Source organism: Balaenoptera borealis (assembly GCF_965194805.1).
Source record: "Balaenoptera borealis genome assembly, chromosome: 1".
In the NCBI taxonomy this organism is placed as follows: Eukaryota; Metazoa; Chordata; class Mammalia; order Artiodactyla; family Balaenopteridae; genus Balaenoptera; species Balaenoptera borealis.
The window spans coordinates 87,414,991-87,536,886 of record NC_138860.1 but is presented as its reverse complement, the minus strand read 5'-3'; the positions used below and the strand labels follow the sequence as shown (position 1 = coordinate 87,536,886).

The 121,896-nt window shown below is 44.7% G+C and overlaps 2 protein-coding genes, 1 long non-coding RNA gene and 1 pseudogene across 13 annotated transcripts; 1 reads left to right on the top strand and 3 right to left on the bottom strand.

Annotated features, from left to right (window-relative positions):
- Window positions 1-398: 398 nt before the first annotated feature.
- ACP6 (acid phosphatase 6, lysophosphatidic) lies at window positions 399-19,015 on the bottom strand. Of its 2 annotated transcripts, XM_082367809.1 has the most exons (11): window positions 18,817-18,978; window positions 18,367-18,507; window positions 11,356-11,484; window positions 11,106-11,236; window positions 10,445-10,524; window positions 7,256-7,343; window positions 6,269-6,401; window positions 5,137-5,237; window positions 2,911-3,006; window positions 1,243-1,408; window positions 399-598 (listed from the first exon to the last, which is right to left on the bottom strand). In XM_082367809.1, the coding sequence occupies exons 2-11, from the start codon at window positions 18,430-18,432 to the stop codon at window positions 455-457; spliced, it is 1,134 nt and encodes a 377-aa protein (XP_082223935.1). In that variant the 5' UTR covers window positions 18,433-18,507; window positions 18,817-18,978; the 3' UTR covers window positions 399-454. The 2 variants fall into 2 exon arrangements, with proteins under 2 accessions (XP_082223935.1, XP_082223934.1); XM_082367808.1 differs by having other exon boundaries at window positions 18,367-19,015.
- A 122-nt stretch (window positions 19,016-19,137) lies between these two features.
- Window positions 19,138-62,757, top strand: LOC309616927. 7 transcript variants are annotated; one of them, XR_014237644.1, is made up of 4 exons: window positions 19,138-19,296; window positions 25,775-25,864; window positions 28,765-29,007; window positions 62,080-62,757. It is a non-coding gene; the product is annotated as an uncharacterized lncRNA (long non-coding RNA). The 7 variants fall into 7 exon arrangements; XR_014237645.1 differs by lacking the exon at window positions 62,080-62,757 and adding an exon at window positions 44,576-44,986; XR_014237646.1 differs by lacking the exon at window positions 62,080-62,757 and adding an exon at window positions 44,551-44,986.
- Window positions 21,271-25,379, bottom strand: LOC309616868 (heterogeneous nuclear ribonucleoprotein A1 pseudogene; annotated as a pseudogene). The gene has a single exon. The product of its transcript is annotated as a heterogeneous nuclear ribonucleoprotein A1 pseudogene (transcript).
- Window positions 62,758-86,497: 23,740 nt separating the features above from the next.
- On the bottom strand, window positions 86,498-109,579 carry GJA5 (gap junction protein alpha 5). Of its 3 annotated transcripts, XM_082367989.1 has the most exons (3): window positions 102,601-109,579; window positions 100,820-100,919; window positions 86,498-89,956 (listed from the first exon to the last, which is right to left on the bottom strand). In XM_082367989.1, the coding sequence occupies exon 3, from the start codon at window positions 89,922-89,924 to the stop codon at window positions 88,848-88,850; it is 1,077 nt and encodes a 358-aa protein (XP_082224115.1). In that variant the 5' UTR covers window positions 89,925-89,956; window positions 100,820-100,919; window positions 102,601-109,579; the 3' UTR covers window positions 86,498-88,847. The 3 variants fall into 3 exon arrangements, with proteins under 3 accessions (XP_082224115.1, XP_082224114.1, XP_082224116.1); XM_082367988.1 differs by lacking the exon at window positions 100,820-100,919 and having other exon boundaries at window positions 102,601-109,572; XM_082367990.1 differs by lacking the exons at window positions 100,820-100,919; window positions 102,601-109,579 and adding an exon at window positions 91,203-94,956.
- Window positions 109,580-121,896: the final 12,317 nt, after the last annotated feature.

The following is a 121,896-nucleotide window of genomic DNA, read 5'->3' as shown; positions in this document are numbered from 1 at the left end:
CAGAATGAAATATACTGTATTGCCACCACCGATTCACTTATCTGCCTCTCCTACTGGACTGAAACAACTTGAGGGCAGTAACCTTTCACCTTTATAATGATCACTACTTAGTAGGTGCTCAGTATATGTTTGTGAAATGAAGATAAGAAAAAAGAACTGAAGTCCAAACCCACACTCAATTCTATAGGGTCATGATGTCCCCAGCCTATGCCACAGGCAGCTGCTTCTGGCCATGGAAATCAAGCCACAAAATAGGATATATCATTCTGGTCTCAACATTACACGCCTTTTCCTTTCAAGAAGAGACCCTAATATACCTACAGGAGGGAAATACCCTTCCCTTATGTTAAGGTACCTTAACCCTTGTTCCTGCCTTTCCCAAACACAACAGCTGGAGGCATTGTGTAAAGGCATTTTATTTAAAAAATCAACACATCCTACTTGTACAAATCACTCACTCTCCATTTCCAAGTCCCATCACTTGTGCTTCAGAGCAGAGTGTGTGGTATTTTTCTGGGCTCAAGGTATAAGTTGACATGGTGTTCAAGAACTTGTCCAGTGGACAGAGGCGGTCAGGGCAACCTTTTGGCACCTGCTCCTGTGGAAGAGACAGAACTCAGCAGAGGCACTGAGGACCCCATCTGGCTGTTTTCAGCTGTGCCCGGAGCTCTGAAAGGCTTTGACCCAATGGTGTGTGTATACACACATATAACAGCCAGGAAGGTCCCATTAACTGGTCAGCTTCCAGATTAAGAGCACTATGCCCTGCTTGTGAAAGTCCCTCAAGAACTGTTGGTTGAATTGACTGGGAAAACACACTCATGTTTACTCCCAAGCTGGGAAAGCTAAAGGTCTAAGCCGTGGGGAGTGATCTAGCCCCTGCCCTGGATAGCAACCTGCTGAAGCAGCCAAGGCACCAGGAGTACTGAGAGTAAACATCACCTCCCAAAGACAGCATCATTCATTGTCAAAACAGGCCTCACAGTCAGGGTGTTACATCCTGGCAGAGACGCTCAGGGGAAGAGAAGGGCGGTCCTGTTCTTAGGAGATAAGGGATAAGGCCCAAGTCCCAGCCTGCCACTATATGCCCAGTTCTGCCTTAACCCTGGGCCACAGCCTCGAGAGGATTCAGAGAGCTCAGGTGCCAGTGGAGACTCCCTGGGCCCGAGGAGGGAGACTCGGTGCTAAACCAGGTGGGTGGGGTCGCCCAGCCACCTCCCAACCCCACCCCAGAGCTCTCACCTCCCCACGGTAATAGAGCTGCACAAACCACTCCTTAGACTCCCGGTGCTGGTAGAGTTCCATGGTCAGGTCCACAGCAAACGGGGGCCATTTGTGGTCAAAAATCCCCAGGGCCATTAAGAGAGGCATGAGGGTCACATCATGAGCTGCATAGAGGTACAGCTTTCTGCAACAAGAAAACAGTTCCCCACAATTAATTCTTTACCTTAGGCCTCTGGAGGCCAGGACACTGCTGCCTTCGCGAGTGAGGAAACCGGTGACATCTACAAATCAGTTGAGCCCAGTAAAAAACTCCTTTGAAGTAGATCGTGGGGAGAACCCTTATCCGCACGCCCCTTGTTTTCATGAGGAGGGATCCCCACTGGAGTAGCTCTCCTGGCCTCCTCGTGCCCAACCAACCACATACTCCTCCCCCGGTGAGCTTTGAGGAAGAAACTGGGCATGTGTGGCACAGCCCTACCTCTCTTCTCTCTTTGGGACCCGCCTGCCTACAGCAAATGTTCTTCCTACACGCAGCTGTGTGATGAGTTTAGCAGAGCAAGCTCTCCTTGTTGGGGAAGGTTGCAGTTTAGGGGAATTAAGTCCATTTCATTAATATGCCTGTTTGGCCCTCAATACATTCTCTAAATGGGCTTTAATCAGTAATAAAGTTGCCTTTTAATCTACATCTACCTGATCCCTGTATCTGTCTCTTGGAAAACACTGAGGATTTTATTTGTTGACCCCCAACCTAGAAGGCTAGCATTGGACCCTACAGGACTCTACAGACACAAGGCCGAGGCGGGGCAAGGTGGCAAAGGCCAGTAAGAAATACATTGTCATTGCAGGTCTGTGAAGGGCAGGGAAGGGCATTCACATGATCTGCTATTATAAATCTAGGCCCAAAGTTCCTAAATGTTCCTATTTCAACTCACTGTCCCCTACCTTTCCCACACTCATCGCGCATTTCTAACTATGTACAATTCTTTCTCTCAAGAAGGCAGTCTACAACAGTCCTTCTCCAATATTAGGGTGCTTACAAACCACCTGGGTGTCTTGTTAAAATGCAGATTCTGATTCAGTGGGTCAGGCTGGGGCCAGAAAATCTAACAACCCCAGGTGACAGTGAAGCTGTTTATCTGCAGACCACACTTTGCTTAGCAAGTGCCCAGGACACATAACATTCCAAATCCGTGGTCCCTAACCTGGGGTTCCAGGCACTCCAAAAGTGGCAGTGGAGGTTCACGAGCCACTTCCAACATTTTTAAATGCCCAGTAGAAATCCTACCTTCCTGTATATTCAGTGAAGTTGTTTAAACAATCTATTAAGCAATTATCAGTGTTTGGGGCTATTATAATACCAAATCAGTGTGATGTCCTAATTAGCTACTCCGTTGGACACATGTTCAATTAGTTAAAAAAAAAAGGAAAAAAGGAAAAATAAATTTAGGGTTCTTTTTTACTAAAATAAAATTTCAGAACATGGTAGGACAGGTGTGGCAGGAAGAAAGGTAGAAATGTTGTGAATGTCTCTGGGACACGTGGCCTCTTAAACATCTACTTTCAGTCACTGACAGCCTCGTTCTTGCCCTCCTAGAACCTGGGTTCGCTCCCTGCAGCCAGACGCCACCCCCCACCCCCCACCCCAATGCCCTCAGCCATACCAAGCCGAGCTGCTGGGCCAGGTACCTGGTCTTGCCGGGCGGAGTGGCAGGGTCCACGACTTTCAGCAGGTTGCTCTCCAGAATGTGGAGGAATTGGCCCACTGCCATCTGAAGGCTTTCCCTATGGCGAGTAAACAATATTTAAGTACCCAGTGGGCACTTGGCACACAAGTGATGCAGGCTAGTTCTGCCCCCTTGAACCTCATGAGCCCAATGAGACAGAGCTGAGAAAAGACAGGTGATGCGTGAGGGACAGAGACAGGCAGTAAGGAGAGAAACAGCGCTGCCACGAGTCTGAGGGCACTCTGTGCGCAAAGCCTGCCAACAATAACAGCAGCAGGATACAGACCTCGTATGAACACAGCTGAGACAGGACACGTCATGGAGAAGTAGGCCTTCACGGTTAAAAGAACAAAACTGGGAAGGACACGGTGTAATGGATTCCAGGAATTCCAGAAGGCCCTTAGAAAAGCCATCCAAAGGAACTGCCTAAACTACACTTCCTACGCTTCTTTGGAATTTAGACCATAAGGACTTCTCTTATTTATCTAACAAGAAGTTCAACACTAGTGCTCCCAGGCTTGGCGCTGTGGCTCCACCACTTTCATGCTCAGGACTGTCAACCTCATGATCACAAGGTGGTACCTCTACTCAAAGCATGTCTTCTCACAGTAGCAAACAAAGCTGAAAGATGGGGGCTAGTAAGTAGCAAAAAGGTTTGGTTTGGGTGCCTCACACTTTTTATCAAAGAGGAAAAAAAAAAACCTCTCCCAGAATTCCCAGAACCCAATCACTGACAAAAGGAAGCGGGGTTGCCATGATTGGCTTAGACCAATCTTTATTCATGGTGACTGGGTAAATGGCCACCTTTATAAATCAAGGAAAATTGAAGCAATAGCTGAGGAGTATGCAAATACGCTTTCCAGAAGAATGTGTGCAGGCCAAGCCAAGTTGGATGGCACTGTGAAGTTGTAACCATTTGTCCTTGAAGAAACATCAGTTTTACGAAACCAAGGCTAACGGAAAGGAGAATGGATCAGGTCTTGTTTGAAACGCTTTACACCAGGAGAAAGCAAACTATGGCCATGGGCCAAATCCAACCCACCTGCCTGTTTTTGTAAATAGAGTTTTATTGGAACACAGTTGTGCCCATTTGTTTGCGTATGATCTATGGCTGCTTTCACGCTACATGGGCTGAGATGAGCGGATGCAACGGACAATACACGGGCCGCAAAGCCTAATATATTTACTAAATATGTGTGTATGTGTTGGTGGAGGGGAAGGCAGTGAGTGACAATTTAGGTCCAGTGGGGCCACTTCAGGAAAAGATGAGGGAAGGAGACAAGTCACAGGGAGTGGCAGCAAGCTGAGTGGCGCGACTGGAGCCTTCCAGATGCCCGAGGCAAGTGCAAAGTGGACACGCTGACTCTGCGTGGGAGAAAAGCAGGCAGAGGCTCCTATGCTTATGCAAGACCAAGCAAATTCTTGAAATGTTAGCTGCTTTTTCCTCCCACTCATCTTTCCCAGGACTGTTCCTCTACTTCCCATCTCCCCTCTCTACCAAGTCCCCTATTCTGAGGACAAGCTGAATGCTTTGAACCAATCACAGAAAGGTGTTTTTTGAAATTTGGTAAGAGCGGCACTCTCCATTCTGGTAGTCAGGAAATAGGTCTTCTAAAAACAGAGCCCTAAGTACCAGTAAAATAGAGAAAACACAGGATTGGCGGTCAGAAGATCTGGGTTCAAGTCCCGCCTCTGCCACTTGCTGGCTGAGCCTGGGCAAGGTAGCCCACATCTCTCAGGTCCAGTTTCTCCATCTCTAAAGTGAGGACTTGGGCTTGTCAGGGATAATGACACCTACCTCACAGCGAGAACAGGAAGGTGCTTTGTAAATTGTAATGTGATGAATAAAGTAGCAATAATGATTCTTCCTTCAGCATCCCCCGCCACCCAAATCTTTTGAAACTTAAAGCAAAGGAAAAAGTCAGTGATTAAGAGAAACCCAGTCGAGTGGTGGCTCCCGGTTCTGTGTAACAGTGAATGGAAGCACTAGGTCACTAGTCCCAGCTCTGGAAATGTAAGGACCTAGGGCTGAGTCCATTCAGAAGGTCAGCAGAATGGGGTGATCTCGGCCTCTGCACACAGAGATGCCAGCTAACAAGTGTGAGCAGGCCTGATGAGCCCCCTTCCCCACACACTGGGAGGCCTGACCAAGCGTGACTTTATGCCAGCAGCCGAAGAGGTTCCTCACCTGTCTTCCCTTTGCAGGATGTACAAGGCTGTGTCCACCGCTCTCTGCTCAATCATCCATGCGAACCTCTTCAACGTGGGGCAGCTCGGGAGGCTGTGCACCTGAAAGGTCCAAGGGTACAGGTTTTGAAAGAAATGCTTCTCATCCACTGAGCCTGGCAGCCAATCAGCTTTCATGGAGCCCTAGGGGGCCTGTCTTCTCCTGGGGAGAGCTCAAAAACTATGTCCCCAAGGCCTGTCAGAAGCTATTCCTCCAGATCTAAAGGCCCAGGAAAAAAAATTGTTTTTCCTCTCTTTCTGATACTTCTCATCTACCCCAAAGTAAAAAAGCATTTGTATTTTCTTAAGCTAAAAAAAAAAAAAAAAAAAAAAAAAAATTGAATAAAATACAAGGCAAGGAATTCATAAATTTCTACTTGGCCTTCATTTTCCCCAAGATGATTTCTAAAAAGTATGCCATATTAATATGTTATATATGCAAACTCTTGTTTATTAACCTTAAACCTATTTTATGCATAAGCACAAGGTGCCTTTCTGCCTTCAGGGCACACCGTCAACTTCACAAGAGAAGGAAGGAAGGTCCAGGCTATACTGCCTTTGGGTGTCTGACTTTTGAATCTAGAGCAGCATTTCCTATTGTGCGGTCTTTTCAGTATTCATTAGATAAAAAAGATTCTACGGCTAAACAAGTTTGAGAAAAACAGACTTAAGGATTAACCAACTTTCTTTACGACAGGCTTCTCAGATTCTTTAATATGCTGACGTGTGTATAGACTCTCCAAAAAGTGATACAGTAAAGAGGGATTCCAAAATTTTTAGACAATAATCTCTCCCTACCATCACCCGCCCCAACCCCTGCCTGCCCACGTAATACACGCTCACATCATGGGCATTCTGGTGAATGTGCTTTAAGAAACTCTGGTTGAGAGTTAAATGTCTGGGCTCCTAACCCAGTAAGGGGTCCTCCTTGATTGTTCCCTATCCCTCGGTTCCCACGTCCATTCTGTCTGTAAGTCCTATCACAGCTGCCTCCAAGCCAGGAGCTCTCCACCCGGTTCTAACTCAGGAGGCAGCCCACCAAGCCTCCCCCGGGGTCCCCCACCCCCAGGGCCCGAGGCGGACCGCCAGCCCACCTGCTCTGCGGCCATGTTGTCCAGGAGGATGAGGAAGTCCACTCCATCGCTACTGGCAATGCCCATCCCTTCCTTCACCTTCTTCAAGTCCTCTGAGATCCCTGGCTGCAAAGCAGCAGCCTGCCTCCGGCCTCTGCCAAAAAATAACAAGTTATTCCTTATATTTCATCACACTGTGGAGTGACTAACAGCTGACAAAGTGTATACAATTCTTCACTGGGGATCTCATTTAACCTTCAACGACGACTCATCGGGGTTAGCTAGTATTATTGCCATGGTATAGATGAATAAACTAAGACTCTATGAGGTCAAATGACTTGTCAAAGGAAGTTCGTATGTACCAGGACTAGACTAATAACCCGGATTTTCCAAATCCCACTCCAGCATGATCAAAAACAGTGCAAGCATGGCCAGGTCTGCTTGAAAGCAGCATTCTCCTTCTTCTGGGGGAACACATACTACACAGGCTTAGTGCAGCCCAGAAATACCTGAAAACTGAAAAGTGCCACCAGCCCAAACCAATCTATCCTATACGGCGGAACGCTGGTAAGAAAAGGGGAAGCTGTGTCTTCCTCTGCTTGTCCGTCTGGATTTGCAGCTTGATGACTGACTTGCTCATCTTTATTTAATCATCTTTTCTGTAAGGTTCTTAATCTGCCCCATCTGAGAGCATTGAAGGACTGAAGAGAGGATATTGCTTGGTAAATGGCAAAGCCCCACTCACGGCTGTATACACCATCTTTCCAGCCCTGCGTGTGGCTCTCCCCAGGCACCCTGTACCTTCACTATTAGCCTGTCGCTGTGAGCAAGAGCTGCCTCACTTCCTGGACAGTTGATGTCAGACCTGAGCTTAATGCAATCTCTTTCATCCCTTATCCACCAGCACGGCCAGCCTGGGCAGGCCCTCAGTTCAGGGAGCGCCTGCCAGCTAAGGTGTTAAAACGCTGCCTGTTCACCCCCTGGTGAGCAAGAATCAGGGGCAGTTACCTGGTTCTTTCCCGGAGGCTCCGGCAGTTTTGGTAGTTGGGGTACAAGACTTCAGAGCTTGCTTCATCAGTGTGGATGATGACGGGTCCTGGAAGGAATGTGGGAAGCACAGGCGGGAAGAGGCTTCAGCTTGTTCTTCCCAGCAGCTCCACCCCCTTCTTCTTCTCTCTGTCTATACAGACGGAGCTGATCCCAGAGGCAGATCACCGAGGTTACTCCTTAAGGACAGTGAATGCCTTCAACATGCCCTGGCCTTGCCAACAGGAGCTCTGCTGCGGTCTGAGCAATGGAGAAAGCAGTAGCAGCCTTGTTTTGTCCAGCACAACCTCTCCTGCTGGGCCACCTATAGCCGAGAGCAGGTACAGGTGCCGATCAGACTGGCACGTCCAGGACCCATTCCAAAAAACGTCACCTCGAGGTACCACCAGTACCTGGGGATTCTAATAAAGAATGCGTCCTCCCTCACTTTATCAGAACTAGGTGACATTCTTGCTTTCCAAAGTCCGATCCTATAGGCCAATATGGTGACTGACATGACAATCTGAGAAAGGTGGCCACAGGGTCACAAATTCTCTCAGACCCCATGGCCTCCCCCAAAAGAAAAACCAGGCTTCCAGATGAACTACCAGGAACCAAAGATTAGACTACAAACAGTGTTCTTACAGACCTCGCAGCAGCTTGATCCTGCCCAGAGCTCACGAGTACCCTTGTCCCATCCAACAATGCCCAAGAAAAGTGCTCTAACACCTTCCCACGCTTTGCTCTGTGCCAGAGATGGCAATGGCCTGTGGTAGCGCCCTGTTCTACACAGCTCAAGCCTCACCTTCTCTGATGGCAGAGAAGTTTTTTGGAATTCACTGAGGTCAATCCATGGAGTGATTAGGTGAATCTAAACCCCAAAAAGCTATTATTTCCAAACAAATTATTGATAGCCAAAACCTCAGTATTTAAAAGTAGCCTATGGTGACTTGAGTAGAATACCAGAATTCAGACACACTTTGTTGGTCTGGACAGAAAAAGGAAATCAGACTGAAAGTCATGAGTTTAGGCCTGAATCTACAACTAACCAGTAGGATGGCCCTGGAAAGTCACTTCCCTTCTCTGAGGCTCATGTGTAAATTGAAGGGATGAGACTAGTATCTGCAATTTTCAATTGTTTCTAAAGCAGTGGAAGCTTTTTTCTCCCACTATTAGATAAGGTAATAAAAGAAAAGGTGCTGATGGCTTCAAGGTAGGGGTCCAAAGTATAGTCTACCTGCATGCCCCAACCCCCTCCTTTTCTGTAGTTTCTGACCCCTCTGAAGAATTATGGGGTTCCGCAGGAAACATTGTAAAAAAGAATAGACCAAATGATCAGGGGCCCTCTCCAGATATACATGTTTTCTGAGAAGCAGGAGAGCACAAGAGTGAAGAGTATGGATTGTGAAACCAGACTGCCAGAGTTTAAATCCCAGCTCCTCCATTTACCAGCTTTGTGTTCCTCAGATAGTCATTTAGCCTCTCTGTGCCTTAGTTCTCTTATCTGTAAAATGGGGATAATGTTACCTACCTCACAGGGTTATCACAAGAATTAAACAAGTTAATATCCGCAAAGCTCTTAGAACAATGTTTGATGTATAGTAAGTCCTTTAAATGTGAGAATAATAGTAACTATGATTTAAACCTCTAATTAACACATGATAATTCCTACCTGGTACCTGACATTAGTGTCTGGATAATGGACCTACAGTTTATGATAAATAAGGCACATTTGAGTTGGCACTCAGATGTGCACTGAATGAATGAAAGACTAAACGGTGCAGACCAACACCTTCCAGCTTCCCCCCACCAGCCTGATTCTCTGTAGTTTACTCAAAACCTTCTGGGCCTTCTCTAGGATTTTACTCTTGAAACAATATCCCAAAGTTGCACCACTTCCACCAATGGTAGCACCTTGTGGGCTTCTTAGGTCTATTCAAATCCCCTGACACTGGCCAAGGCATGGAAGTAGCTGTGACAGGAGTCACAGGACTGTGAGGATGTCTGGGCCCAGTGCAGGGAGCGGCTACCCAGGCAGCCACACCGGAGGCTGGTGATGATACCACTTCCTTCCTGGCACCAAGAAACACCTTTCCTACCTCAGTGACACTTTAGGTGGTTCTGAGGAGAGGACATTTGCCTTTTAGAAGCTGAGCAAGTGAACAGCTTTCAGAAGGCCAGGCACTTTGGATTATTCCTAAACTCAGGGGCTCCCAAGAGGTAAGGAGCAGCCCATCCTGTTTGCTTTATGTTACTTAGGCTCTCTGTGTTCAGCCAACTTCAGCCAGAATTAATTAGCAGCAGTACTCAAGCCAGCTGGGGGCAAGCCCAGCCTCCTTTGGCCTGGAGGTTCTGTATTTTACAAATTTTTTAAAAGTCTGATGGAAGTTTTATCTCTATTTGAGATACTGCTACAGAAGCTAAAGAAAATAACAAGAACCTCTGCCTTATGGCATCGTTTTAGTATTTTAATATTGGTGAGGTCATGATGATCTGAAACTCAGACCAGCAATTAAATGTAAATTTCCATCAATTACGAATGACAAGATATGGCTTCATTTGAGAGTCAAAGGGCCTCAACACATGAGATCCATAAGGGAAAATAATAAATGTAGTTCTTGGTGGTGAAAAGGTTGAGAACCACTAGCTGTGCTCATTCACTGGCTGAATAGGTCAAAACCCAAACTCGACAGATTTTCTTAACTAGGAAAGGCCGTACGGAATACTGTTAATACCATCTGGGTCATGCTGTGGATTATCACCAAGACCAGGGCAGTAGCAGCAGACCCATGTCCCAGCGAAGTGTCCCTCCTGCCCTCCTTCCTTTTCAGCAGCGTCGCTACTAAACAAAAAGGCCCCAGTACTGTTCACAAGACCTGGCTGGGGCTGCCTCATGCAGCTTGTGTAGACGCTTGAGAGAAGAAGTCAGGAGCCAGAGGCGCATCAGAGCAGCTGATGCATTGCTGCAGGTGTGCAGGTCAGGCTGGCGAGGGCAGCAGCAGGCCAGACAGGGAGGGGCCTGCCAGAGTAGTAGGTACACCATGGAAGCTACATGAGCAGGAGGAGAGAGACCAAGGGGACAGACACCAAGAAAGAGAGAGCGGGGCTTTGGAAGTGAGAAGAAAAGGCTCCTCAGGGACAGGGGCTGACTCGTAGACCCCAAACTCAAACCTTCTTTCTGACATTGGAAAAGCCCAGCCAGCAAACACCGGGTAGACTCCAGATTCCGATATATGTTAGTGGAACGAATGCTGGGGAAAAAAACAAAAAGGTACATTAACTCACAAAAGGAAGATTTATATGTACACTCCACCTTATTCCACAGAGCAGCTGGGAGGCTTTCAAGACTACATAAGGGGAGCTATAGGGCAGGGAAGTATCCTTTATCTCTCTGTGGGATGGCTGCCCAAGGGACCTGAAGGCCAATGAATGTGACCTCCAGTGACCACTTGTTCACTGAATCCTACTGTACTAGGGTAACTGCTCCCAGACTACCTTGGAGGTTCTAGCAGGGGAGAGCAGCTTCTCGTATACCCTTGACCGGAGAACAGTCCTCCTCTATCGGGGAAGGTCGTCCTCTTCGACCGAGTGTGCAGCTTCGGGAGGGACACACACGGAGAGGTGGGAGAGGAAGGGGACACCCGCCTAGCTAGCCAGATCAGCAGAATCAACGCTGGCGATCAATGGGGTGACAGATGTCACAGCCAGACCGCCCTCACATCCCCCCAGACTACCTTGGATGAGAGTGGGAACCACCTGGGGCATCAGGGCAGGTTTTCTCATGCTCAGGACCTTACATTTGGGTGCAACATCCCTTTTTCAAGTGACTCACAAGACCTCCAGTGGGTTGAAGTTTGGCGAAAGAAAGGGGATGTCCTCCACGTAGTTCTTCCTCAGCCTCTCTCCCAGGGCAAACATCTGCTGCATGCCCACCTTGGTCAGCTGTCCAGCAAACATGCCCCCCTGAGGTGGGGGAGGAAGGAGAGAAGAATGAAAACATCTGGTGGCCTGCTAACCTCAGGACAGAGCACACCATCACAGCTCTGCAGGGGGCTTTCCCAGAGCAGGGAAGCATCGCTCACCTTCAGCGTGGTCTCGTGGTACTGAGAGTCGAAAGGAGAATGTGGTTTCGGGCCACCAGCTAGATTGGTGACTGTGTAATCAAACCGAGTTTGGGGTGGGACCTCTAGCAGCTGGGGTTTCCACTCTACCTGTTGTGACCACAAAAAAACAACACGTTGTTTAAAAAGGTTCTTGAAACTTAGAGCATTAATATCCAGCAGCACATAGCTAGAATCACACTGACACTAGACAAGCAGCCTTCCTATGGGAAGGAAGGAAGGAAACTTTAACTCCATCTCCAATTAAGGGAAGAAAAGACTGCGATTTATTATTCCAGGTCTCCTCAGCCCAAGTCCTGTTATTGCTACACTAGTACTCACTGTTAAGGGGTTGCTCTGGCACTAAGCCCAGACTGAAGTAAAGGGGAGAAGCACCCAGAGTGCCGTGGCGAATGAATGAATGAACTAATGACTGAATAAGTGAATGAATATGATATAATCTCAGTGACCATATACTTAAGAATTTTTAAGAAATCAACCTGCAGGCTTTTATGGCCCCTCCTTAAGGACTCTTGTAACTACTACGTATTTCCCTTCCTTTCATCCAACTTCTCAAACAAGTAGCTGCCCTCTAAGAAACCTTCACTTCTTCACCATCTTCCTTTATTCCTTGCAATCTGGCCCCTGCCCCAACCGTACTGATTTTCGAAACATAACAAGTAGTCATAGGCCTCACAGCTCCAACTGCCCATAAAATTCTTACACGCATTGAGTCCGATGTGATGACTTCAATTTTAAAAACAAAAGTCTTTTCTTCTAATCCCATATACCAGCCCCTCTTCCCAACTGACTATGATTCTCAAGCCTACCCCAATCCTATTTCCCAAGACTCAAACCTCTGACTCGCCCCACTGCTCCCCCATCCCCACCCCAAACCCTGTGGATCACTGGCTAGAAAAAATGTTACTCCCACTGGTCCTTCTTTTATCTTATTATTAGAGTATAAAACCTTATTGCCTCAGGCAAAGTCCTGTGACAGGCTCTCTCCCTCCCACCCCCCAAACCATATATACATAACCACCTGATTAATCTTGCTAGGCCACTCTCATCGTATCAACAGCTTTTTCCTAATGTTCTAAGAGAGAAGCATCTGCCTTTCCGGACTTTTGCCCTAGCCTCTGTCCCCAGCTGTACTGCCACTACGCCTCTCTCTTCCCCTACCCAGGCCAGACCATACCCACTGCTTCCTCTACGTCTTCTTTCAGCTTGCCTCCCTTGCTCAGAGGGACTCCTGCCCCTCTCTGTCCATCCGGCTTCTCTCCAAGGTTCAATGACAGCTCAAGCCTTACCTCCCCATCTGTGACTGCTCCAGCTTTCAGTGGCTGTCTTCTTTTCTGAATTCCTACAGCACTTACAATATTTAACTCAATTTCTTACTGCTTCATTTTGTTTTAAAACTAACATTTGAAAACCTACGAGGTCACACAGCATTGTATTTATCCTGGTGCCTCCCAGAAATATCCCAGGAGATGGCTACTGGGAGTCCCAGGTCCATTCTTCCAAAAGGCATTGTCTCAGCCTCACCTGCACCTGGTCTCCAAACACCTGAGCCTCTTCCCCTGCTGGTGCTACAGCAACTGATATCGGAAGATTGGGTGTTCAGAGCCGAGACCTTCTTCCTACAATCTTTTAATCACTGCTCCTCCTTTCAAAGTTCTAATCCTATAACTTCCCTTCATAAAACCCTTCAAGGGCTCATGGCTGCATGATGGCCCCTGCCTCTTTCTCTTCATCAATTCTTCCCTGCCCTACACACTTCTTCTCTAGCCACACAGCTCTGCTTCCTCGAACACCATCCCCACACCTCCTGGCCTTTCAACCTCATGTTCCTTCTACCTGGAATTTTCTTTTCCCTTTCGTCTGGAAAGACTTCTGTTCATTCCACAAAACAGCTTAAATGTTCCCAGAAGCTGTGACCTTGGCCCTGCGCTCTCACAGCAGCCTCAGTGGATCTTTTTGGTAGCCTTTACCAAACTGTATTAGACAAGTCCCTTTACTAGTCTGTCCTGCCCAGTAGACTTAGCTCCTGAGAGCAGAGCCTGTGTCATCTATTGACCTCTGCATTTTGGATGTCCAACAAAGGGTCTGGCACACAGTAGGTATAATTAACAGCTCCAACAGGGAATTCCCTGGCGGTCCAGTGGTTAGGACTCTGCACTTCCATTGCAGGGGGCACAGGTTCCATTCCGGTTGGGGAACTAAGATCCCACAAGCTGCGCGGCCAAGGGGGGGAAAAAAATAGCTTCAACGATTTGCTAGATCCTGTGGAAGATACCAACATTGAGATAACATGACCCTGCCTTTTTTGGATTTTCCGGTTAGTAGAGACAGCAAGCTATGTATGTAAATGATAGCAGAACTAAAATAGAAACTATGTGCTACAAGAAACCAGAGGAAGGCCATAGTAGTTCAAAGGCAAGATAGACTTTCTCTTCTGGCTGAGGATTCAGGAAAAGTTTCATGGAAGGAATGGTATTTGAAATGAATAGGATTTAGACAAGCAGAGACCAGGACTTGAGAGGAAGAGGTAGGTAAGAAGAGCGGGTGGTATTCAGAATTCTAAGAATAGGTAGAAAGCTTGAGCAAAGCGGAGACGGGGAAGAATATATAGAGGAAAGAAGTGGCTTGGTTTCCCTCAACCTGGGAGTGGTTTTCAAACTTTTTAATTAGCAAATATCAGGTTGAGTTAGATTTGTACGTTTAAAGGCAAAAACTGGAGTTCCTCGAGTTTAAGTAGGAGTGGGAACTCAGAACCCTAGCCACTCAGCCCTTAGCCAGCAGGCTCTATAGAATAGTTTGAAAGCCATCAGTATAGATCACAATTGAAATGGAAAGACTCAACGCAGAAAAGCCAATTTCAGGATGTCTGCCATAGAGCTGGTGAGAGCCTAAGGCCTCATCTCAGGCAGCAGGAATAGAAGGGGTGGATTCAAGACTTTTGAGTCAAACCTGGCAAGTGAGTAGATAAAAGCTTTATTTGGAGGCGATATTGGTAGGTAAACAAGAAAGAATAAAGAGAAAATGACTTTCATTTTGAGTCTGGGTAAAGGTGGTAAAGGGTAATGGAGGAACTCCTTGACTAAAACTAAGGCCAAGACAGAAGAATAGCTACCAAACTGAGTTCAGGTTTGTACAATTTAAGTTTCAGACATCTCCTTTGAGTTCCCAGCACTCCCCGCATATTCCCATAATTGGAATCTGTTTTGTCTCTCTCCTTCATCACATTGTAAACTCTTTTCTCTTTTACAGCTGAGATTGAATTAACCATCCTTGTAAGCCCAGTGTCTAAGCACAGGTCCTGATACCAGGTCCACAGGGCTCGCTCAGCCACACTAAGAAACTCCTCCTGTTAGGTGCATTCACCAACAGAGGATCTCTGGTTTCCCTAGGAGATGACTCCTGAGGTCTAGGTCATGTCAAGTCTAGAGTACACATTTTCAAATTTTCAAGGATGGATGATACATGAGCTGCATACATGGTGTCCATCCCACATACACACCCTCATTCTTGTGCCTGCTTTTCAGCTTTGGAGTTACTGGCAAAGACTAACTTTATAATTTTATTTACTTATACTCCATTTTCAAGAACTAACTTAAAGTAAGTGGTAGCAATACCTAAAATACAGTAAGATAAGCAATTCAAAGTAGACAAGAAAGACAAAAGCAAATGAGTATATAGGGACCAAAAATATGGATACAGTAATAGTTTCTCAAAAAAATATATGCTATAAAGATCCATATACTTACTGTAGGTGGGCCAAAAGAGTCAGCACTAAGCTTTCTGGCTTTTATGTACAAGGAGAAACTTGATCAGCTAGACAAGCTTAAAGATAAAAGCAAGGCAACTGTTCAGGAGAAGCACACCATTTCTCATGCTAACAGACAAATTCCTCCCAAGGGTCCTCATAAAGAGGATATAATGAACATCTTTTCAGTAGTCACAGCAATGAGTTTTGTGGGATTGTTTCTCATTGTTCCCTCGACACAGAATGATAGCATCTCACCAAAGCACATTTCCGTGAAGACAGTACTACACTGGGATCAATATGCTACATTCAGGTAAAAGAAAAAAAATCTACGTAAAAGTAAACAAGAACTTCCAGGTGTAGATTTTAGAATAAACTAATGATTTGAAACCTTGCACACTGCACAGTAGTATCACTGGGAAATTGTTTTAAAGTTACTGATGCCTGAGCCCCCTCCTGGGCTAATGACATCCAGATCTCCTGGGGATGGGGCCTCAGTTTTTTAAATGCTACCCAGTCCAGATAATTCTAAAGCTTCACCAGAGAAGCTTTTACCATATCTGGATGCTCTGGGTCAATTAAATCAGAATCTCTGGGAGAGAGACCTAGGCATCAGTATTTTTTAAAGCTCCCCAGTTGAGTCCAATGTCCCACCAAGGTTAAGAACCACCACTGCACAGGAATGAATGTATTGACTGGCACATCCTTTGTGTAATGCTTCCTGAAAACTGCTGCTCTTAGCTGAGTTTTGAATAAGTATTAATCAACACTGATACTGACATTATCCTTCCTAGCTCATCTACACTATCAAATAAATATGGACCCAAATGTCTTCATGAACAGTGGAGCTGGAACGCGTTGGACTTAATTTTATAAAAACTGAGGAATCTTCCTGGGTTGGGGGCTATTTTGCCATCATATAGAGAGGCGCTGAGGGAAATCCAAAAGTAGGGCCAAATTTATCTTTTGAAAGCGTACCTGGATCTAATCTAACAACCAGAAAAAATGGACAATCAAGTTCCAGAGTTTTATTTCCAGAGCACAGATACAACTTTTAGGAAGATAGGTTAATTCATCAGCCATTCAAGCCATAAGAAAACAACTCAATAAAACATCTAGTTTTAAACAATGATATTTTCTGAGGATTTGTGAGATAACTGAATGGATTGACTTGTCACATAAGTTTCTCTATAAACTAGTCAGAAGTCTGGAAATATCTACCAAAGGCAATTTTAGTTTTAGAATTGTTGTCAAGGTCCTTTCTGACTATAATTAATAGCAGAACCACGAAGATTAGAAAATCCCAATAACAACCTCTATTAAATTGGAGCTTGAAAAAAAAACCTGAGAGAGAATATCCAGAAACAAGTTACAGGAGGCTGATGATACTTGCTCATAGCCTAAGTTGAACAAGAGTTGGTTCTACCCCTCGCTTTTATGCACAAGGCTTTATACAAGATAACCAAAGACGTTCAGTGCATCTGCCTAAAGTCTAGAGAATGTGAGCAGGCAAAAGAGGTAATGTGCCTTATCTAATTGCAAAATAACACCGAGGACTCAGATTCTCTATATTTTGTGGCTACAAAGACAGAAATTGAATGAAGCCGGCAGTCTACCTGAGCTACAACTGCCGCTTCCAGCATAAAGGCAGAAGATACTCATCACACATCCACTGGCTCAGGAGAAAGCCCTAAAAGAATCTAAATCTGTTTCTGGGTCCTTTAGGGAGCACATATACTGTCTGTAGGAGGTCCAGGCTTAGACATTCAGACTTTTATTCACTGCCACCACTGATAACTTTGTCTTCTATTCTTGTATGTCATTTTCCATACAGCCTTTCTGGACCGAGAATAAATGGCGAAGAAAGGGGAGTACACAAGAGATGGGCTATGTACAAAACTATAAGGAAAATTTAGTGACCTAATATAAAAAGGCAAAGTAAGAGACTGAAAAAAAGGTCAAAGTATCCAAAAAAAGGAAAGAAAGAAAGAGAAGGAAAGGAATGGAATTCAGGCACCAGATAGAACGTGGTATAGCCACATAGAAAGGCTAACTAGAAGCCTGATAATAGAATTAAATGCCTGACAAAATTTATTCATTTCTGTGGGAAGTGCTTTAGAGGTTTGATTTCATGTGTGGCCAGCTTTAAAAACTGGGTTTTCAGTTGTACAATGTGAGTTGTACAACCTTGAGGGTTTCTTAAAAGCAGCTGTCACCATGAGTATGTCTAGTATCAGATTTGGACATCCTGTTGAACCTGCTCCAACATCAACCTGGAGAACCAACAATGCAAAAGCACCCCACAGGTTAAGTTTGACACCTGGATGCCTGGGGATTTCAGGTTTCCTATTTATCTTCACTAGGAAGACAGTTCTTTAATCACAGGCCTGCCTGCTATGAAAGGCCAGAGATCTTTACTGGCTCTCCCCAAGAGTCAAATCCAGAGAGGGTAATCATTTTCAAAACTGACTACTTGTACTTTAATCATAATTATCCTGACCAAAACCAGGTAGATTTTAAGACATAAGCCACAAGACTAAACAATTAAACATTTTTTTTCCTACCTCAGATTCCTTCCACAATAGGTTTAGGAACCCAAAATAAAAAAGGAGAGCTCCAAGATACAGCACTTGTTACCAAAAAAATCTTCAGGATCTCAAATGGTATCCAGCAAACCCTGAGAGAAAGCTGCAGTAAAATCTGTTCCCAAAGGTATTAACCTCTGTTATCCACTGTGACCCCAGTTAGGGTGGTTCCTGTCACAAAGGTCCCTGCAGCTCTTTGACAATCGTCAAAATGGTCACACATAAATGCACTACACCCTTGTACTCAAGTTCCCACAAATATTTATTAGAAATGCAGACTCTCAGGCCCTACCCCACGTCGGCGGAATCAGAATCTGCATTTTAACAAGATCCTAGGAGATTTATACGCACCATGGGAAGCACACTACTACTACTAGCTGTGCTTCATCACAGCCAGCGGGGGGCGTAACTGGAAGTTTCCGGTCTGCCCTACAATCCGAGAGCCCGAGGGGTCTTGGGGGGGCGGGGGCGGGCAGCAGGCCAGCACCTTTGCTCAAAATGTTTTCCCTTTGTCTGGACCCAGCCCGAACCCCCGCTCCGTGAGAGTAAAATTCCAAAGGTGGTGTGTGTTGGGGCGAAGAGCCCGGCCCGCCACTGGATGGCCACACAGTCCTCGCCCCACCAGCCCCGCCGATCTCTCACCTGCTCCTCCCGCGGAAGCGCCTTGAGAGGGCTCCGCGCCCCGTGTCGAAACACGACTTGCACCATTTTCAACTCCAGCAGGCTTCGGTCGACGGAATTCTGGTCGTCAGACCCCCGCTGCTCGGCCAGAGCCACCCGCCGCTGGTGGAGGCAGTACGCCAGCGAGGTCAGGACGCCCACCGGAGCCCACATGCGCACCCTGAAGACCCGGGAGATCATGGTGGAAACCCCTCGGCTCCCCTCCGGGGTGAGGGTGCAGAAAGCGAATACAAGTCCTCCGCGATCGACGGGGCTCAGCAGCCGCCCCCAAGTTCCCGGGAACCAGTGGGCGAGCACATCCACCCACCCAAGCTGCGACCGCTGCGACTCCCAGCTGTGAAGGGGACCCCGAGTGGGAGCGTGGGGGAAGAAGCGGAGGTGGGAGCAGCGATGACTCCCCGGGAGTTTTACCCAGGGTCGGAGTTGGCCTCTCCCGCCGCAGACTGGGAGGGGGAGCGGGGAGCTCAGCTCCTTATCCTTCGTCCTCTAGGGAACCTTAAACTTGTATTCCAAGTTCGGCCTCCAGCACTCTTGACGGGACAGGAACCTGCCCAGAGTTCCTGGGCGGCAGTGACTCCATTAACACAGATCACTGAACTCCACTTTTTTATAAGCAAGCTCCCACCCACTTTCTCATCCACCCGGGGACCTGCCCCAAGCGGACCCGCGCAGAGGAGCACGGGAAAACGAGTCCCGCGGTGACTCCTATCCGGAGGCTCTGAGTTGCGAGAACTACAACTCCCACAAGGCGGCGCGCAGCGGGCCCTCCCCGGGAGGTATTACCACGCCCCCGGCAGTGGGCCTAGCCCCTCGGGACGGCAGGTTGGAAGTCACGAGAACTGGCGGCCAGCGTGTGTAGGAGTGAATCCGCTAGTTTGCCAAGCTGATTGGGTAAGAGACATGAAGACAGGGGTAGATAGAATTGGGTAGTGAAGCCGGTTTATTTCGGGTCTACTGAGTGTAGAAGACTTCCTTGAAGTCCTGGAAGTTGGGGTTCCTGAATTAAGAGCCACGTACCGTTTGCGAAGGGCGGCACTAGGCGCTTTATATTTAATTTTCATTTGCTATTTCCCTTCTATGTTTAAAGAGGCTTAAATCGTTGCAAACGTATAGAACTTCAAGCTCATTGATGTGTTTATTTACATCCAGAATATTTCCTGTGGGAAAATCCAGGCTCTGCGTGCAGATGTCCCAGTGACTAAGCACCTTAGCTAAGCCTCAACCACCTGCTGGTCCGGTTTCTCATGAATGTACAGCGGCCCCAAACCACTATTCCAGATCTTTGCAGCAGAGCACAGTGAAACCATCTGTGTCCATCTCAAGGCAAAGGTCAAGTTGTGAGGAGAGTCGGAATATGTTGACATTAAAAAAAAACCAAATTCAGCAGTCAATTTGAAGATCTAATTGGCTTTATTCAACTATTCATGAATTGGGCAGCATCCCGTCTAGCAACTAGAAGAATGCTGGGAGTGGTTGTACAAAATGGAAAGCTTTTAATAGGCAGAAGGAGGGTGGGGCAAGAAGGTACTAAAAAAAGAAAAGAAGGGTTCCCCTTCTGGGAAGGGGGCCCGCAAGGGTTTTATCATGCAGATTGCCTCTTCTGGGGGTGGGAAAGGGGGTTGATGGAGAGGGACCACGTGACAGGTTACCTTACTGGTGCTTAACCTGAAAATTCCATACTGGTCCATTAACATTACATTTCTGGGGGAGGCAGAAACTGCAATTAGACATGGGTACTAAACCTAGATAATAAATCTAGGTTTGGTATCATGGGCTTTAGCACTAGTGATGCCACTTCGGGCCTGTGGTTTTCTTTTTAACACCATGCAACCAATTCTTTTATCATTCTAAATTCTATCATTGAATCAAACTGGGCAAGATGTGAGGGCAACATGCTTATGGAGTATGGCTCCTGACCTGAGTCTAAACTAGTTCACCAAGCTAGAAAAGTCTGAATGTCCTACTGTCGGGAAGGGTCAGTTTGGAACACTGCACATTGTCACAGTTTTCCCCCTGGCCTAGCCCATGGACTCACTTCTCAGAGTCTTACTGTGTGTCCTGATACTATTAAAAACTGAAAGCTGTTTTTCTAGCTGAAGTAAGGTATCAGGAGCACCAGACAACTCAGCTTCGGAACCTGTGTAACGAAATGTAACCTCAGTGGGGAAAGCTGTTCTCAGCAGTTGAGTGAAAACATGGTATAACTTTAGTGCAGAAGGGCCCTGGTGTTTGAGCAGCTTCAGCAGTCCTGGTTGTGCTAGCACATCAGAGCAGCTTCAAGGCAATGTAATGTTGGCATCTGGACGCCATTCCCTTCTGCATAATGGACAGGCCACCCTAGTCCACACCCTTACCCTGGCAACCTCAGCACAGACCTGTCAGGCATCATGAGCAGCACCTTTGACCTGGATAAGCCTGTGCTGGCGGCGTGCCGTGTGTAGTTGAGGTGAGGGGTAGTGCTGTGGCTGGCTTTGCAACAGATCTCTGCAGGAAGCCAGAGCAAGTGAGGTTGGAAAATGACAGATTCCATGTGGCACTGTTTGTCAGCACATGTGAGACAACACTTGGGAAGCCCTGTAAATATTTGGTGTGTTATGTACGGTGGTGCTGGTAGTGTTAGTAAATTGCAGTTTAAAATCCTAGAAATCCTGAAATCATGCTCTGGGGCTGCAGAGTGGCAAGGGTGGGGTGGGTGGTAGGTCATGGGGGACTGAGCAACTGATATTGTGACCTTGGCTTTATCATCAGGCAGGTTTGGCTTGGGAAATAAGCCCTCTTCCCACCAAATTGTCCTCAGAGGGTTGGCTTTAATATTATGCCAAAACTTGGTTTGAATTATGAGATAAGGAACAACCACATTCACTGTTTTTGTTTTGTTTTTTTTGTTTTTAAAAAAGACACATTTATTCAGCATCATGATCAGACTATTACATTTAGCAATCAACAGCATGGGTGCAAAAAAAAAAAAAATCTACATTAAAACTCTTTGTTGGAATGCTTTACACTTTCCACAGAACAGAAACTAAAATAACCTGTTATACAATTAGTCACAAATACAGTCCTCGAGTTTTTTTGCCCATACACATGAGTATTGTCTAAAACATGTCTTCTTTGTAGCAGCTAGGCCCTGCCACCACTGTGCTTGGCTGAGTTCACAAATCTGTTGTAACCTGTAGCTTCCCTGTCACTTCTCTGGCTCTCTTCTCCTGCTAAGCTTTGTTTCCTGGCAGTAATCAAAACCTTCTGCCACTGCCATAGCTATTGCTGCTGCTGGAACCGCCATAGCCACCTTGATTTCGTGGTTTGGCAAAGTACTGGCCTCCACCACCATAAGGGCCAGAACTTCTGCCTCCAAAGTTTCCTCCTTTCATGGGTCCAAAATTTGAAGATTGATTGTTGTAACTGCCAAAATCATTGTCGCTTCCACCACCTCCAAAATTGCTTCCTCGACCACTGAAGTTTCCTCCACGACCAAAGTTGTCATTCCCACCAAAACCACCTCCCCGACCACCACCAAAGTTTCCAGAACCACTTCGACCTCTTTGGCTGGATGAGGCACTAGGCATCTCTTGCTTTGGTAGGGTTTTCCTTACTTCACAGTTGTGGCCATTCACAGTGTGGTATTTCTGAATGACAATCTTGTCTACAGAGTCATGGTCATCAAAGCTTACGAAAGCAAAGCCTCTCTTTTTGCCACTGCCTCGATCTGTCATGATTTCAATCACTTCAATTTTCCCATACTGTTCAAAATAATCTCTTAGGTGATGTTCTTCAGTGTCTTCTTTAATGCCACCAACAAAAATCTTTTTCACAGTTAAGTGGGCACCAGGTCTTTGAGAATCTTCTCTTGAGACGGCCCTCTTTGGTTCCACAACTCTTCCATCCACCTTGTGTGGCCTTGCATTCATGGCCATATCCACCTCCTCTGCAATGGCATATGTGACAAACCCGAAGCCTCTGGAGCGTTTGGTGTTTGGATCCCTCATTACCACACAATCTGTGAGCGTTCCCCACTGCTCAAAATGGCTCCTCAGACTCTCATCGGTTGTTTCAAAGCTCAAACCTCCGATGAAGAGCTTCCGCAGCTGTTTGGGCTCTTTGGGTGACTCTGACTTAGACATGACGGCAGTGGAGGTGGGGGGAGATGTCAACGATGCTTACTCGGCGGCGTCCATGGGCAGAAAGGAGTAATCTACCGAACGTATCTCACATTCACTGTTTTATCTCCAGTAGTGAACACAGTGCTTGAGTCATAAGTACTCCATAAATACTTGCGGAATGAAATTATAGAATATATCGTAGGAATGTTGTTGAGGGCATTGTTCATTACATCGCTTATTGCTCCCTATATAAATCGCCTCTTGAGAAATTTGTTTTAGTGTTAGCATTAGAACAAACATTAAAACGTATGAAGATTACTTTTCCTTCATTTTTGCCTTGGCTGATAGGAAGCTTGGAGCTTAATTTTAAACTTAACCACAGCAAATATTTAGAACCTAATAGCTAGTGTAACTGTGATCTTTTCCTCCAGGATATCACCCTGGATTGGAAGGGGGCAAAACTGGAGAAAGGTCAGGCTGTTGCAGGCTTCCAGGTGTGAAACCTTTAGGAGGGAGAGTTAACAACAGAGAGTGAGAGGGAGGACGGCGTCAAGGATGACTTCTTAGTTCCTAGGTCGGGCAACTTGCAGAGGATGCCTTTTACCCGGAAGGAGGTTGAGCAGAAAGTAGCAAGTTAATTTTGAATATGTACATCATGAGGTTACCTGTGAGGCATGTAAGTACAAATGCCCTCTAGATTTCATGGATCTGGAACTCAGGATAAATTTGGCGTAGGAATATATAGGTGGAACTCCTCCACGCATACTTATTAATTGAAACAGTAGGAGCGGTTAAGATTCCCAGGGTGAGTGAGTCGAGTAGGAGAGAAACAGGGGGCTAGGGCAGGACTCTGAGTGTTACGGAGCAAGGGCTCGCTGCGCAACCCGCATAGAGGCCAATACTATGGCACTGGCTTTTGAGAAAAGAGCTTTATCTTGAAGTCGACTGATAAGGAGGCGGGAGGCAAGGTTCTCAAACTTGTGTCCTTGATCTGTCGTCGGGGCAAAGTTTAAGGGGTTAGAGAAATTTCAAACCTGGAAGCTGATTGGCTAGTCTTGAATTAGTCCATATGAGCTACTCATGCTGCTGGAAGCCAGGTTTTTCTTACTGAAGGACTTCTCACTTTGTAAAAGGCTCTGGTGGCAACATTTCCGGAGGCAAGTCAGGTTTGTGGGTTCAAGCCCCACCCTAAGGGAGCCAATATAAAAGGTTACAGCTGCTGAAGTACTCAGAGGATTAGAGTCCAAAACCCTGGGTTAGAGTCTGCAGTCTTTGGATTTCTCTGCTTGTCTATGTTTGTCGGTGACTGTTATTTGTGAGGAATTGGCCAATAGGGTTAACTATTGGATGACTGCAGCAAAGCTTTGCTGAATCTGCTGCCTGTCATTTTGCTCTGGTTATCCTGAGGAAAAAACACTTCCAAAATGGGGAATGTTAACAGTACCCCTGCTAATTTAACAGGAAGGGGGGAAAAAAGAAAGAAAAACATGATCATATCAATCAGTCTAAGGAATAGAGTAAGCACAGTAAAAGTAATTAGGAAATATAAGGAGTAAAATCAGTGAAATGGGAGCTAGGAGAAATCATCAATTTCCAAATGGGAGGTCAGCATGGATTAAAAAGCAAAGCTTTGTGTCTTTAGAGTGATTTGACGAAAGACAGATTAAAGAGAAACAAAACAAGTGGGGCAACGTTATTAGACAAATAGATATTTTAGGAAGGTTGAGATTGTTAAGGTAGTAACAGGACAAACAGTGATTTTACAATATATAATTACTTGCAGTTTAAATAAATACAATAGTCAAACTTGGCCTACATTTATCCAACTGTAAAATAAAGCAAAAAATCTTCCAAAACACAAGCAAAACTTGATAACATTTTTGTGAAAATAGCTCTTAAATACATCTAGAGAATGGCCTGAGAAGATTGAAGTATTTTGAAGATGGAGATAATGTTTCTAATGCAGATAATAACTAGAATCATCTGGGTGTAGATCTCTGTCAGTAAGTTTGTGCTTTGTTCTGTTTGTACCTGTCCTTTCTGATAACAATATGGTTCTTTTAACGATGTGCTTTTATTCTGTAATTTTAATGTATTATGTTCTTGGTGTTCTATTTGACTTCCTACTGTGTATGGTATACTGGAGTTATGAAAAAGAAGAAAATGATTTTCTTTTGTAACACTGCCTGGCCCAGTATCAGCTGGGGTCAGGGGAAAATGTCCCAAGAATGGGTCTTCTAATTGTAAGACTATTTTACAGTTAGACTTGGTTTGCAAAAGAGAGGAGAAATGGGACAAAATCAGCTTTATCCCTGTTTCTTGCAAGGGAGGAGTCTTTTACAATTAGACACATTTTAGTTTTTCTTCATTGAGAATTTTAACCCTCTTTTGTATGAGCCAGACTATCAAGGAGCTAGCATTGAACTGCTTTTAAGTGTGTGTGTGTGTGTGTGTATCACACACACACACACACACACACACTATTTTGAGCAATATAGTGAAGGAAATCTGGTCAGCCAGCTGCAAAACTCAGACTTCACGAAGGGCTTGTTTTTCTTGAGAGAAGGAACTCCCAGATGGAGAACCCTTGGCCGTGCTACCATCAGCTCTGCCTTGCACTGTGGTTATCAACTTTCTTCAGATCAGGAGTAGGCAGGTACAAGTAGTGGGCTCACGACGTTTGACCTTGACTGGTTTTTCTAAGTTATTTTGTTCAGCAGCGAAACCTGAGTCTCTATATCAGAATAAGAATTTGCAGAAGATATGTAAAGTTATGGTTCAGAGGAAGACCCTCAGAAAAAACCTGTTTTCCCTGAGTCAGAGCCCAGTGATGATCTCGACTTAACTACATTGGGCTCCTCCTTTGGTGCCTCCCGCCATTCCCCCGCCTTATGAAGGGGGAAACCCCTCTGAGTGGTGCCGAGGCTTCCACCGGCAATCCTCCTAGAGCCCCAGGTCTGGCCCCAGCCCTGTACCCTTCCTTACCAGAGAGTCAACAGGGTCTCCCCTCCCCATACCCGCGAGGGTACTCAATTTGACCCAGGGGGTACTGTGCCTCAGGCAGGGCAATATCCATGGAGACAAGTTCCCACAGGTCTAAATGACCAAGGTCAACCCAGGGGATCTGTATATGTGCCCTCCTCCTTTTCTATCTCTGATCTGTATAATTGGAAAAAAGCATATTTAAAGCACAGCTTTCCATATGTGCCTGAATGCCCTACTCCCTTGTTGAGGCAAGGTCTACTAACAAAATTAAATGACTTTCTCAGCAGAAAAAGCAAGCCTGCACCCTCCAAGCTGCACTATTACACCTGGGAGACGAGCCTCAACCAGAAGTCCCTGAAGAAATTCTACAAAAGGTAAGAGCATATGTTTGGGCTGACCCAATAGTAGCAGAACTCTGTCCAGGCACCAAGGCTCTAAATTTAAAGCAGTGCCCTTTAAAGAGGCATGCGAAAGAAGATATAAAGCCTCTGCTAACCACCTGTCTTAAATCCCAATTAATCTGACCTTGTCGTTCCCCATATAACACTCCAATCCTGCCAGTATGAAAACCTGGGACAAAAGATTATCGTTTTGTGCAGGATTTGGGAGCCATTAACCAAATTGTAGAGGATACATTCAGTGTGCCAAATCCTTATACAGCTTTATCTGGAGACTTTTGCTGGTTTACAATTCTGGATGTAAAAGATGCCTTTTATTGCATATCCCCAAGTCCTGAGTCCCAGGAACTGTTTGCCTTTGAATGGGATGATCCAGAGACTAATATAAAACAACAATATTGTTGGATGGCACTCCCACAAGGATTTAAGAATGCTCCCACCATCTTCAGGGAAGCCTTAGCCAAGGACTTAAGGGACCTCCAATTAAATGAGGGAACGTTACTTCAATATGTGGATGCTAGTAAAACTAAGGAAGCTTCAGACCAAAATACAATCCTCACTTAAAATTTTTGGCAGACCAGGGATATAAAGTCCAAGGGAAAAGTGCAAATTTCTCAACCAACTGTAAAATATCTAGGATTTGAGTTATCAGAAAGACAAAGAAACTGACTGCTGGATCGAAGGGAAGCATTAGCTAGGGTGGTTGTACCCACCACCAGAAGGCAATTGCAAGGATTCTTAGGAATGGCTGGGTTTTGTCATATTTGGATTCCTAACTTTGGACACACGGCCAAACTCCTATATGAGGCTCTTAGAGGAAATGACAATGGTCCATTAAGCTGCACTCTGGAATGCCATAAGGCATTCCATACCATAAAAAAATTGAAGAAGTCTATTCTAGCAGACCTGACCTGACTGACCAGCCTTTAGAAAAGCCAGATGTGGAAATGTTTATGGATGGGAGCAGCTTCATGGACTGGGGACTTCGAAAGACTGGGTAAGCAATAGTAACTCATCAGGAAGTCCTAGAAGCAGAAGCCCTCCTCCAGGTACATCTGCCCAAAAGGCAGAGCTCATAGCCCTTGTGAGAGCCCTGCACCTTGGAGCTAAGGAAAAGTTAACCATTTATTTATTTATTTTTAATAGAGTTTTTGTTTTTTTGTTTTTTTTTTGTTTTTGACCACGCCATGTTGCATGGGGGATCTTAGTTCCTTGACCAGGATTGAACCCATGCCCCCTGCAGTGGAAGCACGGAGTCTTAACCACTGGACCACAAGGGAAGTCCCCAAGGTTACCATTTATACTGATTCTAAGTATGCCTTCTCTGTAGTGCATGCCCATGGGGCCACATGGAAAGAGAGGTCTACTAATATCAGGAAGGAAAGAAACATGGAGAGGAGATACTGGCCATATTAGACTCTGTTATAATGCTGAAAGAAGTAGCCATAGTACATTGCCCGGGCCACCAAAAGACTGATAGTTATATAGCTAAAGGAAATAATTTGGCTGATCGGGCTATAAAACAGGCAGTCAGAAATGGAAATGGATCTAGAGAGAGCAGACTAATGGGGATTTCACGATGACTCTCAGAAGACTTAGATGGTAATCGGTACCAAACAACCAAATAAGGCTGGATTTATAATGAATAGGGACTGGTGCTTACACCTGAGCATTTAATGGAAAGAATTATTACTCATCTACATCTAGGAGCCCATTATGGGAGGGATGCAACCTATCATTGGCTACAAAGGTTTATTATTGGTTTGCAAATTCAAAGGACCATCCAAAAAGTAATACAAAATTGCCTGATCTGCATCAGAAACAATCCTAAAACCAGGCCATGCCCGATAATAAAAGGGGTGCAAGCCTGAGGGACAAAACCGGGAGATGATTGGTAAGTAGACTTTACTGTTATGCCAAGAACCATGGGAAATAATAGACATTTGCTCATATTTGTGGACACCTTCACAGGATGGGTTGAAGCATTTCTATGCTGAACAGAGAAAGCTTCCGAGGTAACAAAGGCCTACTAAAAGGAATCATCCCTCCTTTTGGGTTGCCTCTTTCTATTCAAATTGGCAATGGAGGAGATTTCATAGCCAAGATAACTCAAGGGGTGTCTCAGACCCTCGGAATACAGTGAAAGTTACATGCTTCATGGAGACCTCAGTCTACGGGAAAGACTGAAAGGATGAATCCTACCTTAAAAAAGACAATCACCAAAATATGTCAAGAAACCAACTTAACTTGGGATAAGGTCTTACCAGTTGCCCTGCTTAGGGTAAAAGTAGCCCCTAGAAGCAAGCTCCAAATGAGCCCTTATGAAATGTTATATAGGAAACCCTTCCTTAAGACAAAGTATTATTACAGTTTTGAAAATGATCATGCAGCATGAGTAGCTCATATTGTAGAAGAATTAGATACTATAACATGTTTTCATGGATTCCCAAAGGAGTAAGGTCTGTTTCTGAAGGACTGTTAAAGTTAGGAGTCATACTTCTTTGTATCTTAGGGTTAATCCTTTCACTCATCAGATTTTGTGCTTATTGTCTATCATGTATATTTAAAAAGGCCTCCCCCACTCACATGATGATTGCTCAAGACAAGAGTTCAAGCTAGAATTTGCAAATATTTATAATTAGATGCAAAACAATTTCCTTCCTGTTATAAAAATCACACCCCCAATCAGCAGGAACAGCTAGAATGGTCATTGCCCTATTTGCCTCAAGACTGAGGAATGTACAAAGAAAAAGGGGGGAATTGAAATAGCACGTAAAACATCGACCAGCTTCAACTGTTTTTGTCTCTTTAAATAGGTTGTTGATTAATCAAACTGAAAGAGCACCGGCTTAAACTGTTTTACTTCCTTAAAACAGGTTGTTGATTAATCAAAGCTGGAGTCATTTTACAGAGGTAGCACTGTGCATGTGCAAGACAGGAACCTGTGTCTCCAGGATGACCTTGGAACCAAGAATCTTCAGTCTACAGAACTCAAAGAATAGAAATCTTGCCACCAGAGCCCTTTACAAAGTGAGAAGTCCTTCAATAAGGAAAAGCTGGCTTCCAGCAGCATGAGTAGCTCATATGGACTAATTCAAGACTAACCAATCACCATCCAGGTTTGAAATTCCACTAACCCCTTAAATTTCACCCCAGACTCTGGGTTGAGGAGATGGGTTTGAGAACCTTGCCTCCTGTCTCTTTGTCAGTCGACCTCGTGATAAAGTTCTTTCTTTTCTCAAAAATCAGTGCCATAGTACTGGCTTCTATGTGCATCAGGCAGCGAGCCCTTGCTCAGTAATGTAGGGAACACCACCATTTAAGGGAAGGGCAGAGAAAGAGAGGCCTGAGAAGGAGAATGATAAGGAGTGGCAGAGATAGAAAAGACTTAGGTATCAAGGAAGCCAAGAGAAGAAAGGTTTGAAGAAGAAGGGAATGGACAGCAGTGTCAAATGGAACTGAGAGGTCAAGTGATGGACGGACCAAGTGTCTCCTGGATTTGACAAAATATTCTTTGGTCGCTAAAGTGAGAGTGGTTTCAGTGAAATAGTGGGGTGAAAATTAATTAGAAGTGGGAAGTAAGTGTAGACATCTTCAAGAAGTTTAGCTGAGAAGAGGAGGTGAACAAGTACAGTATCGGGAGGTGTTTGATTCAGGAAGTTAAGGGAGAACTGTCTTTTGAAGATGGGAGAAGTTTCTATGTATGTTTAAATGTTGATAGAAAGAAGGCTATAGATAGGGAGAGGCTGAAAATACAAGAGACTGGATAATCGAGTGAAGTGCTTAAGAGGGTAGGAAAAGATGAGAAATAAATGTAAAAGTCATTAGCCTCAGAAGGAGAAGGTACATATTGTCAGTGTTGACAGGTGGGAAAGAAGAAAGAATAGGCATAAGTGGAGTTACATTTATAGTGTGGGAATTAGAGGGGTTTTGGGGGGGGATAGTTTCTTTTTTTCTGCAAAATCAGTGGCGTGGGGGGTTAGGTTTGGTACTTCTTAAAGATTTGAGGAACATGGGAAAGTGAAATATCTGCAGCATACACGGGAGAGAGGGTGATGGCGAGGTAACCAGAGGCTTAGCTGGTCCGCAGGTGATTCTGATATAGGAGTTCTTCAGATCACACTTTGAGAACTACTGATAGGAGGGGATTATTTTGTTCTGGAAGAGTTTTTTACAAAATGGGAGAAAATTGCCAGCTGCAAGGTGGGGCGGGGACAATTAACACAAAGAGGTATCATTGATGGGGCAAAATCTCTAAGGAAATGGGAGTTGTGATAAAGAAGAAAGGAGGAAGGATGAGTCTTGGACAGGAGATGTGTCACCTCTCCAACTAAGATCAGTCTTAGGCAGAGAGAGCCTGAAATCCTCTTTCATTAAGGGTCACCTCTTTTCATTAAGATGGGAAAGGAGGTAAAGATAAACATGGAGGCAGGTAACATTGGTAGTTTCACTTCCAACAAAATTTTTCCCCAGTGATAACCTCCAGCAAGCTTGGAAAAGAGAAACTATCAATAACATTATACCTAGCATTATGCTAAATCTTTCTCATGCAGTGTGTTATTTAATCCTCCTAGTAACTTAAGTGGAAGGTCCTATCACCATTTCATAGAGAAAGAAACTGAGGTTAGAGAACAGAAGTTAAGTAACTTGTCCAAGGATGCACAGATCTTAAGGGCAGAGTCTAGGTAGTCTGAATGTGGACCCATGTCTGTCTGACACCTGAGCGTACACTATGAGCCACAGATATTATACTGCTAAACTCATTGGGGAAGGGGTAGTAATTTGTGTGACATTTTGCGTGGATGATACAACATGGTAGCATGAGAGATTGAAACTGTTTTTCCTTCATGACTTCTCACCGGTAAGTCTTTCTTCCTACCATCACCTCAGTCCTGATTGATGGCTTTTTTTTTCCTGAATATCATTTAGAACTTTGTTGCAAATGGCAGAAAACTGACTCAAGCTGGCTTAATATGAAAAAAGAAAAGGAATTAATTAGCCCGTGTAATTGAAAACTTCAGAAGGCTTAGCTGGGTAGAAGCTCAGATAATAATGGTTTCTGGTTCTTTTGAAGCCTCCAGCTCCATCTCTCACTCTTTTGCCTTTTCCGTGAAACTTTATCTGGTGACTCCTAGCGCCTCCCTGGGTCACACGATGGCTATAGTAGTTCTATCTCTTTACCACTCAGTATATCTAGAAACAAAGATTTCCCCCCATATAAACAAATCCTGGGCCTCGGTCATTTGCAAGATGAGACGTGTTTTTTAAGTTATAAGAAATCATTTCCAACCATCTCTGGAGTTCAAGGGGTTCACACCCACCCACATGAGCTAAAGGGGTACAGATAGTTCTTCAAAGGAGACTTGGAACTGTTTTTACCAGAAAAGGGTGACTGGATGATGAGGGGGAAACAACAGATGTTTGCATGCCTCTCTCCCAGCCTTTTTCCCCTCATTAATCAACTTCCTATGTGATTGTCAGTGACTCAAACTGAAGTTGCTGACCTTTTGGCAGAAGGAGGTGGGCTTAATACTCTCTACAACTCTTACCGGTCACGTCTGTGTCTATACATCTTTGTCGTTTCCTTGTTTAAACGTCTCTATTGGCTCCACATTGCCCACGGAAGAATGATTTACAGTATCAATGTTTAATGGTCCACCACTCTGGTCTTCCATGCTGTTTTAAAGTCCTGGAATACTGGCATTTCTGTTGGTGTGATACAGTTATTTTGGAGTTTAAAAAATCTGAATCATTTATGTCTTGATACATACCAGAGACATGCTTCATTAAAATCTTGAATCAGATATAAGTGCGCTTGTTTAGAAAGCCATCTTCTATACTTCCATAATCCTTAAGCAAAAGAAGAAAGTAACAACCACCAAAGCAAAGCTTCTAATGCAAGAATAGTTCTTATCTATTACAAAGATTTCCAACAAATGGAATAGGAGCAGAACGCTATTGGTATTAATGTGGTGTCCACATTAGAATCTCCATTTATGTAAGATGAGACAGGAAGATGAAGACAAGTGAGAAATACCTTCTTTGAAGCAAACAAACAAAAACAGCTTGTTACAAACAAATATTGTCCCTGCAAAGAAAGAAAATATTGCCCCCCCCCCAAAAAAATCTCCTCAAACTTATTAACCAAGAGATAGGGTTGTTTGAAGATAAGGGACTAGAGAAAATACTGATATTTAAGAACATCTTATAACTATCTCCTTATCATTCCCTTAACCAGCATACATTCAGAATTTTTTAGCAACTGGAAAGTTTTTCACAGCTCAATGATGATATCGTTGATAGACTAATATCACTTTAAAAACAATTGTAATTTTACTTCATTTTAAACCCTAATTAAACTATTTTATGTAGAATTTCCTTTAAGCAATATTTTATTTTTATATTAAAATGATATGTTTAATATATTTCAGTATATTTGCATTTATGCTTATGAGTTTTTATATTTGAAATGTATTAAATACTTAGTTTTACTGATCTCACGTACTTAATATGTGAAATAAGTACCAAAACCTCCTGAAATTTCATCCAGTATTTAAATGACTGTTTAGCTTGGCGCTGGAGGCCCTTCCTGTCAGCCCCTTGTCTACAGTCCCAGCTGCCCTCCTGTATCCCCATCCCAGGGATGGATATGTTTATCTATGTTTCCTTTTCCAAGTAGAGCTTGGATCCAGTCACCTCTATTCCTTTGCTGGAGGCCCCTTCTTCAATTTTTACCTGTAAAGATTACGTGGAACGAGCACAACTGGTAGAATGGAATCTTAAAGCAAATTCATTTTTGTCTCCTACTATCTTTTTAAGTCTGCACCAAGGGGCTATTTCTCTCTTACATTTAGAAAAGACAAAGGTTGTCCCTCAGAGGTAATAACAGTACTGTCACATTTTAAGGCACAAAATGTCAACCAGGCATTTAAATGGGAGTCCGAGATGAGAATTGTTGTAACTTCAACTTACAGTTGAAGTGTCTCCTCTCCTCCAGCTTCAGCTGGCTGCAGGCTAGAAGTCTGAAATTTGAAGATCAGGGAGAGAAGGGCTCTTGGCTTCTCTCTTTCCTCCTCTCATGCTCCTTCTTCTCTTCTCCCATCTTACAAACTTGTTTTTGGCCCTTTAGGGGCTGGAGCCTGGGGAGGGGACTTCGTGGATTCATAGAATTCCTGGTTGATTGGTGCTGTGGAAGTGGTCTAGCTGGTGCTCGCTGGACCTTGCAGATGTTTGAAGCCAATTTCCCTCTTGAGGGACTTTCATGGGTTCCTCAGAGACCTTCCCTTTCCCCACTTCTGCAGCATCTACGTGCCCAGCAGCAGTTCATTTCCAGCTTTCACCCCCGCAGGAGGCCATTTTGACCAGGGGCTAAGCATAACCATGCCAATTCCCTTTCCCTCTGGGATCTCATTTGGTCCATAGGAAACACCATTCACCCAGACAGACTCTGGGAGTGTAGCTACCTCCCCACACCTCAGCCCTCAAGATTTTGATTTCTCCAGTGTGAGCCAGTCAGCAGACCTGTGTCCCTCAAACTGTAGGAGACACACATTAAGCTCCGCAGATGGTTCCCTCAAAGTCCTGTCCTTTGGTTTGAGGTAAGGAGCGGATATCCCTTCTCCTCCTCATTCACCCTTAGTGAGGAGGGTAGAATTCTTCATACACGGTTGTTCTTTCCAAAGAAATCCATTACAAAAAGTTTCCTATCAGCATCCCTTTATGCCGTCAATGTGCGTGACCGTTTGAGAGTTACCTGCCTCTCCCTTCTCCCCTTTTTACCATCTATGTTTTGGTCGAACACATAGCTCTGGAATGTGCCTCAGCTGAAGCTTTTATTTTAAAATTTTGTTACATCCCTAAAGGTCACTTTCATGCCTCTACCTCCACAAAATCTTCCTCATCAGCCCCAAGGTAGTAATTTTCTACTTTGCCAAACTCTTAGGTGTGGATCATTATGCCATTCACATGGTACTTATTTTCTGCCTTGTATTGTAGTTCCTTAAGTATAATTATTTCCACCAAAAATTTGTAAGTTCCTCTAAGGTAGACACTATGCATCTTTGTTTTTATATCACTAAAGTCTTACACACAGTATGTACATAATATTTATTATATCCAAGAAATGGATTGCTCGATATTGCTGTGTATGGTAAAGTCGATAATCTTTCCAATTCAACCTCTATCTACCGTCCTGAGTTTTAAGCACTGTGGCCAGTTGAGGATACAGGCACAGACAAGACATAGTCCTGTCTAGAAGCACTCATAATCAGCAGGGGAGATGGTATATTACAAAAAGTTACATAAGTCTACAATAAAGGTGTGATCTAAAGGTTGTGCGTAGGAGGGAGTAGTTAACTAACCAGGAGACTCAGGGAAGTCTTCATGAAGTTGGAACTACTTGAATTTTTTTAAAAATTGAGCTATAATTTACATATCATGAAGTTCATGCTTTTAAAGTATACAATTCAGTGATTTCTAGTATGTTCACAAGGTTGTGCAACCATCACCACCTTGTAATTCCAGAGCATATTCATCACCCTCAAAAGAAACCTCACAATCCTGAGCAGTCCGTCTCAATTCCCCCTCCGCCAGCCCCTGGCAACCACTTACCTACTTTCTGTCTTTATGGATTTGCCATTTCTGGACATTTCATATAAATGAAGTCATACAATATGTGGTCTTTAGCATCTGACTTATTTCTCCTAGCATAATGTCTTCAAGGTTAATCCATGTTGTAGCACATATCAGAATTTCCTTCCTTTTTAAGGTTGAATAATATTCCACTGTATGTATATTACCACTTCATCCGTTGATAGACATTTGTGTTATTTCCATTTTGGGGGCTATTGTGAACAATACTGCTATATGAACATGGGTGTGCAAATATCTATTCGAATCCCTTCTTTCAGTCCTTTTGGGTAGACATCCAGAAGTGAATTGCTAAATCATACGGTAATACTGTGTTTAATATTTTGAGAAATCACCATAATATTTCCCATAGCAGCTGCACAATTTTACATTCCCACCAGGAATGCAGAAGAGTACCAATTCCTCCAAATCCTTGTCAACATTTATTTTCTGTTTTCTTTTTGTTTTTTTATAATAGCCATCCTAATAAGGTGAAGCAGAATCTCACTGTGGTTTGGGTTTGTATTTCCCCAATGATAGCGATTATCTTTTCATATGCTTTTTGGCCATTTGTATATCTTCTTTGGAGAAATTTGTATTTAAGTCAAAAAGCTCATTTTGGGTTTTTTTTTGTTTTTAACTTTTATTGAGGTACAGTTGTTTTGCAATGTTGTTAGTTTCTACTGTACAGCAAAGTGAATCAGCCGTATGTATACATATATCCCCTCTTTTTTGGATTTCCTTCCCATTTAGGTCACCACAGAACACTAAGTAGAGTTCCCTGTGCTATACAGCAGGTTCTCATTAGCTATCTATTTTATCCATATTACTGTATATACGTCAATCCCAATCTCCCAATTCATCCCACCCCGCTTTTCCCTCCTTTGGTATCAATACATTTGTTCTCTACGTCTGTGTCTCTATTTCTGCCTTGCAAACAGGTTCATCTGTACCATTTTTCTAGATTCCACATATATGTGTTAATATACGATATTTGTTTTTCTCTTTTTTAAAATTTTTAAATTTTATTTATTTTTTTATACAGCAGGTTCTTATTAGTCATCAATTTTATACACATCAGTGTATACATGTCAGTCCCTATCGCCCAATTCATCACACCACAATCCCCACCCCCCCACGGCTTTCCCCCCTTGGTGTCCATACATTTGTTCTCTACATCTGTGTCTCAACCTCTGCCCTGCAAACCGGTTCATCTGTACCATTTTTCTAGGTTCCACATACATGCATTAATATACGATATTTGTTTTTCTCTTTCTGACTTACTTCACTCTGTATGACAGTCTCTAGATCCATCCACATCTCAACAAATAACCCAATTTCGTTTCTTTCTATGGCTGAGTAATATTCCATTGTATATATGTGCCACATCTTCTTTATCCATTCGTCTGTCGATGGGCATTTAGGTTGCTTCCATGACCTGGCTATTGTAAATAGTGCTGCAATGAACATTGGGGTACGTGTGTCTTTTTTTTTTTTTTAATAGAGAATTATTATTCAAATGGAGGAGGGAGAAATTCAAATAGGAATTATTTATTTATTTATTTATTTATTTATTTATTTTTTGGCTGTGTTGGGTCTTCATTTCTGTGCGAGGGCTTTCTCTAGTTGTGGCAAGCGGGGGCCACTCTTCATCGCAGTGCGCGGGCCTCTCACTATCGCAGCCTGTCTTGTTGCGGAGCACAGGCTCCAGTCGCGCAGGCTCAGTAGTTGTGGCTCACGGGCCCAGTTGCTCCGTGGCATGTGCGATCTTCCCAGACCACGGCTCGAACCCGTGTCCCCTGCATCGGCAGGTAGATTCTCAACCACTGCGCCACCAGGGAAGCCCAGCGTGTGTCTTTTTGAATTATGGTTTTCTCTGGGTATATGCCCAGTAGTGGGATTGCTGGATCATAAGGTAATTCTATTTTTAGTTTTTTAAGGAACCTCCATACTGTTCTCCGTAGTGGCTGTATCAGTTTACATTCCCACCAACAGTGCAACAGGGTTCCCTTTTCTCCACACCCTCTCCAGCATTTGTTGTTTGTAGATTTTCTGATGATGCCCATTCTAACTGGTGTGAGATGATACCTTATTGTAGTTTTGATTTGCATTTCTCTAATAATTAGTGATGTTGAGCAGCTTTTCATGTGCTTCTTGGCCATCTGTATGTCTTCTTTGGAGAAATGTCTATTTAGGTCTTCTGCCCATTTTTGGATTGGGTTGTTTGTTTCTTTAATATTGAGCTGCATGAGCTGTTTATATATTTTGGAGATTAATCCTTTGTCCGTTGATTCGTTTGCAAATATTTTCTCCTATTCTGAGGGTTGTCTTTTCGTCTTGCTTATGGTTTCCTTTGCTGTGCAAAAGCTTTTAAGTTTCGTTAGGTCCCATTTGCTTATTTTTATTTTTATTTCCATTACTCTAGGAAGTTTATCAAAAAAGATCTTGCTGTGATTTATGTCAAAGAGTGTTCTTGCTATGTTTTCCTCTAAGAGTTTTATAGTGTCCAGTCTTACATTTAGGTCTCGAATCCATTTTGAGTTTATTATTGTGTATGGTGTTAAGGAGTGTTCTAATTTCATTCTTTTACATGTAGCTGTCCAGTTTTCCCAGCACCACTTATTGAAGAGACTGTCCTTTCTCCATTGTATATCCTTGCCTCCTTTGTCATAGATTAGTTGACCATAAGTGTGTGGGTTTATCTCTGGGCTTTCTATCTTGTTCCATTGGTCTATGTTTCTGTTTTTGTGCCAGTACCATATTGTCTTGATTACTGTAGCTTTGTAGTATAGTCTGAAGTCAGGGAGTCTGATTCCTCCAGCTCCGTTTTTTTCCCTCAAGACTGCTTTGTCTATTTGGAGTCTTTTGTGTCTCCATACAAATTTTAAGATTTTTTGTTGTAGTTCCGTAAAAAATAACATTGGTAATTTGATAGGGATTGCATTGAATCTGTAGATTGCTTTGGGTAGTATAGTCATTTTCACAATATTGATTCTTCCAATCCAAGAACATGGTATATCTCTCCATCTGTTGGTATCATCTTTAATTTCTTTCATCAGTGTCTTATAGTTTTCTGCATACAGGTCTTTTTTCTCCCTATGTAGGTTTATTCCTAGGTATTTTATTCTTTTTGTTGCAGTGGTAGATGGGAGTGTTTCCTTAATTTCTCTTTCAGATTTTTCATCATCAGTGTATAGGAATGGAAGAGATTTCTGTGCATTAATTTTGTATCCTGCAACTTTACCAAATTCATTGATTAGCTCTAGTAGTTTTCTGGTGGCATTTTTTAGGATTCTCTATATATAGTATCATGTCATCTGCAAACAGTGACAGTTTTACTTCTTCTTTTCCAATTTGTATTCTTTTTATTTCTTTTTCTTCTCTGATTGCCGTGGCTAGGACTTCCAAAACTATGTTGAATAATAGTGGTGAGAGTGGACATCCTTGTCTTGTTCCTGATCTTAGAGGAAATGCTTTCAGTTTTTCACCATTGAACATGATGTTTGCTGTGGGTTTGTCATATACGGTCTTTATTATGTTGAGGTAGATTCCCTCTATGCCCACTTTCTGGAGAGTTTTTATCATAAATGGGTGTTGAATTTTGTCAAAAGCTTTTTCTGCATCTATTGAGATGATCATATGGTTTTTATTCTTCAATTTGTTAATATGGTGTATCACATTGATTGATTTGCATATATTGAAGAATCCTTGCATCCCTGGGATAAATCCCACTTGATCATGGTGTATGATCCTTTTAATGTGTTGTTGGATTCTGTTTGCTAGTATTTTGTTGAGGATTTTTGCATCTATATTCATCAGTGATATTGGTCTGTAATTTTCTTTTTTTGTAGTATCTTTGTCTGGTTTTGGTATCAGGGTGATGGTGGCCTCATAGAATGAGTTTGGGAGTGTGCCTTCCTCTGCAATTTTTGGAAGAGTTTGAGAAGGATGGGTGTTAGCTCTTCTCTAAATGTTTGATAGACTTCACCTGTGAAGCCATCTGGTCCTGGACTTTTGTTTGTTGGAAGAGTTTTAATCACAGTTTCAATTTCATTACTTGTGATTGGTCTGTTCATATTTTCTATTTCTTCCTGGTTCAGTCTTGGAAGGTTATACCTTTCTAAGAATTTGTCCATTTCTTCCAGGTTGTCCATTTTATTGGCATAGAGTTGCTTGTAGTAGTCTCTTATGATCTTTGTATTTCTGCAGTGTCCGTTGTAACTTCTCATTTTTCATTTCTAATTTTACTGATTTGAGTCCTCTCCCTGTTTTTCTTGATGGGTTTGACTAAAGGTTTATCAATTTTGTTTCTCTTCTCGAAGGACCAGCTTTTAGTTTTATTGATCTTTGCTATTGTTTTTTTTTTTGTTTCTATTTCATTTATTTCTGCTCTGATCTTTATGATTTCTTTCCTTCTGCTAACTTTGGGGGTCGTTTTTTGTTGTTCTTCTTTCTCTAGTTCCTTTAGGTGTAAGGTTAGATTGTTTATTTTGAGATTTTTCTTGTTTCTTGAGGTGAGATTGAATTGCTCTAAACTTCCTTCTTAAAACTGCTTTTGCTGCATCCCATAGGTTTTGGAACGTCCTGTTTTCATTGCCTTTTGTCTCTAGGTATTTTTTGATTTCCTCTTTGATTTCTTCAGTGATCTCTTGGTTATTCAGTAGCGTATTGTTTAGCCTCCATGTGTTTTTTTTTTACAGTTTTTTTCCTATAATTGATTTCTAATCTCATAACATTGTGATTGGGAAAGATGCTTGATATGATTTCAATTTTCTTAAATTTACCAAGGCTTGATTTGTGACCCAATATGTGATCTATCCAGGAGAATGTTCCGTGTGCACTTGGAAGGAAAGTATTCTGCTGCTTCAGATGGAATGTCCTATAAATATCAATTAAATCCATCTGGTCTATTGTGTCATTTAAAGCTTCTGTTTCCTTATTAATTTTCTGTCTGGATGATCTGTCCATTGGTGTTAGTGAGGTGTTAAAGTCCCTCACTATTGTGTTACTGTCGATTTCCCCTTTTATGGCTGTTAGTATTTGCCTTATGTATTGAGGTATTCCTATGTTGGGTGCATATATATTTATAATTGTTATATCTTCTTCTTGGATTGATCCCTTGATCATTATGTAGTGTCCTTCCTTGTCACTTGTAACAGTCTTTATTTTAAAGTCTATTTTATCTTATATGAATATTGCTACTCCAGCTTTCTTTTGATTTCCATTTGCATGGAATATCTTCTTCCATCCCCTCACTTTGTACGTGTCCTTAGGTCTGAAGTGGGTCTCTTGTAAACAGCATATATATGGGTCTTGTTTTTGTATCCATTCAGCCAGTCTGTGTCTTTTGGTTGGAGCATTTAATCCATTCACATTTAAGGTAATTATCGATATGTCTGTTCCTATTACCATTTTCTTAATTGTGTTGGGTTTGTTTTTGTAGGTCTTTTCCTTCTCTTGTGTTTCCCACTAAGAGAAGTTCCTTTAGCATTTGTTGTAGAGCTGGTTTGGTGGTGCTGAATTCTCTTAGCTTTTGCTTGTCTGTAAAGTTTTTGATTTCTCCATTGAATCTGAATGAGATGCTTGCTGGGAAGAGTAATCTTGGTTGTAGCTCTTTCCCTTTCATTATTTTAAATATATCCTGCCACTCCCTTCTGGCCTGCAGAGTTCCTGCTGAAAAATCAGCTGATAACCTTATGGGGATTCCCTTGTAAGTTATTTGTTGATTTTCCCTTGCTGCTTTTTCTTTGTATTTAATTTTTGATAGTTTGAATAATATGTGTCTCGGCGTGTTTCATCTTGGGTTTACCCTGTATGGGACTCTCTGCATTTCTTGGACTTGATTGACTATTTTCTTTCCCATGTGAGGGAAGTTTTCAACTATAATCTCTTCAAATATTTTTTCAGACCCTTTCTCTTCCCCTCCTTTTTCTGGGACCCCTATAATTTGAATGTTGGTACATTTAATGTTGTCCCAGAGGTCTCTGAGACTGTCCTCAATTCTTTTCATTCTTTTTTCTTTATTCTGCTCTGTGGCAGTTATTTCCCCCATTCTATCTTCCAGTTCACTTATCCCTTCTTCTGCCTCAGTTATTCTGCTATTGATTCCTTCTAGAGTATTTTTAATTTCAGTTATTGTGTCGTTCATCACTGCTTGTTTCTTCTTTAGTTCTTCTAGGTCCTTGTTAAATGTTTCTTGTATTTTCTCCATTCTGTTTCCGAGATTTTGTTTGTGTGTTTGTTTGTTTTAACATCTTTATTGGAGTATAATTGCTTTACAATGGTGTGTTAGTTTCTGCTTTATAACAAAGTGAATCAGCTATACATATACATATATCCCCATATCTCCTCCCTCTGTGTCTCCCTCCCACCCTCCCTATCCCACCCCTCTAGGTGGTCACAAAGCACCAAGCTGATCTCCCTGTGCTGCTTGTTTCTGAGATTTTGGATCATCTTTACTATCATTACTCTGAATTCTTTTTCAGGTAGATTGCCTATTTCCTCTTCATTTGTTTGCTCTTGTGGGTTTTTACCTTGCTCCTTCATCTGTAGCATATTTCTCTGTCTTCTCATTTTGTTTAACTTATTGTGTTTGAGGTTTCCTTTCTGCAGGCTGCAGGGTCTCAGTTCCTCTTACTTCTGGTGACTGACCCCACTGGGTGAGGTTGTTCCAGTGGCTTGTGTAGGCTTCCTAGTAGGGGGCACTGGTGCCTGAGTTCTGGTGGGTGGAGCTGGATCTTGTCCCTCTGATGGGTAGGGCTACATCAGGTGGTGTTTTTTGGGGTGTCTGTGAGGTTAGTATGACTTTAGGCAGGCTCTCTGCTAATGGGTGGGGTTGTGTTCCTGTCTTGCTAGTTGTTTGGCATGAGGCATCCAGCACTGGAGCCTGCTGGCCATTGGGTGGAGCCGGGTCTTGGTGTTGAGATGGAGAACTCTGGGAGAGCTCTTGCTGATTAGTATTCCCTGGCGCTAGGAGTTCTCTGGCAGTCCAATGTCCTGGACTCAGCTCTCCCACCTCAGAGGCTGAGGCCTGACCTGTGGCCAGAGCACCAAGACCCTGTAAGCCACACAGCATGGAAGAAAAGAAAAAAAAGAAGAAAGAAAGAAAATGAACAAACAAACCCCCAAGACACATGGTAAAAGCAAAGCCAAACAGACAAAAACACACAAAGAAACACACATACACAAAAAAAAGAAAACAAAAAAGAAGAGAGCAACCACACAAACGAACCTAAAAAGGAAAACAAACAATAAAAACTAAACTAACAAAAACAAAAACAAAAAGCTCATTTTTGAAGTGAGTTGTTTGTTTTTTGTTGTTGACTTGTAGGAGTTCTTTATATATTCTGCATATCAGTCCCTTATCATGTATATGCTTTGCAAATATTTCCTCTCATTCTGTAGGTTATCTTTTTCACTTTGTTGATAGTGTCCTTTGATACACAAAAGTTATAAATTTTGAAGTCTAATTTTTTTCTTTTGTTGTGTGTGCTTTTGGTGTGATATCTGGTGATCATGTTTGAAATGTGAGTGTATGTGGAAGAACAGTGCTTTGTCATTAGTCATTAGAGCATGTGTGCATAATGTATTGGTCATTTTCTAACTTTAGCCAGTGACAGTTAGGTTGTAGGAAAAAGAGAGGAAGGTACCTGAAGAAGAGGTTGGGGTAGTATGTCACAATGAGTGAAGGGACTTTTGCCAGTATTAGAGCAATAGCTATCCAACAGGGAAAAGCAGAAGGGTTCCTGGTAGGGGGAGAGAGATGTGTTTAGAAGAGGAAGCACTAACATTAGATGAAATGGTCTTGTTGAAGTACGGTGAAAGCAATTGTCCTGAAAAAGCTGTGAGGGGGTGCTTTTAAAAAACATCCCTCAGAGTCTTCTTGGTTCAGTACTGTAAATTAGGGAAGCATGCCATATGTGAAAGCATTATAAAAGTGCTATGTAAGATTGCATTACTGTTTTTAATATGTTTGTTCAATAAATAAGCATATAAAAATGGAGCATAGTAACTTGGACCTAGGAGGGATGTAGTATAAATGGAAATACAGCACCTAGATCTCTCTTCCAGGAAAGCCTTACTGCCCACCTGCAGGGAGTGTGATCAACAGAGAGGTCATGCCCTTCTGCATGCAGCCTGCATTTGGTGATTGAGAGGGTTGAGAGAATAAAGGTCAGGCCATTTTGACCCAATGTGGGACACTCTTGTGGGCATTGCTTGCTCTTAACTTCCTACTGAGGTGGCTAAGATTTTCTCAGGTCTTTACTACAGTTTAATGTCTTCCTCTGCTTAATCCTTCTTCCTCTCCCTTTCTTTACAGTGCTGATACCCCTAAAACATCTTATACCAAACTCCATCTCAACATCTGCTTCCAAAGAACCCAACCTTAGAGATTATTTAATCTGAACTCTATCTTTTTTAGATAATAAAGATTATTTTTTCCAAATTCAAAACTATTCTCACTTCTTATAGAATAGGTAAATATTTATGTAGAAAGAAAAAAGAAATCATGCATATTGGCCACCACCTTTGGAGACCGGTGATTACAATCTTAAGTAACTATTCCAACCTTTGAGTGTATCATAATTTACTTACCTCTTAAACGATTATTATTGTTTCCAGTTTTTTTCTAGTTTTTCACTAGCATAAATAATGCTATAATAAACATTTTGTGCATAAAGGGTTTTTTTTGTTTTTTGTTTTTTTTTTTAATTTTTGGCTGTGTTGGGTCTTCGTTTCTGTGCGAGGGCTTTTCTCCAGTTGCGGCAGGTGGGGGCCACTCTTCATCGCGGTGCGCAGGCCTCTCACCGTCGCGGCCTCTCTTGTTGCGGAGCACAGGCTCCAGATGCGCAGGCTCAGTAGTTGTGGCTCACGGGCTTAGTCGCTCCGCGGCATGTGGGATCTTCCCAGACCAGGGCTCGAACCCGTGTCCCCTGCATTGGCAGGCAGATTCTCAACCACTGCGCCACCAGGGAAGCCCGTGCATAAAGGTTTTATGTGTTCTAAATTATTTTCTTAGGATAGATTCCCAGAATTACTGGGTTAAAGGGTACTCCATATTAAAGGCTCTTGTTGGATGATTTTCCAGAGGGTTGAACCAGCTTTCACTATCATTAACAGAATACAACATGGCAATGGCATTCCCATTTCAGTGCATTTTCTCTGTCATTTTATAGACAAGATAATTACTGGTTAAATAGTAATTTGTGACAGTGTAGTGCCTCTGTCACAAATTTAGATGAATTTGTGAATTTAGATTACATTAATTCTCATTAGCCCAAAATGCGTATAAAACCTAAAAGTGTAAAGCAGCTCTTCTCATCAGCTCACCAGTATTCTTTACTCTCAGGCATGGAATGCCAGTCTTCAGAGGATGCTTTTGTGGGGAAGGAGGTGAGTAGGTAGTGATGGTAAACCTGCAGAGATTCCTCCCTGGGGAATCATTAGAGCTAAATCACAAAGGGAGGGGCCTTAAAAAGAACCAGCGGGGCGGGGCGGGGTTGGGGGAAACGACTTCCCTGGAGGTCTAGTGGTTAAGATTCTGCGCTTCCACTGCAGGGGGCATGGGTTCCATCTCTGGTTGGGGAACTAAGATCCTTCAGGTCACGCGGCACGGCCAAAAAATAATAATAAAAAATAAATAAATTAGGCTTAAAAAAACGAACCGGCTGGGCAGAGACTGCAGCAGTGGAAGGGGACCAGTGGGCTAGGTGGGTCCCCCTGTTTCTATCATGATGCTACATATATGTGGTAGCAGTGGACACAAACACAGCAGAATATTTGGGACAACTGCACAAAATAAAATGTTATTTCATTTTACAAAATGGTGACATTCTGTAACACTTTCCATAACGTTTTTTTTTAATTGGGGTATAGTTGTTTTACAATGTTGTGTTAGTTTCTAATGTACAACGAAGTGGGGTAGAGTTCCCTGTGCTATACAGCAGGTTCTTATTAGTTATCTATTTTATACATATTAGTGTATATATGTCAGTCCCAATCTCCCAAATAACTTTCTTTTTTTACTTAACAAGTCATAAAATTTCTGTGTGCTCCAAGGACAATGGTGCTTCAAGGACAAAGGACGATCCTGCCTGAAAAAGTGTCAGCGTTACACCCCTGCCAGACTCTTAATCGCCCTCCCTACCAGCTTGCATGGTTACGAAATTCCTGAGCCCACCTGGGCGACGCCCACCTGGGCAACAGGACCTGTCCCAAATAAGGAAAGGCATCTGGGCTGTCCCACTCCCACCCTATAGAAAGAAGGTATATGTGCCTCGACCAATCAGTAAACGAAATTTTCACCTCAGACCATTCCTTTGTTTTCTGGCTATAAAAACTGATCAGTACCACATGTTCGGGCTCAACTAGGAAGCTGAGCCCAAACTGGAAGTAGTCTCCCAGACTACTAGGAAGTCGGCCCACTGTTCTGGCAGTGACCCTTCCCTCTAATAAATTCTATCGTCTTTACATTCTGCCTTGTGTCTGGAAATTCTTTTCCAACCCGCATTCAGACCACGACAATTTCCATGTCATTAATATGGGTCTATGCATGATTTAGTTTGCATTGTGCTAAATGAACTATATAGATTCTGAAATATGTACTAATGTTTTCATTTTAAAGATGAAGAAACTGGTGTGCAGAAAGTTTTCAAAACTTCTACAGGTCCCACAACTAGTAAGTGGAGGAACTCCTATTGAAATCTAGTTGCATCTAACTCCAAAACCCAAGATTTTCCCATTACACCATGTTGACCCTCAGGACATAAAAAGTTAAGCCTAACACCAGCCCTCTTCTTTTGATTATCTGGCCAAAGCTCTGGGGAGTGGGATGTCTATATAAGAAAGCAGAGTGGTAGAAATGCAGCGGCAACCACGATCTCCCTGAAAATTTTCTGTTATTTTGCAATTAACAAGCTTACAGCAATTTAAAGTCCGTTCAGGCACTCTTAGGCACTGGGCACCCAAAGATGAACAGGGATGCCAGTTTAAACAGCTGTGTCTGCTTCAAGACATTTCAAAGGCAAGGGGGAAGGGGGAGCAGGTTCCCAGAGTGAGCCAGTGGAGTGACCCCACACTGGCACCCCACCCAGGGGTCACCACTGGTCCCTCCTGTGCGTACTGCTTCTGCCAGAGAATGTGACCTAATTAGAGTGGCACACAGTTGCTCATACGTGAGATTCCTCTTGATACCAAAGGACGCCTGCCTCTCTGGCTTTTAGTGATGAAGACACCAGTTTTGGGGGGTTTGTTTGTTTTTTGTATTGTTGACTTAAAAAAATATACACACAACGTGAGAGTTGCGAGTTAAGTTTTATCGGGAGACGGCGTTTCAGATAGCTCTGAGAAACTGCTCTGAGCAGGCAAGGGGAAGAGCCAGGATATATAGGAGTTTTGCAACAAAGAGCAGATAATTGGGAACGTCAAAAGATTATTGTTATATAAAGAAAACCAGCTCTCTCAAGTTAAGGAATTTAGTGCTTTTCTGTGTAGGGGAAGAGGCAAGAGTCTGGGCTCACTGAAATCATTCCTTTGATATGCACCTTAGGTTATCTGGGGCCTGTATTTTCACATCCTGAGTTTCTTCAGGGCTTGCCGCAAGGAGTGGCTGCAATCTGATGGCTGCTAGATGGCAGATATTTTTTTCAGCCCTGAGTTTCCTGAGGGCTCACCAGCTCACGTTGGAGGGCGGCAATCATTGGTGACTGTGACATCTTTTGTTTATTGACATGACAGGAAATATTCTATTTATAAATATTCCATTCCATTTGTAAATATTCCATTTATCAGCGTCATATGCCAAGGCTCTCTGAGTCCCCATTTCAGAGAGGACGTGAGAATTTGCCTCTCAGGTAGGGTGCCTCTGATTCCCACTAGAGGGCACTTGCTGCTGATTCTGGGCGGTGTGCCATTCGGCGGGGGTGGGGGCGGGGGCGGGGCGGATAGGAAGTCCTGCTTCTGTGATCAGCCTGCTGTCAGATTCACAACACGCTTGTGGTACTTGGTTTGTTTGTTCTGGAGAACAGTTGGAGAGTGTTTCCTTGGCCAGCTGGGAGAGGCAGAGGGTGCGACGGGAGGGTTCCCTGCCCACCACACTCTCCTCAACGCCCCCTCCACTCCCTTCCCTGCAGGACTCTTCCTAATCGCCCCTAGTGCCGCTCAGAGCCAGCAATGTTTGGAGGAGTAGATTAACCCTGGAGAGGTTGTGAGAACTCCCAGTTCAGAACACAAAGGAAGAAAGAACATTGAGATGCAAAGATTTATGAGGGAGAAAAGACTTCCGTAGGAAAAGGAAATTAGAAACCAAGCAAGCAGAATATTCAAAAGACAGCCACACACCACGCATAATAATGAAGTTTCCATGACTCCCTTAGGCTCAGGTCCGGCTCCTTAATAATTTAGATAGCAACTCTCCTTCCCTCTGCAAACAGGTGGGTGTGGAGGCTTTGCGAACGTTTCCTCACTGCTCCGTTCACTGTCTCTGAGGAAGGTTAGGTTGTCCAGAAGGCTTCCCTTTGGGTGTCCAGATGGAGAAGCAGGCTCTGCGAGCCTGCCATTTGCATAAGGTAACGGAGTGAGATGATGGCACTTCTGGGACCAGCGGGCACGCTTCCTCGTCAGTGCCACGTGGACAGCGCCAAGGTCGTCCCTCGGGCGCCTCCAAAGGGTGGGGGTGGTGCTGAGGAATGCAGGCAAATGTCAGTAGGTGAGTGGACTTCGAAATGGAGGCAGGCACTCAGACTGCACTGGGTTCCTTTGGAAAATGATGCCACGAAGTCCTCATCTCTGGTTGGGTCTTGTTCGGTTGGTCTGTGGCGTGGGGGATATCCGTGACACGCTCGCGCTCCACGGCCATCCCCTAGTCCGGGTCCACTGCTCTCCGTACCTGGGCTCGCAGCTAGTTTTCCCTGCCTTCACCTTCTCCTTGCAGTCGAGGCCATGCACACTGCTACCAGAAACGTCTTCTCAAAACACTGCTTCTCCCACGTCCCTCCCCAGATAGAAAACCTTATATATATATATATATATGGAAGTCACAGACAAGTCCTCTCAGACCTGTAGATATACTCTGTTTGACTACATGATGCTTTAAAAAAAATCTTTTGAATTCATTTCCAACATTGTAAAAGGAAGATTTTTAGATAAAAATCTGAATTTCTAGCTTTGAGGGGGAAATTAGAATATTTGGCAACTCTAGGCCTGCATTTCCACATTGTAATTGACTGGAGCAGAGGAACATCGTTGCCTTCAGACAGGGCACGTGTTTTCCAGTTCAGGTCAGTCCCTACCTCTCCGCTGTCTGCGTGCCTCCCCAGCTTTACCCCACCCCAGTGAGGGTGACCTGCCTGGATCTTCTAGACTGGGTTCGTGATTCTTGTTCTATGACAAACCCTGACCCAGTGCAGAGGGTCCAAACCAGGCTCCCCATCAGCATTACGGAAGGGGCTCCAGCCTCAGAGGTGATCAGTTCTGCGCCAGTGATGCTAATTCCATGTCTGGGTTTAAAAAAAAAAACAAAACACACACTACAAGTGATATTGCTTCTTAGCCAGGTAGTGGCACTGAGGATGGAAAGGTCAGCTTTAAAGAGAGATTTTCAAATTGTATTATAAAAACAATACAGTTTAGTGATTTGATTACAGGGAGTGAGGGAGCAAAAGAAGACTAGGATGGTCCCAAGGTTTGTGGTTGAGAAACTAGGTAGCTAGTGGTGACATTTATGGGTAGAGGGAGCCCTGGAGGAGAAGCAGGTTTTGGGAGACCACCCAGATGGAGAGATGTAGAAGGCAGTTGGATCTCTGACTCCCAGGCTCAGTGGCGAGGCCTGGTCTGGAGACAGAGTTTGCAAAGCCACCAGCCCTGAGGTGGTTGATGAAGCCATGGAAGTGAAGAGATGGCCCTGGAGAGGGATGTGGTCTGAGAAGGGAATGGGGCCAAAGTCAGAATACTAGGGAGCACCAGGCAGAAGGGGCGTCGGCACAGTGGCAAGTACCAGGGGAAACTCTGGGAGAAGGGAGCTCCTCAAAGGGAGCGGTCAGAGAGGGCAAATCAGATGAGGCCCGAAAAAAGAATCTATTTGATTGGGCAATTGGGAAGAGGTCATTGTCTTGTTTTCAGAGTGCAATAGTTGAAGGGTAAGCGGCAGAAGCCTTATGTCTGTGAATTGACACATAAATGGGAGAAGAATGGAGATGCGTGGTTGCCAACCATTCTTCTGAGAAGTTAAGAAGGAAAGAAGACAAAGAAGTAGTGGAAGGAGTGGCAGAATTGCAGAGGACGTTTTCTTTTTCTTCGGATGGAGGAGGTGTGTGCATTTTGATATGGGGCAGAGGGCAGTGGAGAAGGAGAGGCTGACTTTGAGGCGGGGGGTGGGGATGTGTGTGGATTAAGTGTGGAGTAGAGCCCGGGAGGACAGCGCAGGATGGGATGAGGAGCACGTGACCAGCTTAGATTGGGAAAAGGGACCCTTCACCCTCTGGGTCTGGAGAAAACAGAAGGAGGTTGCAAGTAAAAAGGTGGGAAGTTGGAATTCATGTCTGATTGCTTCAAATTTCTTTGAAGTTGGAGGCAAGGCAGGTGACGGGAGGAGTGCTGAGGGGGTGGGGTGGGTGGGGTGGGACGTGCTCCTCTGGGGGTGCTCTGAGCCCTTGTGGTAGTGGCTGCTCCTCATATCTACTTTTCCTGTATTCTTTAAAGTTCTCTTTACTTTAAAAAAATTACTCATTTAAGGTGTAAAATTCAATAATTTTTAGTATATTTACAGACCCGTACTACCGTCATCACAATCCAACTTTATCAACATTTCCATCACCCCACAAAAATCCCTCATACCCACTTTTAGTCAATTCCCATTCTCCACCCCAGCCAACCACTAATCTACTTTTTTTTCTCTACAGATTTGTCTATTCTGAACTTTTCATATAAATGGAATCATGCAATATGTGATCTTTTGTCTCTTGCTTCCTTCACTCTGCAAAATGTTTTCAAAGTTCATCCACATTGAACTTGTTTCAGTACTTCATTCCGTTTTATGGCTGGATAATAGTCTACTGTATGGGTGGATCCCATTTATTTAGTCATTCACCAGTTGATGGACATTTGATTTGTTTCAAGGCTTTGGCTATTATGAATCATGTTGCTCTGAACATTCATGTTCATGTCTTTGTGTGGACATATGTTTTCATTTCTCTTGTGTAAATACCTAGGAATGGAATCACTGGGTTACACGGTTTTTCTTTCACTTTTTAAGAAACGCTGCCGCCCTGTTTTCCAAGGTAGCCGCACCATTTTACATTCCCACCAGCAATATATGAGGGTTCGTTTCTCCACATCCTTTCCAGCACTTGGTATTATCTGTCTTTTGTATTATAAACATTCTAGTGGTATGAAGTGATATCTCATTGTGGTTTTAATATGCATTTCCCTAATGACTAATGATGTTGAACATCTTTTCATGTGCTTACCAGCCATTCATATATCTTCTGTGGTGAAATATCTATTCAAATTCTTTGCCCATTAAAAAAATAATAAGTAGTTTGTCTTATCATTGAGATATGAGTTCTTCTTTATTTTTTTACTAGACAATTTCTCTTTATTCCAATCCCCTGATGTAGTTAACAATTCTTTATATTAAACTTCACCTGTTCAAATTACTGTGTGGTATCTCTTATTATTGCACACTGACTTACACAGGTGGCCACTAATACTTATTCTCTGATAAGCCAGCAGGAAATACCCAGAACAGAAATAAGAAAAAGTGAAAGATTTGGATCTAGGAAGATTTGCATTTGTATCCTGGTTTTGCCACTTACTTCTATAAGTCCTTAGGCAAGGCATTTAAACTTTATGAATTGCATGTTATCATCTGTAAAATAGGAAAATGATGTTCATCTCACAGGATTTTCTTAAAGATTATAGATAACATACATAATAGCTTATCACAGAGATTGGCACGTAGTAGCAACTCGATAAATGAGCCAACACAAACAGAAGCAAGTGGTCAAGAGCTGAAAATAAATCTTAGGATGTTCTGTAAGAAAGGTCCTTGTTATTCAGTGAAAAGTGTCCTTAACTGGCACCTGAGTGCTGCTATTGTTAAAGAGGTGTCAAAGAGAGAGGCTAGTGATGGCTCAGGAAGGTCCTCAAACCGTGGCTGCACTTGGGAAGCTCATTATGAATTTGGGGTGTGGTCTTCAGTTTCAGGGAGCCTATCTTATCAGTACCCCAGGAGCGTCCAAGCTTTAGAAGCCTAACTCAAGTCAGCAAAACTCATATAGTTATTCTAGTCATTAGGATAACTGGAATGACTCACTCAGAGACTGATCCATTACTCAGTCACTAAAAATTATGAAGTTTAGAAAACAATTACTTATTGTCATATTCAACTGACTATATATGGAGACACAGCCTTAAACTGAAATGATCAAGTTTACATTTAAAAAAGCATAAGTTGGTGCTTCCCTGGTGGCACAGTGGTTGAGAATCTGCCTGCTAATGCAGGGGACACGGGTTTGAGCCCTGGTCTGGGAAGATCCCACATGCCGCGGAGCAACTAGGCCCGTGAGCCACAACTACTGAGCCTGTGTGTCTGGAGCCTGTGCTCCGGAACAAGAGAGGCCGCGATAGTGAGAGGCCCGCGCACCGCGATGAAGAGTGGCCCCCGCTTGCCGCAACTAGAGAAAGCCCTGGCACAGAAACGAAGACCCAACATAGCAATCAATCAATCAATAAAATAAATAAATCTTAAAAAAAAAAAAAAAGCATAAGTAACAACATATCACAAGCACCACTGCATTGCTTATGACATTAAAGATTTAGTTTACCGGTAGGTTTGGACATTTTTAGATATTCGAGTTTGGTATGTGAGATCTTTTGCTGCCTTAAAGAATGTTAGAACCAGAATCGAAATAGACACAATGAAGGAGTCATAAAGAAGTAATATGTTGCCTGGTAGAGAATGGGTTTTAACCCTGATGGAGCTGGAAAACTGCCAGCTGAGGGCTGGCAGCAGCTTCTGCCTCTTGGGTGGGGAAGCTGGAGTATGAGAATACCCGCTCTTGTCCTGAGAGGGTCCTTTTAGTGATCGATTTGGTCAGGTAGATGTAAGGCAAGTATCCATTCATTGTCCCTGGGGAAGCCTGCTTCAGACGTGTTAAGTACGCTGTTTGGATTATCTGGAGTGTGACCTATTACCTGCAGTATTAGAACATATTCTTCTACACTTGCATTTGAGCTGTGCTATTGTGAACAACGTGAGTGCATGCAAGGCATGGGTGGGGTTTTTGCTCAAGCATTTACACTCTAAGACCTGGGGACCAGGGGACAGCAGCTGGGCCACACAAGCCTGATTTCCTGCTACACACCAGGAGCAAACTGGCCTGGGTGGTCGGTGTGCTGCGTGCTTTTATTTAATGCCAAACAGGCCATTTTTGTCACCAAGGAAGAACCACAATGTACCCTGTAAGAGGGCAGGAGACAGTGGATGTTCCCATGTAGAGAGGCAGAGAAACGAGGTGGGCTCTGGACGGAAGAGGGGAAGAGCTCTGGGTCTGGTGGAGGTGGGGCTGAGGTTGGGATCATGGAGAGGTGATGGCATGTATCAGCTACTCCCTCTGTTGCACATCCCTTGTCCAGTGTGAGCCATGTTTGGGGAGTTAAAGAACATGTTTGTGCCCACACTTAAGACACAGTGTGTGGACTGAGCTGCTATTCCTGGAAGATCAAGTTCTGAGATGACAAGAGGTGAAAGCAGGGTCTTGGCACCTTGATGTTCTGGGGCAAGAGCTCTGGCTGAGATGACATGTGACAGAGAAGATTTATGGGGCAAGTAAGCTTTTCTCAGTGACCACTTCTCAATACTTGAGAAGGTGAGCCTGATAAGAGGCTAGACTTCCTGCAGCCGTAGAGGACAGGGGCTTGGGCGATTGTTATTGGGGTGTTAAAAAGCCACAGAATTTGAGCATTTCCAGGTTATGGAAATATAAATATAGACTTCCATGCCATAGGTCTAACAAAATCACTGAAACTTGAAGAAGCTTAATCTAAGGATAATATGAATGATCTGGCATTTCCAAATCATTATTAATGACCAGCAATAAAGAAGTGACATTTCATCTCTTCTATTCCCCCCACCACCCCACCTTGCTGCACTGGGAAATCTGGGTGGGGTCACAGAGTCCTTGCTGTGTCCTTCATGGCTTCTGCAATGGACCAGCTCTGATGCTGAAATAGAAATCTGATTCAGTTTCTATTCTTGACTTTTGTTTGGCTCCATACTATTCATTACCCTGTGATTGTTAAGAGCTGGCTGCCCTTTCTGACTTAGACTTTCATGGTATCCTGGGACTTTTAGTAGTCTCTCCTTCCTTACCTCCACCTTTCTTCCTTCTTTCCTCCTTCTCTCCCCTGTTCTGAAAAAGGATTTAAGATGCTCATAGAGATACAGTTGATCAAGATAAGATACTAAATTTATGTAAAATATTAAATTAAATTAAAAGCAGATTAATAAAAGAAAGGAAAAATAAGGATGAGGAATAAGGGGGATACAAATATATATAGATCCTTAAGAGTCCCAGCTCTTGGCTGCTGGTAGGCTGCCAGTTGGTCCAAGCTTTCTGGAGATCAATCAGAAAGAGAGGAGCTAACCGACTGCCCAGCTCACAGGGGTCATGAGGTAAAAACAAGCCATAACAACCCATTCTTGATAGGTTATAGATATCAGGAATATATATGTATATTCAACTTATTCCTAAAACCAGAAAGAAAATTTTTCTCAAGCTCATAAAGAAGATCTTATATAATGTGACAGGGGAGTTCCTCAACAATTCTAATGGTCTACACTGTGATGGAATTCGTTTGGGGTGACCATACCAAAGCTCAGTTCAGTAAAAGCAGTTCTCCAGGGGACCAGTTCAGTAAGATCTGCTGGTCTAGATTTTAATAGATGTTGGATGGTGGTGAGTTTGAGACTCTTCTCCCTCACAAGTCCTGGATCTAGTGATTCCGTGTTTTCCAGCAAAGGCAGGACTTTATCCCATAATGGATGTCGCACTGTGGGTAGGATCCATTATGGGATAAATAATGGACTTTTGACTTTGTTCCCTGACAGAAGCCTTGCACTGCTTACAGCTGGCTCCAGGAATTCCTCAGCTCAACCTAGGTTGCTCTCCCCTCTCCTTCCTGTCGATCCTTAAAATTCTGGCATATTCATCTATTCTCATTGAAAGTGACGTCTTTTTCCTTACCATCTGTGCAGCCTTGGGTGAGTTCTTCATCCTTCCCAAAACTTTTTCCCACTAACTGTAAAAGTGAGCTGTATCTATGTCATGGTTTTAATGTGAAGAGTAAATGAGAGATTATAAATCCTGTAGCTCTGTGCCTGGAAAATAGGAGGCAAAGGAAAAATCTTAGTTCTCCTCTGTCTTCCGCTCATAACATAATATGGTGTCTTTAAGTGTATAGACTTTTAAAATCTAGTGCTTTACTTATTTCATGTGTAATTTTTCCTTCTAAGGAGACTACGTCTTTCCATAGTGCTTTAGACATAGTAGGAACTCAATGCATGTACAATGGATGATTCCAATTGGAATGATATGAAAAGGAGGAGTAGAGCAGGATAGAGGACAAACTCTGCACTCCATCTGAGGGTCAATATGGCAGCCAGTTAAAGCCATGGCAGGATCACGTTCCCTAGGTCCCCTCATATCACTCTCCAAAGCTATTTCCCCTGTCAAAATGTGAGAGACAGACAGAGGAAGAGAGTGGGGGGGGGGGGGGAGAGGGGGATAGAAGGTAGGAGGAAGCTGGAACAGTCTTTTTTCCTCCTCACTCAACTCCAGTAAATTACTCAAATATTTTAATAGTCCTATTTTCTCAATTCTCTTGCAATTTAATTTGAGGCTTTTGGTAATGCACAATTGTAAGCATAATAGGATTTTTTTTTTTTTTACTTAAAGAGAAGCTTTGTGTTTGAATGAAAGTCACATACAGAAGGAATCTAATTTTTTTTTTAAATCTCTTTATTGTAGAACAATTCTCAAACATGAGTCAAACACTCCCCCTGCCTCTTTCTCCACCAACCTCCCTCAGTGCTACCTAAGGAGACTTGAAGATAACTCATGGTATTTCGGGGGAAATCAGCAGGCTATTTAACTTATCCTAGATGGGTCTTAATAAAAAAGAATTATCCTCCCCTCAGTTTATGGAACAAAAGGGTGTGGGAGTGTCCAGGACGGAAGAGCTGAGCTGCTTGCCTGTTTAGGGAGCTCAAGCATAACAAAGCATGTCAGAGCACTTAGGGCATCTGGCCATGGGTTCTGTTTGAATGTGGGCTTAATGAACCCAAAGGGAGAGGGGACCAGGACCAGTCAGAGCTAATGATTGGTCCTCATTTTAATAATTGCAGGCAGTAAGAAGGATACATTTGAATGTCCCAAACTAAAACATTTTAGCTGGAGGAAAGGGACAGACAACGGTACCAATTCAATCCAAGGATGCTGTTTGGGTGAGTTGGAGGGATGATTTTGAGCATAACATTATATGATGATATAGAGTATAGTATACCTTCCTGGTAAAACCTCAGGACAAGAACTTTGGACACCCACATGTTGACTCCAAAATCAGGTAAGATCCACCCAATCCAGATATCTTTCTATAGCAAGACCTAAAAAAAAATCTTTTTACCTTAGGTCTTGATGAAGATGCGAAAAATAAGAATGATATAACTCACATTCTGCAATTAAAACTTTATACATCTTACCATATGGCTAACTCACACATAAGTGCATATGTAAACTATGAAAGTTTTAAGGAGACTCTCTAAGGAACTGGTAAAAGTCCTTAGGTCTGGCTGAGAGAATCCCCTGTGTTCTTGTTGAAGTCGTAATTCTGTTATCCCAGTTCTGTAGATTATCTTCTATGTTCCATGCCATTGTTTCTAAACAACAGACTGTACTGAGATGTGTTTTTCTTCTGCTGGGGCTTTTATTCTATCTTTGTTATATGCTGGTTCATTTTATACACAGTTTTTATCATTGTATTGCTACTATAATCTTTGACTTCCTCCAATGAGCAAAGAGAAATAATCAGACGAGAACTGCCACAGCCTCCCACCATGACATCTGCCCTCCTCCAGTACCTGTTTCATATTCTGCCTTCCGACCTTTCCTAAGATGAGCCCTCTGTCTCCTCTGTAAGTCCAGCTCCTCCACGTATGCCTTCAATCCCATCCCCTTTCACCTACTCAAGCACGTCACTCCGGCACTTCTCCCCATCATCCACTGTCACTGGCTCATTCTCATCAGCATGCCCACATGCTATTATTTCTCCCATCTGAAAAATAAATCTTTTCTTGACCCACTTTCTTCTGCAGCTACATTGCATTTCTCTTTTCCCCTTGAAACTCCTTGAAAGAGTTGCTGCCTCCAATTCCTTTCTCCCATTATCTTGGAAACCCACTCCAAGCAGGCGTTCATCTCCATTAGTTCACTGAAACTACTTTTATCAAGGTCAACAGTGACTTCTATGGCGCTAAATCCAATAGTCATTTTTCATTTCTCATGATCAGCCACTGCCCCTCCCCCATTACCTCTCCAACCTTATCACCAACTTCTCTCCCCCTCTTTCTCCACTCTAGCCACACAGTCCTTAACTGTGCCTCAAATCCTCCAAGAATTTTTTCTCCTCAGGGCTTTGGACTGGCTGTTTCCTCTGCCCATGATGCTCTTCCCCAGATATCTGCCTGCCTATTTCCCAGACCGCTTTTCAAATCTCTGCTCAAGTGTCTCCTTTGAAGCGAGGTGTACCCTGACCATCCTATTTAAAATTGCACCGCCATCCCACCTGCTGTCACTCCTGACTTTTTTTTTATTAGTCAACTATTACTGTGTAACAGTAATAGTTACACAGTAACTATTATAATAGTAATAACTATTACTGTTATATAACAATTACTAATAGTTAATAATAGTATTAACTATTACTGTGTAACAGTAATAGTTACACAGTAACTGTGTAACCCCCAAACTTAGTAGCTTCAAGCAACAATAGAAATGTCTTATCTCTCACAGTTTCTGTGGGTCAGGAATTAGGGAGTTCTAGGTGGTTCTGGCTGGGATCTCCTATGAGGTTGTAAGTTACATGTCGCCCCAGACTGCAGTCATCTGAAGACTTGACTGGGGCTGGAAGCTTCATTTCTAATATGGTTTATTCACATGGCTGTTGGCAGGAAGCCTCAGTTTCCTCCCACGTGGACCTCTCCCCGGGCTGCTTGAGTGTATGCCTCATGACATGGCAACCGCTACCCCAGAACAAGCAATCTAAGAGACAGCCAGGCCGAAGCTGCAATGTCTTTTATAACCTAGCCTTGGAAGTCACATGCCATCATTTCTGCAGTATCCAATCAGTCTCACAGGCCAGACCTATTTAGTGTGGGAGGAAACACAAGTTGTGTTTCCAGGAGGTGGGATCACTAGGGGCCATGCTGGAGTCTATGGATTTCCATAATACTCATCATCTTCAAACACACCGTATCATTTACCTATTTCAGATGTTTATTTTTGGTCTCCCCACACTAGATGTAAGTTCCTCGAGGGTGGTGATTTTGATCTGTTTTGTTGAGTGTTCTACCTCTAAGTGTCTAGCACAGTGCCAGGCATATAGTAAGCACTCAGATATTTATCAAATGAATAATTGGGTATAAAGTTCTGTAAAATCCTGTCTGCCTACCCTGATTATTATTCTGGAGCAGCTTCTCACTCTTAAATTGCAAGAGGCTGCAGATCCAGACGGCTCTTTACACTTCTCTGAGCATTCAGTGACCCATCTTTGTTTTCTAACCCAATCTATTTAGTGCCTTTGCTGGAGTGAATAACTTCCTGACTGAGATCTGAGCTAAAAACAAATTCTTCACCATTAGAACCCACCCCCCCCCAACACCACTGTCTCTCTCTCTCTTTCCCCCTCTCTCTCTCTGTCTCTCTCTCTCACACACACACACACACACACACACACACACACACACACACTAAGAGTTTTCTTTGACCGTTTCATGCCCAGTATATATTTCATGCCCAGTATATATTTCCCACAATGTTTTCTGACTGTCAGGCCTAAGAGCTAAGGAGGGAACGATAATAAGTAGGAGGAAGTCAAAGGAAGGCATTCTGGGGTTAGGGTGGCTGTAAGAGAATCAAGGCCTTGTTCTGTGGTCGAAGAGAGGAAATATTAGCATCTGATGGCTACCGTGCCAGTAGAGCTCAGGAATTACCGAGCAGAGAAGCACCACCTGCTACCCCCGTGCTGGGTCTTGGCGGTGCAGGCAGCTGAGGTGGTAGCAGACAAGCTGGTGCCTGAGGAGGTGGGAGCCCCAGCTGAGGGGGCTGTTAAAGGGGCCGGTGGCCACTGAGAAGGGCAGGGTCGAGCTGGTGAGGGGACAGCCCTGGCTTCTCCTCTGTCCATGGCTAATCCTTCCACCTATGCTTTGGGGCCCATCCTGATTTTCTTCACAAACCCTTGTTCAGCCTTTTCCCCAAACCCATTCCTTGCTTCTTCCTTTACCATGGGCTTTCCCCCTCAGTCTGCAAACATGATTAGCTCTCCCCTATCCTAAAAACCTCTTCTCTCTCCTAGGGCCACTTTTTCTCAGGTCTTAGCCACCCCCCAAATAAAACGAACACACACGCAAAACCACATTTCTCTACCATTTGTTCCCATTTCCAACCACCTTTTGGCTTTCCTTAGCAAATTTATTAAATGAGCTATTTGTGTGCCTGGCCGTTCTCATCAATTTACTCAGTTATTTATTTAATAAGCAATTTATTGAGGACCTATTATGTATTAAATACTTAGAATAGAGAAATGGAGTATGATTTCTGCCCTTAAGGAGCACTCTGCCTAATAGGGGACACAGGTCAACAAATTATAATGTAATGTGATAAGTATAACAAAGAGGACATGTGCAAGGTCCAGAGGTAACACAGAAGAGGGTGTCATTGGCTTGACAGAAGGTAGGCAGGAATCCGAGATGGTTTCCTAGAGACGTGGAGTCTCAACAAGGTTCATAATATAGGGCGAGGGAGTGTGGGGGAACAGAGAATATCTTGGAAGCCAAATAAGAGATACTGGCCAACTTAATCAAATGCACAGAGAGATGATGTAAAATGAGGAAAAATATACATAGAAGTTGGCAGCCTGAAGATTACTGAGGGACTCTACCGATGCAGTTGGAAGGAAGAGGATTGCAGTGGGATGAGAAGCAAACTTGAGCGAGAAGCTAGAGACAGTTTTGGCAGGAGCTTAGCTGAGATGGAGGAGCATTGTAGGGTAGCAGCCAGAGAGAAGGTCAGGGTGAGGGGAGAACTCAGCAGTTCTCTGGGGCCAGGAGAAACAGTAACATAATCGTCACCAGATTCTTAGGGGTGGCGTGAGGATTCAATGAGTTAATACACATAGAGTGACGGTGCCTGGCACACATTCGATTAGGAGGTGGTGGAGCAAGAATGCAAATTCTCGTGCTTTGTGCCCATCCCGCGCTCATTCTGTTGCATCAGGAAGGCCTGGGGAAAGACTTCAACACTCAGAGAGTTCTTGGGTAATGGGGAGAGAGAAGAGAGATTGGGCAGGGCCACCTGAGGCCACTGAGAGGTCTCGTTGCTCATTCAGGAGAAACAGGCTCTGAGCTTCCTGTGTTCTGACAGGATCAAAGCTCCCCTCACCACTTCTTCTCACGTGGCTTCTTGGCCTGACTTCTTCAAAGAGAAGTCCGCCTCCTAGGATGACAGCCCCAACGATGTCCCAGCCACACATTGCGCGTGGGGAGCTTTGCCATCAGGGAGGGGACTGATGCGGAGGCTGGCTGAGCTGTGGCCACTGCAGTTTCGTTGGCTGCCCCGTGAGCAGGGTGGGAATGTCCTTCAGGGGGAGAGTTGTGGGAAGCTCTCAGACACCAGCCCAGGAGGATGTGAGCCACACAGACTAAAGGGAACAGCAGAGCTCATTCAGTCCTTGATCTGGGACTGGTCTCAGATGAGGGCAAAATAGCATATTTATGCCAAATGTTTAACAATGCCATTCATAAAGAAGGGGGAAAAAAATCACCATAATCCTACCACCCAAAGGCAACCACTGTTAACATTTGGGGTAAGCTCTTCCAGACTTTTCTATTTACTCTTTTCCACTTAATGTGCAAACTTCATTTCATGTTAATAAATAAATATATTTCCAAGTACATCATTTTAAATGACTGTATAGTATTCTTGTGAATCAACTAAAGGGGTAATTGAATGGAAGAGGAAGACATGGTTTGGGTAATCCTACATTGCACCTCACCAATATCTCACCGGGCAGCCCCTCCCAGAGACCACATTCCCACACATTCAATGTATCTGAAACAGGGCTTTTGCCGCCAAATCATTCCCTCCTTCCAAAGTTCCATTCTTCTAGTCACCCATACTCAGACTCCTAGAGTCACTTTGTCTTCCTTCCCTTAACATCTGCTAGTCACCACATCTTACCAAATCTTCCTTTGCAATACTTTTTCACCCACCCCACCTCCTTTTCATTTCTGCTTTCAGTACCTGAGGCCAGAACATGATTAACTTGTTGCCTAATTACAACATTCTCCAACTTATTGCAATGACTTCTTAATTTATGTCCCTGCCGTCAGTCTCTCTGTCTTTTCTCTAATTCATTCTGCAAAATGCTGCCAGACTTCAGATACTGCTCAAAAACCTTCGATGTCTTCAAATTTCCTAAAAAACATATCTTGTATTTGTATAGCACATCTCATTTCATTTCTATTTCTGAAAATAAAGTATGCCTGGTAACATATAGGAACATATACTCTCATTAAAAGAGATCTACCTGTATCAATAATTTAGAAATATTTGTCAACCTTAATGCCTAGCCCAGTACTTACAAATGGTAGTGACTCAATAGATATGAATGGATAAATAAATAAATGAATGAAGCTCCTTCTATTTTCCACTGACTTTCATCATAAAACTAGAGTTCTCAGGGTTAAAATTTAAAAGTTAATTAATGGACAAACTTGAAAATCTTGGCAAGGAAGACATTAGTAAGCATGAAGCATTGTGCTGGGAATGTTGGTCATGGGACGTTTCCATCACTTTATATTTAGAGTTCTGTCGTAACACGTTACAGCAGACCCAAAATTTAGGGCCTCTAGTGCTCTCTACCACTTTCCCTAACTTCTCTTCCTCAGATGACTGGAATATCTGTCATAAGCAACTTGGATGAAAAGGTAAAATATTCTTTTTTAGGATTTAATGAATTTGAGTGATGCAGAGAGAAGAAAGGAAACCTCCAGTTCAGTGAAAGTGACACACAGGTAACCAGAAAATTGAAGAGTCCTTCAGTGCAGCCTAGTGCTGGACTTTGGAATGAGAGTACATTGGACACTTAGTATCCCATGCTGAACCTGACTCCTCATCTATAAGATAGAGATAATACCTGCCACGTATGGTTGTAGAGAATGTTAAGTGCAGTTAGGATGTGTTTGTGCTTATAGCACATAGTAAAACAAGGCAATAAATAGCTCTCACTATTGTATTAGCCAGGGTTTTCCAGAGAAACAGAATCAATAGAATATATGAAATTTATTGTAAGGAATTGGCTCAGGTGACCATGGAGGCTGGCAAGTCCAAAATCTGCAGCATCGATGTCCCCATTCAAGTCCCAAAGCCAGCAGGCTGCTGTAGAACCAGGAAAAGTGATGTCCCAGTTTAAAGGCCATCAGGCAGGAGAATTCTCCCCTACTTGGGAGAGGGGCAGCTTTTTGTCTATTAAGAACTTCAACTGATTTGATAAGGCCCACATATATTATAGAGGGCAATCTGCTATACTCAGTCTACCGATTTAAATGTTAATCTCATCCCAAAACACCCTCACAGAAACACCCAGAATGTTTGACCAAATATCTGGGCACATCATAGCTTAGTCAAGTTGAAACATAAAATTGACCCTCACCACTATTATCGGTAATAATAAATTGTAGGCACAGAGTGCTATGAGAGTACATCACAGGATATTGATCAACCTGGAGTAGTAGGTATAGGGTAGGCCTTGGAGAAAAGGATTGATGAAGCCTTCCTAAAAGTTATGGAGTCTAATAGACTGTGGGTCACCCAGGTGAAGATGTCCAGAAAGCATTCAATATAGTGATTGGGGCTCAGGGGAGAAAACTGCCAGTTGATAAGGATTTGAGGGCCAAGTCAGAAGCTGAAGCCATGAGAATGGATGAGATCAGTCAGGAAAAGTGTATAAGTGAAAAGACGGGAATGGAGCCATGAAGAAAACAGCATTTTACAGGGAGCCAACAGAGAGGACTAGCTAAAATAAAAACCTACTCAACTGAAATGTTCCCCAAAACCCAAGACTTGAAACAAATAAATGCCTGCTTCTTGATCTGTTCTGTCAATTCAAAGATCTTAAAATGAGTTTGCAGAAAGTTGCTGCTACTTGTACTGAAACCATAAGCACACATTAAGTGAGGTCCTTGCAATATTTGGCTTCTAGCTGTTATCACAGCTTCCTTACTTTTGCAGGCTCCCCAACTCTGGACCAGATTGCTAGGAACCACCACTAGGTGTCCAAAGCAGAGGACAACCAAGTAGGTGGTCACCTACATGGAATGATTTGAGAAGGTCTTTCTACTCCCAACACCACCCCTACTAGTACCTGCAGCAATCTTTCCATCACAAAGTCCTTGAAGGGAAGGACCATTTCCTATCCATCAGTAAAGAGAGCTGGCTCTGCTTCTAACTGGCAGCGTGATGGAGAACCAGTAACTTCCCCCTTCAGGACTCAGATTCTTCCTTTGTAGGATGAGGAGACTGAACATGATGACCTTTAAAATCCTGCCTTGGACTTCCCTGGTGGCGCAGTGGTTGAGAATCTGCCTGCTAATGCAGGGGACACGGGTTCGAGCCCTGGTCTGGGAAGATCCCACATGCCACGGAGCGGCTGGGCCCAGGAGCCACAACTACTGAGCCTGCGCGTCTGGAGCCTGTGCCCCGCAACGGGAGGGGCCGCGATAGTGAAAGGCCCGTGCACCGCGATGAAGAGTGGCCCCCACTTGCCGCAACTAGAGAAAGCCCTCGCACGAACCGAAGACCCAGCACAGCCAAAAATAAATAAATAAATAAAATCCTGCCTTGCCCTAACCTTCCATGAATCAGACTGTAAAGAATTATTGAATTGTCTGAATTAATGAATTTGTGTTTTTCCATTTGGGTTAGGAAATCCCACTGAGAGAGGCAACAAGTTATAAGCTGTTAATATTAGCACAAATTAATATTTCTGATTGCTGAGTGTAGAATCTTGTCAAATGGGAGGGCCTGTAGAATTTAGGGGTGTGAGGGAAGGAGAAATAAAAGTAGTCTAAGTGGGGGCACTGCTCATGAGAAGAAGCCTGTTGGGTGAGTAGGGATTGGGGTGGAGATGGTCGAATAAAATCTATGTCAGCTAGGGGACCTACTGGAATCTTAGAAATATGGAGGATTTGAAGACAAACAGGGGGATTTCGGTTCAGTTTAACAAACATTTGTTAAGAATATACCATATGTCAGACACTTGACTAAGGAGAGTGGATACAATAATGAGTAAAACCAAGTTCCTGACCTTCAGGAATTCACAGTCGGAGACTGAGAGGGAAAAGGAACATTTCAACAGGGGGAGTTAATTATATAGCAAGTGGTTAAGAGTGCAGACTTCGGGCCAGACTGCTTGGATCTAAATCCCAGCTCTGCCACTTACTAGTTGTGAGACTTGGGCAAATGTCTTAACCTCTCTCTGTTTCCATTTCTTCATCAATAAAATGGGGATAATAATACCTACTTCTAGGGTCATTGTGAGGCTAGAGTGAGTTGCCTAGAATAGACTGTATCTAAGTGTTTGTTATTACTAAGTGAGCTATGGAGACAGACAATAGGTACAATGGGAGAGGAGACCAGGGAAATCTCAATAGGCAAGTGTGTCCCCTACACAATCAGTGGCGATTCTGCATTTTTGCCTTTATTTCCCTTTGTCTTTCCTGGGTCTCTACTAAACTATGTTCTTACTCATCCTACACAACAGGGCCAATGATTTGCCATCACAAGCGAGTGGAGTAAGTGTCTCACATCCTCGATGCCCCTTTCATAAGGAAGGCCTGGCCTCCAGAAAACAGAGCCATCTTTATCTTTTATTCCTGTCCAGTGTACTTTCCTTCAGCCACCTCCGTCAGCCTTCCTCGCTGTCCTCCTGAGCTCCTGTCCTGAGGTCCTTTGCCCAGAACACTTGCACTTCTCATCACAGACTGAGCAGTGGGGGTCGCTAGTCTCCAGCTTTTCCTTCTCTTGGGACTCTTCTTGGTCTCCTTCCCTCTGGGTGCAGTGTGCCCCTTCCTCCCTGTGCCATCCAGTGATATTAGGAAATCAGGAAGCAAAGACAGATTCGGGGCAAGGAACTGAGAATGCTACAGTGTAGGAACCCTAAAAGCACTGGTCCAGGAAAGAGAGGTCTGGTTCACCCCGACTCTGTCACCAGCCTGCTATGTGATCCAGGCAAAACTCTCCAGCTCGGTTTCCTTCCCTGGGTCGGAAAGTGAGAGTGTTGGATGAGGTCAGTAGTTTGCAAACTTTTCACTGCCACGGACCTCTTTTATTGTTTCTCTCTGCACGGACTTCATGTTTTGAAAGATTTGATCTCCCCCTCCCCTAACCCCTGAGTTTTAAAGATTTATTTCTCCGTATGTAATTAATCAGAGACTTTAAACAGCAAGAGAGAGTTTGATAACACAGAACTGACAAAGCTTAATGAAAAGCAAACATAAATCAGACTTTTAAAGAGAGCTTTTGTCGGGCTTTCCTGGTGGTGCAGTGGTTAAGAATACGCCTTCCAATGCAGGGGACACAGGTTTCGAGCCCTGGTCCAGGAAGATCCCACATGCCACAGAGCAACTAAGCCCGTGTGCCACTTTGCGCTCTAGAGCTGGTGAGCCACAGCTGCTGTAGCCTGCGTGCCTAGAGCCCGTGCTCCTCAACAAGAGAAGCCACCGCAATGAGAAGCCCGTGCACTGCAAGGAAGAGTAGCCCCCGGTCGCCGCAACTAGAGAAAGCCTGCGCGCAGCAACGAAGACCCAACGCAGCCAAAAATAAATTAATTAATTTTTTTAAAAAAGAGAGCTTTTGTCATAGGATTCTTGGTAAGTGCATGAATTCCACTGGACTTTTTGAAGTATTGAAAATAGCTCTGGCTCTCCCATTGTCCCTTTAGTGTATTCCTGAGAGTCTAAGTTCTCTGGGCTGGAAAAAATTGACTAGATGATCTCTAAAGTCCCTTCTATTCCACAAATGTTCTAAACCTGTGACATCCCTGTGTGGCTGCTGAGTTGGAATGCCGGAGGCTGGAGATCCAGCCAGAAGAGGCTTGGAGGGGCTGCCTGTGGTTCTGTGCACAGTACAGTCAACCTCCAGCCATTTTGATGCTGTCATTCAAAATTGGTGTTACTTTCTCATGGGTTGAGATGAAGTCTATCTTTACTGAGTTTATGAAACAAGTTTTGCTAACCACGATAGCATATGCCAAGTCTCCCAGTAGCTTATGGGGGCAGTAATAGAGCAGGCACAGAGTTTTCAGGCACTTAATCTCCTAACCCCACTAACGTACCCAGCAAAAATGATATCCTAATAATGAATCATTTTTACTGTCTTAAATATCTGAAGTTCCCTGGTATTTTATATCTTTAATAAAACCATGTATCAGCTGATGAAATATTTTTTGAGCCAAGAACTGTGCTAGGCATTGCAGGGTGAACTACAGAGGTATATAAGATGTAGCTTAACTGCATTTCTACAGAAATATTTTTTAGGAGGTTAAGCCTTTTTATACAGTGTGTATTAGAGGTTTTGTTCCTATTCTCACTTCTGGGGAAACACAGAAGAGAGATGAGCAGAAAAGAGAAACTGAAAAAGAAGATTGCGGGAGCTAGAGGGTGCTCACTGCTGCCGAGGGAGCCGACCCAGCAAAGGAGTTAGGACATTCAGCTTCTGCTTCTTGAGGCTGGGGTCGGCTTGGACTGTACCTGCTGGGCCTCGTAGTTAGCAGAGGTATAAAAAGAGATGGAGGCTTCCCTGGTGGCACAGTGGTTGAGAATCTGCCTGCCAATGCAGGGGACACGGGTTCGAGCCCTGGTCTGGGAAGATCCCACATGCCACGGAGCAACTGGGCCCGTGAGCCACAACTACTGAGCCTGCACATCTGGAGCCTGTGCTCCGCAACAAGAGAGGCCACGATAGTGAGAGGCCCGCGCACCGCGATGAAGAGTGGCCCCCACTTGCCGCAACTAGAGAAAGCCCTCGCACAGAAGCGAAGACCCAATACAGCCAAAAATAAATAAATTAAAATAAATTAAAAAAGAAAAAAAAGAGATGTTGAATGCAGACCAGAAATGCCTTAATAAATCTATTCAACAAATATTTACTGCCTATCTACCATATGCCAAGCCCTGTGGGGGAATATAATGCCAAATAAGTCCTGATCCTGGTCTTCAAGGAATTCTGAAGCCAAAGGAGAAGCCACATAGGGAAATATGTGACTTTCACATCAGTGGGTGAAAAGTGCCACGGGAGCACCAAGCAACACAGAGAAGAGAATGATTAATTCTGTCATGGTAATTGAGGCCACCTTACAGAGGAAGTGGCATGGAGGCTGGACCTTGAAGTAAGTTTCAGCCAAATTAGTCAGGGCATTCCAGGCTGTGAACATTCATAGTCAGAGGTGGCTGGACCTGAAGGGAGGACAAAGGTGAAAAATTGAAGATGAGACCAGCATGCTAGGCCATATTGAGGAGAATCAAGTACTGTTGTAAGGCTTTGCTTTACTTAAAATATTTAAGTATATTTCCCCCAGGACTCAATGGGGTGTGGCTCTCAGCTGACTAGCCAAGCCAATGAATAGGCAGACATTCAGTAATTATGAAAACCATATTTTAGATATTGACAGGTAACAGGCAAGAAGTTCTATTGAGAAGCATTTTTTACCTTGTGTTCTTGAAAATAGTCTTAGAATTCCTATAAATCACCCATTTTGTGTAATACAGTACATACAAGTATTTTAAAAAATTGAACATATTTCAAATCTGTCGCAGGAATAGTCGTTTTATAGAAACAATTTATGCCATCAAAAACATATGTATTAATGTATTAATAACCATATGTTGCTCTCTTAAGACTTTTATCATTGGGCTTGTTTTTTTGTTTTTTTTTAAATAAATAATTTATTTATTTGGCTGCGTTGGGTCTTTGTTGCTGCACGGGGGCTTCTCTCTAGTTGCGATAAGTGTCGTTGGGGTGCAGGGACTTCTCATTCGCAGTGGCTTCTCTTGTTGTGGAGCATGGGCTGTAGGCACGTGGGCTTCAGTAGTTGTGGCACCTGGTCTCAGTAGTTGTGGCTCGTGGGCTCTTGAGCGCAGGCTCAGTAGTTGTGGTCCACGGGCTTAGTTGCTCTGTGGCATGTGGGATCCTCCCAGACCAGGGCCCGAGCCCATGTCCCCTGCACTGGCAGGCAGACTCTTTTTTTGCACTTGTTTTCTTTACTGTTATTTTTTTTTTAAACGTCTTTATTGAAGTATAATTGCTTCACAATGGTGTGTTAGTTTCTGCTTTATAACAAAGTGAATCAGCTACAGATATACACATGTTCCCATATCTCCTCCCTCCCGCATCTCCCTCCCTCCCACCCTCCCCATCCCACCCCCCCAGGCGGTCACAAAGCACCGAGCTGATCTCCCTGTGCTATGCGGCTGCTTCCCACTAGCTATCTATTTTACATTTGGTAGTGTATATATGACCATGACACTCTCTCATCCTGTCACATCTCACCCCTCCCCCTCCCCATATCCTCAAGTCCATTCTTTAGTAGGTCTGTGTCTTTATTCCCATCTTGCCACTAGGTTCTTCATGACCTTTTTTTTTTTTTCCTTAGATTCCATATGTATGTGTTAGCATACTGTATTTGTTTTTCTCTTTCTGACTTACTTCACTCTGTATGACAGACTCTAACTCCATCCACCTCATTACAAATACCTCAATTTCGTTTCTTTTTATGGCTGAGTAATATTCCATTGTATATATGTGCCACATCTTCTTTATCCATTCATCCGATGATGGACACTTAGGTTGCTTCCATGTCCTGGCTATTGTAAATAGAGGGCAGGCAGACTCTTAACCACTGTGCCACCAGGGAAGTCCCCATTGGGCTTGTTAAGTACAAGATTAATTATGTTTGTAATAAAATATATGAGTAAATAAATAAAACATTATTAATGTTTTACAGATAACTGTTAAATTCTGATAAAGTGGTATATGTTGAGCTGTCTATAGAAAGTTAAATAAAGGCAACTAGATTGTGCTGTGTGTTGTGTGACTATGTGTGAGGAGGAAAGGGAGAAAACAGAACTGAGATACACTGAGAAGAGAGGCTTGGGAAATAAGGAAGTTCCTTGAGGTTATTTTGTGAAAGCAAATGCCAGTTTAAAAACTAAAGCAAGAAAAGCCCCAAAGAGGGAAGATTGCATGAGTTATATAAATGAAGAAAATAAAGGAAATTTTATCAGTTTAAAAAAATACAAGTAAATATACATAAAGCATGCACAAGAGTGTATGTATATAGTACATACAGTAGACGAGATATGCATTACTGAATTAGTACACTATGCAATAAATATTTATTAAGCGCTTGCTGTGTACCAGGCACACGCATGGTTATTTCTTCCTTTATTGGCATTTGTACTATATCTCTATGTGTTTGACTGAAGAAAAGTTGTAGAATTTTCTGCAATAACTTGGACTTTTTTTCAGTGTATTTTAATTGCAAGGGGAATATTTTTTTATGTTTTCAAATATATCAAATCAGACCCAGAGCATCAATATGGGTGAGTTTTTAAATAACCAGTGGGCTGTCTATTTTGTGAATGAGTGGTGCTCATTCTTTTTGTCTCAATCCAGAGCACCCTCTCAGGATTTAATTCTGAGACACACCACTTTACTTATTCATTCATTCATCTATTTTCTATTGGATCTCAGGTACAGTGAACTGAGTTGGTCACACTCCCCAGTGCATGGCTCCTCATCACTACTGGTTTATTCAAGGACCTTTTAAACTGTTCCATGTTTCCCCTTTCATCCCCTCTCTAGTCTTCTCCTCTGCCCCATGAGTCCCTGCTCCTGTGTTTTTAACATCTATCCTTTCCATTCACATTTCGTACATTTATTAGATCTAGGTTGGAGGACAGGTCAGAATGGCAATGCAGGCTGAGCTGGTTACTTTGACCTTGTTTTACTGACAAACCAGGAAATGGGCCAAGCCGCAATGCAGAAGGTGTTCACCAGAAGAAGAAAATGTGGTCTGAGTGGCTCCCTGGTACCTGCCTTGTTCTCATCTTGGAGACTTGTCTGTGAAGTTCAGTGGTCTCAGCATCTCCTGAAGACTGAGGAATTCTCCAGATCACAGGAAGACAGAACTGTGGGCTCACTGCCTTTTGCCCCTTTTTGGCCTGGAGGATCACGTCCGAGGTTAGAGCTGAGGTTGCATCAGACACTCTCAGCCCTACCTACAGATTCCATGACCACCTGTAAGAGAGCTGGGGTGGGGCTGGTCAGGGTCGAGAGGGGGATACCGTTTCACCTTGAAGTGAAAGGTTTTTGTTTGGTAATTTGGCAATATCCTCCTTTCCAGATATCTTTAGATATTTGGAGTTTTCTTCATGCTATTCCCTGTTGAAGGAGAGGAAATGCACTTTTGTGGATTAATATTTAACAGAGCCTCAAATCTTGGCGGAGGCCATGAGATCACCCCATGATCTGTGTGACATGGGCCTATAGCCTCCTGGGCTTCCCTGTGTGTCTGCAGCATGTTTACTGAGATCCTTTCCAGAGAAGTCCTAAAGGACCATCACAACATTTTCATTTCATACGTGTGGTATCCTTCCACTGCATGGAACAGACAGCTTGCACACCTACTGGATAAGGGACAGAGATAGAAGCAGAACTGGGGTGCGGGGGCTTCCCTGGTGGCACAGTGGTTAAGAATCCGCCTGCCAGTGCAGGGGACACGGGTTCGAGCCCTGGTCCGGGAAGATCCCACATGCTGCGGAGCCACTAAGCCCGTGCACCATAACTACTGAGCCTGCGCTCTAGAGCCCGCGAGCCACAACTGCTGAGTCCGTGTGCCACAACTACTGAAGCCCGTGCACCTAGAGGCCGTGATCCGCCACAAGAGAAGCCACCGCAATGAGAAGCCCGCGCACCACAACAAAGAGTAGCCCCCGCTCGCCACAACTAGAGAAAGCCCGCGTGCAACACCGAAGACCCAACGCAGCCAAAATTAAATAAATAAAAAAATTTATTAAAAAAAAAAAAGAGTTGGGGTGAGGGGCTGAGAAAGGCATAGTTTTTAAGCTCTGACTCAGTCTATTTTCTGTCGAGTCACTCTCGCTCTGAGTTTTCAGCTCTATCAGTCCCCGAGGGGTCACTGGGGACAACCACTTTGACTCTTGGAAACGGAGCCGAGGGTGTGGTTGCCGTGGCAGCTGGAGCTAAGAGTGTGGCTGGACAAGGCCCAGTTTCAGCTGTGCTGTGGTGACAAGGACACTGCCACAGTCCCGTTCACTTCCCTCTCCTGACTGTTCCCTACTCAGTGAGCCTCCTGAAAGAGGAAAGGGAGATGATGGAGGCCACAGGAGAGGGGGAGGAGGGAGTGAGGAGGGTTAGTATCCGCTTTGTCACACATGCTGCGATGGCCATTGTGGCTCAGACACGGTACCTGCAGGAGCACACACAGCTCCTGCCCGGAGACTGGACGGGCACCCACAAGTATAACGGCGAGGGTGCCTTGGGCAGGAGGGCGCTCCTTGGAACTCTCCCATAATTTCTTGTTGTTCAGAATCATGTGACCTCAGAGAGGGATCCAGCTCAGACCTCTGGGGGCACTTCAGACTGGCATACAGAGGTGACCCTACTGTCATCAGAACTTGGTGACCATCTACAGCCTGCTACATGCAAGGTCCTCCCCAGACTGCAGGACTCATGTCAGACCAGAGTAAACTCGGTCCTGACCTGAGCTCAGAACAGTGAAGGGTGACCATTTTTCCATTTTATGCACACAAGAGCACTTCTCATAAACAAAGTATCAATAGTTTAAGTATACCTTTATTTTTAAGTCACTTTCCAGGAATTTCACAGACCAAGTCCACTGACCTAGATGAACATTATCAGATCCCACTTCCTCTACTTACTGGCTGTGGGACTCTGGGCGAGTTATTTAAGCCTCAGTTTCCTCCTTTGTAAAATGCGAGTAATAATAGCTAACCCACCTCGGAGGGTTATTGTGAGATTAAATGAGTTCTTCCAAGTAACAAGCGCATCACAGGGCCCAGCACATTCACTGCACCAGAAATGTTAGCTCCCACTATGATTTTTACTTATAGCTGTTCTATGCTTTACAAGAGATAAACACATTTGCCCTGTGACTTCACCGAGAAATTACTATTACCTGCCTTCAGAGAGATGTTGGGATCGACTGGGTCACAAGGAAAATCAACCAATCAGAACTCAGCAAGGATTTCCTTACAAGCCACATGCACCCAGATGTGTGGGCTCCCACTGGCAATCGGAACCCCATAACTGGACAGTGGTAATGGATGAAACACTTCTGAAGGTGGCATAGAGCAATTGAAAAAAAAAAGCGACCCATCAATGGCAAGCAGTTGCAAAATAGTGTTTAGCTTATTGCAAGAATATCTGCAAGTGGAAGGGGATGGAACATAGGCAGACCCTAAACGAGCATGTTCAAAAGGGCAAAGGGGTTACCTGGGGGAAAGCGGCTTGTTTCCCAAGGGCCTTCTGCTGAGGAATCCCTGCTTTCTCTTGCCTCCTACTGGGAGACACCAAGGGGCTCCCAGTGCCATTCTGATAGGCCCCTGGGGGTGTTTCTAGTGTTGTCCCTTGCAAGCACGCATCTTATTTGAAGCTTGGAAACCTTCTCCTGGAAATTGGGCTCCTCTTGCTTGGGTCAGAAGAGGGAGCATATTTTTTTTACTGCCTGTCCAAAGAGGAATGTCAGCTTTGGGGGTAAAAGAAAGGAAAAACAGGGGACAAGGGTTAACAGGCCACACAGCTTCTTAGGCTGGTAGACCAGCAGGATTTGGGGCTGCCTCTGCGTATCCTGCCTCCACACATCCTGGCTCCTGTATCACTTCATTGCACCACTAAGTTTGAAGAGAGGAATGAGAGGCAGCTGGGAGTAGAGGAAATAAAAGTAGCTTCCACCTGCATGGCATTTTACAGTCTACAAAGATTTCTTAAGGATGTCCTCATGCGCACCTCCCAACAACCCTGGGAGTGGGGAAGGATCATCATTCCCACCTAGCAGAGGATGAAACTGAACTCAGGTGAAACGACTTGCTCACCTGTGGAAGGTCTGGGTTCACAGCCTAGTTGTGCCATTCATTTTGTGTAACCACAGGCAAGTCATCTAACTTCCTTAGTGTCCATTTCCTCCTCTATAAAATCCTCAGTGGATTAGCTGATCTTAAATATCTTTTCAGTTCTAATATTCTTCAGTTCATCTAATTAAGTATGTAGGCTCTTCTCGGCTTACAAATCACAGTCAGCGAATGTCCATTCCATACAGATGGCCATTCCAGCCAAGGACTCCCACCTCAGACAGAAGCGTTTGAATTCCCCTCTCCTCCTTGCTGCTAGAGACACTTAGGCACCCACTTAAACACTAGAAGCTTCAGAGACTCTCCCTCCCTTCCATTTATACTTGCTGAGTGTCCAAGGCACTCAGAACTTCTGCCACAGCAGTGGTCATGTGCAGAGGAGAGGACCTCCAAGCCTAGGCTAGGGCTGTGCTTGGCGGAGAGGGCATCCCATATTGGAAAGCAAAATGACTTTTCCTGTTGGAATCAGATTTTAAAGGCTGCTTCAGTTCTGTAGTGTTCAGGTACTATAGTTAGCTGCATTATGAGTTCAACTGGCTCTTGTGGGATAACCCAAAGCCTCATTCTCCTGTTCATAGTTTATTTGAAGCAAGCATGCTAAGTTTCAACACATGTGGTTCAGGAACACAACCTATCTGTAGGCTGCAGACTGTCCTGACTTGTACTTAACCATCATTCTTTTTTTTTTTTTAACCATCATTCTTAATCTTTCAGGGTTATGTCTCCCCTAGTCTCTGGTCCAGAGCCCAGCGTATGGGCATGCTCGATAAATGACCTCGACTGGCTGCTATTTCTCTTAAATAACCATTCTCCTCATTGCTAAGTGCTTGTGTCCCCCCCCCCCCATCCTCCAAAGTCTTCATACACTAAGCAGCATGTCAGCCTCAGGTTATAGATCCAGGGTGGGAACAAAGGAACTCAAGCTGTGCGGTGGATCACATCCTAGTGTTTGGATACTGATGTCCTGCCTTTCTCCAAATCGCCAGCCTGGATCCACTGTTGGACACAGCACTGGGCTGGGAGGGGTGCGGGAGATGCTTGGCCTTCTCAGCAGCATTTCTTATCTAGTGCTGACCTCACCTACCATAGAACAAGGGGTAGGAAGTGTTTGGGGCTTGAAAGTTCAGAGTGTCCAGGGCTCAGAATGGCCGCGCTTAGTTTTCAAATATCTATAGAACTGTTCCCCGCAAAAGTTTATGAACTCTGCTAGCTAATACACGACATTCAAGTATCTATTTCAACTCTGTTTTTGCTTGCTAAGAGTGCACAACATAATAGGAGAAACAGACATTTATAAATAACTCTGATACTAGGCAGACAGATAAGTGCTAGACTAGATACAGTGGTGATAGAAATGCAGTGTCTTGAGAGACTATTTCAGACTAGAGGATCTTAAAAGGATTTTCAAGGGACATGAGATTAGAAACGGGCCTTAAAGAAGAACAGATTTTCAACAGCAGGCTTGAGAGACGGTAAGGGAGGCTGCAGAAAGGAAGGAGAGTAGGTGGAGGGTGCAGCATGAATCAGCCGGAAAGGTGGGGAGAGCCGGGGGGGCGGGGGGCGTCGACGGGCAGGTGTGGGTAGATGTGCCCAGGAGAAAACTGGAAAGGGAGGCTGTAGCGTAACTGTGGAGGAGGTGAGAGCAGGCTTAGGAGTTGGAATTTAATCAATGAGGATCCACTGAAGGAGCTGAAGAGGGAGCACATGTCGTGCCACGTCTGTGCTTCAGGAGAATCACCACAGCATCAGGATGGAGGCTGGACTCATATTGGGTGATGGAAGCTGGACCTCTGAGCAAAAGCCTAGGCAGCACACTTGGGCATCTAAACTTGGGCAAAAATGATGGAAAGGAAGAAGAGACACCATGAAGTGCTTGTGCTAGTCCAGACATGTGCCTCTTTAGAGCTGATCTTACATGAGCACAGACGCTGTTCTTCTGAGATGTTCCTCTGCTCAGAAAGTTACAGTGGTGCCCTATTGCCTATTGGATCAAATCCAGGCTTCCCTTACTGACCTTCAGAGTTGTCCATTAACTGATTCCTTCATGACTGCCTCCTCACTGTTGTCTGCAAATGCTGACACTGTGAACACTGTAGTTCTCTTCGGACTGGGACAATGTGCACATGGTCTCTGGCTCTGCCTGGGCTCCTGGCCCTGAAGGCCTCTCTCCTCTCAGCCGAGGCCACCTGACGCCCCACCTGCATCCCCCACCATACACACACACACACACACACACACACACACACACACACACACGCATATACACACACATACACACACACATATACACATACACACATACACACATATACACAGACACGCACACACACACACACACACGCATACACACATACACACGCATACACACACATGCATACACACACACATACACACACATACACACAGGCTTGAAGGCTCAGTTCAGCCCAGCTTTCTTGGTACAATCCTGACACAAGGTAGGAAGATTGGCCTGTGTATAATTTAGTTCCAGTTCCTGGCTCTGTTCCGTGTTTTCCTTCCTTCTGGGGCAGTCTGGGCCTCACACTCTCCCTCCCTGAGCTATGATGGAAGGGATCCTTGTAGCTCCTCCAGGCCCACAGGAGGGAGACACTGAGATGGAGCAAAGTGGGTGAGGCCCAGCCACACATCTCTCTCTGCGTCACAACTCAATCAGGGCTGCTCAGTTCGGCCAGTTCTATATATGAGCTTACAGAACATTGTATTTAAAGAGTTTCACACTACAAAAGGGCTTTCAATGCATTGACCTAGACCTGACCAACCTCTTTTTGATGTAAAAAGGGAGTACAGGGTTGGAAAGACTTGCTCTTTCCATTTGCTTCTTGGTCAGGCGCCTACAGGGGCACGGGGGCAGGGGCTTAAGCACGAGGGAGTGGGAGACCCCATCCAAGGGCCTTGGAATTTCCACTCAGTCTGTTTCTGGGGACAGCAGTTGTTCAGTACAACTTATTTTGAGAAACTCTATAATCCTTGTGTCAGAAGGTGGTGGCTTCGGGAATCTATATTGGGCAGGAGGTGGTGAAGCAATAGGGGGAGAGCCGTGGCGGGGCCGTGGTATGTGGTGGTGTTAGAGGTGGAGGGTGGGATGAAAGTCTTGGGCAAGAAAGCAAACTTCACTGCCGCCGCCAGGTGCCCCGCCTCCCCGTGCAAAGCCCTATGAGGTACTTGTTTTCAGGAGTCAAACTCTACTTCCCCGAAGCACCTGTTCCTGACAATGTTTGTTTCAGCGTTTATTTTTAGTCAATTTTAACTGCACCCAGCCCTGCTCCACCCTCTGCAAAGTTCTAAAGAGGCACCAGGCATCAGGCCCCAGAGTTTAATCTTATCAGAGGGAAACATCTAGAACTGCCATACTCCCTTCTCTCCCACATCTCTACAAGGAAACCTGCCTTTTCCTTGCTTGGCCAAAAGGAAGCGAGACTCCTTGTATTGAGGGGTGGTGGCAGCTTGCAAAGCTCTCTCTCCACACTGATTGCCAATGGTGGAGCTGCCCCAATTGGACTGAACCTAGTAGGCAAGCCCTGCTTTACCTCATTTCCCCCCATTGTGTGTCCTCTGCTCTTCCTAGTCCTAAGCACACACCATGTTCATTCACTCAACAAGGGCTGGGCATGGGCCAACCAGGCAGGTTTCCAAAGTGCCATTTACAAGGGTTGCCAAAACATTACTGGGTGGTAAACCATCACTGAATGTAATGAAATGAAAGAAAATACGTTTATCAGAACATCTCTCAAGGAGAACACTAAATTTGTTTCATTCATTTACTAAATAAATGTTTAGTTGTGCCTATTCCATGCTTTCAATCAATAGATATTATTTAGCACCTCAAATAACATGCCAGATATTGGTCTAGGCACTGAGATACAGTAATGAGCATGACAGACAAAGTCTTTGCCGTGGTGAAATTTACATCTTAAAAGGGAGACAGACATACACCAGGATCTTAGGTCAAGTTTCTCACAAGCAGACACTGAGATGATTTCGGTTTAGTGATCTGTTAATGAAGTGGAAATTAAAGATGATAAGGATAATAAAGAGATATGGGATGTTGTGCAGGGATGGGAAAAGTCAGCTGGGCCTCAAATAATGGGAGTTAAGATGTAAATATATTTGTGAAACAAGGTTTCATTAAGATTTCAGTTACATAGAGTGACTTAGTCTATTCAAAAGATCAAGTTATTACCTCTGTACTCAAGTTTATTGCTTCAGAGTACCTCAGGGTAGCCTCCAATGAGTTGAGAGAAACATGAGGATGAAGAAACAAAGAAATAAGGCAGTCTTGAGACCTATGTCTAGGAGAGACTTCTGGGTACGGCTACTGGCACATAAAATTGACTGGAAGCAAATAGATTACAAGACTACTGTTTTTAAGAGAATTGCATTGTCAGAGAAATCATGATCCTGACTACCTAAACACAAAAGCAAAAATATAACAAAAACCAAAAACCACCTTGTAATATAAAATAGGTCTTAGGCTCCCAAATTTGTACTAGCTGAAAGCAAGCTGTGAATGCTGTGTAGTCCCAAGGATGGCCAGCCCAGCAATACTCACTTCTGATGAGACCATGGAGGAAAATGGACACGGACAAACCCTCCAAAGGTGAAGTCAGGTACCAGGAAGAACAATGGACAAGGAAATTCCCCCAGAGATCAGAATTAAGGTCTAAGCAAGGAATTTCACCCACACACTGGAGCAGACAGTCTTTACTGTGTCTACCCAGCAAGATTTCATCATTGGTATGAACAAGTGATTACCATGTAGCTCCTATTCCTCTGTTTTCTGAAAGGGAATTTTGTTGTATTTGTCCTTTTTCTGCCTCCACATTGTATTTTGAGCGGTGGTTAGTGGAGGGAAGATACTTGTCTTTGAGTTCTGGACCACAAGGAGATATACCCAGACTTGCAAGAGAGAACTGTACATCACCCAGAGATCCTGGACTTTGAGCTGGATAAGGTGACTAGATGGGATTTTGAATGTGTGTGTGTGTATGTGTGTACATGCACTAAGTGTGTAAGTATGGGAAGAAAGATATGAGCTGATATTTGATGACCAGTCTACCTGCCTTCAGACTGATAACATTAGACCTAGATGGCTAGCTATCCACCCAGTATTCATATAGTATGGAATTGACACTGGGGTAGATTACATTTCCCAGCATCCCTTGTATCCATGTAACTAGCTATCACCAATGGAATATGAGTAGAAATGATGTCATTTCCAGGCTGAGACTTTTAAGAGCTGATGGCGGAAATCCATATTTTCTTCTCCTGTCTGCCACATGAATGTTAAGAACTCTGAGTTTCTAGGGAAGAGTGGAGCCACAAGATAGCTCCTAAACCCTACATGAAGGAATTCTGCAACCCACCAAGAAGAAACATGTACATTGGACAATTACATGATCAAGAAAGAGATATTTATTTGTGTTAAACCACCATTTTTTTTGATTACAGAAACTAGCATTACTGTAATGCTAGAAACAACTTCATGTAAAATTCCAGAACACTGAATCAGGCATTCATTAAGCCTACAAGTGATATTCCTGACAGAAGCATGGTGGGCAGAGATGGCAAAAGCATAAATATCTATTCCAATGAGAAGCAAATTTCTGCCCCCTTGATGATAAAAGGATTTAATGTAGTCAGCCTTCCAGGCAAGTGGTAGACAGGCACCTCTAGGTCATGGTACCATATTGAGGGTTCAAGGTTAGTCACTGCTTCTGGGAAGTTGGATACTCAGCAGTGATCATGGCCAGGTCAGCCTAGATGAAGCCTATTGCATGTTGTAGACTTTCTATAATCTTAACCCTGCCACCATGGTGAGGTTCATAAACTCATTGAGCAAATACTGAGGTGACTTGGAAAGAGGCTGACTAACATTCATAGGGCAGGATATCTTGTACACTGTTTGAGAGCCTCCTGCACTACGGACATCTTTGGGAGAACATTCTCATGGAACAAACATATTTTCACATCCTGGACTCATTATGACTGGTCCATTCATATATCTCTTTCCCAGAACTCTTTGTCATACATCCTTCGGTCTTATCCCTTCAAATTCCCTATTTTTCCAAATCATTAGTCATTAGTCATTAGAATTGGCTTCGATCCATGAAATGATGTCAGGTCATTTCCCCTTCTAGACAAGGTGCACCATGAAAGGAACCAGTCAAAGCTCTGCACAATGGAAGGATTTCTCTCCGCTACAGTCCTTTAGGGCCAACCCTTAAATAGAGCTGTAAGCAGAATATTATTTATGGTTTTGATGCAAGACCACCTGTAGAACTGAAGGACTAATCTTGTCTCTCCAATATACTTGCAGGCCAGAACTATTCCTGTTCTTTAACCAACACACTAGCCTGAGAAAGGGTGTGCAGGGAGATGGGTGTGACCTCAGGGCAGACTGCTATCTATCTACATCTACAAATGCCATCCTCTCTGATCTGCTAAGATGGTAGGAGGAGAGAGAACCCCATTAAAGCCGCATGTGTAGTGGGACAGAGCACCGGACTAGAGAGGAGACGATTGTTACCGGTTCTGTCCCTAACTAGCTCTGAGGTTAGTCAAAAATCACTCTGTTATCTCACCTTTTAAAATGGGAATAATGATAACAGTGTTTTATTGTGGCAGATTGCTTTCTTTTTCATTTATGCAGCAGGTGCTTCAGAGAGAGCCTGGCCTGTGAAGGGATCTGGGTTCTGGTCCCAGTTCTGCCACTATCTCACTGGGTGACTTTGGGCAACTCACACAAGACAGAAACTACATGAAAAAGACTTTAACTAAAAGAAAACTAAGTTTCTAACAGATCCATCTGAAGACAGGCTGGGCTGTATTAGAAAATGGCATAATGATAACTTACATTTATTAAGTAATCATTTGATACTAGGTATTATTTGCTTAATTTATTCTTCACAACAATCCTATGAGTTAAATACTATTGTACTATTTCATGGAGCTCAAAGAGGTTATGTAAGTAGAAAGCTGGGCTCTGACCCTGGGTCTGGGAAGCCAGGCCAATTAAACTAACCATTTGCAGGCTTTGCCAATGGAAGTGCCCAGGAGAATCTGCACGACTGCTGGCAGGCAGTGGAGAGAAGATCACAGCAGCAATCACGAGGTTGGGCTGAATGACAGCTTAGCACTGAGGTTCTAGAACCCTTGATTCTCCAGGGCTCAGTTTCCTGGAAAATAAGAGTTAAATTTGATTGCTAGAGGCCTCTCCCTATTTAAAAATCCTATGATTCTTATGCTAGGGACAGTGGGCAACAGAAAAGAAATGTCAGATGTACTCTGATGTCCTGGGGTTTAGTCAGGAAGACGAGTCATATGCACATGAATCCATCTGCCCATGACCCAGTGCTCTGCTGGGTGGGAAGGGAAAGTCGGCAGGGTGGGCAGAAGGTGTTGGAAGGAGTGAGCAGGGGACTTGGAATGGCAGGGTCTAAGTGGGTGCCAGGAAAAGGAAGCAGAAAGAGTGTGCGTTTGAAAAGCCAGAGGTGTTTTCCTTTGAAAGCTTAGCTGCCACCTGAGCAGCTCTCTCCACGCCCTGACAGCCCCCAGCCCCAGCTGTCAGAGGGCGCCTTTCACTCTCTCTACCAGCTGAAGTGCCCTGACGGTCCAAACTCAACACCTCCAGGCTCATGGTCTCCTGCCTGAGCCTGACACAGGAGGCCCAGAGAAAGGCCAGCATCGCTTTGGCTGCCTGCCTCTCCCAGAAAGCCCTTTGGGTTAAAGGCTGCTATAAATGTTAAGATAGAGGCCCCATTGTGTGTGTGTGCGTGTGCATGCACGCGTGTGTGTGCATGTGTATGTGTGTAGTAATTTTTTATTTTCCCCAAGTCTTGAGACTATTTAAGGGATGGGGAAGAGAGACAAGTTAGTGGCAGTGAGGTCCTTGGTTAACTGAGGAGGAGAGAATAATTTCTTTCTACACTTTTAACTTCCTTTCCCACTGAAAATACGAACAAAACTGGGGCGCTGTCATGGTGTGTCAGTGGTGGGCGGGTGGGGGGATGGGAGAGCAGGGATGTCCTGGAAAGAGGGACACAGGGGCACGATAGCCGCAACCAGCTTGGACATTTCCCAGGCAGAAGCTCCAGATCCACGGGGAGGGGAGCTCTTTGGATAAAACACTGTATAATCACACAGTGTCTGTTGGAGCGCAGTCACGTCACACTTTGACGCAGTGGAAGTTTCCATCGGTGCCATTTCACCACGCACTAGCAGTACAAAGAGAAGGACATGCCCTTTTGGAAACTAGTTTGTAGATTAAGTGAGGTGGCTGAAGACTATGTGGAATTCAGGGAAATAAAAGAGAACAACTGCAGTTCAACTTGGCAGATGTTTTCTAGCATCTTCTGCCTGCCCAACATTGTCCTAAATGCTGTGAGTTACAGAGTCTTGGAGGTAAAGATCTATCCAGGTGGACAAGACTAACACACAAGAAACTATGAGAATCCCTATAAAGGCTGGACTTCAGAATTCTATCAAATGTCAGGATTTGTGACCTACATACCGATACTTGTTCTAGGAGTGAAGTATCGCTACCAACCTTGATGCTCCAGGCTTGGTCTGAATGTTCTACAATTCTGAGTAGAGTGAAAACCACTAGATTTCAAAATGGAAACATTGGTTCAGTTTGGATTCCCCAGGGAGCAGAGCCTGAGGCAGAACTGATGTGTTTACACTTTATCACGGTGTACAGCTCGGGAGCAAGGAGAGAGAGGCAGGGAAGGAGGCGGAGCCCATAGGAAGATGTGTTATCGAACCGGGCACTGCTAAGTGGGGAGCTCAATCTAAAGGGCTACACCCTAGAGAAGCCCTAATAACCAGGCCTTGGAACCACCAGGGTAGTGGTGGCAGGGGTAGAGGAAGGGCTTCTGTCTCCCCCTGTTCAGAGGTTTGCCCTGTGTTGCACTGACTACCCCCTACTTCTGGGTGTCCATGTGGCGGCGTAGGTGCTGAGCAGATCTCTACTACTGTGTCAATAGGGGCACCCTGGAGGGAGGTCAGATGCTCCTGTGTGCAGCTGGTCCACGCCCACAGGCAGCTGGAATAAGAGGCAGGTAAGACTGAGAGGGTCTGAAGTGATACATAAAAGGGGTCTAATATACCCATTACCCTCTCCTGGAGTGAATTTTGTTTAATAAATGAATAAATGTTCACAGAGACCTGAAACCTCTTAGTTATCTCTGGCTTCCTTCTCCTACCACCATCCCCACCCCATTCCTCACCAGTCACCAAGCCCCAATGGTTGAGGCTCTGTCTGTATCCCCTCACTTCATCCCCAGATTAAAGGGAGCCTCATGGATGATCAGCCTCCAGGGTCTTCCCTCCGCAGCGTCTTGCTGCCTTAGGCGACTTCAGGAACAGCACTGATCACCCCACTCCCCAGATGCCGGAAGAAACTCAATAGCTCCTCACCACCTACAAGGTGAAAGGCACACTTTCAAGAATCCTCCCACCTCTTGCCCTCATCTCCCCCAGTGTTCCCCTCTCGGCTCCTCCCAGCTCCTGGAACGTACCACGCTATTTCTTCTCACTAGAAAGTCTTCTTTCTCTATGTAATATTGGGCTGGCCAAAACGTTCGTTCGGGTTTTTCCATAAGATGTTACAGAAAAACCCGAACGAAATTTTTGGCCAACCCAATAAAACCTTATTCATTTTTCACAGCCCAGTTCAAGCGGCACCTACTCTGTGAAGCTTTCCCTGAGCTTTCCCTCTCCCGAGGTCCCCTCCCTGCTCTGAGAACCACGCTGCTGCTTTTCTCGTGCTTACCATACTGAGCTTGTCCCCTGGGCTTTGGCATCATTCTCCTCTCCTGCTAGGTCTGAGCATCTGAGGGCAGGCTTCTCTCCCACTGATATCCTTCTAAACCACCCAAACAGTGCCTGGTCCATGGCCCTGTGGCCATGACGTGGCGCGGGCACTGTCCACACCCACCACACTGAGGGTGTGCAGGAGCTCACGGGTGCGGACGGTGCCTTCCACCCTCCCTCTGATGCTCAGCTATTTCCAGAGGCAGACCATCCACTGTCACACAGTCGGCAGCCCGGACCCTGGGGTGGGTGCCTCCCGCTTAATCTTATTCCATTTAAGGGTGGCAGTCAGAGCCCAAAGAATGAAAAATGTTCCCAGGCATGAGAACAGCGGAAACGAAGAGAGGCAGCTCCTGGCAGCTGCCCCAGGGGAACACCAAATTTAGACCAAAGGTTGAATATAAATATAATTTAAATTTTTTAATCACAAAAATAGCATGATAATATTAAAATAGTTTAGGAAATAAGGAGAATTAAAGCACCCCTACAGATCCACCATACTGGCACAACTGCTTTCATTTTATTTATTTATTTATTTATTTATTTATTTATTTATTTATTTATTTATTTATTTATTTATTTATTTATTTATTTATTTATTTATTTATTTATTTATTTATTTATTTATGGCTGTGTTGGGTCTTCGTTTCTGTGCGAGGGCTTTCTCTAGTTGCGGCAAGTGGGGGCCACTCTTCATCGCGGTGCGCGGGCCTCTCACTATCGCGGCCTCTCTTGTTGCGGACCACAGGCTCCAGATGCGCAGTCTCAGCAATTGTGGCTCACGGGCCTAGTTGCTCCGCGGCATGTGGGATCTTCCCAGACCAGGGCTCGAACCTGTGTCCCCTGCATTGGCAGGCAGACTCTCAACCACTGCGCCACCAGGGAAGCCCCACTGCCTTCATTTTTGTTTGTTCCTTTCAGGTCTTTGTTCTTATAAATACCTATTTTACTCATTGTAATCATGGTGTACATACAATTTTATATCTCGCCTTTTTACTCAAGAATATATGATAAGCACTTAGGTGAAGCCCATTGTAGACTGAGAGATAAGTGTTTGGAACCCAGCTCTACCACCTACTAGCTGTGCAGGTTACGGAGTCTTTTTCCTTATCTGTAAAGTGGGGTCAGCTGACCTTGTAGGATTATTGTAAGGATGAAATGGTAATTCATGAAATCTCAGCACAGAACCTAGAAAAGAGTTAGCACTTAACAACTGCAAGCCTGTTTCATAATTATTACCAAAATATGCGGGTTTTTAAAATTGACTTTTCCCTAGCAAGTCAACGCCCCACACATTTTTTTACATTGGTTTTTGAATGCATAATTTTACCTCAAACATTTGTAAGCTTAAACCCCTCCAAGTTCTATTCCAGCTCATTTGAAGAAGAGGCCCAGGAAGCCATAAAACAATTCCACCCTGCCCTGAAGGTCCCCTGTTGGAACAGCAGCTGCCACCTGAGGGGATTTAGCAGTGGCCAGGCTCAGTGCCCAGGGCAATGCGCTCTCCTGAATGCGTTCACACATAGCTCTCAGTTTCTCTCTGAGGAAGCCCTTGTTAGCAAGTACAGGTGCCATTTCACACAGGGGTCTTGAATCGGGGTAATGGAAAAAGTTGAAGGGACAGAGGGGACTTAAGCCTTGTGTCCGAGCCTTGACTTCCCCAGGGCTGTGCTGGCCTTATGTGTAGGTGAAGGAAGTAGATGCCAGCTTGGGGTGATTTCAGAGCAATATTAGGTTCCATGCCAAAAATCATCTCCCTGCCCACCTCCATGCTTGATGAGGTGCCTGGAAGTCTCACGATTGGTCATTCCTGTGGTTTAAGGTTTTGAAGGCATCTATTAAATCATATATATTACTGGCAATGACTTTATCAGCACCTTACTGATTCTGATAATGGGCACCCAACTTTTACTCTGTCCAAGACTCTGTCCTGGTGCTCCGCCTAGTAATCCAGCCCCTAGGATGAAGCTCTGCTTTGCCCATGTCAACTCCCTCCTCTGAGTCTGGAGGTTTAGCTCCAAATCCAGATCCAGTGGAGAGATGTCCCCAACGGTGCCTGCCTGACCAGTGTCTCGCACGGCTGCCGTAGCCTGGCTTCCCTGCGGATGTGCTCCCCCTCCCTCCTCCCTTCCCCCTCTCTGTGCACTTGATGTTTTGCTGTTTTGACTCCTCTGATGCCAAGGCTCCTCTGGACCACGCCTTGCTGGCTCTTTCCCAACCCCTTTGGACACAGTCTTCTGCCTACCAGCCTGGACTCTAGGAAACAGGCCCAGTTTAGAAGGCCCCAAGTATGTTACAGGAATTGATACTGATGGAAATAATAGTTGCAACATCAAATAGGGCTTTCTAGAATGTTAACATACGATATTTAGTTGTTTTAATCAAGATCTTTTATATGTTCCTTTTGCTTCTCTGAGCAAAAAGACTTCTCTGTCCCTTGAGGCTTGGTGTGTTTTGCAACAGTTGGTGCCCAACAGTGTTGTTTTAGGTGCTATCTAGGTGCTGCTTGAATTATGTCTTTCAAAAATGTTGGACCAGATTGAGGTCAGGAACAGCTGGATTCTGCAGTTTCCCGGAAAGAATTTGGGTTCCCCTACCTGGGTTCTTCTCCTACTCATCAGTAGCTGGCTTCTTCTCAGCTGTCAGATTTCAGCCTCAAATTACCTCCTCAGAAAGGTCTTTCCACCCATCCTATCTGAAGAAGATCTCTCCCTCCACCTTTGTTAGCTACCCCGCCCCCTAGCCTGTTTCTTTTTAGGCACTTATCACAATTTGTAATTATTTTGTTCATTTACTTGTGTGAGGGAGTCTTTCCCACTAGGCTATAAGCTCCAAAAGCAGGGAACCGTACCTGTTTTATAAAATTGTATTCCTAAAGCCCAACAGAGTGCCACTTCAAAGTAGGTGCTCAATAAATATTTGTTGAATGCAAGTTTTTCTCTTTTCCAATTGAAATGACAATAAAAAACTATAGACCATACCCATCTCTGCTGACCATCAGGTGACCAATGGGGATAAACTATCCATCGTGTTCTATTTACATAACTGTCATTTGTAAATTTGTTTGTCCAATACATGGACAATAAGGGCCAAATCATGGACTTAAATGCAGGGGCTTCCAGGATCTACCAGGGACTGGGAAGTGGGCAGCTTTGGCTCCCCTCTTTAGTCTTGCTGTTTTCTTCATTTCTACGTCATGAAAGCAATCCTTCAAGACACCTGCCAAGTACCTGGTGCCCTTGTTCTTTTGTTTTTCCCTCTGCTCTCAAAATTCGCTATTAAGAAGAAATCTGATAACTCATTCATAATATGATTCTTCATAGTAGTGTTATTAGCATTAACCACTTAAACACTTCAGCCATAGTAATGAAACACTAGTGGTAGAAATTCTAGTCTTATCTGGCACTGGAGGAAGGAAATTAAGGAAAGGGGCCTGTAGGAGCCTACAACCCAAAGTGTGTTCATTAGATTAGTACTCAGCTTACCTCCTTAGTGGTGAACCTTTAGAGAGGGAAAGGAAGTAAAATGAGAGTAGATACATGAGGTTGAAATCTTACTCACTATAAAATAAGTCCCTTGGTTTTTGCAGTCTCGGTGTTACACAAACTGTCAAATGTTAATAGCTATGTTTATAAAACCATGAGAGTCTCTACTTTTTTTCTAGGAAGAAAAATGGATCCCAGCTGCTTTTTCCAGTTAGACTGCTCAGGCACATTTGGGCTGAGCACCTTACCCTTGGATAGACGCCAGATGTCAGGAACACCCTTGAATCTCAACACTGGTGTCACAAGATGTGTTCTATGACCTCTTTGCAAGCCCTCTTTACAAGAGCTTTCTTTTCTTTTTTTTTTTTAATATTTATTTATTTATTGGCTGCATTGGGTCTTCGTTGTGGTGTGCAGGCTTCTCTCTACTTGTGGCGCACGGGCTCAGTAGTTGCGGCACGTGGGCTTAGTTGCCCCGCAGCAAGTGGGATCTTTTAGTTCCCTGACCAGAGATCGAACTGGCATCCCCTGCATTGCAAGATGGATTCTTCATCACTGGACCACCAGGGAAGTCCCTATAAGAGCTTTCCTGCCCTGATAAACAAGACCAATTGGTAGTTCAGATCATACTTCCATTTGTTTTTTTCCCAGCTTTTGTTTCTTTCTCTAGGAAATGGCACCCATTTGCTGGTGAAGGACTGAGTGGTCCCTGGACCCTTTGTTTGGAGCAAGAATCATTTTTACTCTTCCAGAGAGATGAGATTTCACCCAAAGAAGCCTGTGAGAAGCTGCCCACTGTCAGAGAAACTTCCTGGAACTCAGCTTCCATGTCTGTAAAATGGGGATACCCAGACCTATTTCAAAGTGTCATCCTTGAGGTCTTCACTTCTCTAAAACCTTAGACACTCTTTAAGGCTCAGGTCAGGTCTCTCCTCTTCTATGTAGTTTTTTCATATGTATCACTTCCTGGAGCCTTATAGTTCCTAGAATTGATAATCAATGAATTCCTATTTCATTCTATTCTAATTGTTTCCTCTATGTGGTTCAGTTGATCATCTTAGGTAGACTGTGAGCTCCATAAAGGCAAGTTCTGTAACCATCCCTCAACATCCCAGGTTTTCAAATACTATGTATTCAACATAGCAACAAAAATAATGAAGATAATAACAATAATAACCATTTAATGACAGACTATTATTTCCCAGGCACTCTGCTGTACTCTTTATAAATAGTATCTCATTTAACAACCTATGAGGTAGCTATTACTAGGTTCAGTTTACAGATGAGGAAACCAAGCTTCAGAGATTAAGTAGCTTGCTGGAGTCCAGCTGTAAATCAGCAGCTGGGATTTTCACGCTGGCATGTGTGATTCCAAATCTCTTTGCAATACTGATTGACTGATGACTGGCTCCAAGTGCTCCCCTCCCCCACCAAGTCTGCCATCCTTCTCTTGTAGTCACAGCATGAAAGGGACACAAAGGAGAGATAAATGTAGGGCCAGACTTTATTAGGACAAACTACACATATTATTTCCTTTTTCCTTCCTGAAAGCCCCATCATCAGGACTGATCTCACAGAATTTCTAATCCAGGAACACTCATTTCACAAAACAAACACACTTCAGAGATGGAAGGAAAGAGAGTCTTTTTTGCTTTGTTTTGGAGAGAGAGTCTTAATGCCAGTGCCAGAGAATAGATTAAAAGGTGTCCCCTCCAGGGATCTGGGATGACCAGTCATTCTTCCCTAAATGGCATCTCCGTCAGCTTCCTCCACCCCTCTACCCTCATCCTTCTCTCCACCCACCAATAACAACCAAGTATCAGCAGAGGGGCCCAGAGATGGGCAGGTGGGGCAGAGGCTGAGCCTCCTTCTGAGGCTTCAGCCTCCTCTGTCCCAACCTCTCAGACCTATCTATTTAGGTTAATGACACTGAAAACAGCGAGGCTCAGCCCCTCTGCCAGGCATCTGGAGGAAAGGGCAGGAAGACACAAGTGTCTCTAAGGCATGCTTTCCTTACTTCAGGACTTCCCTCCCCTTCACCCACCTTATCAGCATATACATACACACACAAACACACACATGCATCTTAAAAACTGTCTCCCTGTAAGTTTCAGCATCCACTTCTGAGCATCCTTTACCTTCATCCAAAATGGCAACCACCTATTACAGATGGACTGAAGAGAGAAACCTGGCCAGTCCCTGGGAAGGCAGGGCTTTTCTGTAGTCCCCACTGCTTTTTTGGCAGTCTCATTAGGAGCACTGGGGAGATACAGGCATCTCTGTGCTCTTAAACAAGGGCCCTGCCAAGAGAGCTGGAGATTCCCTTTCTGCTTTCATGCCCCTGCTAAATCCTCCAGGGAAAGAGAGATATGGGGGCCTCCATAGTTGTCATCACACCTCCTCTTGGCACTCTAAGTTGGCAGTCAGCAAGGGAAGCAAACAGGAGGGGAAAATCGTTTTCCAGTATTTTCTCTCCTTTTTCATTTTTATCTTCACAGCAGAATTATTTTTTTTTTCCCAAGGGGAATCTGAGAAGCACAATCCCCTCTTTGTTTTACTAAGACCTGGGGAAATTCCACTGGCCTCCATGGCTGGTGATCTGGTCAGAATGTGAGAGAGGACGATGGCTTCTTGGGCATTCTGGTCAATAAGGTTTTTAGGGGAGCACTGGATGGACCGCCAAGGGAGGACTGGAAGGGATGGTTTCTACCATCAGGTTGAACTGTAAAAGAGCTGCAGGTTGATATGTGGTGGCAGGAAAGCCAGTGGGGTCAGTGTGCACAGTGACTCCCGAGGAGAGCTTTTCACCCCCCTCCCCGGGCTGGCTGTACACCCTGGCAGAAGGAAAAGCTGCAACATCACCAAGGTGAGACATTTGCCAGAGGTGCATACCAAGGCACTTGTAAAGTTGAGGCTGCTGGTCGAGGTCTAAGGACCTCTTTTTAAGTAAGACTGGGTGGAGGGAGGGGCAGCCAAGGGCATCCCATGGCGACCTGACCACCACCCCAAGGTACGGTCCAAGGAGACAACAGATTCAAGAGCACATCTAATGCAAGTTCCTTGATTCATGCTTGTTGCTGGCCGGGAACTTTGGGCTCTTCCTTGCAGGAGGAAGGGTGATCGGGTCAAGGACGCCAGAGGGGCTTAGAGAATCCATCTGGTATGTGGCTGGTATGTAGACAGTCATCCTATCCCTCTGGCTGTCCCTCCCAGGTCAGATTTGCCATGGTCCCCGTCCCTTCCTCTATCCCATTCACTGAATAATATGAAAGGCTTCACTGAGGATTCTGAGTGGAGGGTGGTGGAGCCTGGGTAGGTAATCATGTCTCTTACTGCACCCACAAAGACCTGGTCATAGCTTCTGGAAAAAATGAGCAATGCCATTGAGATCCAGGGCCCAAACTGAGTAGAGCAGTGATGAGAACGAGAGAGATGGGGTCAGAAGGGACACACCTTCTCTCTCTGAGCCTCCTTTGTTCCCACCTGGTCCTGGTTCCACCACACTGGTGGGTCACACTGATAGGTCATCTGACCTGGCCTTGCTGCTGGCCTTGCTGAGACGGCGCTTGTCACTCTGGTAGCCATGGGGGAGGCGGTGACCTGGAGAGCCTTCATTGGGTACCTCAGGCTTCTGGGCATAACGGATATGAATGAAACCGTCTCCAGGAATCTGCTCCTGGCCTCGCACTTGCTCAGTGGCCAGGTTATCTGTGTTCTGCTGAGAGGCCATCTTGTTACTGAATGGATTGAAGAATTTCCCCCCGGGGCCATTCTCCAGGCACTGATTGAAGTCAGGGGGTGGTGTGCAGCTCTGGACTATGCGGGCAGAGGGACCAGGAAGCTGGCACTCAGCCATGCCCTGCTGTGACTTGACAAATCGCTGTCTGATCTTTTTCCAGCCCAGGTGGTAGAGTTCAACAAGGCTGAGGAAAAGGGACAGTCCGGCCACAGCCAGCATAAAGACAATGAAGACATTCTTCTCCGTGGGCCGGGACACATAACAGTTGACAGGATGGGGGCAGGGACTCCTGCGGCAGACATGCAGGGTGTCCAGGAAGATGCCGTAGAGGAGGTACTGGCCCACAATGAAGGCCACCTCCATGGTGGTGCGGATCAGGATGCTGCAGACGTAAGTGTTGAGCAGACTGCCCCGGAGGGGAATCCTTCCGTTCACTTCTTCCCAGCAGGACAGCTCCGTCTTCTCGGCCACTGGGTACTCGTAAGAGGCAGCGCCCCGAACCTCTTTGGCCCTCTCGCCCTCCCGTAGCTTCCGCTTCTCCTGCATGCGCACCGTGTGCACGGCGTGGCCCAAGTACACTAGAGACGGTGTGGAGACGAAGATGATCTGCAGCACCCAATAGCGAATGTGGGAGATAGGGAAGGCTTGGTCATAGCAGACGTTCTCGCAACCGGGCTGAATCGTATCGCACTGGAAATCAGCCTGCTCGTCCCCCCAGGAGGACTCGGCAGCCGTGCCCAGCACCAGCATGCGGAATATGAAGAGGACGGTGAGCCAGACCTTACCGATCACCGTGGAATGCTTGTGTGCTTCCTCCAGGAACTCTCCCAGGAAGCTCCAGTCACCCATCTTGGCTCAGCAGAAGACAGACGCCAAGACTCCTGCAAATGGGACAGAGAGAAAAACAGAGGGATGCTTTGTGCAAACATCTGGAAGGTCCAATCATGCTCTGTGATTCCACTGACCCATACCAATGCGTTCCTTAAAAGAGCGCAGCTTAGAAGTCAGATTCACCTCAAAAGCTCTCTTCCTCCTCCCCCACCCCAGCAAAAATGAAAGAGAACACTCAAAGTAGTCATGATAGCAAGATTAGAGCATGATTCCCACGCTTTAATGGATCTAGAAATCACCTGAGCTGTGTGTTATAACGTGGGTTCTGTGCTGTTACCTCCAGAGATTCTACTCCAGGAGGTCTGGGATGGCCCCCAGGAATCTGGATTTGCAGCAAGCAGCCTAGGTTATTCTGAGGCAGGCAGTCCAAGGACCTCACCCGAGAAACACTGGAGTAGTGGAAAGGACACAGGACAGGAGCCTGCAAATGTGACTCTGGACATTTACCTCACTGAGTCTGTTTCCTTGTCTGTAAAATGGGACTAGCTACACCAGAGGATTTTGAGGGTTAAATGAGATGAGGTATGTGATATGCTGAAAATCATAATTCACGTGTTCCATATGTTTGAGCTGCTGTCAGGTGGAAAATATATATATATATTTTTTTTCTGACTCCAGAGGCCAGAACTAGGTGGAAGAGAAAAAGGAGAAGGTGGGAGAGGCAAATTTGGCCCCTTAGGAGGCATTTTCTGTTTCTATTTCTATTTCAGTAACAATCAGAGCCATCCAGCATGGGCCAACTCTATCGGGAGGTGGCAAACAAAACCATTCAGAGGTTTCACAGGTTCCCCCAGCTGGTTAGCAGCTGGCAGTGTTGGTCTACACTTCACTGCAGTGCAGCCGTTCCAGCTGTACAGCTCAGCTCAGCTTGTCTTTCTGCAGACAGAAGGTACCCACACACAGACCTGCTCACCCACACATCCAGAATAAACGCCCCAAACCTTTAAGTCCCACACAGAACCTTCCTTCATCAGGTCCTGGCATGCTTCTTCAGCCTCATTTCCTGCCAATCCCCTTCAGTTACCTTTGTCGTGTCCAGCATGCCAAGTCCTGGAAGGTCCCCAAATGCTCTCCTCTCAACCACCTCCTACATGCTCCCTCACGCCTAGCTGAATCCTATTTACCCTTCAAAACTTAACCCAGTCATTGCTTTCCCAGCCCTCCCTGCTTCCTCAAGCTGGGCATCTTCAGCTCTGTGGTGGCCCTGGGGACACTCAGTCCTCTGCTAGCACTTGCCATCTTGTTTTGTGATCCTCTGCCTGTCTGTGTTCTTCCAGTAGGAGCTCCTTGAGAACAGGAATTCTCTTGTCCTCTGTACCATCATCACCCGGCCCAGAGTGGGTACTTAGTAGATCTTAGTTGAGTGAATGAAGGAGGGGGTGGCAGGCACTGCTGTTTTCTACCCAGTGGCAAACCAATCCCCTGTTCCTTGCCGTGTCCCATAAGCAGGGTGAGAAGGCCAGCTATCACTTTCTCAGCCTCCACTGCAGTTAGTTCTGGTCTGTGAGGTGTGGGGAGAGTCTGATGTGGAAGGAGTGCTCTAGAAAATGTTTTTCCATCCCCCAGTAAATAGAGCCTCACCTGAAGTCCTCTTCACCCCCACGACTTCCTGCCTGTGGACAGTTTGTGTGAGTCAAGATGCCTGAAGCTTCCCAGAGAATCTCAGAAATGCCAACCAGTGCCCTGAGGCTTCTGAATCAACTCTTGAATCTTCTACCTCCAGAGTTCTTACTTGATGAACAATAAATGTCCTTATGGCTTAAGTCTTTAATCAACCAGTCCTAATCAACAGAATGACCAAAAAAAGGGGGGGGGGGGAATTGAAGGTAAATATTCTCTTCTTGGAATCTTAAAACCTCGGATTCTGATGGGACCTTAGAGGTTGTCAAGTTCAAACTTTAACCTTCACATCTTTGCTGCCAGTGTGCCCCTGATTCCTATCCTATCCCGGTTCCTATCTGTATGCATATGAGGAGGGACAGGGAGAGGTTCCATGTTTCACGGTCTAGGCTTTGGCTTCTGAGTTGATACCTTGACAGAGACCAGCCTCCAGGCTCTGTCTTCTCCCAGCCCTCCACCCCCCAACCCTGAGAGTACACAGAGTCCCTGGGAATGAGAGAGTCCGTGAGCAAGCGGAGAGGGCCTTATCTCTGTTCCCTTCCATATCAAAGACCCTTCCAAGTCTTGAGCCCTTTCCTCTGGTTTGTGATCAGACATTTGCCCTTTTCCTCACATGATGAAGGGCCCCCTCCATCGCCTCCAAAAGTGGAAAATTGTGGAGCGTTAGTCCAAAGGGAAAATGGCTGATTAGATAAGAGTCTGAATGGTCTGTGATCCCTTCTGGGCACGTGTACAGTGTTCAGCACCTTCAGGGTCATCAGCACACATGTGAAGGCCAGGATGTGGTGAGTGTCAGAGAGAAGGGAGGGAGAGAAGGGGAGAGAGGAGGAGCAAAAAGTGGGAAAAGACAAGGGGGAGTTGGAAATGGGAAAAAAGAGACCCTGTAACAGTTAAGGGAAGTCAATCTGGGGGTTAGCTAAATGGAGTTCAAATCCCTGTGAATATCTGCTGAGCTTGGAGAAGTTACTGGATCTGTGTCTCAATTTCCTCACCTGCGAAATGGATATACTATTATTTAGCTCATAGAGTATTATGAGGTGATATGTAGAAAGCACTTAGCACAGTGCTCAGAATATAAGAACTGAATAAAAGGTAGCCATTACTAGCAAGGAAAGTGGTGGGGAAGGACAGGAATAGGAGAAAGTGGAAAGTAGAGAGATGTGCATTACCAAGAAGAGAGAAACAGATGGAAGAGAAGAAGGGGAGAAAGCCAGAGGGAAAGAGAAATGGCAATCAAAAAGAAACAAAAAGAAAGAGAGAAACAAATGTTATATTCTTCCAGGATTTGGGGCAAGTTTTCCAAACTCTCCTCAATCCCTGAAGATTTTTCCCTTGATCTTCTGACTCTGTCACTCATTCCTGGCAAGTCCCCAAGGAAATATAAAAATAGCTCAAGGCAAAGAATGTGATGCTTTGGTCTAGTTCTGCCAAGAGGCTTGCCTGCTGACTGCCTCACTTGTAGTCCAAGGAGGCCCACCTGGAAGAAGTAAAACACAGGTACAAGAAAGGAACATCGCAGAATATCAGAAAGACAGTCTTAGGATGCCTCATCGGGAGAGAACAAGAGAAACTAACCAGCTGGTGAGGTGTGGGCTAGGGCAGACCCCGTGGGCCCTGGCAGCAGTATATAAGGTGAAAAACCTCTCGTTTGTGACATCCTGGATGACTCAAACAAGGTCAGAGAAACTTAACATTGCTATCATGTACCAGCTGCTCAGCTTATAATATGAAAGGTCCCCGGCTGAAGTCAGTTTCCCAACACCTCTGGGTCCCTTTGGACCCCCGACAACCTCAGCCAAAGAAAGTTGTAGATTAGACCCTCATTGAGTTTTCTGGGTGTACAGCACATAAAACACTTTGTAGATTATTATCCATTTCTTGGCAGGAAGTGTGTTAGGAGGGGCAAAGGCAGCTGCCCATGCCATGAATAAGTTCTGTCAAATAAAAATGGTAGTATACCCCACTGCTTTATCTGTGACCTTCACTGGCTTCCTACTGCTTATAAAGTCCAAACTATTTAACTTGCACTTGAGACCCTCCACAGCACAGCGTCATCCCATCTATTTCCGCTGTTCCCCTCACATACTCAGTACTTAAGCTACACAACTCCCCACACGTGTGTTCACGGCCCACGATTTCTCACCTCTTTATCTTGGCTCCTCATGTTCCCTCTGCCTACGATGTCCTTCCCTTTCGTTCATTCATTTAATAAGTTTGTTGAGTGGTTACCAGTTACCAGGTATCACGCAGTGATGATGGCACTGAAGATGCAGCAGTTAAAAAGACAAGCAAGGAGTCCCTGCCTTTACTGAGCTTAACTGCCTTTATTTCCCTTAATTAAGGAGAGAGAACAAACACACAATTGCAATAAAGCACGATGTGTGTTAACATTAGGGAGGCACAGGGGGCTATGGGAATGTAAGGCAGGTTGACTCCGGTTCAGGGTGGGGCCAGGGCCCTCCATAGAGCCCTGGGTAATTGAATTCTACAGCCCTTTGCAAGTGATGCAAGCTCTGAAGTCCCCAAGGAAAAGGGAGATGGTCCCTAGAACCTGGACAAGAACATCCCAATTCTGAACGTTCTTTACCCCAAGACCGTCCACATCCTGTTTCAATGTGTCATGTCCTGGGATAAAGCAAAAATTTTGGAGACGTCATGAGGGGACGTGTTTGGTAATAGTAACATTACACTTGGATAAGAGGGAAAGGGCCAAAGGAAGGTTTCTGTGCATAGTGAGCATGAATCATTTTATTCCTTTACTGCATGTATTATATGGCTAGAAATAAAATTCAGGGTCTACGTTCCCAATCCAGTGCTCCTCCTTGTGTAGGCACTGTTGCCGCCCTAGGCAGGCAATGTTTTTAAAGAAAACCAATTTAGAGCAACCCAAATTAACATGAACTCATAGCCAGCTCCTTTTCCTCTGACCCCACAGATCTAGGTGGAAATGGAGAAGTCTTCTCAGATTGCTCTCATCCCTCTTTGATGTCTCCCGAACTCTGAAGATGCTAAATTACCATCCAGCAGGCAGGATACATTCCCACACTGGGTTATATGCTGCCTTACACTTGTTCTCCAAAAACTTCTTGTCTATCAGCCAACCCGCAAGTATTTTTTCTGAGTCCCTACTATGTGTCTACTACTGTTCTGGGTACTGAAATAATACCTCACGGGTCCCAGGCCTGGCAAATACTAGGCACGCAACGGTATCTGTTGGATTAATAAACAAATCAAGCATGACTCCTGCCCTCAAGGATTTAACGGCTTTTTCCCTCAGATGGGTAGTAGACTTCTCAAAGTCAAAAGCCTGTCTTCTGCTTTGTATTCTTATCGCATTAGGTTTTCTCATTAGGTGCATAATAAATGCTTTCTTTTTCTTTTTTAATTAATTAATTAATTTATTTTTGGCTGTGTTGGGTCTTTGTTTCTGCGCGAGGGCTTTCTCTAGTTGCGGCAAGCGGGGGCCACTCTTCATCGCGGTGCGCGGGCCTCTCACTATCGTGGCGTCTCTTGTTGTGGAGCACAGGCTCCAGACGTGCAGGCTCAGTAGTTGTGGCTCACGGGCCTAGTTGCTCCGCGGCATGTGGGATCTTCCCAGACCAGGACTCGAACCTGTGTCCCCTGCATTGGCAGGCAGATTCTCAACCACTGCGTCACCAGAGAAGCCCATAAATGCTTTCTTAATGATTGAAAAAAAAAATGTTTGGTCTAGCAGTAAGATTGCATTACCTCTGACAAAGCCCCCAAATGGGGTGGGGACGTAAGGCACCACGCTCGGTAGTCACCCTGCTCGTTGCAGTCCTTTACTAATGGCTGCAGCGTAAGCTAGACAGGCTGCAGGTGACAGGTGCGTCACCCAGCACACAGCTGAAACTGCACCCCTGTCTCTCCTGCCCAAGAAGGCATGTTGCAAGTGAGCAAGAAGCTACCATGGGGATGCCTTGAAAATTCTCTTCCTTCTGTTGATTCTAGTTCTGTCCTCTGAAACCAAATATAACAGCCCTTACAACATACTATTTGACAACAATTTCTGTGTCCCCCCAAGTCAGCAGCTGGGCCTTGGGTTAAATTGTAAAACCATTGGGATTTCACACACCTAAGGAGAATTATTTGCTCTGCTGACTGTGTATTATCTCTCCAACTCAACCCTGAGTCCTTGAAGACAAGCCCCATAACCATTCATCACTGGATCCTCCCCCTGAAATCGCCCTACCCTCTCTTCCCCCTTATTGCTTAATATCGTACCCTGCACCTGATAGGTTGATTCGTGTACTTTTTAGAAACAACAGTGGATGAATGACAGCATTCAGGTCACTCAAAACACCTAATGCCACTAGAGGCACCTCCCTGGGAAGCTGGCCTAGGGACACCTGCGCAATGACTATGGTGACCAGGACACCAGGGAGAGAAAAGCCACTGAGCGGTCCTTCTGCCCATGAGAGAGTCCTCCACTTGGCTGAGCAGGGCTGAACAGGTCTAGAGCAGAGACTTGGTCACCATGGGCTATTCCTTCTCTGCCTCCCCCACAGATCACTGGGAAACTCACCCAAGTTTGTCAACATTAGATTTTAAGACCACTCTGCAGAGGCTGAGTCTAATTCTGGACAATGACACATGTACTGGATAGTATCTAACAGACCTCTGGTTCTCAATAAAGATTGTTATTCACAGTAATAACAACAATCCCCTGGGCCCGTGCTATAATTCCTCTCACCATACAGTGGAATGCGGCAAGGGCAGGGTTGACTTGCTTCCCAATGAAGAGAATTCTGTTGTGAAAGGACCCAAAGGGCCTCACTTAAAGGATGCCTTAGACACAGTATCATGTCAGTGCAGCTCAGTTCAGAAAGTGTTTATGAACCCCAATGCTACACCAGACATCAAAGGTGGCTTTATAAAGTGAAGTGCCAACTATAGCCATCATCTCGGAACTCTTTTGGAGCTTATTCATTAATGTACATTTTTCTAATTTTCCCTCACCCCAGTAGTTTCTCCCTACAATGGATATGTAGGGAGGATTACATGAGAGAGTGGTCTTGAGCCTCAGCTACCTCATTAATCTTTATTATCCTTCGAGATTCTCAGCTTCATTTGTTAGTTTACCCAGAGTTACACAAAAGAGAATTTGAATCTAGGTGATAATAATTATAAGAAAAGCTAACACTTATTGAGACCCTTCTATGTGCCAGACACTCTGCAAGTTTCTTGATATATATATTCTCATTTGATTCTCACAATAATTGGAGGAACTAGGGACTGGCCCCGTCCCCTTCTTACAAGGCTCAGAGACGGTGTTTTGAGCAAAATCGCTTGAGGATGACTTGCTAGTAAGTGGTGAAGTTGGCATCAAAGCCAGCTGTTGTCTTTCCTGACAGTGATGGCCCTGCCTTAAGAACTGTACTAGATTCTATCTAAATCGCCTTAAGTTCCTTTCTTTGAAAATCCTTACTCACCAAAGGCTGGCCTCTTTTACATAAGATAACTGCCACAGGGATATTTGTGAGATAACTGTTAGAATAGGGAGTGGATTTGTGCATGGTTAAGGGTAATTCTTACATTTAGAATTTTCATTCTTTTCCTGATTTAGGTTTGGGGTAGCTACTTCAACCAGATAGATGTATGATATACCTACAGCTACTGAGTTGGGCAGTGTGGGCAACTTTCTCAGAATGAGAAGTCCAGAGGGAGCCTGCACCCCTGAACCTTGACCACTAGAGAGGAGAGAGGGAGCTAGAGATGAGAGAGAGGGAAAAAGAGACAGATGGACAAGATTAACTATCACTTTAGTTTTCCTGCTCCTCCAGCCAAGGGCAGATAATTAACTCCTCTTTAAATTTAATTATTTGATTCTGGCAAAGAGAGAGTGGTCCACTCAGAGATCATGCTGGCCGGCAGTTGTTTCAAAGCCAAGGAGGTAGAAGGGAGCAGGCAAAGTAGAGAAAGAGAATTATGCTAGGATAAGTAATTTTCTTCTTAAAAAGTTAGAAGGAGACATATTTACAAGGAATGGATGGGAGGGGCTGGCAAATGGAGATATTCAAATACAATGAAATATCAGGAGGTCTTTATAAATTACCGGAAGGGGTTGATTAATACCTATGAAGTTATTAATGAAAATTATGTTTATGAAATGCTTTATTATTTCCAACATCTTGTCATTGATTCATAGTACAGTAGAGCTAAAAGGAATCTAGGGATCAATCGAACTCAACCCCTTATTTCTGTACAAGATGAAGACAAGGGTCCAGGGAAGTTAAGTAATCATAATAACAGATATCACTAAGTTGAGTGTTTTCCATGTGTGAAGCATTTTACAACTATACTTTCTAACCCTTACATGACATTAACATTACTTTCTAACCGTTACTTCAGCCCTGCTGGGAAAGCAGTATTATTCCATTTTACAGCCGAGAAAACTGAGACTCAGAATTTAAGTAACATGTACGGAGTCACACAAGTAGCAAATGCTGCATCAGGGACTTGAACCCGGTCTGCCTGGCTCCTGCCTTTCTCTCTGTGTCTCTTAAAGGGAAAGGAAAGCAAAGAGGCCCTAGGACTGATAGGACTGACAGCTGGTGACAAACCTGTGACCAGAGCTCCAGTGTCTTAACTCCCCAAGCAGATCTTTTCCCGTAAGAGGCCCAGGGTTTTTCCTTTTAGCCTCTGGCTTGTTGACTGGCCATCCCTTGCATAAGCTGTTCCTAGAATTGACGACCACGTGGAGGCCCTCAGCCCAGAGTGGTCAGGATTCCCAGACTCTTCAGCATCTGCCACCATTTGGCCAGAATTCACATATAGAAAGTTATTTCCTTTTTTAGCCAGTAAGTGTTCTTGGCTGCGGCAGTGTCGACTGCCGGGTTCTTGGCTGGCCAAACAGCAGGCTCTGGTGTTCCATTGATGTCAGGTCGTAACAAGAGCAATGGGAACAGAAAGAGTTAGGTGGTGGGACTCGTGGTTCCTAGGAAGAGTGGGATTCAAACCTTGCTTCCATCACCCTCTAGTTGTGTGACCTCAGGCAAGTAACATAACCTCTCAGTTTCCTCTTCATCTGAAAAAAGGGGAATGTTTACTCATGGGGATTAAACAATGTGTGAATAAGTGGAAACATCTAGAACAGTAATTGGCACATAGTAGACACTCAATAATGTTAGTTCCTTGTTTTCTTTTCTGCCATTTCCAGTAAAAACTCCTCTCAAACTTGACCCAACTAGTCAACTTGATGCAGCATTTGACATGCAGCAGGCCGGTTAGAGGCACACAGCAAGGACGCCCTATGTGCCACCAAGTGGGGGAGGGTGACTATCAGAGGTGGGGAAAACATGGGCAATGGGAAGGATATTAATTTAACTCTAAATCAGTTATTTCACTAGGTGGAAAGAAGAGAGGCGGGGTGGAGAGGAAGGGAGGTATAGAGTCCCACTCCAATCAGGCCCCTCGTGTTCTCGTAATTGGTCGAGCCTGCCCCCAAACTTTTCTTTAACTCGAGCTTTGGGGCCTGGAGATGGACTCCACATGAGTCCATACTATAAAACATGTGCTTCATATAATTCCCTCCTTCTGAGGAGCTGCAGCACTTTGGAACCTGATCACCAATCCAAAGGCATGTCCACCTGTGTAGGTTTGAAGCTGGCTCAGTTCTACTTGAAAGAGAAATAGGAGGTTGTCTACTCTGTGATCTGAGGAGAATAGGCATCCTGACCCCTAAACACACCTGCCCTCTCCCGAAGTCCTGAATCATGAAGATGCCAGGTTGGATTAAGATTCTCGAAGTCCTCTGTGGACAAGAGCCTCAGAAGAGAGGCTCTTTCTGGTTCCAGCTATTTCTTTGTGACTCTAGTCAAGACATTCCCCCTCCCTGAGCCTGAGTTCACTCATGGGTAAAACTAAGTGGTTGAGCTGAATGGTTGCTAAGGCCTTTTCCAGCTCTAAGTTAGAACGTCTGGGGAGTTTGTGACTTGCCCAGTTGCGATAGTATGGCGAATTTGTGGCAAAGCCAAGAGGCGAATCCAGATATTCTGACTCCCAACTTAGAGGTCAGCAAAAGTCAACCCAGGAAAAAAAACCTGTGGTCATAAAAACCAAGCAGTACCTTCTCAGGATTTCATGTCATGGTGAGCCTTCACTGTGGAAAGGCCTTTGCATCAAATGAGACTCAATTCAAAGAGACTTGGACTGAGCACCAGGTGACCTGGATTCCACTCTATTGTTCTGTTGTTCGTTGAGCACTTACTATGTGGTAGCCATTTAAAATACATTATTTTATTTAATCTTCAGAAAAACCTTACAAGGAAATTATTTATTATTAACCTCTTTGACAGATGAAGAAACTGAGGATTGGAGACATTAAATAATTTTCCCAAGGTTTACACAGCTGAAATTCTAACCCAAATGTGATTCCAGATGCCTAGGCCTTTCCTTCTGCCTTACCCCTGAATCAGATAAACTCTAAGATCCCTCTGTGTTATTTCAATACCTCTGAATCTGAGACCTCCTGACTCCCTTTCCTTATGAAGGGGGGTGGATTATTGAAGGCTGAATTTTTCTTCCCCATGATTTGCTAACATGTCAGAAACAATTGATTCACAAAGTGGCATCAAGCTGTCATTTGCCAGGAGCCAGCAGCTTCTGACTGTAGAAAGGAAGTCACCTTCCTTCCTAGGAGAACTGAAGCTTTCCTGGGAAAGTGGGCATCTCTCCCCTTCAGTCAGTTCAATCCTGGAGCCCAGAGAGGAACCAGTTCAAACAGAGAGTTGCTGGACTCCCCGGTGGGGGAGATCTTTCCTGGGACAGAAGGCAGAGCCTGGGCCTTGGGTCTCCCTGGCCCTGAGGACTGCAGGTCTTCTAATTCCTGTCCTGACTGATCCACACAGACAGGCTCCCTGCCCTGTGTTAACTGGCTGGGCCCAGAGGGGGGATCAGCCAGGACCCAAGAGGCCAGGCTGCCCTGTGATAGCCCGGCTGGCTGCGAGAGCCCAGAACCCTCCGCTGCATGTGCCCCCCACCAGCCGGCGGAGATGAGGACGAGCAGGTGGGCAGGTGGTGTCACTGCCAGGAAGCAGGATTATAGAGATGCTGCCATGCAAGAAGCAGGGAGGTTTGGGGAGGAATGGAGGCTCAGAAAACACAGCCAAGGACGGAAGGCAGAAGAGCGCTAGCTGTGAGTGAACAGAGCGGGATGTTCTCCCAGCTGAACTGGCCCTGACTCACTGTGTCGTCTCCAGCAAGTCACTTGCCTTTTCTGGGCCTTGTTTTCCTTATTTGTCAAAGAAGAAGTTGACTGGCAATCTAGGAGACCTCTTCCAGCTCTAATGGCCTAGGACGTTAGACCAGTACCTGGCAGGGGAACAGGAGCGAGGCAGTTAGGGGACAAGAACAATAGCCAGTCTCAACAGCCCAGCAAGAACATCTCTGGGGTTCCAAGCCAGCGGCCAAGCTGGGCAACACAGCTGTGTTACTGCCATGGGGCTCTGAACTTCACGAGTCTGGGGGAGGGGATGCGCTGAGGGTGCCAGTTTGGAAGCCGGGAAACACACGTCCCGGTACTGCCTGCCATATGCCCAGTGGTCACCGGAGCTGCTCTACAGCTGCTGAGTGAGGAAAAGGCTTGGAGGGTCAGCGAGGGGAGAAGGTTCCGGACAGCAACGCCACCGCGGGGAACCTGGCCGGAGGGTGGAGAGAGCTGTCCCGCGAGAACAGGGTCTGGGCTGGGCTGTGACTCCAGGGTTAGTGGGTGGAAGAGATGGAGACCACTTGGCCTGATGATGTGAGAGTTAGGCTAGGATGCTTCTAAAGACCAGCTTGTGTCCCCAGCCGTGAACCCACCACCCCAGGCAGATGGGGGTGGCCTTGGTCTCTTCTCTGTTCAGTGTCACTGGCTTCCTCCCAGGCCTCCCGACTCCCTGCCCGGTGCCCCTCACGCTGCCCTTCCTTCTCTTAGGCCAGTCGGAGCCGGTGTGCCAGAGCTGTGCTCAGGAGACAGCCCAGTGAGATGCTGAGGAGTCAGAAGCAGAAACTCCTCCATCACGACAGGATACGGAGAGGGGGGACGAAGGAAAAACTGAACAAAGGCACAGTAAGGATGTAAAATCCTGTGTCAGCCTTCCCTTTTGTAGTGGTTCTGAGGTGCATGTGAGCTAAGGAATCTCAGCCTTGGACAGTGTTACTGCTGAAGGGAACCAGAGGGATCCTGCTACTTCAAACCTTTCATTTTATAGATGAGGAAACTGAGGCCCAGAAGGAGAAACTGTCTGGCCCAAGGTCACACAGCCCCTCAGAGAACCAGAGCCCAGGTCTCTTGGGCCCTGAGTCCGGGCTCCTTTACCACATGCTTGGAAGGGAGATCAAGGGGCTGTCAGGAACCTTCCTGCCCTGCGCCCAGGAGGAAAGGAGACCTTCCAGTGGGCACCTCTCCCCGGCTTCCTCTCCGGGTCTCACCAGCCTCTTTCCTCCAACAGCAAGTGACCAGATTGCTCACAATGGACAGCGGGGACATGATACTCCGCAGGAAACTAAGCAGGGAATATTTTTAAACCATCCAACATGCCCTAGGGGGAAAAAAATCAAAACACTTTCCTAGATGCTGTGGAAAGCATTTCAAAAAGAATTCCAAGCCTAGAGGAAGCATGGTAAAACAGCGATGGCTTGGGTTTTTAAAGGGCCAATTACAATCTTCACAAAAGTGCCTGGAAATGACCTGGTGTCCTGCTTGTAAGATGCCCCTAGAGCATGGCGCATCTGTGAGAGGTAGATGGACGGCAAAGGCCCTCCACTTGCATTTCTACAGCTCCTTCTAAATCGAGTAAGTGATTTATCTGCTGCTTCATAAGCTGTTCTCTTTAATATACCCAAAGCTCACCATCACAGGGACTGGTGAGAGGGGTAGGGAGGAAACCCACAGGTGCAGAGAGAGAGCTTTGCTGTGATCCAGCAACAAGGCTGGAGATTCAAGGCTCTCTCTCTGCCTCTCTCCCATCAACTGGTAGTTTTATCTCTTAAAATTCAAGTTTCCCCTTACCTTCCTCTTTTCCTCCTGTCTGGAATTCCAGTTGGCTTCTTGGTTCTCTGGCCGCCTCTCCCCCGCTGCCCACTGTTCCTTGCTCTCCAGCCTGTCGGTCGTTCCCCTCCCACCCTCTTTTTAATCGCTATCTGTCACCCTCCCTCCGCCCACTTCTTCCTACTCTTTCTCTCTCCTCCCCCTTCCCCCTCGAGATCCCTCCCTCCCCTCTCTCTCTTGTGCTCCTAGAATCTTTGCTCATTTAAAAAGTTTTCTCCCCTCTACCTCCTTGCAGCCTCTCCTCACCGCGTTCTCCCCAGAAGGAGACTGAGCCCTCCTCCTCCTTCCCCTCTGCCCTGCCCCTGTCATTGTCGCCACAGTCCTCGAGCTGGCCCCCTCTCCCTCCGGCTGGTGGTGCACCGCTTCCCTAGCCTTTGCCTGCTCACCCTCTGCCGGGCCACTTTCCTGGGGCGTCAGCGGGAAAACTGGCACTACCCTGGAGATCCCTCTTCCCCATCCTTTTCCTGTCGTCAGAAAGAAAGAGTGCCCATTCACAGAGCAGGTCTTTTGGGGAACCTCTACTATGCCCACACGAGTGAGCTGAGGCTCACAAATCACAAGCACCCACACCCAGAATAGACACCAGAGGTAACCTGAATGCTCAAGAGGGCAGGGAGAGGGCATCTCCACTGCCCAGGACTACTTTCTCCTTCTCCTCTAATGAAAAGAGAGTGCTTTCTATGTGCCAGGCACTGGGCTAGGGGTGAGAGAGATATGGATATAGATATAGATATAATATTTTTATTTCACTGAATCATTCCAATGTCCAGTTCTCAAGGTAGACATTTCTACATTTCACATTTGAGGAAACTGAGGTTCAGAGAAATCGTGATCATGGTAACATGATCATGGTGACCCAGTTAGTAAACGGGAGAGTCCAGATTAGAAGTTTTAACCAATGCCGAAAGTCACCTCTTTGCTCTTTCCACAAAAGCATATAGGCCTCCCAGCTGGAACTGAGCTGACGGAAGTAAGGCTGTCTCTTATTCAATCACATGCCACAGGTGGGCAAATTTGGAAACTGTGAGGCATCTCTACCCTCAAGCTCCCCTCATTCTCAACTCCTTTCCTCAACTCCTCAACTTATGTGCTTAGCCATGGACCCAGTTAGACTGTGATAAAAGTCAGCAACAGAGATGACCACGAGCGGACTGAAATCAGACAAACCAATGACCAAGAGCCCACAGATTGTGAGAGCTGGAAGAAAACCCCAGAGATCATCTGGGACAGCCAGGAAAACTGAGGCCCAAAGACTCAAGGCCACTTGTCAATGTCACACATAGTACATGGCAGAGGCAGGACCAGAACCCAGGTCCATTCCTTTGCTCCACATCATCACGTTCACATATATTCACAAATATTCCAACAGCCTGCAAAACTTTGTTTCTTTAGTGGGTGATATTTTTCATGGGTGAATAAGCTTGGGGTCAGCAAGAGGGGAAAGAACATGGGGCCAAATTTCCTGTGTCTAGGGAGACAGCAGCCCTGCTGAAAACAAACTCAAGATTCTTGATTCCTTAGCCAGAGTTTCCCCACCTTTTTTCCTATGTAGCTTCAGAGCAGATGCTGGTGCCAGACTGTCTGGGTTTGAATCCTGTCTCTACCACTTACCAGCTATGTAACAGTGGGCAAGTTAGCACAAACTCTATGCCTCTTAGTTCCCTCAACTGTAAATTAGGGATAATAATAACTACCTCCTAGGGTCATCATGAGGACTAATGCAGATGTGTAAGGCACCTGGAACAATGTCTGGTACATGGTAAGTGTTGTGGCTGTGACTGCAAAATACAATACAATACAATACAATGCAATGCAATGCAATGCAATGCAATACAATACAATACAATGCAATGCAATGCAATGCAATACAATACAATGCAATGCCTGCCTCCTCCTGCCTGTACTTGCCATAGCTGGTGCAAACTCCTGGGATAGAATTCAACATGTGAAACATAGGGAGCCCTGGTGATATCCAGTTTCCTCTCCAAAGCAGAGATTTTCACCACGCTATGGCTTTGTCCTTACATCTCAGTCACTCTAAAAGGCTGCGGGTTCCTGGGAATACCTTATTGTCTTCAGCCAGGAGATGGCCAGTTAAAGAATCCGTAAGTCTCAGTTGAAGGATAATCTGAGAGTGGGGAAGTTTTAGTGGAGTATTAACTCCTAGATCATCAGCTGTCAAAGGAGGGTCCAGCTGAGGGCGTGGCTGAAGATGAAGGGAGAATGCCATTTTCCTCTGAGTGCCCAGAAGGGAAGAATTGCCGAGATGTAGGTACACCCAAGATCCTGGAGCAAGTACAGGGCACAGAAAATAAATGTTTCCACTCTGCTTAGCAGGTAGAGAATAAGACAGTGAAGAAACTGGATGGGTTGCTAGAGGTGATCCAGGAAGTCCAAGTAAGTGCTGAGAGAAGACTGAGTTCTTGCACTCAGATCATCCCAACTCAACGAAGTCGAGCAGCCCTCCAGCCAGGTACTCTGCTCAAGATGGCATCTAGGACAGAATGTATTTTATGGCCCAAAGCTAAGCTGCTTTGGCAAGGTCTTCAGAACTCTGGTTTATTCCTCACCATAAGGCCTCTGACAAAAGTTGGGAAACTTTTGTCATTTGGGCTATAGATCCAAGGTGATTGTCTAAAGGGGCTGAATCTGGCTATCACCACATATTAAGAAGGATGCCATGAGCAGATGCCTGATGCCCCAGAAAAGAAGGTGTAGGCAAAGAGCCAGGGGTGGGCACGGAGGTTCTGTCATGTCCTCCCCTTCATTCTCATGTTCAGCTTAAGAAAGGGTCTTAGGGGTGCCAAGGTCTGTGTTCCACTCATTAAAAAATATGGAGAACTCAGAGGATTTAGAGAGGAAGCCAAAATCTGGTCAAAGAATACCTGTAAGGAAAGCTGTAGAAGTGAGATGGCAAAATGGACTTCATTCTACGTTCCCCATATGCTAGACTTTGTGCTAGGCACACTTCACATTATTGTACTTGGAGAGGAAAAGACAGAAAGATGACCTTCTAAAGCTCACTTGAACCATCCATCAGGGTCTCCTGGATAAGAATTCATTGGCCACTCCTATGGGCCCAGCTTATGCTAAGTGGGAGGCAAGACCATTCCTTGTCCACAGGAAGCTGACATTCTAGTTGCAGAGAAGAGCTATTCAGACAAAACAATTAGTATAAATGACAGTATCTATATGTATTTGTCCTCAATGCATAATGATGTAATAAACTGTTAAATTATGTAAGGAAAAGTCATTTGGAAAACAGATTCATATAGAGCAATGTCTTTGCTGTGCTGTAATGAAGGGGAAAGGGAAAGGCACATTTACTGAAGGCCTTCTATGTACCAGGCATTCTCACCTCACAACACTGCAAGTTAGATACTATGTTATTATTTCCATTCTACAGAAAATAAAATTCAGACTCAGAGAAGTTTAGCAACTTGCCCAAGATTATTCAGTTAATAGGTGGAGAAAAGGTCTGCCTGATGCTAAAGGCCAGGCACTTTCTCCCCATGGCTGTAGAGGAAATTCTCATGAAACCCGTTTATCTGGTCAGAGAGGGGAGCACAGGGCCCTCCAGCTGGGAGCAAACAGGCCTGCAGATGGCACAAGAAGCCCTAGCAGGAGAGATTGTCTTTGACCATGACTGTGAGGGTGGTCCTGCATCATCTGAGATTTCCAGGAAGAGACACAGTCACCTTTTCTACGAGTCTTTTAAAGGTGGCATTTTGAAAAGTGCATCTTTTTTGCATCTCCTTATAGACAAGAGGGCAAGTGAACAAACCTTTCAATGTCTCTTCTAGCCAATGAATCTCTGACTCTATGAGTTTCCTTCCCAAGACGCTGAGGTCCAGATGTTTAAAGAGCCACTTCCCTTAGTGCTACAGGATAAAGCATGCAAATAAGTTCTGCCAGCATCTACATGCGAGAGTGATGAGTCCCCCCAACCCCTGCCTCATTGGAGGGTATAAATGGGTAATTGGAGCCCTGGTATGTGGGCTGAGGTCACACTTTTCTGCCAGTGGAGATTCAGACACCACAAGCATAAGCTGTCCCCTTTAAGACTTTTACTTTCCAGATAGTGGCTAAAATGGGCAAGAACACCCTGTTCCAAGAAGTAGAAAGCAAAAGAAACACAGACTTCCTTGCCCCTGGTACTCTGGCCTATGAACCTACTCTCCACACATCTCTAGTTTTAGCCCCAAAGAAAAGGCCTAAGTCACATCCATACCTCTTCTTGGACTTAAAGCAGATGGGACCTTTTGGGTTCACAAATTGAACTCTGTGGTGGGCTTGGGCCTGCGCCTCCATGGAAATGAGAAGAGGAGGAGGAGGAGGGGGAATCCAGTATCAGCCAAGCCTGATTCTCTCCCACTGAAGTCAGGACATGAAGGCAACAGCTGGATGCAGCCTCACTGGGGCTCTGTGAGTACCAGGTCCAAGGATTGCATCCCATGACAAAAATTGGGACCTTCCTCTGGGAAATCTTAGAATGACATTTGTCCTCTAGATCTGAACAGAAGTCCTTGAAAGCAAGAAGACTGGGAGTCTTGTGATATTTTAGTTGAATTATAAGCAGTGACTAGAGTGTGCAGTGTATACTCGGAGCACACCTCTTTCCCTTCTAACAAATGATGCATCCTTGGTCTACCCCCACCTACCCGCCTCACAAGGACTAAAAAGGGTTTGCTTCACCTTTATTTTGAAAGATGTTTTCAGTCAAGTCCAAGATATGGTGCTAGGTGATCTATTGGTAAGTCTCTTAAAATACAAAGTCAAGAAACGTTCCGTCAAATATGCCATTAACACAAGTGCCCTGAGACAAATCACTCCAAAGTAAAGGTATTTCCTTCCATGTAAAATAGAGATACAATACCCCAAGCCTGTCTTAATAATTTAGCCAATAACATTCAAAACCGAATTTAAGAGCAAAAGTTTTACATCTCCTCCCAAATTAGTGTCTAGATTCAGCTCTGGCTCCTGGGGTCAAGTTATTAAAGAGGAATAGAGGCATTTAGAAGATTAAGACTATTCCCTGTTTTGTTTTGTTTTGTTTTCCCCAAAGGTTAGTCTCACATTCAGTCAGCTAAATACTCAAGGTAGAATAGACAGAACTTGGGGCAAAAAAACTTGTGGTTAGAGTGCTTGGGTTCAGATCTCGACTCCATTCAGCAGCCGTGGGACCTCTTTTGCCATGTGGGGACCCATTTGGAACCTCAAAGTTGGTATGAAGATTATTTTAAGTTGAAGACATTTGAGATTCATCAAAGACAGAAAGAAGCCTTCTTGGAGCTTCCCTTCTTATCTGACTAGAAGCAGCAACTTCTGGGAAATGAGGCTACTATAAATCCCCTCTCCAGGGGACTTTCATGGCCATGAAGAAGATGGAAGGACCACCCTACTTGCATAAACGAACATTATCAGGGAGTTTCATGGCCATGAAGAAGATGGAAAGACCACTCTACTTGCATAAACAAACATTATCACAAAGTTTCTTTTTTTTTTAAACCTCTTGTTGGTTTTTTTAAAATATTTATTTATTTTTATTTATTTATTTATTTGGTTGCGCTGGGTCTTAGTTGAGGTTGGTGGGCTCCTTAGTTGTGGTATGCAAACTCTTAGTTGCAGCATGTGGGATCTAGTTCCCTGACCAGAGATGGAACCCAGGCCCCCTGCATTGGGAGTGCAGAGTCTTAACCACTGCGCCACCAGGGAAGTCCCTAATCACAAACTTTCTTATCTCCCATTTGGTCTCCTAAAAACCTATCTGTCGTTTCTAAAGAAACCTATTTATTCCTCCTATAGAGGTCTTTACTCCACCCCTCTCTTCCCTAAATTAAACATATAAGCCTCTAACTTTAACCATTTAGTGAGCTAGCTACTTTTGTTAGCTCCCCTATGCATATGAAAAAAATCACTTTTTCTGCTCTTAGTCTCTTTTGTGAGTTTAATTCACATGCCCCCAAATTACTGAACCTAAAGGACAGAGGACAATTTTTTTTTCTCCTTGACAGCCACATCTGGCTCACTTTTAAAGTAAGGATAATGCTAGTATCTACCAAACTTATAGATTAGTTATGAAGATCAAATGAGATGTATATCATGTTTGACATATAGTGAGTGCTAAATAAATATTCTCTCTCACACATATAGAATACATGGAGAGAGGTAGACAGATTGATAGATAAATAGATATAGATAGATACATACAAACATACAGCATACTATGAATCATGTGTCCTGAAGATGAAAATTAAATTATAGGTGGGAAACTACTTTGTAAAGAGATAAAAGATTAACAGTGGAACATGGTGTTATCACTATTATAATAGTTATAACTATTATGGCCACCTTTAAGCAAGGCCACCAGATATGGCCATGCAGGTTGTGCACGGCGCACATCCAAAAGTGCCATTCACATGTTACCTTCCCTTTGTCCCCGAGAGCACGTGACAACTGCTTTCCAGGCAGACTTGTACTTCCCTCACAGCATCCTCCTCCCAGAGTCTCAGGAACAGCACCTGCTCTGTAGAGTCATTCATTCACTAATCATTAATTCAGTGAAGGTATACTGAGGACCTACTATATGTGAGGACAGAGCATACAAAGATAAATGAGATGCAAGTTGTGGCCTGATGTTCCGCATGGCTGGGAGACAGCCCAGTGCACCAATAAGCTGAACGCAGTGTAATGAATGCAAAAGTGAGCAATACGTACAAAAGAAGTACAAGAGGTTAGAGGGTTACCAGCTTTCCTTCTAAGTGGTGGTAGTCGTGGGGTTGGGGGCATAGTGGTAATCAACAGTAGCAAAAAGTGAGAAAGTCTACTTCCCTTCAAAAATAAAAGTCCCAGGACTACCCTGGTGGTGCAGTGGTTAAGAATCCACCTGCCAATGCAGGGGACACAGGTTCAAACCCTGGTCCGGGAGGATCCCCCATGCCATGGAGCAACTAAGCCCATGCGCCACAACTACTGAGCCTGCGCTCTAGAGCCCAAGAGCCACAACTACTGAGCCTATGTGCCACAACTACTGAAGCCCCTGTGCCTAGAGCCCGTGCTCTGCAGCAAGAGAAGCCACTGCAATGAGAAGCCCATGCACCGCAACGAAGAGTAGCCCCCACTCGCCACAACTAGAGAAAGCCCGTGTGCAGCAACGAAGACCCAACGCAGCCAAAAATAAATAAATAAATAAATTATTTTTAACAAATAAAAAAATAAAATCCCCACAAGCACCCTAATAAGAAAGAGTCAAAACATCTCTGTAATGGGTCCAGACCGCCAGAGAAAGCCAGTGAGGATCATAGTTTATGGCAAGAAAGGACTGGCCACTCTGCTGAGAACCTCCATCAAGATTCTCTGGCAGAAGGAAGGTTTGAAAATAGCTCCCTCAACACCAGACCCAACCCAGCCCCAGCTTTGGAGAATGTGGAGGAGGAGGAGGAGGAGAATGGACAGGAATCTATCACTTAAATCCCACATCCAGTGAATTTCAAATGTTGATTCTGATCTAACATGAAGGCTCAGTTCTCAGATGATATACCGCAGTCTGCCAGCTCTGGACAGAAGGCCTCTCTTTGCAACTGCACAGCCTCTTTGAGGTCGTAACTTGGAGTCAGAAGGCTGGAGATGGAATCTCAACCCTGTCCCTTACTTGTTGTGTGATCCTGGGCAAACTACTGAGCTGCAACATCCTTGTCTGTAAAATGGTCATAATAACACTATCTTCACAAGTTTGTTCTTTGGACACCATACACCTTTGTTACTATTGCAAGCTCTGGGATGGAGGTGAGATCTCAGGAGAGAGGCAGAGACACAGAGGTCCCTTCCATTCTCAGACAGGTCTTGCATCCCCAGAGATGCCTGCCCACCATCCTCTCAGGAGCCTCTGGAACTTTTCACAGAAAGGAGATCTTGCTGCTGAGCAAGGAGCATTGTGCAACTGAGCTGGTGAGCTCAGCCCTTCCTGGGCTCCAAAGCTTTAATTTGTAAAGAAGGAATTCTGAAGCTATCAGAAAGGAAGTCAAATTGTTTTCGGAAAACAATAGCAAAGTAACTACAAGTCATTAGCTTCCTCCCTGGGGCCTGAAATCAAGCTCGTCTGGGTAGCTGAAAGTACCGGTAGCACTGTTTACTTAAAGACCTCTGGACAGGACCCATAAATTAATTCCTCTGCATGACTTTCTGGAATGAGAGGAGGTGAGTCATGGAAGTGGGAGAATGCCTGAGAGTGGAGAAGAGATTTTTATTTCTTCAGGGCACAGCTAAATCCCTGATGCTGGCCTGCCTTTTCTGGTCCTTTGGGTGAGGGTTTCATTTGGATACAAACATGCCCGCGGACATCTGCCCTCTGAGATGGCTCTTAGTAAGTTTCTCCCAGAGCAGAAAACCAAAAGAAAGCCCTGTTCCTGCCCTCCCCCTGCAGGCCTCTGGGAAGCCAAATGCTTCTCAAGCAGGGTGGTGCTCTAGAAATTCTTCTCTGGGCAGGAATCTCCTCAGTAGCAGGAGTGGACCAAAGTTAGGATCCAGAATCATGACTTCTTAGAGGGGTGTCTCACAGGTATCAAGGACTCACAGATAACAGGACACTGGAGGTTGAAGAGACCTTAAAGAGTGACTGGACCAGATGAGGATCCTGAGGCCCCCAGTGGGGAAGCGGCTTGTCCAAGTTCAGCAGCAGAAGCCAGATCTCTCAAAGAATAGAGGAAACCTGGGGCTTACTTCCCTTGGGGCTGAACAAGCCAATCCATTGATAATAGACCCTCTGACCTCTGCTAGGGCGTTTAGCTGAAAGTCCCTGGAGCTTAACTTATTAAAAACTAGGGAAAAGACACGATTTCCTGACCTCTGTAGATTCTGGAACAGCTTGCCTCCGAGAGCTAGAGATGACTCTAGATCCTGAAGTTTTCTGAGAGGAGATGCAAAACTTTGGATCGTGAGCTGCTTTTAAACATCTTTGGCCAAATCATGTACTTGATGATTTGGAGTTTAGCCAGAGGATTTTAATTTAATATTACATGCATGGACCTCTAGAAGATTTATGGTGGGCTTCATGGAGCCTAGAAACCCCTATATTCATACACAAAGCTTTAGGGGAAGAGGGACCATATTCTTGATCTGATTCACAAAACACTCTTGCCCCAGAAAAGGTCAAAGATCATTGCTCTAGGTCTAGAAAGTCAGGAAAGCTTATTTGCCACCAACCTCCAAAGTAATTGAAACGGCTGACAAATCTAACAGAGGCCAACATGTTCTACCTCTCCCATGACCTAGAAGCCTCTTAGCAAACAAGATGAAATTTGTCCCATTGACATGAGGTGAGTTTCTCTGTTCAGTCTTCATCTGTCAGGTCTGGAAAAGCCCTATGAGATCAGCTTGTCCTCTCCTTCCTTTTTATAACTTTTCTAAACTCACACAGCTCTCCAAAACCAGCACCCACCTTTCATCACACCTAATCCAGCACTCTTTCCACTGCCTCATAACATTTCCAAGTGTTTATTAGGCACCTTCTAGATGGTCATAAAATTGTCCCAAATGCTAGAGGAGCTTCAGGATTACAAGATCCAGCTCTGACCTCAGTGAATTTGTAAATGTATTGGGAAAATAAATGCACCTGCCTAAAACAAAGAAGTTTTTCCTTAAAGCCTCTCCCAACAATTGGGGAAAGGGGAGTGTATTAGTCAAGGTTCTCCAGAGAAACAGAACCAATAGGATATATAGAGATAGATAGACATATAAGAGAAGATTTATTGTGAGAATTGGCTCACGAAATTATGGAGGCTGAGATAGGCTGCAATGTGCCATCTGCAAGCTGGACAGCCAGGAAGGCCAGTGGTATAATTCAGTCTGAGTCCAGAGGCCTGAGCATCAAGGGAGCTGATGGTATGACTCCCAGATTAAGGCCAAAGGCCTAAGAACCGGGGTGGGGGTAGGTGGGGAGGTACCAGTATAAGTCCCCAAAACCGAAGGCCCAAGACCAAATGTCCAAAGGCAGGAGAAGATGGATGTCCCAGCTCAAGAATAAAGAGAATTCAAACTTCCTCTGCCTTTTTGTTTTATTCAGGCCCTCAACAGATTGGATAATGCCGGCACAGATTGGTGAAGGCAGATCTCTTTACTCAGTTTACTGAATCAACTGCTAATCTCTTTTGGAAACACCCTCGTAGACATACCCAGAAATAACATTTTACCAGTTATCTGGGCATCCTTAGCCCACTCAAGTTGGCACATAAAATTAACTATTATAGTAAGGATAGGAGGAATTCTGAGGAAGACATAAATCACTAGCATAACTGCTTGATCCCTGGGCAGCTCTACCCAGCTCAACCAATGAGAAGTAATATTCATTCAAAAATTAGTTATTGGTGCCAATCTCTAAGATCCCTTTCAGTCTTGAAAACCCTTTGACTGTGTGCTGGACTAACAAATGAAGCATAAGCCAAAGGATTTGTTCACAACTTTGCAATCTTTTACAAACTAATAGGGATTTTTTAAATAATTAGTGAATTAAGGGGAAAGGGGTGAGTATGGCTCCAAACTGAAAATGGTTGCATCCTAAAACCTCCAATGTGAATTGATGGTGTGGAATTTGGAGCATATTTTCCCGTAGAAATAATGTCATAAAGGGTAGTTAGCTTCCCAGGCTAGGCCCTAGCCTTATTTAAGAACTAATGTTTAACTATAGAGGTGAGAAAACTAGTTAAGATGGTCTCTGGGTGGGAAATAACGATGCCAAGCTCTGACTGGGGACTCCAGGAGTACATCTCCGTCTCCAGAATTTCAGATTCAAGAATCTCTACCCGGGCTTCCCTGGTGGCTCAGTGGTTGAGAATCTGCCTGCCAATGCAGGGGACACGGGTTCGAGCCCTGGTCTGGGAAGATCCCACATGCCGCGGAGCAACTAGGCCCGTGAGCCACAACTACTGAGCCTGCGCGTCTGGAGCCTGTGCTCCGCAACGAGAGGCCGCGATAGTGAGAGGCCCGCACACCGCGATGAAGAGTGGCCCCCACTTGCCACAACTAGAGAAAGCCCTCGCACAGAAACGAAGACCCAGCACAGCCATAAATAAATAAATAAATTAATTAATTAATTAATTAAAAAAAAAAAGAATCTCTACCCCGCACTACGCCAAGGATACCCTCCCCCTGCCTCCCTCTCTTCATAGGAAAGGATAATAATATTCATTAATCACCTAAGTTTCTTAACGCAAAGCCTGACCCCCCTCAGCAATATTCCTGTCATAAACCAATCCCTAAGCCCACCCACAAACAGAAAGCTTTTTTTTTTCAAACGTTTATAGTATTTCCTAATTATGAAAAGTAATAGCAGATTATCGTAAAAATTTAGTAATACAGAAAAAGTATATACAGGAGTTAAAATCACCTGTAACCACTGTTAAAATATTGATATCTATTTTTTTATCCACCACATTTTTATCCTTATAATATTTTTACAAAATTAGAATTGTATTATGAACACTGCTTTGTAATCTGCTTTTTTGTTTTTTTTTACTTAATATGTCAGGAACATTTTCTATGTCAATAGATATACATCATCTTCACCTTTTTAATGATTATCAGGAGTGTAGTGAGAGGAAACGGCACCCAAAGGCAATATAATATGTTTGCGGCTTTCTCTCTACAAGGATGTTAGCACTGCACTAGAATTCCATGTGGGACCCTCTAGACTGATTCCAGCAGATATGTCCCCTCCAACTATTGTTAAGTCCTTGGGTTGCATAATTTCTTACTCTGTAGATTTAACAAAGTTCATGTAATGCCCTATTATTGGGCATTTCAACTTTCTTGTTAATATAAATATCACCGTGTTGAAGGTAAGTAGCGCGCTTTTAATTTCTAAGATAAGGGAATTTGGTGCTGCTGACACATTCCTTTCTCTGCCTCCAATAAATTACTCCGTGTGATTCTCAGGCCTCGTTTCAAAGCCTTGCAGACAGCTCGTGGGAAAAAGCAGAATTTCTGAACAAAACAATTCAAAACAAAACAAAAAATACTAGCCTCCCCTATTCAACAACCCCTTCCCCACCACAACATAACACACAAAAGGAAGTGTGCTGGGTGAGTGGCGAAACACTGGGAGAGATAAGGGTGACCTGGACAGATCCTGAGAAAACCTTCAAAAATCTTGGGAGATTACTTCTGTGGGTAAACAGGAGTAGGTGTTTAAATCCTGAGCAGCTAAACCAAACTTTGTCAAAGCTCTTGCCACCGCCATTAAGCCCACTACCCCCAGAACAGTTATCACCAGTGTCTCCTGTTTCCAGTCCTGCCCAGGTTTCCATGAGCTCCCACGTGTCCCTCAGGTTGAGGTAGCAGCTCTGCCTGTGTCAGTGAGGACGTGTGTGGAAGACAGAGGCTGATGGGACAGTGAGAGGCTGGGGAGAAATGCGCTAATCACAGACTCAGGAGACCTGAGCTCAGGTCCTAACTGACACTCAGAGAGCGGAGTGACCTTGAGAAGTCACTCATACTCTTTGGTCCTCACTTTCCATCTTGGTAAAAGGAAGGAATTGGGTTAAATTAAATTGACCGTTCCTTCCGGTTCTAAAATTCAACGTCTCTATGATTCTAAGTGACTGGTTCTCTCCCTACCAAGCCAGAGCTTGGAAGAAGTTGAAGTTTGTCTTGGATGCCTGACTGTTTGCTCTTGGAGCTGTTCCCCTCCCTTACCCATCCAGCAGTCTGGGAGCACAAAATATGTTCTTAGACCCTTCCAGATGATGGCACTGTGTTGAAAACTCAAGGTTATTCCAAATAAGGAGAATAGAAATGAGCAAACGCTCAGAGGAATGTTTTAATTAGGATGCTTTCAGCTGTCAGTAACGGAAAATCCAGGTGCAGTCAACCTCACACACCATTATACGGTGGGAATGTATAGGGTGCGTTAATGCTAATGGATGGCTCACTTATAACTGATCCATATATTTATTCATTCTTTCCATCATCCATCCGTCTATTTTAAAAAATGCACAGAGTTTGGTACTGGGCTGAGAACTAGATATTCAAGTGACTCAAACATAGCATATACGTTAAAAGAGACCAAAACTTAGGGGTGTAATAAAGTTCCAGATGCTCCTAGACCCCTCTGAGTGGTGTTACCAGATGGGAGTCCCACAGGCATGGAGAACTATTTGGAAGAAAAATGCTATCTTGGTTTAGATTGCCAAGTCTACAATGACATTTTGCTATCCAACAGGTCTACCTGGATTGAGGGGGCTGGGCAATGCAGGAACTGGCAAGGACCATAGAAGGGATCAAGTTGGAGCTCTGATCTCAGAGGAACATAGAATGGAAATCAGGAACCATGTATGTTGGCAACTATTCACCTACACGCAAGGGTGCAGAGAGAGTCCCACTCACTTCCAGGTCTGGCTTATTGACTATGGGCCTGCAAGAGGCCAAATCATGAAGGTTGAAGCACAGGTAGACCTGAATAGGAGGGGACCCTGACAGGTGACTTCAAACAGATAATGATAATAGTAATAACAACTGACACTTATAGTGCCAGACGGTGACCTAAGTCCTTAATACACATGAGCTCATTTAATCTTCATAATACCTCTGTGGTGTTATATCCCCATTTTACATAGGAGGAAAGCAAGAACAGAGACCTTGCCCAAGGTCACCCAACTGATTAGTGGTGGAGCTAGGGTTTGAATCCAGGCGGTCTGGTTTCAATGTCTGTTCACTCAACCACAAAATAAATTACATGACAAAATAAATTATACTCAAAATAAATGTGAGAAAGGCTACAAATGAGCTAAGATCAGAATGCTGTGGGAACCGAGAAAGTAACAAGTAATAAAAGTGCCAGGGAAACTCCCCAGAGGAGGTGCCATTTGTGTTGTCTTAAAGAGTGAGCAGAAGTTCTCCAGGCAAAAAAATGGGAGGCAGTCCATCCCAGGCAGCATGAGACAGCATGAGCAAAGACCTGAGGCGAGAAATGAAATTGGCATTTTTGAAGACCAGAAAATAATTCTACACAGCTGGACTGAAAGGTGTGTGGGAGCTTGGCTTGCAAAGAAGCCAAAGTGTGGGACCAGATTGTTAAGAACTTTGCAAACCACGTTAATTTGTTCCACAGGCAGCAGGGAGCTGAGGAAGGGGGTGAGTCAGGACTCTCCTCCAATTTTCGGAGATCCAGAGGATGATTTCCCAGTTGCCTTATCCTGGATCACACCCAATGTGAAATCATTTCTGCTTTGCCCACCTGTTCCTTGCTTCTGGTCTCCCCTTCCTCCCCACCCAGCAAGTACAGGTAGAGCTCAGGGCTGGGTAACTTCAGTCCTACTGCCAGTCCAGGGCTGGAAGGTGAGGGGTGCATAGTTGGTCAAAGACAGAGCTGGGCAGGATACCCCAGCACCTTTCCACCATAGAATCCTGGGCTCCTCTTTCATCCTGGGAGCCCTGAATCCAAGAAAACCCGAGTAGGGGCCAACAAAGAACTTATTTTCCTTAAAATCTCTGTAAAGATCTCAAAGGACAAGCTTCTCAGTCAGAAGGCTCCCTCCTTAAGTGGAACAATGAATAGACAATGGAACTTGGCTTTCCCCAGGACATGATTTCCAATCCACCAGTCTATTCTTGTTCTCTCCCGGACACACCTGCAGACTTACCAAGCATAATGAGTCTTTCAGATCACAAGCTGTGTCTCTACATTCAAAAATCTGTAGGTCCAAAGGCTCTTAGGCCACCTGCTTCTTGGTGTCTCTGCTGACCATTGAGAAAGAGGCTACTGGAGGTCCTGCAGCCTCAAGGGCAAAGTGACGCAATCACAGGAATATTAATCCAACAGCAGCCCCAAAGCCTTCGGAACAAAGCATGTCACAAAGAACTCTAAACTCAGCTCAAATGCAATCTCTGTCACTAGGTGGCTGTGTGACTTGGGCAAGTCCTTTAACCTCTCCAAGCCTCAATGCCCCCATGGTAAAAAGGGTATTCCTTTTGTGAAAAGGCTGTTCTGGCTCTGACAAATCCATCACAATACTATACTGAACTAATGTGTTCCAAACTACAAAGTACCACGCAACCGATGTTATTATCAATCAGAGTCTTGCTCTCCACGTCGTGGGGAAAGCTCTTCCTATGAGAGGAAACCATTCAGGCTTGTCAGTGGCATGTCAGCAACAAGAAACGGCTTAGCACAGAGCCGTGCCCATGATTCTAGAGCAGAGCAGGCAACATGCAAGAAGTGTATCTGCTTCTGCACAAGCCAGGGTGGAGCCAGGCAGGGAAGGAAGGTTTTCCCACTGCTGTTGTGCCTGTGCACCTTCGTGCATGATCCTTCTCCTGAAGGCGTGCTCAAAGACGCTGGAGTCAGAAGTTGTTGACACAGACCCTCTCCAAGGGTAGGGGGTGTGGGTAAATTTTAACACAAAGCCTTATAAGATGTTTGTTTGGGTTTTATTTTTGATAAAGTAATGAGGCAGGCAAGTTGAAGACTAGGGTTTGGATCTCTCCAGTTTGATCAGCATAGCCCACAAAGAGGGGCTTGCCCTGTCTGGGAGGAGGTCCGTAGTGAGGTCAGGAGGAAGCAGGGCTGAGCCTGCAAGAAAGAGGGACAGGAACAGAGCATCTTGGTGTTTGAAAGGTTGGCATGAAGAGGAAGATTTGGCTCATTCTGGGCAGCTCAAAAGGCTGGAGCTAGGACCCAAGGTGGGAATGAGGAGGAGGAAGGGGGCTAACAACTTACTCTTCCCAGGCATCTAAGTGCTTCCCAGGTATTCTGACAGCTAATCATCACAACAATACTGTGAAGTGGTTACTATTATTAACCTCTATTTTACAGATGAGGAAACCAAGGCACAGAGGTTAAATAGCTTGTCCAAGCCACATAGCAAGTAAATGACTGTGCCAGGCTCCCGACCCAAACATTCTGGCTCCAAGGTCCTATAAAGGCTTTCTGCCTACTATGAGGAAGTACTTTTAGAGTTTACCAATTTAAAAAGAGAGAGAGACAACGCATATATATGGAATCTAGAAAAATGGTACTGATGAACCTAGTGGCAGGGCAGGAATAAAGACGCAGATGTAGAGAACGGGCTTGAGGACACAGCGAGGGAAGGGGAGGCTGGGATGTAGTGAGAGGGTAGCATTGACATATATACACTACCAAATGTAAAATAGATAGCTAGTGGGAAGCAGCTGCATCAAACAGGGAGATCAACTCAGTGCTCTGTGACCACCTAGAGGAGTGGGATAGGGAGGTGGGGAGGGAGGCTCAAGAGGGAGGAGATATGGGGATATATGTACACATATAGCTGATTCACTTTGTCGTACAGCAGAACACAACATTGTAAAGCAGTTATACTCTAATAAAGATGTATAAAAAATAAAAAATAAAAGGAGAGAACATAAGGAATTTAAAAAGAGAGAAAGAGTGAGCTGTTTTATGGAAGTATTTAAGCCAAGGCTAAGGGACCATTTTCAAGGGATGCTGGCTCAATAAATTTCCTTGGCAAAAAGTATCAGAAACCAACGTTTACTACTTTAAACCAGGGAGGAGGAGAGAAAGTAGGAGAAGGAGAAGAAAGATCTTTGAAGAGGAAGAGGAAAATGAGGAGAGGGGCACATTTGTTGGCAGAGTGTTGGGAGTGGGACGCAGAATAAAAGAAACTTCTGCAGATCCAGATTCAAGAAGGACCAGAACTAGGACTGCCCTAGGATCCAGGGAGCAGGAACTGATTAACCACTTCTTCAGGGCACAATTATCCAAGTAAATCAGCTTTAATGGCTTTCTGTCTTTTTGTCATTCTGCTCAAGATTCAAATTCCAGGGAAACAACATTCTCTCAGCCAAAGCTTCGAAAAGATTAATGATACAAATCACTAATGTTTATGGTGTGTTTATTTTCTACCAGGCACTGTTCTAAGCACTATATTTACACATATTTTCTTCTCACAGTAACCCTATGAGGCAGCTACTATTGTAATGAAGAAACTGAGCCACAGAGTTTGAATTAGCAGTCCAAGTTTGCACAGATGATCTAGTGGCAGAGCTGGGATTCAAGCCGAGGCAATGTGACGCCCCCATGCTATATTTCCTTGAATATCAACAGGGAAAGGTCAGGTCCCCCAAAGCAGAATTTTGGTGTTGATGGAGAAGGGGGATGGATGCTAAGAGATAAAGTTCACAGATGCTTCCTCGTGTCTTGGTCCTGCTAGAGGGAAAAGGGAGGGCTTCTGAGGTGCCTTTGTGCCCAAGAATTCCACGTTCAAGTTTCCATCCTTACCCTCCGGCCGTTGCAAGGAGAAGATGAAAAAAGCAAGGAGCAAAAAAGAAAAAAGAAAATAACAAAAGGACCAGAACCAAAGGAATGGATGAAATACAGATATAAGAGAATAATTTCTGAACAAGAAATTGTTCAAACGACAAAATTCTAAGAGAATAAAAGGCCTGCCTATGAAGGATAACTTGAAAGACAACAAAGAAAAGATTCCAAATACTGAAGCACTTTGAGAAACTGAAATTAATTGGAAAAAAGCAGAGAGGCCAATTTCTCCCAAATATTAAAGACTTGATGTGAAGCTCTGAGTGTTACAAGAGGCTGGACCCCATTGTGGTTCAGGGTGAGAGTTTGGAGTCAGACTGCAGGGATTAAACCCTGCCTCCAGTTCACCTTGGAAAACTTACATGATGTCTCCCAAGTCCCAGAGTCCTTATCTGTAAAATTTTAATAATGCCTATGTCAGAGGAATGTTGAAAGGATTAAGCGAGTAAGAATGTGTTAAGCACAGTGCCTGGCACAGAGCAGCTGCTTCCAGAATATTAGCTACTTGACCACTAGATGTTAGCTCCCACAAGCCCACGGTGGTCTTGGGACAGGCACGCAGGAACACCTGTGGTCGGGTGCCTAGAACCAGCCCCTCCTGGGGAATCATAAGCAGAGAGCCTAGAACAGCAGAGGTCTGGATCCTGCATGGGAGGCCAAGGAAGGCAGCAGTGTCAACAGATGAAGGCAGGAGTCCTCAACAGACAGACGATCAGTGTGAGGAGAGGAAAAACACCCCAGGAGTCTGAGAGCATGCATGGTGGAACCCCAGAAATGAAGCTCTGAGACAACATTCTACCTAGAGTATTACTGTAAAAACTCCTCTTTGTATAGTCTCAGAACACCCCTTTGAAGTTTCCAAGGAGTGGGGAACAGAGCCCTGGGCTGGCTATCAAGACCCCTGGGTTCTGGCTTCCGCTGATGCCAACTAGGCTCTGGGGCCCTGGGTAAAGTCATTTATACCTTCAGGGTCTCAACTTCCTTGTCTGAAAAAGTGGGGATAACGATCTCCACCTCAAACCACTGGGGTGAAGATTAAATGAGGTGATGCCTATAAAGTACAGGGAACACGGTAGGTACTGAATAAATGATAACTTTCCTCCCTCCCACCCATTGTTATAAAATAATAATACAACAAACAGACGGTCCAGGGGAGCCAGAAGAGTATGGTAAGTGGATGCTTTTTGAGTTCAATTCCCAGAACATCCCTGTGTTCTAGTGAATCTGGGTCTTTAGCCAGTCTCACAGCCTGGAATGACCTCTCCCCATCCTACCTTGTCTAGCAAAAGTCTTTTATCCTTCAAGGCCAAGCTCAACTATCATTACCTCAAGCATTTGTCTCTGGAAATTCCCTCAGCACGTGACTTGTGTTTGCACTTATTTCCCTCTGCCTTGTGTTGTCATTAGCTCTTGAAGGCAGAGAGAATGTCTTATTCACCTTGGTGTTATTCACAGTCGAGGCTACATCACACATTTCTTTTTAGCACTTTACTTTCATGGGGGTCTGGGAGCCTTCTGCCCCCTGAATTCCCATCTCTATCTGGAACAACACCTAGTGCCTCCACTTTGGCCTCGCTCAATCCTCCTCAAGACGGCAGGAGGGGATGATCTAGTTGGGGAATTTGGGAACCAGGACTGGGCAGGCAGGGCGGACTTATCCATTCAGCACAGTGGCTAGTGTCCACAGTACTTTTAGGGGCCCACCCTAAACCTAAAAGATGTTTTAATTTCTTTTAAAATAAGAAAAAAAAATAAATGTCTAGGTTAGGTCAAAGAAAGTGTTTTAAAATATAATATTAATATATTCATCTTTATGCCAATGCATATCTAATTTTTAACATTTTTTTATGGGGGAAAGGGCCCCGAAGGCCAAAGTGCCTGTTACCCACACACATTACGATGCAACTCTGTGGGCGTGGGTAGCTCAGCCCCTCCCCGCCTTCCTCCTGGGAAGCTGCCTTGCCTGTGGG

Excerpts from the sequence above, each read along its gene's own strand:
- ACP6 (XM_082367808.1), bottom strand. The coding sequence starts at position 18,585 with ATGATCTCCCGGGTCTTCAGGGTGCGCATGTGGGCTCCGGTGGGCGTC. Across the intron at positions 6,402-7,255 it reads AGCCTCCGGGAAAGAACCAG|AGGCCGGAGGCAGGCTGCTG; the intron begins GTAACTGCCCCT and ends ATTTTTTGGCAG. Across the intron at positions 3,007-5,136 it reads ATCCTGCAAAGGGAAGACAG|GGAAAGCCTTCAGATGGCAG; the intron begins GTGAGGAACCTC and ends TACTCGCCATAG.
- GJA5 (XM_082367989.1), bottom strand. The coding sequence starts at position 89,924 with ATGGGTGACTGGAGCTTCCTGGGAGAGTTCCTGGAGGAAGCACACAAG.